Genomic DNA, 144,179 nt, shown 5'->3' with positions numbered 1-144,179 from the left:
ACAGTGTACTGGGCGTTACGCTTTCAGAAGATACGAACTGGACATATCACATTAAACTAGTTATGAAATCATTGTCATTTGCCGCAGGTGCATTGTCGCGGTGCCGTCATTTCTTTCCAGAGAAAGTAAAGTTGCAGATATATTATGCAGTCTTTGAATCGCATCTGAATTATTGTGCGCTTGTGTGGGCTAGCACCACGAAACGTAATCTTCATGCACTTCTTCAATTTCAAAAATGAGCACTTCGACATGTAGCGAATGTACCTTTTTTCCTTTCTACTGAACAACTTTTAGAAAGTTATAACATAATACGAATAATTAATCTTTATGAATACCGGCTACTGTATTCCTTTTCCTTCGGCTCCAAAGATTTTAGAACATTTCTAAAAAATACGTCAAGACTTGAATATGAAAGTACGGATGCACGTACCCGCAGCAAAGACAGGTGGTTAGTACCATACAGGCATACAAATTACCTCATGAAGTTGCTAAGAGACACGCTACCTTCACTGTTAAATAAATTTAGGAAAGAAAATGTTATCATAAGCACCTTGACTCGAAAACAGATTAGAGCGTCTTTTTATAAACGTGCTTTTGAGATGTGATCTTTGTAATTATAGTAAATGTCATTGTATTTGTATATTCTAATAGATCAGTGTTTCCATATGTTGACTTACTGCTGCCATGCGAGGGCCTTCAGGCACATTCAAGCTGTATGTCGCTGCTTTTCACCTGGAGGACCCCCAACAAGTGTTGTTGGAAATCAGGGGACGCGCGACTCTCACGCGTCCCCTGATATGTTGCTTTGCCGCATAGCTCCCGTCTCCTGTATTCCGGCTTCGCCGCATGGTCTGATGCCCACTACAGTCGGTCTGGTTGAAGCGCAGTACGAGAGGGGGCGCGAGTGTTGCGCTGCTAACGCCAGTCAACGGCGGGGTTACTTGGGCGCGGAAAGGAGAAGGTGCTTCCTCTTTGGTTCGGGATCGGAAGCTGCGCGGACGTTCCGCGCGTGCGCCGACCCATCCTTCTGTCAGACCGTCTCACGAGGCCTCGTTCGAACGCACCAGCGTTCGCGTGACCGTACGCGTGATCGACCAGGCGTTGGTGTCCAGCATGGGGCGAACATATTTGCTCGCTATCCGGTCGCGGTGAGTAGGACTTCAGCGATTTATCGCGCGCCCATCGGCATTTTTTGGGGATAGCAACTCGGCTAGCAAGCATTAGTCCATGAAAGGTGCAATAAATGCCCTCGTGATTATTTGCCCTATTGTGTTGTCGTTCCTTTGTCCCAAGAGCACGGGTGAGAATCCCACAAAATAAAACATTTGTTTGATTGATTCTCGCTTTTTCATCCGGTTGTCGTCATACCACTTTCGTCGCACCATGTTGAACAAGAAATTAAACAAGCGAATAGACGCATACACAAAGACAAGGAGTCCACATGAGAGTGCTGGGCCATCCAACATCGTCTTGTGCACTTTTTCTCTCTGTGTATGCGTGTAGATTGCTGGTTTAATTCCTTGTTGAATATATACCAACTGGGCCAGCATTTAGCCTTACTGTGGAACCAAGCATCGACGCCGAGCTGAACGGACGTACGTCGCTTCGACTTTCGCAACCGGGACCCATTTGGACTGCATAACATCCTCGGCGCCCCCAAATTTTAACGGTGCAACGAGATTACAAGCACTGGTCTCTGCTGAGAGCAACATTCAACCGGTAGGACGATTTTTCTCTCCACTACCGCCCACGAAAATTGCGATGCGGGCTCCGGGTCTCTAAGCCTACCTCCCAGATTAAGCCTACAATGGCTGCCTAAGGATCACTAAGCCAAACGCTGGGGCGTGGACGCTGTTGTGAAGTCGGGGTTCGTGCGGCCAACGAAGGTTCCATGGATGGTGCCGGTGCCAGGTGCCAGGAGAATGAAGGGTTCCAAGCGACGTGGAAAATAATGAAAAAAAAATGAATTCTATTCAAAAAAAGCACATGGTTCAGTTTTACAACACGGCGCCAACTATCGGAGCACACTACATGCTAGCGTCTTTGTACGTCCGGGCGTCTCTCCACAGCCTTCCGGATCTGCTTTTTATGCCCTTTTCTTCCCTTTTCCCATCGTTGAAACAATTCACTGGCCAATCACAAACACCGAAACGTTCACCGCCTCTATCCCTCCTCACTGCTCTTCAACGTGATCCTCCTGCGGCCCGCGTGGTGCTGCGTTCTCTTAAGTGGGACTCGGGCCTCCAGGTGGCAAATTGCATTTGTTGTCGACGCTTTCCCCGGGTGTTTTCGACGATCGCCTTGTCATCGATCAGTGGCCTCTTCCTGACAGTCCTCCACCGTGGTGCTCGGGTCTCCGCCATGGCACAATAGGAAGAAACCACGTGCCGTCGACGCTTTTCCTCGGGAGTTCTTGACGATGACCCTCTCATCGATCAGCGGCCTCATTGTAATTGTCAGGAGAGGCGACGTTGCTGTCTTCAAGCGAGCTTTCTTGAAGTAAACTGAACGAAGAGGTGTGAACATCGACGGTGGCACTGCATGTCACTGGTGGAGCATCCCTCGCTCTAGAGGACCGCCAGGCACAACAACCCACGATAATTATGGAAAACCCCTCAGAAGCTGCTGCCGCAGCCCTATTGGCCCCGGAACATCGACAGATTGTTGCTACTGAACATCCACAGGATATGGAGGATGGATTGCAAACTTCAACCGCATGGAACGATCCCAGCTCCGAGAACGGTGACGACATGGAGACGTGAACGGAAGTGACCGGTCAGCCCGAATTGGAAAGAGACGAAGCCAATTGGAAGATGGCTCTGGCAAGAAGCCAGAAGACGCAAAGGAAGGCAATACTCGCAGGGCCACTAACGGCTGGGAGACCAGCTCGAACGGTCCGGCGGCCTCCCGCGGCAACACGAGGGAGGCGAGACGGCCCGAAGGCAAGTAGATGGAAGCAACCAGCGAAACTGCAAAGACAACCGCCCCCACAACGCGGCCAGCGCAAACAGTGCTCAGCCGCAAGCTATTCCCGCTACCCAAGGACAACATAAAGACTCTAATGAGACCCAAGGAAGCACTGGCGATCAATACGCTCAGTAAGGATCAGGTCGCACGAGTCATTGTGGAGGCCTGCGGAAGATCATAGCAGTGCTGAGGCGAAGATTTCCTCGAAAATCTTCGTAACGGCTTAAGTATCATCATCGTAAGCACGCCGCACGAGCGCCCAGCGGCGTTGCTTAGACAAGTCAAACCGCTCAAGATCTCGGTATGCGGATACGATATGACCACCTATGTGGCGGTACCCGGGGACCTGCTACGGAGTGTAATCTAGGGCATCTACCCAGGTACGACATCAGAAAAACTCCTCGTACAGCTCAGGGTGCGCGCGCATGCATGCTGGGAGAGTCGAAAACAACAGCGATAACCTTCGACGGACCACTCGTGCCACAAGATGTGCTGTACTACGGCGGCGAAATTTCTTGTCATCCATACAGACCTACCTGACAAGTGCGCAGAGTCTGCATGCAGCAGGGACACCAGTCCGATGTCTGCCCCACATCGGATATCCGAGTCTGCGCGCAATGCATCGACTCCCAGGACAACCCCACCTACGCGCCGAAATATGGCCTCTGTGGAGAAGACCACGTCACAGGCACACGAGAATACCCTAAAAATGCTCCGCCAACACCCGGCCCTCCGAGGCCAGGCCAAAAACAACTACACAAGAGGCCGCAATAGCAGCGCGCAGCGAGACCAACAACAACCACAAAGGAGAAGATGGTTCAGATCCGACCGGGACACACCCAGAAACAGCTCGAGGTCCAGATCCCGACGTGAATCCGAGAACTACCCCCAGCGGGAGGACTACGTCAAAGCAAACCTCAACAGCAACCAAAAAAGAGCCAAGGGAAGAAGAGCAAGCAGAAGTCCTCCCCATGCGGCGACAGCCGTGGTAGGGTAAGCTGGCCTTCAAAAGTTGCCCCCCCCCCACTATTGCTCCGCACATAAACGAAAAACACAAACTTCAGGAGCAATTACTCAAAATTAAACAAGGACAGCAAGAGCACAAGATGGCAGAACTCCACGCCCTAGTCCGTGACTTTTACAAGACAAAGAAGGAAGGGGCTTCACCTTAAGCAACCCCGCCAAGGGTAGAAAATGGCGAATACTGTACCATGACCACTCTGCAACAAACGCTGCAACAAATGACGCAGCAGGTTACCCAACAAACCAATGAAGTTAAAAGCTCAATGAGGAAAGAAATGACAACCAGCAATGTAAAGGACAAGGTACAGCCTATCTACCAAAGACCAGGACTAGCTGCCGTGTCAAATCATTCGAACACTTCAGACACCTCACGCAAATTCTCCCCTTACTAACATTGTAAGTACACGCCAGGCAGAACATGGCCAATTCCACATATGGCAGTGGAACTGCGGCGTGTATCGCAAGAAGCAAGGTCTGCTCAAACAATACGTAAACACACGTAACACCGCCTACCGCATTTGCACTCTAGGAGACCGGGAGAGGACCCGTCCTGCAATGTAACGAGGTTTACGAGGGCGCAACAGAAGGAAAGGTGGTTATCCTAGTCGACAAGACTGCAGCATCCATTGGGCACGATGTTATTCCGAACACTACTGTAAGTCATGTTATAGTAGAAATTGTAACAAAGAAAGCAAAACGTAAGACTTAGAGCAGCATTTTTGTGGTCAATCTCTACTGCCCCCTCAGGCAACAAGGGACACAATTTGCAGAGCTCTTCCAAGAAGCATGCAAATGAGCCATCAGCAACCCTTTAGTCATCACAGGAGATTTCAAAGCCTGCGACACAAGCTGGCGCTATTCGCACACAGATGCAGGACGGAAAATGATCATACAGGCAGCAGATGCCCTGGACCTCGAGCTACTCGCAGACCCAGCCATCCCTACGGGAATCGGCAACAGTGTAAATAGGGACACGAGCCCTGACCTACTATATATGAAAGGAGGAGACTACATCGCCTGGTAAAATCTACACGAGACACTTGGAAGCGACCTCTGTATACTGCATAGGACAGTAGCTGAGACGCGAGATGACAAATTGGACAAACCAAGATAACCGACTAGACTAGATTGCTTTTCGAGCAGAAAGTGAGGAACATCTTGGCAACATAAACACGCTCAAACAGTGGTGTCAAATCCTCACACAGCTTCGAAACCATCGCGCTAAGCAATTAGAACGTGCTGCAGACATTTAAGGCAGAAAGGTGGGCCAGTTGGAGGTAGACATACCCGAGGTAGGCGGGCATCTTGTACGACTCTGGGAATACCGATGCGGTCTAGTGAAATGCTGGAAGCCCCAGAAGCGGAGCAGATAGTTAAAGCTCAAGATCGCTAATATAACCGCCAAGGCTGAAGTCTACACCGCCTAGCTAGTTTGCCTCAATTAGCGGCAACTCAGCGACTCATTGGCTCACACATTAACTATGGCGCGCACTTGAAATATTCTGGGAGCACTCATTGATTCGTTAAAGTCCAAAAGAGAAACGAATAAGGCACTTATGAGACTTCTTCGCACCTTCGACGGTACGGAAGCTGAACTGCTTCAAAAAGCAAGAGAGAAATGCTTCGAAAACCATCTACCACCAACCTATAGCTACCGGTATGAAGGCGCTGAAAATTCCACACTCGACAGACCCATAACGAAGAAAGAGGTCTACTCAGACATACGGAACAGCACCAAAATACACCCCCAGGAGCTGATGGCGTATGAAACGCTATCATTCGCAACCTTGGCGAAGAGGTCCTTCAAGAATTCACAAAATTCATAGATGACCACTAGGAGGTGGAGACCGTACCGGCAGAATGTAATCACGCGCGATACACATTCCCAAGCCAGGCAAGGAGCTTCAGGTTGAGAATCTCAGACCGATATCACTTACATCTTGCTTGGCTATGAGCCGATCTTGATATGAGCCGATCTTAACCCAGAGACTCCAAAACTATATGGAAAAGAAAGATTTGTACCCACACACTATGTTTGGTTTCCGGGCAAAACTCTCGACACAAGATGTGCTCCTCCAACTTAAGGAAGAAGTCTTCGAGAACGCCACAATCAGGAGGGAAACGCGTTGTCGTGGCCCTAGACATCAAGGGTCCTTTCGACAATGTCAACCATGAAGCCATCCTGACTGTACGAGACAACCTGAACCGCGGCAAGCGCATCCACGGCTATGTAAAAACATTCCTCCTAGACAAAATAGCTGAAATAGGCATAAACTATGCCCGCACAAATATTTTCTAAGCCTCCACTGAAGACACACCCAAGTGATCAGTAATCTCACTGTTGCTCTTTAACATAGCCATGATCGGACTTGACAGAACATTTGAGAAGGCTACGGGCATCAGATATGCAATGTACGCGGATGACATTACCACTTCTATCACCAAAGGCTTCCTGGGGAAATGGGAAGCAATACTACAAGAAGCCACCAACTGCGTCGAAGAGTGTGTTAAAGAAAGAGGCCCGCAATGTTCAACGGAGAAATCCGAGCTACTCAGAGTCTGGAGTTTGACGTAGTAGTTCTGCGGAAACCCGCAAGGTGGAGAGAAGTAATGAATAAAGGGAAAATCAGACTGGAGTCTAGAGATGCAAATTAAGTAGGATGGTACCCACGGACAGAAGTCTCCGCCTCAACGTGTACCTCGAGGGCCAGGAGATACTCGAGAAAACCATGATAAGAGTGCTAGGGATGTGGCTCCCATGTAACCCATGGAGCAACCCCACCCAGACGCTCTTCAAAATAGAAAGCTACAAGTTACCGGCATGATTAAGAGAATCGCCACTTGTCAGACAGGACCACTGGAACAGGACACCTTGAAACTATTAAGAAGCCTAGTCATCAGCAGAATCATCTATATTCTACCATACCAATGGCTCCATCTCCATGAAGAGAAACAAGTGGAAGTAATCATTCGGAAAGCGTGCAACATGGCATTGAAACTCCCAATCAGCACGCCTACAGAGAAACTCTTTGCCTTCGGTGTGCACAATACCTCCCAAGAACATGGGGAGGCTCAGCTCAACACAAAAAGAAAGACTTCTGCAAACACCAGCTGGCCGAGCACTCCTCAAACACCTGACCTATAGACCAGAGCACGATAGCGTCGCACCCAGGCTAACCGAACGCATCTTCTCGCACCCGGGTTGCCCGGTCGACCGGCGCCATTTTGTACTGGGCTGCCAAAGTGTGTTCGCCGGCGACCGGTAGACATGGCAAGCGTTAGCTCTAGGACTCCAAAGTGCTGAAATGTGCCCGTTCACGCGGATCGAAAGTACAAGAAGTCATCTGGGCATCATTGCGTTGTGTTTCGATGCCAAAACAACCAGCGCAAAAGGAGCAGGTTGCTTAGCGCTGTTTGCGAAGAGCACAACACACGTAGGGAATCGTGCCGGTGCGGTGTTTTCAGCCTGCACCGATTTCCATCCGCAACGAAGAATGCCAAGCTGCGCCACCGGTGGAAAGCTGCAGTGAATAGGAAGAACTACCAACCCAGTGAAAATACACGAGTGAGTGTTCGATCTGTGTATATTTTGGTGCCACGTTCAACTTTGCGCCCTACGAACGTAATATGTGCAACACGCAGGTTTGCTCCGAGCACTTTCTGAACAAGAAGCCTACGAATCCCGTGCCGGTGATTCGCCTTGGCTATTACAAAAAGGCAAGCTTTTTCGTGTTTTTAGTAATGCAGAGCCCTCGACAGTTAAGCGGAACAGTTGAGTTTGCGGTTAGCGATACTTGCAGCTGGTGCACGGCATGACCATTAAGCGTGAACGACAAGTTGTAGGCAATAGAATGTTGCCCTGCTGGTGAGCGTTATTGCTATAAAAGTAAACTGAAGTCTGCTCGTCACGTAGCACGCTTCCACAAAAACGTAAACGACGACTGCTCGTCGCCGAAGGTGTTCTTGCAGCGCGCCTGTCTTTACGAGCTGGTGCTGCAGGTGTCATTCGTAACGAATTCATTTGAGCCTCCTGAGCTCTAAACTGCGTGCGGGCTGTTATGCGGGACAAAGCGCAAGATTTTTCCGTTCTTATAGCGAGGAAAATAAGGTGGTTAATTATTGTTGTATTATGTAACAAAATTTTGCTCGTTCTCGCCAGTTTTTTTTACTGTTTTATTTATTTTTTTTCTAAGGGAGCGCCAACAATCCGATATGGCCTCGCACAAGTGAAACAGGCCTGATACCAGGTAGCTGCAGTTGGTGGGGCTAATTTCTTGGAATGCAGGTGCGGTTGTCTTGTACCAAAGGGGACCCTGATGATGCAGCTTTAAGTAGGTATGGTAATCGTATGTGCCCTGTCATGGTTTGTGCAACAACTGTACAACACCTGCAGCTGTCATGCTGACCCTGTTATAGGGGCTTTGACTGCACGCGTAGTTTAACATTATAACTACTGTAGTTCCTCATTTTCCAATGAGTGCAGGTTTAGCATCATATATGCTGCTTGTTCGAGTGCTGTAGGCTTGTCTTCTGAATGTTGTACGATAAATTGCACGATACAATTGGCCTGGTGTAATTTCTATTTCATTTTGAGAGGACTTTATATCTTCGCAACAGTGATGGCATGGCAAAGAACTACAGCCCTTCTTACTATAACATATATTTTGTTTTCAATGTGCAGGTGGTGAAGGGCAGGCGTCTGCTAATCAGGCAGGCTATAAGCCCAGTCAAACGACCTCGCCAGTTGGTTGCCAAACGCGGCCAACCCAGTAGTGACCATGACAAACAAGACCAGACTGAAAGTGCAGAGGACAATGTTCTGCGTGCTTTAATAATATATGGCACCAACACAGTGCTGTATATTCCTTCAAAGGTTACGTGTCCAAAATGCGGAGATATTACAGCTCACACGTGTTCTAGCACATAGCGCGCGGTTTTTACAAACGTAATAGCGTAGTTGCCTTATGTATTCGCTTCTGCAGCCTGCACAGCACTCAGTGTGGCCATTGCGGACTTGCATGAGGTCTTGAAGTTTGATTGCATCGAGGCAACGAAAATGACAGGTTAGAAAAAACGCGAAACACGCCTTCCGCCCAGCTAAAAAGCCCAAGGTTCGCTTTTGCGCCGGGTCGCATCTCCCGGCGTCGCAGCCCAGACCTGCTACTTCGCGGCGCTTAGGATAGATGGCGCGACCAGCGCTCATCAATATGGCGGCGCGCTTTGAATTCACGGTGTTCTGGTGTATACCGAACAAATTAAGAAAATGGCAACAACAGCTAACATACAGGATGAAATCGGCTGGCAGGTCAGAGTGAACCGATACTGAAGAACATAGACCCGAGCGTGCACTAAGGCAGACGTGTAGCACGTGCAGATTGCATTCGACGAGCGTATTCCACCAAAAACGGCCTAGTGTACGTAGACGCAGCCACCCAAGAACCGAAACCAGGACTAGAGTGGCCACGGTCATCACCACAAACCATCGCGGGCCAAATTGGTCCCGTGCAGTGAGCACACAAGGCACCTGACGCCATTGTAGCCCTGGACAAAGGGACACACCCATGCTAAACGCAGCCAAGAGCGTCCAAGGAGACCCTGACTCAATAAAACAAAAGACCCTGTAAAGACCAATAAATATTTCACTGCTGATGATAAAGATGATGATGATGATGATGATGATGATGATGATGACATCCTAACTTGGTCACACCATCGTCGTCTTGTAATTGTCCTCATGTCGTCATCATCACTTAGTCGGCTTTATACCACCGTCATAATTTAAGACGACATCTCAGTGTCGTTATGCCTTCGTAGTTATATACCTTTGTCGTTCCATCAATATCATTCCTTTTTCCACATTGCATCGTCACTGCGTCAGCGTCAGACAGTTACGCCTCCATGCTCATGGGCGACCTTGGTAAGCGAGGCCCATATCAAAGCGGGATAGTACCGGCATATAGCCGAATCAACGAAAGTTTCCGAATTACCACTACAAGTGTTAAATAAACAATACTTCAGCAATATAACCTGTCGCTACATTGCTCAGTTGCTATTCGCATTACCACCGACAGCTATCGTGAGACGGTTTCCATCGTAATCTTTTTCAACTGTATACCCCTTTTTTTTCTATCTTTTTTCCTCTAGGATGTCAATATCGCCCAAGCTCTGCTCATCTCCTCCCTAGGGTAGAGGTCATCAAATTCCGTGGCATGCTTATAGAGGCTAATGACACTAAAGGGCAGACCATCACAAGATCAAAGCTAAAACGGAAAACATGGTTCAGCTTATCACTTCAGTCGCCAACTCTCGAGGTGTCCTCAGGGAGGACAACTTACTAAGGTTGTTGCACGCTTTTTTAAAGAGCCACGTTACCTACGTTGCTCACATGCCACGCTGTGAGAGTCATGAAAAGACTAAGCTCAATCTCCTGATCCGCAAGAGCATTTAGAGAGTGCTAGGGGTCTTCTCGCGTACTAGCATGAACCGGCTCATGTAACTGAGTATTTACAACACGTTGGAAGAGATAATCGAGGCACAGCATATTATTCAGATGGCCAGACTCTCCTCCTCGGCCGTGGACAGGAGCGTCCTGGCCGTCCTATGGCGTAGTCGAGCTCTAGAACAAGAACGCAAACATAATCTCACTAAGGAACAAAGGGCTTACATTACGGTCTCTCCTTTTCCCTGCAACGTGCACCCACAGCACAATGCGGTGAGGCGGACGGCCAGGGGTGAAGCCCTAAAGACGTTCGTGCAAACCCGGAGTCTGCATGCTTCGTAGACGCGGCGCAGTACGGTAGATCGGCCAACTTCTCGGCCGTTACAATTGATCACACAGGTTCTGATCTCCACTACGCTTCTATAAGGATTGCCACCGTTGCTAAGGCTGAGCAGGTAGCTATCGCCCTCGCTCTCCTTGACAATTCTAAGCAACATATATACACAGACTCACGAGCAGCGGTCAGAACCTTTGCGTCCGGGTCGGTATCAGATGAAGTAACTCGCATTTTAAGCCATAGGAATATTTCTTCTCACACAATCACCTGGTTTCCAGCTCACCTCGGATCACCTCTGGCCTCCATGGCCAACCGGCATGAGATCGCCCACGTCCGAGCGCGCAAACTAACTCACCGGCCTGGTCATCCTGGCGGATCTTCGGACTCCAATGTAGTGGTCTTTAGGGACGTTCTCCTCTCTTTTGATGAGACCATCAAACATTATCAGTGGGGCAGGAGGGTCTTCCCCCTTCCTCATAGAGCACAGGCATATATATACCCATCGCATATACCAGGTCACACCCTAGTCTTTATTTCCGCAGTGATTTCATCGAAGGCCTTGATCCAACATGCCCAGATTGTGGCGCCGCTTGTACGTTAGACCACATGCTGTGGCAGTGCCCCTCATTACAGGGTCCTCAGCGCACTGCCGAAGAGGAATGGAGCTCCATGCTAAAGAGCTCAGACCTTCTACGTCGACTCACGGCCGTCCCGAGGGCCCAAGAAGCGGCGGTGAGGCTCGGCCTACCCGTCCCGATGTGTGAGTGGCCTGCTGCTCTACCGTCTTGAGTGGTAGAGTACCTCAGAACCTAATTAACGTTGTCTGTCTGTCTCGTTATTTAAAGTTTTGATGCTTAGCTTTACGTTCGGGCTATTCATCATACCCAAATATGCTCTAACCGCTGTTTTTACTGCAATATGTGAAGAGAATGGAGCTTCAACATGAACTTTTGCCGGTCTTTTCTTAAAAGGCCGGAAGTGGGGTGGGCGGTGGAAGGAAGAGTATGGCAGAATACAGGGAAGACAAAAAGCGTTTTTTTTTTCTTTCGACCACTGTTCTACCATCGTCGATGAGGGACGCAAAATCAAATAAGCGGAAAAACAGATATGCTTCTTGAAGTAACACAAAATATATACTAACCCTAGGGGTACCTCCAACAGAAAGTATTCTAGTGCTCTCTCTCTCTTCTCTTCATCCTCTTTTTACTCCACAGCTGACTCTTGCTTCTATAGGCTGGTGTGCAGATGTGATATTCGCAGTTCACCCGGGTCAAGGATTAGCGAAAACGACAACAGCAGGTGGTGAGTAGACGCTCCGTTTCCCTCAGCACGGTGCACTAATGTTAACAAATCCTCGTTCGATCTGCATGCCACAAATAGTTAAGGCGTAATGACCGAGGCGCAAGCATCCCCTCCGAGTATGACCTCTTGAAGTTTATGAACAAGGCTAAGTGCCCCAAGGAAACGAAGGTCTCTGCTGCTCCTGAAAACAAAACTATTTCTCGCTGCGAACAAATGTACCCCTTTTCTCCTTTATTTCCCTTGCATGCCACCTCTTTCGCAGTGCTGCTTAGCAATGACTGCCCTCCAACAGTGGAAGTTCTCCGAGCCACACATACAAATTTGGTCCGGTAGGACCAATTCGGCCAATGAGGCACTAATCATTCACTACAAACCATACTTAAATACCATTGTGGCACTTTTATGTCCAGCATTCGTGCCGCCCTGATGAAATCATGCGGCCACACAGTAGCGGAGAGTGTTGAACACCAAGTGTTTAGACTAAATGCAGGTGGTTATCCGAGCTATGTGGTAAGAGCAGCTTGCGCAAATTGATTAAGAAAGTTAAGTGTAACGTCACAGCTTCATCTCAAAACAACAACCAGGAGCGTAAGAGATGTGCTGTGATCCCTTACCAACATAAGGTGTCGCACAATTTGAACAACGTGGCGCAACATTACGGAGTGAATGAAATGTTTTCCGGTCTTTTAAATATGGCCCGTATGCGTGAACAGGTCCTGAGAAAGATCGAAAAGATTACTAGCCACAGCCCTTTTGTTTGGAAGCCACAGGTCACACAGTTTGCTCCTTGCACGTGCGATGGTGTTTACTAATGCCCTTCCTTCTGCGGATGTGTTTATGCCGGTCAGACCGGACGCTGCATTAACATCCGTTTAAAAGAACATATTAAGAATAAGTCATCTTACGAGCATTCCCACGTAGCAAAACACTGCAGGGTCTGCGAAAAAAGAAACAAATAAGGTGTGCCTTCCGCTTCTAGAAAAAACAAGAATTTTATACCGTCATATGGATCATCGTACACGGGAGCTGTTCGAGGCCTATGTTATAAACAAGAAAGCGCGTGCATGTGTTAGCGATCCCTCCATTGTTGGAAGGGATCGGCATTGGAGTTGATCCTCCAGCTGGGGACATGAAAATTCAGGTGAAGCGAGAAATGCACAAGGGCTTGTACATGAAACCTTTACCTAAAAATATGCATCCGATTCATCACGAGAACCGTAGGAAGGCAAGAGCCAGAGCTTTACATGCTAAGTACGGGAGGTACAACGGGGCAGTCTACGTAGATGTCGCCGAGTATAAGAACAAGAACGCATTTGCAGTTGCGGTGGTGGACGGGCGGGGACGCTTAGTCACCTCTGGATCAGTCAAAACCCGCTCCTCAGAAACTGCAGAGGAGGCGGCGATAGCGCTAGCTATAGGTAATACTGAAGCTGACCTGATTTTCAGCGACTCTAAAACAGCCATTCGAAATTTGGCGAGAGGCAGAATCTCTGTCACAGCGGCAGGATTACTAGATCGGGCCATGGGGCGAGGGACTACGGAGGTGAAAATTGTCTGGGTACCGGCCCACTCTGGGAACCCTGGCAACGAGGCGGCTCACATGAATGCTCGAGGTTTCGTCAGCCGAGCAGGTGAGCCGGACGTTCCAGGGAGGTCCACGAGAGATGGGCTGGTGTCCTTTCACGACAATACTAACCATTACAAACTTGAGCGGAGAATTTACCCTCCACCGGACAAGCAATTGGTGAAGGCGCAGAAAAGTGTCTGGCGAAGATTGCAGACGAGATCTTTCTATAACCCATACGTGTTAAACAAAATCTACCCGGACGTTCAGCCGGAATGCAAATGGTGCCAGGAACTGGCCACCTATGACCACATATTATGGAGCTGTAGCATAGCGCCGCCACCGGCGGATATTATGCGTGATCCTTCTCTCGAGCAGTGGGAGGCCGTGTTGGCCAGCTCAGACCCGGTCGTCCAGACTAGGGCCGTGGAGTGGGCCACCCAGGTCGCCGTCAGCCATGAGCTGATGGCCATCTAGCACGGAATCGTCCGCACATGCGTTCTGACGAAAATAAAGTTTTTCCATCCATCCATCCATCCATTGTTCTTGCTGATGGTGAAGTGCGGTTTATGGACGCAAGAATGTGATGGCAGCGATTTTAGATGGCATATCAGCATGATGATGTCATTCTGATCATTGTATATATATATATATATATATAGTCATATCATAACAAGCCAGCAAACACTGATACCGAGGACAACATAGGGGAAATTACTTGTGCTTAATAAATGAAATAAAGAAACGATAAATTAATGGCAATTAAAGTGGATGAAAAAACAACTTGCCGCAGGTGGGAACCGAACCCACAACCTTCGCATTTCACGTGCGATGCTCTACCAATTGAGCAACCGCGGCGCCGTTTTCCCATCCACTTTCTTGGGTATTTATGTGTCCTAGTAGAACCCTGGGAGTGTGTGGGAGTGAACACTCCCACACATCTTTACATCTTTACATCTTTACTCCACACATCTTTAAAAACTAACAATAACGACCTCTTAGAAGTACCGTTGTATCACAAGCAATAATAAAGCGATATCGTTAATATTGCAGAAAATCCGGGGTCGCTGTCGGCGTCAGCACAAGCGGAGTTGTCCGTGAGCGAAAACTTCCGTATATACGTTTAGGTATACGTATGTGCCGCGCCTTGCTATATGGCATGAGGTATGGGCGGGTTATATTACCCCTTCTTTCTATCACTAAAATTGTTCATAGCTTGTCTTAGATTGGAAGACGAAGTGACAGTGTTCTCTTGTGTGCTTCGCCCCGCTGTGTTCTTGTGGTGTTTTCTAGTCATCTGCCACGTTCACGAGGGTGTCTTCCGTTAGAAAGGGGGAGGCTTTCCTCCAAGGCTACCTGGAGTCGGCCATCCGCCACCTACACCACTCCAGATGGAAGACATCGCCAGTTGAAGCGTGGGGCTCCCCGAGTCTACGGATTCCATTGCCCCACAAACGAGGCAATGAAATCAGAGGATAGATTCACGGTCTTCAGAGGTCGTCGTTTGAAAAGGAAACTACACCGGACATCATCACGGTGTGAGCTGACGACGGCAGAGAGCGCCCAGTCTTTTGCGATAGGGTACATAGCTACATCCACAAGGGACAACTTGAACAGTATTAATAGGCAATTCTTAAGAGAATTCTTCGAACGCATAGCACCAGGTCAGATAAATGAAGTTCGCATCAACGCCCGCAAGAATGTACTTACGGTTGATGCGATAAATGCAACCATACTAAAGAATTTCAAAGGAGTTCAGACACTTGGCAGCATTCCGGTGCGTCCTTTCAAATGGTATGGGATAGATACCTTAGCTGGCGTTATCTCTGACGTGGACTAGCAAATCACGGAGGATAATTTCACCAAACTATCGACATCTACAGTTCGTATAAGGAATGTTCGTCGCTTCAGACAGTCACGTTACATCAAGATAGACTGGAACTCATCTTCTTTACCAACATTTATAAAAGTGGGTTATGTGACGCGTCTTGTGTGACCATACGTGCCAAAGTGTTACAGTGCAACAGATGCCAGCAGATAGGTGACGTGAGTGCAGTCCGCAAGAATATCATTAGATATCAACGATGTGGCATGGGTCACCAATAGAAAGCTTGTCAAGCGAGTGCACTAAAGTGTCCGAACTGAGCTGGATCACATGATGCGACCTCGAAGTTGTGTCCAAAAATCGTACATGAAACACGGATACTCAGGAAGATGGCGAGGGATAATTCTTCCCGCAGAGAGGCAGCTGCATCAGTGCGCCGACAGTGACGCGGCTTACGGCAAAAGCACAAGCGTGTCAGCAGTACAACCAGACCACATGAACAGGAGCCTCAACAAGCGCCCCACCCCTTGTCCGCACAACCATTAACAGAATCGGGAAACGTATGGAAAGGCCGGTATATCGAGGCCGGCTAAAACGCCTGCAGCGACTGTTCCAGCGCAAGATGCTGCTGAGGTTGCCCGGCCTTCTCTACTATCAAAAGGTTCTCGGAAGGATCATGCGGACGAAGGTTCTATGATGCGTCCTACTGACAATCTTCATGGTGCCAAAGTCCACAGCATGCTTCGACAACTGATGAATACGAGGAGTGACGCGCTTTCTAGTCTACGCACGCTGCGTTACAAATTATGGATGCCCTAGAGCCGCTCCTCGCCGCTCTGCGGTAGTATCTCAATATGGCGCTCAACTTGTTCTTTTGAAGAGTGCATGCGTCCATCTGTTGTTGGGCAGTGAAACGCGTGTAGCCTGCGTGGACGCCTTTCAGATTTTCGACAACGCGTATTCAAGTATCGGGTCCCTTTTGTAATTGTTTGCGAGCCCAGCATTCCATCTCCCTTCCGACTATCACGATATATCCAACTTTGGTCACGGAAAGACATTTTCAGAAGCAAAGTTCTGTTGTGCATATGTCGTGACATGGTGTACGCCCTCCTACATATGGTAGCGGAACTTGCTTCTAATGAACACATCTGTGTGACGGTAAGACTGCAGCAGCGCGTGTTTTCGATCAAAAGAGATTTGATCGCCTACACCTGAGTTCTGTCGTCCAAGTGTGCCCTGGACCACATATAATCATAGGAGACTTTAACGCCCACCACCCATTATTGGGCAGTGTTACGATGAATAGACGGGGTGAAGAATTGGCAAACTTCATGCATACCGAAAGTTTGGCAGCCATTAATCGCGCTTCCCCCACTTTTCTCAGACGCGCGATGTATAGAAGCTGCTTAGGTATTGCATTCATGTCAAGAAGCCTTCTACCCTCAACAACCTCGTACACAGATCTAGAGACGCAAGGTCATGACCCCATACCAACATATATAGAACTGCAATGGTTCCTTCAAGCTCCTCCACCACATATTTGTTGTACTGACGGGCGTGATTGCCAGACGTTGGTGCACAACGCTTGCTCAGACCAATATTCGCCGCCTGATGTAGAACGTATTATTACCGCAGCTTCACAACACGACAAAATTCATACGTACATCGGTACCTAGAAACTCCATCGACATAGTATATGAAAAACTACGAGCTGTACGTGGCCGCACCGAGAGCAAATAGTGAAGAACGAAATCTACCTCAGACCGTACAATCTGTCGCCAAGCTCAACGACATGTCCATCGGCACTTTGACAAACTGGGCACTAAGCTCTGGTGGGGATTTTGCACTTCCCTTGATCCTCGCAAACCACTCTGTAAAGCATGGCAGGTAGGGCGCAGCTTACGATTTCCCCCTCAAGATAAGTACCCATTCCGCGCTCGGGCAGTGGTGCAACGTAGATACGAGGTGGATGTTGCAGAGGACTACTGCAAAATGATTGTGGCTGTAGCTTCTGGTCCATATTCAACAATAGACCGAGAAGCCCCACCATCCACATACGACTGTTTTGACATCATGTTCACAATGCAAGAACTAGACGCTGCACTGCTTCATCTCGAAGATTATCAGTGGCTGGAACAGATGGTATCACATATGCTGCGCTGCGTTCTATGGGGCAAGACGCACGCACTGTTCTCATCTCCTTTTTCAATGCATCATGGAGCTCAGGCACTCTGCCGGAGAAATGGAAAACCAGTCGTATTGTGCCGCTTCTGAAGCCTGGCAAGACACTTCATGCGATATCTTCCTACGGACCTATTGCCCTGGCAAGCTATGTGGACAAGATCATGGAGAGAGTGGTGCTGACGAGGCTAGAGTGTTTTCTCGAAAAGTACAACTTTCACCTAGACATGATTGCGGGTTTTCGCAAATGAAAATCATCCATTCACAGCGTGATTGACTTTGTGTCAATCGTCGAACGGGATAAGAAGCCTCGATCCTAATGAGGAGCACCCTTTTTGAACGTCAAAGGTGCATATAACAATGTGTTGTATGACGCCATTCTTGACGCACATGAGGAGCTAGGAATTTGGGGACAGAATTTTCAATGGTTAATGGACTTCCTTACAGGCCGGGCCATATTTATGACGACGACAGACGAGAAGACCAGTCTTCGCCAAATCAGCCGTGGCGTTCCTCAAGGAGGCATAGTCAGCCCTACTCTGTTCAATACACCGCTTGTTAGACTCGCCGATATAGTGCCGGAGACTGCAACCATGAGGCTATACGCTGACGATATCTGCATATGGACTTCTGGTGTTTCGCGGTCACAACTTTGTGCAAGATTGCAACGTGCAGTGTCGGTAATCTAGAAGTATTAGCAGCATCGAGGTCTACAATTGGCACCTGCAAAGTGTGTGGCCCTTTCATTTACCCGCAAGGCAATGCACTGCTACCAGATTACGATTAAAGGCGCAGCCATACCTTACGTCACGCACCACAGATTTCTAGGAGTGATGATTGACCGACCCTTGTCCTTGTCTAAGCAAGTGTCGATGCTCAAGTCCAAATTAAGCAGCTTCATATACATACTTAAATATACAGCAAGCATGAAGTGGGGCCCGTCAGAGAGATCGTTGCGCTAGCTAAATGAATCACTTCTTCTAGGCTACTTACGATACAGAGGCGCTATAACGTAAAACTATTCCAAACTTTTCCATTCCAATTCTGCAATCAGCCCTCCACCATTAGTCAAAAGCTTTCTGGGACCACAAACCACCCTTAACCCGTCTGCCAAGCGACGTCATGAACACCGTGATAGATCCCGATCATATATGGCGCGTACACACTGATTTGGCATGATTTGATCGAATAAAATAAAATAGTTATTTCTGATTCGAGCCCTTTTTCGCCATTAGCCCTCGGCTATTGGTCAAAAGTTTTCGGGCTGCACCCAGTACACCTGCCTGTCCCGCGACGTCGCAAAACTGCTAAAACTCACCGCGTCAAAGTGACGTGTGCGCGTTAAAGATGCATTATTATGCCGAAGAAAACTGAATTTTCTTGTGAATAGCCCCAGGCTGCCCCGTTCCGAAAGGAATAAAAGATGACTGCCGCCGATCGCTCAAGCACTGGCAACTCGCACGTGCCGGAGAGCATGGGTTTAATTGCGTATGATAAAACCTTTTGCGTGGCCGTGTAACGTCTTCGAGCACTTCGACACGTTTACGACTTCGTTCCGCCTACTCTTCTTTGCTGAGTATCCGTTTCAGCGTCATTCTTAAGCTTCTGTTGCATGCCGCCGCGATTTTCTACGAGCCACCGCAAGCTAAGTAAGGGAAAGCGGACCAACCGCAGACGCCGGCACCGCCCTCCTGATCCGGTTAACGATTTTCAGAGCAGTGGCTCGGCCCCATCGAATCCATCTCCACTTGAGCGTGCTCCTCGCCTCTTGTCATCCAATTAGATAAGACAAGCCGCTAAGTGTAGGCAATGTTACTCGTTTTTCAAGCAAACAAAAGTGACCTCCCATGAACGAAAGGAGCATTTGATTGGCCTCTTCAGACAACCCTGTGGGTGACCACCTGATCCTTGCGTCGGCGGTTACGCAAATTTGACGTCATGAGATTGGAATAAAACATATTGGAATAGTTTAACGTTATAGGGCCCCAGTTTACCGATTATTACAAACATTCACCCCTCCTTTCTACGTACACTGGAGGGTTTACAAGCTCAGCCACTGAGAACATGTCTTGGTTTGCCACGCTGGTCTTCGACAAAGGGCGTCATTGAAGAAGCGCGTGAACCTCCTATAGACGCTCATCTCTCATAAGATCTTACCTTTAAGGCTGTATCTTCGACTATTGACCCGCCATGAACGTCACCCTCTATCGACCGTTTGCATTCTACGTCCAGACAGCACTCTCTCGGAATCTCTTTCGCGTCACGAGGGCGTCCTTCCCACAGGCTTTACTAGGGCAAAAGCAGCGGCCATTCCAGCGTGGGCTTTGTCAAGACCTGTGGTGAATCTATCCATTCCCGGAGTCAGGAAATAATCCCGTATACCTTCATATGGATTTAAGCAACTTACTTTAACCCATATATCGAAGGAATATGCCGATTCCATACATATATTTACTGACAGTTCGGTGTCAAAAACCACTTCAAACGCGACATTCGTAATAATGAATATGAAGGTCAGTAAGCCCTTCCATCTCGACCACCAAACTACCTCAACAGCCGCAGAGATTGTTGCCATTCGGGAGGCAATTCTTTATATATCGATGAAGCCGCATCAGACTTTGACTATATTTTTCGATTCCAAGCCGGCACTTCAAGTGGTCGATCCTGCCTTGAGACGAGAACCTTACTATGTTCAGCACAATGCGTTGGTGGGCTAGTTGGTGCGGATCTATAATTACTTTGTTTAGCGCAAAACGTCTTTCTTGTGTCTATCATTTTGCGCTAAACAAAGTAATAATGGACCTTATGTGATCGAATCACACGTTTTCGCCCTACGAGCTAGCCATTGCATATTGTTTCAGTGGATTCCGGGAAACTGTAGCTTACATTAAAATGAGCTTGCCGACGCGGTGGCAAAGATGGCCCACATTAATACCATGCCAGTGTCCATCCTATTTTCACGATCATACACTAATCACTTAGTGCACAGATTTCTGCGCGATAATACCGCAGTCTATTGGGCCTCGCTAGGTCATCGCAATCTCCACCTTCACGAACCCGACCCAGAGATGAAAACACGGATACCACCGAACATGAAAAGGTGAAATGCAAGCTTGCTGGTACAGATTACGACTAGGTGTGGCCTTCACGCGGCGCTACCTACATTTCATCGTCCGGGCGCACAAACCGACTTGAGAGGAATGCGGTATTCCTGAGACCATAGAACACCTCTTGTGCGTCTGCCCGCGATTTGATGTACAGAGAAAATCACTGACAGATATCTTGTCAAAATTTGCCGTTGGACCATTAGCTGAAAAGGCTCTATTGGGACCTTCGCCTGATCCTCGTCATCAGCCTGATAGTCTGAAGGCTCTCAACAAATTTCTGTATGAGAACTGACTAGGCAAGAGACATTGGAGAGTCTTGGAACATGCAAAATTCTCACCGCCATCTTCATCCTCATAATAAATGCCTCCTCTATTCTTTCCACACCCTTTCCCTTTCCAGAACACCGAGTAGCAGGCCAGAAAATTGATTCAGGCCGACCTCTCAGCTTTTCTATCATAATAAATACTTCTCTCTCGCTCTTTTTCTTAGATTCTTGACAAGGTTATTCCTCGAAATTTTGAGAATGACCGCCCACAACCAAATGTCATGAAACAAAACACCGAGAGCGCGGGCCTTTTACGTACAATTTTATTAGACTTAAATATTCAAAGGGCCAAACAATAACAGGAAACTGAATATGATGAAATTTTCTAGGCGAGGCGGCGCCCTACCTCCGGAATCGCACTAGGCAAGAGGCCGGGTTTCTACCAGAAAGTTCACTAGGGTTGAGGATTGGGCGAGTTGGTATAGCATCCTAAAAATACAAGTGCTCCCGCTCAGTTTAATCACAGTGCCTGTTAATTTAATTCAAGCACCCTCCAAACTAATCCATGTGCCATTCATTTGCGTTCAAGCACCCCTGAACTTATTCCAAGCGCCAGCCGAAACAATCTGAACGCCAGCGAAATTCTACCAGTACCACCAGTGGTGGTCAATCCAGGCATAACGCAATTTAAAAACATTTGAATTTCAAGGCATCCGAAATTTTGCGAACATATCGGGGGTAATAGCTTCGAAATGAAAGGACGAGATGAGAGACTAGTAGCTTTCCTTCCACGCGACTAAAGACAACATTTGCAAGGTGTTTTTTCTACTTTGCCATTAGAGCAAAACAGCAGATGAGAATCCTCGCAATCAATTGAGAGGAGACGCCAGCATGAATACGTTAAGAGAGTTAATGACACGCATGTGATTTTGTCATGGCTATATAACCGAACAATAAAGAGTGATTCAATTATAATCACTAGGCCCTGGCCGGCAGGCTTCGGTCGCTAGCGAATACGATTTACTATTTTAGTGCGATGTCCGTAGCCTCCAATCAAACACCGCGCCACCGATACCACTAAAATCTTCATAAATTATCATATAATTCCATAATACACCTAGCTGATATGGTCAAGTCCCTAGGGAGCACAAGTGAAATACAATGCGCAGTTCAGGGTTCTAGGTGTTTTGCACACCATAACGTCATGTATGCCAAATGAAATGCGACAAAACGACTTTCAATACTGAGCCAACCATAGACTCGTATGTTTAAGCCACTAGTGAATGTTATTCATCCATTTCGCTGTCACTTCAGCAGCTATCACTCGTGAGTGCTTTCATTGGTATCAATGAAACTGTAACAGAACGAGCACATTTTTGTTACCACTGCTAACTAATATCGCCGAGTTATTAGAGATCGCTAGTGATGCGCTCACTGCGATGTTCTACTTTCTTGTAGAATAGCGTCATATATATGAAATGAAATGTCATTCAGATGGCGATTCACTACATGTAATTTAATAACTATGGGAGACGCTAAGATTGAATAACTAGTCATGAAGAGTCATTTTGTGTAGCGTGACCGTCACAGCCATCATTCGTGCACGTCGTCAGTGGTATAAATGAAAGTGTCAATAAATGAGAATTTTAATCAGACTGTATTGCTAATAGACATCACAGAATCATTACTGATCACAAGTGATAAGCTCTGTTCGGTGTTCTTGTACTTTTCTGCAGCATAGCGGTCATGCATATCAAATGAATCATTTTTTAGAACGATTCAAATATGATCATTTACTATCAGTATTTTATTCTGCTACCATTCGTAACTGATGTTGTGCGGTGATTAGTCATGACTAGTGATAAGCTCACTTCTTTGTTTTCGTACTTTCATACAGCATAAAGTAATGGGTATCAATTTAAATGTGAGGCAAACGGCAATTCAAGTTTAATAAGTAGGACGTGCTAGGAATTTGTCGATAGCGATTACGAGTCACTTTGTTTTGCACGCCAGCGGTAGCCATCATTCCTTCATTTTGCCACAGGTATGGATGTGTTTCTTGAAATACTTTCCTCTGAGATTGCAGATGTGGTCCAAGTACTGTCCGTCAATGGTGACTTGTTCACTACAGTCTTCTCGACTGCTCAAATATCCCACCTCAATGAACACAAAATGAAAGGTCCCCCACAGGTGATTCAATTACGACAATTAGAAACTGAGCTGTTTAAGCCAATTGATGCAAAGATGCCGAAGAAAGGTTTTAGTTGCCGACTTTTTTGAATTCTTAAGCCTTTTTTCATTAGCACGGCGCCACAGGCATCAATCAACTTGAAGAAATAAATGGAAACAAAGTCCCAACGTAGCGGAAGCAGCGCTTCATGAATTGGCTTGTAGCAAAGTGGTGGGAAAAGAGCTCATTTGAATTTCATCGGATAAGTTTAGTATGCTTATGTGCTTTCACTCTCTTATGAATCATCTTATGATCCGCGCTGTAAAAGCAACGGCTGTATATCGATCATGCAAATGCTGACCATAAGAACTATGCGTAAATCTGTGCGAGGCAAACTTTACTATTAGAAACTAAAACCAATTTGTTGGAAGACTACCGCCTTTCTTGTGCGTGCAGCACTGAGCAGTTTTCAAATTCCGTGGCACTATAGGGCAGCTTGTACAAAAGTGTAGCTGTGCCTGTCGTAGGCAGTGTACTCTACTCGCAGGATGGGCTGCACTGACTCTCCGAAGGCCTCAACCAACAGTGCCCGGCGATGCTGTTTCTTGGAGATACCCGCTGGTGCCGTGAAAAGACGGTCGCACTATTCGGCTAGAAAAGCGTTCACACCAAACTTGAACTTCGAAACAACTTCTTCGATTGCGTTGAAGAATGGGCTGTAGAGTGGAAGCCGCTTCACTGAGTGCTCATTAGTGGCCAACACAACCTCATCAGCAAGGCGGTGCCCTTGGCGCGATGTCAAGCAAGAACACAGCTTCGGCGCCAGGTTCCTGATGACGAACCTACTTGGACAGATCATCGAAAAATTCGTTGAATACCACCAGTGGATCTTATCCATTGAAATACAACGCAGAAGGCCATTTGCCGACGCGAAAGCCAAAGTACTTATGTTCGCGCCCTTTGTGCTGATTGCAAGACGAATAGCTGGCGCATCTCGTTTCGTTCTGCCAAAACTTATTGCGCACCCCACGTTGAAATTCGGTTCGTCATTGTAGTACCGCGTGACTGTGGCCCCCTTATTTTGAAGCCATTGAGCGAACTTGCGGCGCTCTTCCTTGACACCACCACGGTTACAGTCGATCGGCCTCTGAGTAACTAACCTAAGTATGTAACCATGGCCATGCAAAAGCCATCGATGGAAGATTTGCTGATTTCGGTACCGTGAAACCTCTCTGTAAAAGACATCCTGATTTGCATAAGCGAGAAGGATGGATTCTTTTTTACAATTTCACGCAGGGTCTCGACCATATCGCGGACAAACTTTTTTGACCAGCCACCACGTTTCTTGGCTGTTTCGCGATCTGTTGCGGCAGTTGAGCGCACAGTTCTTATACTTATCCACAGTGTTTGGGCCAATTGCTTCAAGTCACCACCGCGTCGGTACTCATCGATGATGCGGGAACGATTCATGGGAGAAAAGTGAGTGTACTTAGTCTTCTCTTCATATGGCTTCTTTCATAGTCGTCCAGCAGCTCGAATCTTGCCTTCTTCCATGACCCAAATTCTCAAAAGAGCCACTTTACATAAAAGCTGAGGCACGCCAGTCACGAGGGTCGCGCAATACTTGAAGCCGGTCATCTGCCTCTCGTATGCATGGAAGCGTCGCGCACCTTACAGATCCAGCAGCACGTCATCTGCTTTACTTAGAACGGTAGTATCCTCTTCAACATTAGTTCAAGAATTTATGTTTTGTACAAACAAAGCTGCCATATTTCCAATACACAAGCTTTACGGTCTTTTTTACCCAATATAAAATTGTCTCATTTACGATTTCCAGACGATCGTGGTAGCACATCACGGAAAACTGCAACTCCATTAATCGTCCGCTCGCGCCCTGTAAGAAATGGCTTGCGATACTTTGAACGTTCGGCGGAATTTGCGCATACAAATTCGACAAATATCGTTTATGCTTCGTTTCTCCTTCTTGCATTCACTAGTCCAACTTGACGCGTTACCACACATTATTAGACTGATGAAAAAAATTACTTTGAACTTTTGCTCTGCGAAATAAAGCGCTCTGATTCTCGAAAGCCCAGCTTATCCAAGATCCGCCTGGCTCCTTGCGAGCCTATAGCATATAGGGACATTCTCACTTTTGCCTAGTCAATAGCATATGGCAAAGACCGCAAGCGAAACCTAATACTCAAACGGGAACACTCATTGTGGCCATTAGAAGGGCTTCTTAAAGTCGAACCACAGAAAGTGGCAGGCTAATGGCGGTCGCAAGAGTAAGCTTTCCCGCCGCTCAGCAGTCGCCATTCCTGTCGGCCATTGATGAAGCCTAGCAATGCCGGGCTTTTGCGACACAAGCATGCTTCCAGCGGACGCCCATAGTGAACAGAATTATACAGGAATGATGGTAAGAAGAGAGCGTCCACGAGGATTGGCGTGACTGATGTCCGCAGGCAATGACAGAGAGAGATGATGATAGGGAACGCCATATTTACAAATAAATTAAGCTTTCCCTGCAAAGAATAATGTACGCAAGAACACGTCAAAGCAAAACAAATCCAACCGTTCTCGGCACTTATTATTTACCCTGTTATTAGTACGGCCTTATTTGTGTAAAGGCAAACAAAACAAAAATATTAGTGCACACGGGTACGATTGCTGCTCAAAAGGCGCGATGTTTTCCTCATTTTTTTTTTATTGTAAAGCCGCTCTTATCGATTGTATCTTGAGCAATTATGTGCCCATCCCAGACCTGTTGGACGTTTCGTCCTTTGTTTTCGCCCTTTTTACTGTTTCATACCATACGCCCTTTCAAGAAATTTGTTGGAATAGCAAGCCGTCAAGTCGGCTGCCATACTCTGAACGTATTAGAATTGCGAAAACGTTCTGCACGCGTCACAGCTACCATCCGCATTGTGAAGCACCGTGAACGTTGTGTTCACTTCGTAGCGCATTACGGCAGTTTACATATGTGCGACGTGCGGGAAATGTGACGTCATTTGTCATCTCTAGGAACTAAAGCATATGAGATACTACACACTATAATTTAATTACCCTGCTAACGAGTGTTCATGCGATACCCTTACAGTGAAGAATTGTTAATACCCGACAACACATAAGTGTGCAAAATCGCTATTTATTGCTAATGACTCGCTGATATTCTTTATATTGGTCAGATAATTGCTCGTATAATGGCACTTTATTCTACTCAACGGCCGCACGTACAAGTAAACGCTACAATGGTACAAAGGTTATTGATATTCACTTCTGGCTCAAGCTTTTCCGTTCCTAATTGTCATAATTCAATCACTTTTTCAGCGCCCTTTCATTTTATGTCCATGAACCTGTGATATTTGAGCACTCGAGTAAATTGAAGTGAACATATTCACCATTGACCACCAGTACATGGACAACATCTGCAGTCTCAGAGGAACAGATAGACAGACAAAGAACATTTCTAATGGTCCTGAGGAACAGCGTTAGGGCACCTCCCTTTACAGGGAGTCCCCGTAGCCGTCGCGGGCCGCACCCACGTCGGAGTAGAAAGATCGTGGTCCTCCGCCATGTCGCAGGCCCTCTGGACAGCCCGTAGTTGCTCTGAGAGGTCGCCGCTTTTAAGGGCTGCCTCCCAGTCGGTTAGAGTGGTTAGCGATGAGCTGCATAACGCAGGGCATTGCAAGAGCATATGGGATAAGGAGCAGTACGCCTCCCCACAGTCTGGACAGTGGGGTTCTACATTAGGAAAGTATTAAGGGAAACATTAGAGGAAAGTATTTCAAGAAACACATTCATACCTGTGGTAAAATGAACGAATGATGGCTACCGCTGCCGTACCAAACAAAGTGACTCGTGGTCACTTTTGACAAATTCCTAGGACCTCCTTGTTATTAAACTTGAATTTCCATTTGACTCGCTATTGATTTGATACCCATAACTTTATGCTGAATAAAAATACGAAAACGTAGAAATGAGCTCATCAATGCGGATGACTAATCACCCTGCATCATCAGTTACCAATGGTAGCAGAATAAAATACTCACTGATCGTAAATGATAATAATTCAATCGTTGTTTTAAAAAAATTCATTAGATATGCGTTAGGCTATGCTGCATAAAAGTACAAGAACACCAAACAGAGCTTATCACTAGTTATTGTTGTAGACCTTTTGATGTCAATTAGCAATGTTGACTGATTAAATTTTCATTTATTGACACTTTCATTTGCACCATTGACGACGTTTACGAATGATAGTTGTGACTGTCACACTACAGAAAGTGATTGTTCATCACTACTGGCTCAATCTTTTCATCTTCTATAGTTATTAAATGGTAGTTATCGAATCGGCGTCTACATGACACTTCATTTCATATATATGACGCTGTTCTGCATGAAAGTACAACAGCGCGGTGAGCGCATCACCAGTGATCACTAATAACTCAGCAGTATTATTTAGCAGTGGTAGCAGAAATGTACTCATTTTATTACAGCTTGATTGATACCACTGACGGCACTCACGAGTGATAGCTGCCGCAGGGAAAGCGAAATGGGTGAATAATATTCACTAGTGACTAAGCATACGAGTTTAGAGCAGGCGTAGTATAGTCACTCGTTTTATTGCATTTCATTTGACACACATGACGTCATGGTGTGCAAAATACTGATTACCCTGAACTGGGCATTGTATTTCACTTGTGCTCCCTAGTGACTCGACCATATCATTTAGGGGTAGTATGCAATTATATGTTAATTCATGAGCGTTTTAGTGGTATCGATGGTGAGTTGTTTGATTGTAGGCTACGGACATCGCAGTAAAATAATTTATCATATTCGATAGCGACAGAAGCCTGCCAGTCAGGGCCTAATGAATATCATTGAATCCCTCTTTATTGTTCCGTTTGATAGCCATGACCAAATCGCATCTGTCTCATTAACACTCTTAATGTACTCACGCTGACATTTTCTCCCAGATAATTGCGAGAATTGTCATCTCCTGTTTCGCTCAAATGACGAAGTAGAAAAAAAACTCCAGAAGTTATTGTTAGTCACATGGAAGGAAAGCTACTGGTCTCTCATCTCGCCCTTTCATTTTGAAGATATTAACGCCGGATATGTTCACAAAATTTCAGAGGCCTTGAAATTCAATGGTTCTTAAATTGCGTTATGCATGGATTAAGTTCACTGGCGTTTGGATCATTTCCGCTAGGGTTTGGATTAAACTCAGTGGTGCTTGGAATAAATTGAGTGGCTCTCGGATTAAAATGACTTAAAATGACTGGCTCTTTGATTAATTTGAACGGCGCTTGGATTAAATCAACAGGCGCTAGGAATAAATGGACAGGTGCTTGGATTAAATTGAGCGGGAAAACCTGTAGTACAGTGCAACATAAAAAGGAAAAAACAAGCCGAGCCAGCCAGCTGAAAGAAAGCTTCAAAAAGTTGGACATTGGCGCTCTTTTCCTTCATCTGGCCGCGTCGGGTTATGTCTTCCTTCTTATGTTGCGCTGTAGCAGTCGACCCGAAAGCTCGCCTTCTTCCAGAGCGTTTACCGCCCGCCCTTCCCTGCAGACGTTACGGTGAGTTGTTGGCGGGAACCGTGAGAAGATGTTAGCGATATTTGAATGCTGTCGCGTTCCACTCTCGAAGGCGAGGCTTAAGCGTCTTCCAAGTTCTTTTTTTCATTGTGGTGACGTAATCCAAAATTTTGTTACAATTGCTGAAAATAATGATCTGTTCTATGCGACTTTCAATGGTTATAAGGTAATTTTAGCAATGTACCTTGTGTTGCTCTGTGTTAATATATATGTATTCTTTTTTCTTGTTTTTCTTTTTCTGCTCAGTAGCACCAGCTTGTCATTTCTGTTTGGTGGGTCCGGAACCTTGTCAAGTCCCCAAAAAACGGCTTTTTCTGCAGTTGTCCTTTTTCATCATGTACCGTGACTGGTGCAAACACAATTGATTGATTGATTGATTGATTAATTGATTGATTGATTGATTGATTGATTGATTGATTGATTGATTGATTGATTGATTGATTGATTGATTGATTGATTGATTGATTGATTGAAACACGTGCGCCGTGTGGTGTTGGTGGCAATCCTCTTACACGGCGCAGCTTGTCCAGAGGGAAGCACGAGAGAGCAGTCCGGCGGCAGAAGCCCCATGCATGACGCGCATGCCCAGGAATTTTGGACATTGCGCCTTTGGCGACTGCCCAACTTCGTCACAGTGCACCAGCGTTACTCAATTTACAGCATACACGCAGGCAGCAGACTTCGGGTGCTTGCACAGGAGATCACGCTCTCTGTATGGTGCACACCAAGCAGCCAGACCAACCGGAGCAATCGTCAATACAACCTGCCCTCTTTGATCCGCCTCTGTATGCCAACTGGACTCCGCCGAAGAGAGGCCACTCTGTTTTATTGCTTATGGCTAGGGTTGGTATTTACGAAATCTTACTCATATCGCATTGGAATGGCCGACAACGCTCTCTGCAATGCCTGTCTTTGCGAGGAGACGCTAGAACACATTCTGTGTGACTGTCCTGAATATAATGTTTAGGGACAGTCCCTGGCTTTCTTTCTAGCGCACCTTGACAATAGACCATTGCCATTTGAAGCCATTTTCACATGTCGCCGACAGAAGACATCGCAGCTGAAGGCGACGAAGGGACTACTTCGGTTTTTGAAAGAGACGGGATTGGACATGCGGCTGTGACAGTGATGTCACGTACCACGCAAGAGTGACGAACTGTAACTGACGACGTGTGTGCTGTGCTATGTGCTCTCTCTTTCTCTCTCTCTCTCTCCTCCTCCCCATCTTTCAACCTCCTCCATCCCGCTCCAATGTGTAGGGTAGCGAACCAGTTGAGCTAAACTGGTTAACCTCCCTGACTTTCATTCTCCACTTTTTCCTTCCTTCATTCAATAAATACATTTCAGAAGGCCGCGCCAATTTCTACAACCTTTAATTAGCAACGTCGAGAGGGTAAGTTCGTTTATTAACATGCGTATCTATGCCACTTCGTCCTAACGGCATCGCCGTGTTGTAGCATAATTTTTGTAAGGAATAAAACAAGACTATTACGCAGCAAAAAGTTACGAATAAGTGTTTTAAATAAGTATGTTATTAGAAGTGCGTACCTTCTCCACGTTGCTAACTGAAAGTTATTGAAGTTTGGCCGGTCTTCTGAAATGTCATTTTTAAAAACGCTGCCCATTTAGCTACGCTGGTGCATTGCTGTGCAGTTTGGCAGGTGGTCACTGGAACAATGTCCAAAATTCCGTGGTATGTTTCGGTGGTGGGAATATTGGTGTGTCGCTACATTCTAATAAAGAGCCTCTCTCTCTCTCTCTCTCTCTATATATATATATATATATATATATATATATATATATATATATATATATATATATATATATATATATATATATATACATATATCGCATGAACGTACACATACCTCTTACTATGGTTGCTACCGAAATCTTAACGTGATTTGTATTAGGATTCTTCACGCACTTTTCAGCGTCTCTCTTTCGGCCTCAAACTGTTTTCCAGCCAACTTGGGCGACTGGGTAGTCCATGGCCTCATGGGTAGAGCATCGGGCTGGTCACCTTTGGGAAGCATGCTCGAAACTAATCGAACTGGGTCACTGGGTATGTGACCCTGGATTTCATTTCCTTTCACTTGAACTTCAACGGTTCCCAGACCGGGCTTTGCATGAGGAGTGGGCGCATGAATGGTGGATAACAATGATTATTGCGTAGATTTACGAAGAGTGCATAGCTTCTTCGATAGCATTCTTGAAATGAGCTGGATCAGGGATAAGAGCTTGGCTGCAGTTAAGGTCATTCCAGTCGTGAGCTGTGTGCACAAGAAAATTACTTTTGGAACGTAGTAGTGCGGGGACGATGCGGCATGACGCTGTTAGGATGGCCTGTGCGTTGTGTACGACGCAGTGGTTGGATGAACTGGCTGTCTCGGGGTGAACAATGGAAAACTTGTGATAAAGGCAGTGGCGTGAAATCGCCACTGCCTTTATCACAAGTTGCACTGCCGTTATCACAAGGCAGTTGTAACTGAATCTTTAGAGCATTTATACTATAGTACCGTGAGTAGTTTGAAAGAATAAAACGTGTAGCACGATTCTGAACTGATTCGAGAGCTGAAATAAGGTTAGAATGATATGGATCAAAGATTCAAGTTTAGGTCATGCAAGTGTTTTGTATGTCAGTAATTTTAAGGAAGAAGGTGCCATGCGCAGGTTACGGGGAAGGTACCCAATTGTTCGACTAGATGAATTTATTATGTGGTTAACGTGGTAAATCACTAGTGATGTAAGCGCCATGGTATTTAATGAAGCTGGTGGAAATAATGGCGGTATCCTTGATCTTATAGTTAGGTAGAGTATCATTTCGGCGGCGGTGAAAACAAATTAGTACAATCTTTGCAGTATTCAGGGCATTAGCCAAGTAGCGCACCATTTCTATTTACGTCATTTTGGATGATAGAAGAATCGTCAGCATTAGTCATACTGCGGTAGATTACGCAGTCATCAGCGAAAAGGCGCATACTAAATGTTACTATGGAAGGCAGGTCGTTAACGCATAAAGAAAGAGCAAAGGGACCAGAACTGTGCCTGGGGGCACTCCTGAAATAACATGTGAGTAAGAAGACGAGTACCCATTAGCGGAAACAAATTGCATTCGGTCGGTTAAAAAGTTTCGAATCCAGTTAGGGACATGCGTACGAAGGTTTAAAAGAGTTTGAGTAAAAGGCCGGAATGGGGTACTTTGTCGAATGCTTTCTCGTAGTCTAGGAACAGTGCATCGGCTGGGATATTGCGGTCGAGACTGTAATAATTGTCATGCAAGAACAAAGCTAATTGGGTTTAACACGAGTGGCCTTTCCGCAATCCATGCTGATTGGGATGAAAGTAGTTGACGGATGTTAGAAATGTCGCGACATTGGAGTAAATGACATGTTCCATGATCTTAGAGCATACGCTAGTTAGCGAAATGGCTTGGCAGTTATTTGGTGGTGATACACCTTTCTTGAATACTGGAATGACGTTCCCAATTTGCCAGTCATGTGGAACGAAACCAGTATAAAATAATTGCTGAAAAAATGATGGAAACAATAAGGCTGCAGACATCTTTAGTATTTTCTAAACTTTGGAATTAACTCCAGCGATACTACATGAAGATGAACACTTTAATGAATCAATTATATTGACAATACCTTGCGAGTTCAAGGTGATGGTGTCCATTTGTGGATACGGCAATGGTGGGAGATCGGGAACATCGTGGGTTGTTTTGTTAGTAAAAACTGAACAGAACGTGTGGCCCAGTGCATTAGGTACGTTAGGCACATCTACCGGCGAGCCAGTGCTGTAACAGAGTGAGATAATAATGTTTACATTGGGGATAATAGTTTTCCAGAAGCGTTTTGGGTTGGTTTGCTACATTTCGGGGAGGGTAGTAGAGTAGAACTGGCGTTTAGCTTGGGAGTATTGTTTGGCATTGGTGTGATATTTCTGCCACATACATTCAGTGTCAGCTTGTCAGAATGAAAAAGGCGCTTTTTCTTGTTCTTTGAATGTTTTAGTGTGATATTAATCCATGGAGAACAAGTTCCTTCTGTTATGCTGATGGTAGGGATGTAAAGTCTTAAGCGCAGCAACTCGGATTTGAAAAGAGACCAGTTTGACTCAGTAGAGCGTAGGTGGTACGTAGAGGCGAAATCATTATAGAATAAAAAGAAATCGTGATTCAGTGTAGTCTCCTCTGTCGTGTAGCGTTAGTACGTTTTTTGACTTTGGACTTTTGGTAATATTTGTAGCGAAAGTAGTGTGGATTACAACGTGGTCACTGAGGACCGTAGTGTAGGAAGGAGCACTGAATTCTTCAGGTTGAGTAGTCAAAATAATATGAAGAATATTAGATGAATGGTCAGTAGTGCGGGTGGGCTCAGAGATAATTTGAGTCAGGCCAAAGGTTAGACAAGTGTTCAAGAATTCAGTACAAGCATAATTTTCGTTAGGGTGTTGGCCATATCACTCCAATCTATAGACGTGCTGCTCTTCAATGATGCCAACTTGCGCCAGTGGGTCCGTTTAACTGGGTATGTCCAGCTCATCGAGGAACCCTTTTGGCCCTAAGTTGAGTCATTGGATATTGGCTACTGTGTACGTGACGCTGCGCAATTTAAAAAAAAATAAGTACTTTACTATGTGTTTTCTGTGCTGGGCGGAAGGGAATTGTGGGGTTTTACGTGCCAAAACTACTATTTGATTATGAGGCACGCCCTAGAGAGGGGACTCCGGATTAATTCTGGACAAAAAGGGGTCTTTAACGTTCTCCAAGTGCGCGGTACACGGGCGCTTTTGAATTTCGCTCCCATCGTTATGCGGCCGCAGCGGCCGCAGCGGCTCGTGCTTAACTTAGCAGCGCAACACCATAGCCGCTAAGCGGGCGTGCTGGGAGGAATAGAATCTGTGTCATATACCGCGTGTTTCTGTGGAGACTTCGAGCAATATTAAAGAATCATTTTTAGCAGATAGCACAATTCTTGTCCTTGATCTGGTTGGTCTACTCGAAGAGCCGGACAATACTTTCACAACAAATCGAAGTGCCGCATCTTCTAATTAACAAAACTCGCTAATTACGTTTTTCCAGTATTGTGTTACGTCATATATTGCAATTTACACATTTTACTTCGTGAGACTGCAAGGCATATCCATTATTTCCGTGGATGAGATCATTTTCGACATATGCACCATCAAAATTGCTCTAAGAGCGCCCCGTCGTTGCACTCATTCCGAGGTTGGAAGTTTCCTGTGCGTGGATGTCCTGGAATTTCAAGCGCTCTCCGGCCAGAGATGACAATGGTGACGCTTTGCGAAGGAACAATTAACTTGGTTTATTTCGCATTTCTGCCGGCATTAGGCCAATAACAAAAATAAATATGAAAAGAAACTTGAGACGACAGGAAAACGTGCGCTGGCTTGAAAAATCTCAGGGATGGCTTCCTCGCACCTCCGCGCTGGGGCTTTTTATGCAGTTCTTTTCCCTCGTTCGTTCGATGGGCAATTTCAATCTCCTTCTCTCGGGCAATCGGACCTAAAAATCCAACCGATGGTGTCGTACCACCGCGCCGAACTCCGCCTCTGGTGTCCAACCTGCCACCCGACCCTGATGCAATTAAGCCGCAATTTCAGGTGAAACTGGGATCGACGCTGTTCGAAGGAAATTGTCAGCGTTGGCACTTTGTAGGCTTGACTGTCGCCACCGTTTCTAAAAATTTTGGTGATTGTGGTCATCTTGAAGGGAGGTTGTCTGTCTGGCGGTCTATAGCCTGCGCTGGACCCCGTCGCTGTACAGGTGGGCGCTGGTGCTTCGAATGAAACAGAAAGACGGGCGTTGCCGCTTAGAGACGCACATGGCCGATGACCCAATACAGTTCGTAGTCCAGGAACATGTCTCGTGATCGTCAGCTCTAGATTGTCGAACAGACGAAGGTGAGACACATAATCGCTTGCCAATTGTCTTGAGGTGACTCCGATTTCGTCACCAGCTCTATGACGTCGAAAGGACGAACAAGCACCAATGACATTCCATAACTGCGTGCTCGCCAGTGTAGCACCCTTCGTTCAGAAGAACCGCCGGGTGCGGCTGCATCAAACAGTGTTAGCCGACCCTGAGCTGCCGTATCTAACGGTGTGTTTCTTTTTGTGTCTTTGTGCGCCTTCATTTATTCGTGCATGGAACTTCGCAGTGGTCGTGATATTTGACTGCATGGAGTCCTTTTCAGTCTTCTTGTACTTTTATATTAGCTTGCCCTGCGAAGTGGAGTTGCCAGCGCCAGAAAAGGAGCCAGACTCTCCTTTAATTACATGTGAATAAAAACCCATTCTTGAATTTCACTATCATATAAAGGCTCAGAAAAAAATCATTTCCGCAACTTTATTGACAAAGGGTATTTATTATCACGTTTCAAAAACGAATATACTGTTCTGCTTTTGTTCGACCAACCTACAAAGTAATCTCTATTTTCAGCGTTTAGTTTACACCTACAGGCATGAACGGACAAATGGCATCCAGCCGACTCGACGTTGCAGTAGTTGTCACTCGGCGCAGCAGTGTGGAAGCCTGCCGACTTGGCGTCCCGAATATGCATAGATAAGGTAGGCACACACTATCAAGTCGGAACAGATGGAACGTGCCGCCCCGTTACGCACCAGTGCCGCCAGCATTGCTTTTATCTCTCGGGAGTAGCTGTTTTGCTTCGTCACCGTTTCATTAAGGTCACAGCGGGGCATCTATCACGCTGCACACTCTTCCGAGTTAGGGCGGCCTCGTCGCTCATCCACTAGTCGGCATGCCTTTGATCCTGTGTCTCTGGGTTAAATTCGAGAGTTCTGGCACGTCCATTTTCCCCCAAGCCACCATAATACAGCGTGTGCGCGCTTGTGCATGTATGTGGGACTGTGCGTGTGTGCGTGTGCATGTATGCGCATGCGTGTGCGCGTGTGTGTGCTTGTCTGCGCGTACGTGCGCGTGCGTGTGCGCATGTACTTGTCTATGCATTTGTGTGTGTGCATGTATGCGCATGCGTGCGTGTTTGCGCGTGTGTGTGCTTATCTGTGGAAGTGTGTGCGTGTGTGCTTGTCTGTGCGTATGTGCCTGTGTGTGCGTGCGTGTGCCTGTTTTTTTTTTAATTTTTATTTGCCCAACACATGTGTTTGTTTGGTAAATGGAGGCTTAAATCTGGAAACTTAATGGTCCCACTAACGGGTGCTTCAAATCTCAGAATAAGAGGCATGAGGTATTTATTAAAAATCGAAGAAACAGCTTCCGTGGCCGAAGCAGGCAACCCAATTAATCTAATAGTTCAATAAAACCAAGCAGGCATCGACACATCGAAGTATTCTCGCTACCCCTAGACCTTCCAACCAAGAACACACATTTCTGTTATGGTAATAAAGAAATAAATCACATAAACAAGGCGCAGTCCAAGAGCCCATGCAAACGTCTGTCTTGTGCTATAAGTTTAAACCACTCCAAGAGGAGAATGTTGATCAAAGATGAAAGTTAGGAAGTTGCAAGAACTGGCTGGCAGAAAAGCTCATTTTATTTTGGAATCTCCCAATTCCATGAGAATCCATGGCGCTTTTCACGTACATGAGGAGTACAACTTGCAGTAAGGCATAAAATAAATAATTGATGTCTAAAGGAAAGGCAGTGAAGCTGCCATCTGCATTGTCATTTAAGAAGTCTAAGATTTCATTAGAGCTTGTTATCATAAAAGCGTCGTGAATTGTTCAAACTTTAATTTCGCTTGCAGGAAATAAGCTATACATTTTTTTTCCCACCACCCGCTTTCAGAAACAATTAGCCGGAAGAGGCAGTCATCCTTATCTGTCTTAGCCATAGAAAAAAGATATTTAGACTGAGGCCTTTGCTTTTATCCAGATGCCGACGAAGGGCATATAATTTCTTTTCTTTTAATACGGGGTTTTACGAGCCAGAACCGCTATCAGATTATGAGGCATGCAATAGTGGGCGGCTCCGAATCAATGTTTACTAACCGGGGTTCCTTAACAAGCACCTAAATTTAAGTACAAGAATGTTTTTGCATCTGGGCCCCATCGAAACGCGGCCGCCATGCCCGAAATTTGATCCCACGACCTCGTGTTTAACAGCGCAACAGCAAAGCCACCAAGCAACCACGGTGGGTGGTATCCAATTTCAAATTATGTGCAACACATCCTGAGTTGCTAGTGTTCTGTCCTGTCCTTTCTGTCTGCATCCGTGTATGGTTTGCGCTGAAGTGTACATGATGGCACGACAAGTAACCTAACAGTCTGTCCATTTTGAACTAAATATTTCTTCGCCAATCGTAACGGAAGAGACGGAAAAACAAGGTAGTTAGCCTGTACATAGACCAGCTGGCTAGCAGTTGGGATGATAGCACTGACGAACGAAAAAGCTTTATGAGTGCGCTCCGAGTTATCACGTGCGTCGCGCACAGCGACCGATGTTGTTACGCTCTTGTCAAGCACGGCAGTCAAAACGTCCTGTCAGGTTGTAGTGACGGTGAAAAATCAAACACTGCCGGAAGTTACAATTCAGAATCAGGGCGAACTTGTGATCTTAAAGACAAACAGTATTCAAATTGCGACAATAGCAATGATCACAGTGGTCGATCATTGACGCTAATCGTACAGCTCGTCTGTACTGTACGTATACACGCGTCAACATATATTCAGGCTCAATGGCTAAAGCTCGCGCAGATTTGAGAACGTACCATACTGTTCCCAACCCGCGTGAAATCCAATTTAAACACGTCTTCTTACCATTAAATTAGCGACAGCATACACGAATTTCGTGAACTTGAACTGCGCTAGGAACGAAAAATCGAGTTGATGATGATTATGTCCTTGATGAGTTTGGCGCTTACCCACTCGCGGGGATTGGCCAAGAGTCGGGCAGACTTTGCTTATGTGTTCAGAAAATGGAAGTAAAAATCTATAATTAGAAGACCGGACGAACGCAGCCCTGTCTTCTTCGTCAGACCTGTCTGTGTTCAACCTGTCTTCTTCTACCTCGGTGTCTCGACCGTAGCACAGTTTAAGTTCATGAAATAATGTCTTGCCAACTAGCCTCCCAACACACCCTCCTCGAGAACATATATACCGGAAGTTACGGATACATAAAGCGTGCCATAAAGCGAGAACGTTAATCTGATATAATAGCGACATTTTGGTCGAATGCTCACGTGGTAATGTCCCCTTCCTAGATGGTGTAAAACAAATCAAAAGAACTCGCGTGGAAATAACTTTATACAAACAATAAATAATGTCCAACAGTTTATGAATCTCGAAAAAAGAACGAATTTCAGTCTATTGCACAGCCTTCAATATGTCCAGTAAAAAAAATCCAATAGAATATTTTACCAGGGACGGCGCCAGAGGGGCAAGGGGGGCGGCCAGACCCCCCCCCCCAATATTTCCGGCTGCCCCCCCCCCTAGAACGTAGGAAAACTGACACAAGGTAGGCGGTGTGCATCAAAATGTGTGTTAAGTATGAAATAGTTAAGTATCAAATACGGGTGTAGCCGTGTAGCAACCTGGGAATCAAAGATCGGCGCTGGTTTTCGAAAGCCGCCGACATGTGCTCCTTTCATCCATAAGTTCAGCTTGTCATTTACAGGTAGAGGGTCTTTTCTTGATCCGTGAACGCTCGGCGTCAAAGGCGCGTTGACTTATGCATAGGCGGCTGATAAATTGGGTGGATTGCCTCTGGTGCCGACCGATCTGGATACGCGCGCTCACTCTGTCTAGACCGGCCGTGAGCGTCTAAGAAATGCTGGTCGCCGTATTGAGACGTAACAGGAGCTTCAGCAGTGAGCGACGACAGCGCCACAGCTGCGATTGCCCATGGGCGCACCATTCACCATGCGGCGCAGCCGTTCTGCTCATTGCACTGACCCATTCTCTCCTTCTAGTTCACTGTAGCGGTGGCACCAACCACTCCAGTCAGTTCATTTGCTCGCTCACAAGCATTGCTCGTGTCGCAGGAGGAAACGCCAGCCGGCTTCGCCACCGGAAGAGGCTGCAACGTGTGGTCGACGCCACAGGACCTTTGAGTTGCCTCCGGTTGTCGCAGAAAAGGTCCATTGCCGACATTTTTATCGACTACAAGCAAACGGGCCAAGGAAAGATCTGTCCGAATCGAGCTTTCTGCTTGAGCAATGGGAGATTCGGATAAGCTCCATGAACAAGAAAATCCTTCCCAGCATTGCGTTTTGATTCAGCTTGACGAGATTGAGTACAGCATCACTTCTGGCGACGCTTGTCCGTTCTCGTCGTTGCAAATGGACAGTCAGTGCGAAGAGCTTGCCACATCGTGCGCAGCAAGGGATGAACCTGATTCTGTGAATGAATTTACCACCCCGAATGAGGATGTCGACCATGCACTACAGTTGGACATCTTGAAATTTAGGACGGAGTCAACCATACAGCCAATACTAAATCAATTTCCACCTAAGAAGTACGGCAAATAGAGCAGAAGCTTCCACTCGGACTGGTACCACTTATTTCCTTGGTTGGAGTACAGCGCGCAGGCTGATGCAGCTTTCTGTCACCCTTCCAGAATGTTTTATACTGTTGCCAAAGAGAAATCTGCGTTTGTCAACGGTGGATACAGTGACCAGAAAAAAGCTGTAGAAGAAGATGCTTGTTTCAGAAAGCGCAAAAACTCACTCGTGCTTAAGCCTTGCCAGACATCGTTGGTTTCCTACACGCAGATGAAGTCGGGCGGACAGAGCAAGTCAATTGCAACCCATCTCAGCGTTGTGTACTCCAGGGGAAGTGCAGGAAAATCGCCCCTATAAAGCCAGAGTGGCAGACATTTTCCGATCCATTGCCGTTCACGGTGTCGCTCAGAGCAGCCACGATGAAAGTGCGACAAGTGAAAGCAAGGGAAACTTCGTTAGCTCTTGAACTTGTTTGGCAAATATGACGATAATGTCGGAAAGAAACTGAATGGTGGAGCAGCGAACGCGAAGTACGCTCATCACTCGATACAAGACCAGATCCTCGAAATTCTCAGTCAAATCACATTAACAACTATAAAGGTAGAGATTACAATCTCCAAGTGCTTTGCACTTATTGTGACTGAAAGAAAGGACCTAAGCAAGACGGAACAATTATCAGTTGTACTAAGGTACTGCGTTAGTGGAGCTGTCTTTGAGCAGTTTCTTGGATTCCGCAACGCTGAGCACTTGGATGCAAGGTCGTTGCTGAGCTACGTAAGCAAAACGTTCAATTGCTGCAGCATTGATGCTCAGCTGTGCATTGCTCAAACATATGGTGGTGCGAGTTTCATTAGCGGTACCTCAAGGGGCGTCCAGCCACTCTTCAGGCACGAAGTGCCGCAGGCAGTGTACGTCCACTGCGTGAACCACCGCCTCAAATTAGTCATCGTGGTCACCGCTAGGCAAACTTAACCCAGTATTACATGATTGATCTACAATGTATGATTCATTGTAGACGCCCAGTAGGACATGTGCTAAGGCCTCAAGGTACGCTAGCGCGCTGTACGCAGAACCTTCTGTGGCAGGTGTCGTTTTCTGGTGTGATGTGTTCAAAACTTTGTGAAGTTCCTCTGAATGACGTTATGTGGCTATTAACCGTAACTGCAATGTCATAGCATTGTTCACTCTTGATTCTGCCCGCTGTAGTAACTAAACGTGCACTTCCAGCTGGCGACAAGTGGTCTTGGTAAATTAAGTAGCACAAAGCTTACCCAGATGAGACTACAGCCTGGTTTATTCTACGAGACAGAGATAGCGCGAATCCCATGGAAATGACTCACTGGTAAGCAAAGCGCTCGCACGATGTTCACAATTTAGGCTACTTTTGTAGCTCTTTCGATATGACGACACAGAATGCATGCTTTGCTACATTGCATTTCTCGCGGAGGCCGTATATCCGCTATTTACGTTGCGCTTGTGGTCGAGTGGCTCATAGAGGCTGGTAATCAGAGTGTGCGCCTTCATTCATTTGGAGCCGTGATAGGCGCTGCAGATTTCTGCCAGATTTCAAGAAGTACTCCCGTGGAACTACCAAAGTAAAATACAGGAGTGGCGCCAGGATTTCTTTACTAGCGTGGGGGGGACGTACATACGACAAGCGAGTTCCTGGGAGGGCGGGGGTCAAGGACGCAGGGAACTTAGGCGTTATGTTTTGACTATGGTTAACTGGGTTGGAATCTGAACCTGGCAACGTCCAACGCTAGAACGTTATCTAGTGAGGCGAATCTAGCAGTGCTATTGGAGCAATTAGCGAGCAGTCAATGGGCTATAATAGGGCTCAGTGAGGTTAGGCGGACAAAAGAAGCATATACAGTGTTAAAAAGCGGGCACGTCCTGTGCTACCGGGGCTTAGTCGAGAGACGAGAACTAGGAGTCGGATTCCTGATTAATAAGGATATAGCTGGTAACATGCAGGAATTCTATAGCATTAACGAGAGGGTGGCAGGTCTTGTTGTGAAACTTAATAACAGGTACAAACTGAAGGTCGTACAGGTCCACGCCACTACATCCAGCCATGATGACCAGGAAGTCGAAGGCTTCTCTGAACACGTGGAATCGGCGATGGGTAAAGTCGGAACAAAATGAACTACACTGATGGGCGACTTCAATGTCAAAGTAGGCAAGAAGGTGGAGACAATTCAGTGAGGGAATATGGCATAGGTTAGCGTTAGCGAATATGGCATAGGTGGCATAGCGGAAGAAGTAAAGAAAGCCTTAGGAGATATGCAAAGGGGGAAGGCAGCTGGGGAGGATCAGGTAACAGCAGATTTGTTGAAGGATGGTGGACAGATTGTTCTAGAGAAACTGGCCACCCTGTATACGCAATGCCTCATGACCTCGAGCGTACCGGAATCTTGGAAGAACGCCAACATAATTCTAATCCATACGAAAGGGGACGCCAAGGAATTCAGAAATTATAGACCGATCAGCTTACTGTCCATTACCTTCAAGGTATTTACTAAGGTAATCGCAAATAGAATCAGAAACACCTTAGACTTCTGTCAACCAAAGGACTACGCAGGGTTTCGTAAAGGCTACTCAACAATAGACCATATTCACACTATCAATTAGGTGATAGAGAAATGTGCGGAATATAACCAACCCTTATATATACCTCTCATTGATTATGAGAAAGCCTTTGATTCAGTCGAAACCTCCGCAGTCATGGCGGCATTACGGAATCATGGTGTAGGCGAGCCTTACATAAAAATACTGAAAGATATCTATAGCGGCTCCCCAGCCACCGTAGTCCTCCATAAAGCAAGCAACAAAGTCTCAATAAAGAAAGGCGTCAGGCAGGAAGATACGATCTCTCCAGTGCTATTCACAACATCTTTACAGGAAGTATTGAATGACCTGGATTGGCAAGATTTGGGGATAAGAGTTAATGGAGAATACCGTAGTAACTTGCGATTCACTAATGGTATTGCCTTCCTTAGTAACTCAAGGGACCAATTGCTTAGAACGACAGAAAGCTGAACTAGTTGGTAAGGATTCATTATGCAAAATAGAAGTGAGGTGTGCAGGCAGGACACAAGAAAAGAGAAGTGGACAACACGAACGTGGCGGCGTTCGTGTTGTCCACTTCTCCTCTCTTGTGTCCTGTCAGCACGCCTCACTTCTATTTCGCATAAGGACCAATCGCAATGCATGCTCACTGACCTGGAGAGGCAAAGCAGAAGGGTGGGTCTAAAAATTAATCTGCAGAAAACTAAAGTAATGATAAACAGTCTCGGAAGAGAACAGCAGTTTACGATAGGTCGCGAGGCACAGGTAAGGGAATACATCTACGTAGGGCAGGTAGTGACCGCGGATCCGGATCATGAGAGTCAAATAATCAGAAGAATAATAGTGTGCTCTGGTGCCATTGGCAGGCACTCTCAAATCATGAACAGCAGGTTGCCATTATCCTTCAAGAGAAAAGTGTATGACAGCTGTGTCTTACCAATACTCAGGTGCGGGGCAGAAACCTGGAGGCTTACGAAAAGTGTGCGACCTAAATTGGAGAGTACGCAACGAGGTATGATGGGTGCAACGTTAAGGGATAAGAAAAGAGCAGATTGGGTGAGGGAACAAACGCGAGTTAATGACATCTTAGTTGAAATCAAGAAAAGGAAATGGGGGGCATGGGCAAGACATGTGATGAGGAGGGAAGTTAACCGATGGTCATTAAGGGTTACGGACTGGATTCCAAGGGAAGGGAAGCGTAGCAGGGGGCGGATGAGATTAACAAATTTGCAGGGACAACATGGCCGCAATTAGCAAATGACCGGGGTAGTTGTAGAAGTATGCCGCCGCTGCCACCGCCGCCGCTGCCGCTGCTGCTGCTGCTGCTGCCACCGCCGCCGCCGCCGCCGCCGCTGCTGCTGCTGCTGCTGCTGCTGATGATGATGATGATGGTGATTATTAATATTATTATTATGATGGTGATGATGATGACGATGTTGTTCCTGATTGAAGGCCTTCTAAACGCATCAGTGTGAATAGGCTATTCCAGCCTGGCAGTAATATCCCAGTCAGACGGGCAAATTTAGTGACACTTCGAGCGAGTGCAGTTCACATTTAGTGTCACTCGCAGGCTGTCCGACGGAAAGGTCTTGTAACACTTTCTGCGGAGTGCACTTGCCAGCTAGTGCTTTCAGCGAGCTCACTTGGCTGCAATGAAGTGCGTTTCCTTGGATGTGATGATATCTTGCCTTGGCTCCTGACGATTGCACCCAGCTTGCATCACTTCGGCTGCACGTCGTCACGGCCTAGGGGCGTCCATGCCGTCTGCTAGAAAGAAGGCAGTTTTGTTTCGTCCGAACGCTCGACCATGTCACTACGCCTTTAAATTAACCGCCCTTTCGTTTAAACCTTTCCCGCATCTCCCAAGCTTTCACCTGGACGCAGAATTCTTCTCTACTTGCGTTTCCGCTCCAAGTATGTTCAGCAAGCACACCGGTGCCGTGGCCATATGTGCCGTCCCCATGTGTTTCTCACGAGTTTCGTCTCCCGTTCACCCCTGGCAGGTAATGCCGCTGGGCATGCGGCGTGCCGTGTACCCTTCTGCCTTTCATTATGCTTTTGGCTCATCGTAGTTTCAATTGTCCCTCTGCATGCCATCTTCGCGAGCGTCTCCTTTTCTTCAATGACGCCGACAGCCGCACATCGAAGCTGCAACGCGGAAGTTAGCAGTTTGTGAAATATTTTCGGTATGCGCGTTCTTCCTTCTTTTGGCTGCTTTTGGAAGTTTGCTTTCTCTTCTCGTTTATGCACCCCGTCTTTTCTGCAAATAAAGCTGAACTTTTTATCTAGTGCTTGTCGTGTGGCCTGTCTCAGCAAAAGGAAATGTTTAAATCCACAGGAGTTTTCCCCTGTCGCAACTCGTTCCACGAGCATACAGACCAGCTGCCTACGAACTGAATCCCCTGCCTGGTCTCTGGATCAGTCGGAAAGAAGGTTGGACTTACGAAGCAAAAGAGCGATGCCTGTCACCATTGCAATGGATGGTGAAAGCTGAACGCATCTCGAGGTAAACGCGCGGGCGATGTGAATCGATGAGAAAATTGGCCTTCCCACCCCAGAAGATGTCGGTAACTACCGCCATCCTACGTCCGTTCTTTTGTGTCAGCTCGTGGAGAACCCGACGACGTCGTCTTGACTTTGGTGTCGGCGATCTCCTGATCATTTTGCCCTCCCTTCTCGTATCCTTTTGTGTCACTTCGGGAGGAGGACGGAGGACGGGTGACGTCGTCATGATCTTTGGTTTGTCTTTCCTGTCGCCGATCCTTGTGTGTCATCTCAGGGACAAATAGGGTGACGCCATTTCGGAGAACAGAGCAATTATGTTGACATCGGGACGCCCGTTTGAGTATTCCTCACAGCTGACAGGTCGATCATAACAGTGTGAGAAGTGATAAGATAGGCGGGGGAGGTGAGGTATGCCGCTTAATGTTCTTTTTTGGTGGTGGGGGGTGGAATCCTTCCAGCAAAATGTTGACTGCCGAACAGTTGTAAAGTCTGAAGCTTGATTTGGCCGTGCTTTAGAAATGTGTGTGAGGTGTTGTGACATGGGAGGAGTGGGGAGGTATGCCACTTAATAAAAAAAAAATTTAGGGGCGGGGGGGGCGCCCGGGTACGTGCTTGGCCTGTCTCCCCGTCTGTGTTCGGTGCTCTGTCCTCTCAGCACGACCAGTATTTTTTGTGTGCATCGCAGTCCTACTTCCCGTTACGCACCTTTTTACTTGTACGATTGTGCTGAAGCGTGAATGTCTGCAGTGAAAGCGTCCTGGGCTGATGAAGCAACAAGGACGCTCATTGCTCTTTCGGAAGAGCACCTACACGATTCGCGCCGCGCTAAGCGCAATTATAAGGTCTACGAGGAGATTGTAGAGGAGCATCGCCCGCGGGGATTCAACAGATCAACAAAAGAGGTGAAGAAGAAGATTGAACACTTGGGGAAAAACACAGGTGAGCGCCTTCTTTTAACACTTGGAATAGAGCCGCACTTGTGCACTTATTTGAACACTTGGGCAACAAATACAGGTGAGCGCCTTTGTTTTAATGCTTGGAACAGAGCGGCCCTTGTGCACTTATAAGAATATCTTGTTTATTCCGCCATAATATGGCACAGAACAATGTCCTTCCAATTAATGTACAAATACACCCATAAGATGTTCACTGTGAGATGTATCACTTGATAAATGTGCATATTTCTGAATTCCAAGTCAGTATGACAATATTTAGTGCTTTATCTCTAGCCCTGTTAACGTTTCTTCACAGGCTACTGAACCGAACAAAGACAACAGGCTGTGGACGAATCCTATGGAAATTTCATTGAAACCTACACAGATTTTTTAGGGTCCCTGCCACTAAATGGTGTGTCACCGACACAACAAAGCAGCATTTAAATGTCACCTACGCAACATGTGAGTATGCACGCAACATAGATTTTCCGGAAAACACGGTCCAGCACTCCATCGGTGCCTGCAGTAATGTGTTACTGTTTATGAAAGCCCTACTGTAAGCATATGTTATTTTCACACTAGTGGAGCAGGTTATTCAAAGCTAGCATGTGAATATGCACAATGATATTAAACATAGCCGCTCTGCCAAGGAACAGCAGCGGCCAGAAAGGCACCTTCTCCCATCGAAGTGCAAAGTCATCTTCTCTTGTCGCCACAGCAATAAACACGCACAGCACCTAAATGAGGGGTGCTCCAAGTGCTGCAAATCGAAATGTGTGCATTTAGCACTTAGAGCTACACAGCTACATTTTAGATGCCGTGTCCCCGCCCCCCTCTACAGGATTCATTACTATAACCATTCATATCCTACCCTCAGAAATGGCATGGTGCCCTTCTTCGTCCGACTTGATATGTTGCTATACCTGTAGATAAGCTGCATCAGCCAGCAAAACGAACACAAGGAATACGCAGGACGACTGTCGAGCAACAATTCCTGAACATGAACCCCCAAGGTCTCCCCAAGCACACGCGCCCCCACAATGCAATACTACAGCGCTCACGAGGTACACATATTAGAGAGCTTTAGAATAGGGGCCCCAATATTTTGGGGCCCCAAAGAGCTTTGCGGGCGTTTGCGTTGGGGCACGCAGGAGTGAAGAGTTTTAGAATAGGGTTTTACGTTTGCGGATAGCGTCTTGCGCTGACAGCGCCACTACGGCGTCAAAGAAAAGCTATTAGAAATAATTAAATAAAATATACCATTTTATGATATGAATTGTAAATTTGACTTGCGTGTATTCGCGTTTAATTACAATTTAGAGGTTATTCAAGCAGCAAACAATTAGTTGTGCTAAGTTTTGAGCAACAAAAGCAACTTTACGTGCCTTCACCAGCCAAGCTTAGCCGCGTTAGGCCTACGAGCCATAAGATCCACACTCGAATTCGGAATCAGCGGCGTCTAATGAATCAATCTTCATAACACACGTTAGTTGAGAGAAAGCGATAACTGCAGTCACTTCTCCTAGCTTGCTAACTTCACGCGTTACCGCGAATCGAACCCGGTTTGGTGCTAGGTTAGAGCCGTCGCTTCGATGGGTGCCGCCATGTTTGTTGACGCAAAGCTTTTGGGAACTCTATTTGAGCTCCCGCTAAATCGGCGAAATAGCGTTCCCAACGCAAAACCCAAACACAGTTTGCGTCTCGCGCATGCGCAGTGGCTTCGACGCTATTTCTTTGGAGCCCCAAAACGTTTGGGGCCCCTATTCTAAAACTCTCTATTGACACGTGTACTTATATTTATCGGGCGACCACGTTTCGCCGCCTAACAAATGTTATCGCACAACGCGGGACGCGCCTGCATGTATCCGAAGTTTCTGGAAAGTTATCGATGCTTCTATCCGCTGTCTGTTGTCGCCGAACCTTGCGTTATCTGATTTCATCGCGTGACGCAAATGGTGTGGAACTTTGTGGAAGGCACGCTAGTCCCAACGATTAGTCTAGAACATTCCATGACTGCTGTATAAAAGCCGACGCGCTGGACCCGCTGATCAGATTTTCGACGATCGCCGACTGTGTTCGCCGCTCTCGTTGTGCTTTAAGTATAGCCTGTTTTGTGGGCGCAGGTTCGCCCATTAAAAGCTAGTTTTGCCTTTCACAGTATTGCTACTGTGTTGTTTGACGTCACGACCACGTGACAATATTATCACTCAAACTTGCTGTCACATTCAAGGTTCTAGATACAAGAACCCCTTTCAGTTCGGGTCAGTTCATTTTACCCCGGCAAATATTGTGCTGCAATAATTGGAGAAGCAATTCTTGAAACAAATCACAATCAATCGCCTTAACTAAAAAGGTGCAAATCTAGAATTCTAAATGTGATAGTAAGTTTGAGCGATAATGTGCGCAAACTCATGGTTACCGTGGTGCCTTCTGCTGTCAGATGAGCTCATTTACGCCTTGTATGTGCATGTCAACAATAAAGCTCAGTTGTCTAGCAATTATCTTGTGTACTCCTTGCTTCTCATGTATGCATTTCTTTAGCCGGCTTTCATCTCAGTTGACCATATACTACCAACTCGTCCAGCACTTAGCCTTGCCAGTATATTTCAGATCTTTCAGGCCATTATTTAGTTTCAGGCCATTATTAGAGCTGCAACCAGCGGCACCAGAGCCTGTGGGGGAGGCCTTAGAAGTGCAGGACGCGGAGTAGCCCCACAATGAACCACGGTCACCTGTATGGTCACAAACAGCACGACAAACTGGAGCAAGGAAGCGGCAGCCAGCCGATTCCACCATTCTAGCACAAATTCTTGACGAATAACGGCAGATGTGGCATTCAATAGAAAGCAGAAGAAACAGAGAGGAGAAGATACGGGAGAATAAGAAGAAGAAGCTGCAGCAGCAGATCGCAAACACGGATGACAAGTGGTGTCCGTGCTGTCAGAAAAAAAATTAGCTAGAAGCTTGTTGCAAAGGTCCTGTTTTGTATTGTACTGCGAGGCATCCTTTAGCTCATACCAGTCTATTTGCACTTCCTTTCTCTTATTTTTTTAATAACTTAAAAAAAGACTAATTCATGACCCAAGTAAACTTAAACCACATCTAACGAAAATAGATGCCTCATGCTAGATTTGCAAACCCACATTAACAATGCTTCAGATCTTGAATGGCTATGGCGTTGAGCTTCTAAGCATGAGATCTCAAGATCGAATCCCGGCGACGGCGGCCGCATTTCGATGGGGGCGAAATGTAAAAACACCCACGTACTTAGATTTAGGCGCACGTTAAAGAACCCCAGGTGATCAAAATCTCAGGAGTCCCCCAGCGTGGCGTGTCTCTTAATCAGGTCGTGGTTTTGGCACGTAAAACCCCATATTTTCTTTTTCAAATCTTTGGCGTCATTCAAGCTCTGGAGTTTGAATCTCATAGACTGCTAAACTTACAATGAGGCTAACATTCTTAGGATACTTCATACATTTTCCGGTATCTCTCTCTGTCTCTAACGGTTTTCCCACCAACTTACTGGGTAGTCCATGGTCTAATCGGTAGATGATTGGGTTGCTGTACTGAGGGAACCATGTTCGAAACCAACATGATTCATGGATGGGTGGCCACTGGATGCATGGCCACTGGGTGCGGGCCACTTCTCAATTAACCTCTTTCACACCAACTTGAGTCACTGGATAATGAATGTGCTTGTCCCGCTGCTGCTCCTCAATCTGAGCCGCCGATGCCAAAATGAGCGAGTTGACGTAATCTTCCAAGTGACCTCCCTCTATGAAGCTCTCTGTGAATTAGCCAGTGCTGACATCACATGTGAGGCACTTGGCAGGTTGTGCCGCTTCAGCTTTCAAGTTTCTTCATCTGCCCACTCACAAGACCCTTGTTATCGCTACAAATGACAAACTTGTTATTACAGAAGCCTAATGTTTCAATCTAGCTAAAATAATATTTTCCTTTAGGGTCACTTTATGTAGTTGCAGTGAACTTGAGACTTGAATAATAGCAGTGTCTCCAAGTTCCGCTGCAGGACTGCTGTTTGTTGGCCTGTGCTGTTTATCAGTTAGCTCATTCTGAAAAATATGTTGCCAGTGAGTGCCACACATTTTCTGCTCTTCCAGGTCGCACTTCAGAGCGGTGTGACGGCTGGACGTACAAAGCGTCAAGCTCGCGAACTTCCTTTTCCTATGGCTGCTGAACAGTGCCCCTCAATTCCTCGCAAATGTTGTGCAGTATGCATGCCGCCCTAACAGCTCGCCTTGTGTTAGGGATGCGACACTCCGTTGTCCTTGCAACATAGCGAAATCGAGCTTTCATCCTACCAGAGGTGTTCTCCATAATTCTTCCCGTTTTCGAGAGCTGGTAGTAGAACTCTCCGTCATATGTGCCACTTCGGGTTTGCTCAAATGGCTTGAGTAGATCTGTAGTCAAAGGGAAAGCCTGGTTACACAGTATAACTGGTGGCAAAGCAGAGCCCTCTACAGCAGCCACAGGGGATCTTAAGTGGTAACCTTCTACAAACGTGCTCAACTCTGAACGTGCATAAATGCTGGCATCGTGGCACCTTCCTAGGCTCTCTAGATGAATGTATGGTGGAACGGCCGAACCCCAACAGCTGTGCGATGGTTTAGTCCTGTGTTGTGGAGCACAAACGATAGTGGCCGACTGACACTCTCTTCTGTACAGAAATCCGCACTTCCATGTTTGTGTTGATGCGCTGCAGAGAAGATGCCAGTGACATTGCAATTTGTCAGAATGAACCTCAAGGCGGTTGAGTACCTTTGTAAATAGGCTTAAATGCATGAGAAACGAGAGGTTCATTTGCTCAAGCAGACCCCTAGCTTCCGCTGCCCGCCCGCTTTTTCTAGCGATGACTTCGGCGAGACATACAAGGATAGGAGGAAAGCTTCTCATTGCGGCTGTGCAAGCCGCTATCTGACAAGCCCGTCGTGAATCGCTGAGACGCTGCAGCCCTATGACTGGCAAAGACAACCTTTTCTGCGCATCTTCGTACAGAGAGCGCATTGCAGATCCACTCAGGAAAACATGGAGGCATTCTATATGAGCCAAAACATCTCTCACCGGTTTTATTACCTTGCAGTCTTCGTTGAGCTTTTGAAGTTGTTTGGCAAATATGACGGCATTGTGGGAAAGAAACTGAATGATGTAGCAGCGAACGCGAAGTACGTTCATCATTCGATACAAGGCCAGAACCTCGAAATTCTCAGTCACATCACATTAACAACTGTAAAGGAAGAAATGAAAAGCCCCAAGTGCAAAGCGCATGGAGCTTGCACCAGCCGCGCCTGAAGGTATACTAATTTAATTTTTTTATTTTTTTCTAATCTAGCGTGTCATTATCTAAGTTGGAATTGATATATACATTGCTTAGAGGTGTTAGTTTTCTCTCTTTTTTGGGAAATTACTCTCTTGAAGCTATATTGTGATCTAGTTAGCTCATGTTATTTTGTTGCTTCTGGGTACCTGTTTATTTCTTAATTCTGTTTTTATGTGTGTTCTGTACCATGCATCACATAAATTTTCATTTTCTTAGCAGAAGCAATGCTGTCACTGCGCAGGTGTTGACATGTGTGGTTGTGACGAAACCTTCCCTGTCATCGCTTTGAAAGAGATTCCATGTAGCGCACTGCCCCAAGCCACGTCGGTGGTCTAGCTTGTATAGTGAACAGTCTATATAGTCGGAGAGCTGTTATGTGCGTTTGTGAAACCTGCTGTACTGTATGGCCAAATGTCACACTGACTGAAATGCATAATGTGTGCACTATTTTTGCAGTTCTTCCCCCCTTTCAATTTGGTTTTGTTATTATTACAGCGAAGCTGTATGTCTCTACCCTCCAAGAAAATTTTCGCATCGTAAGCAATAAAATCTCCCCATACTTGGGCCGGCCCTGAAGATAGTGTAATGCCGGGCCGACCCGCGGCGGAGGTGAAGCAGACGTTAAGCACCCCCATACGTGGGCCGATCCCGAGGATAGTGCAATGCCGGGCCGACCCGCGGCGGAGGTAAAGCAGGCGTTAAGTACTCCCCATACGTGGGACGATCCCAAAGATAGTTCCATGCCGGGCCGACCCGCGGCTGAAGTGAAGTAGGCGTTAAGCACTCCACATACGTGGGCCGATCTACAACATAGTGCAATGCCGGCCCGTCCCATGGCGGAGGTGAAGCAGGCGTTAAGCACTCGCCATACGTGTGCGGATTCCAAAGATAGTGTAATGCCGGCCCGACCCGGGACGGAGGTGAAGCAGGCGTTAAGCACTCCCCATACGTGGACCTATCCCGAAGATAGTGCCATGCCGGTCCGACCCGCGGTGGAAGTGAAGTAGGCGTTAAGCACTCCACACACGTGGGCCGATCCAGAAAGTGCAATACCCACCCGCCCGCGGCTGAGTGAAGCAGGCGTTAAGGAGTGCACATACACAGCTTTGTTGGTCATCCTTCTTCACAGAGTGGAAGGGCACTAAGCTTTTCTTCCTATACCCTTTTGTAATTATTCTTCCCATTTCCAACCAGCCGGCACCGCGAAGGTGTAATAATTTTATTTTTTTATTTTATTTTTGTTTCATTTTGTAATCTAGCGCGTCTTTACCAAAGCTCGAACTTATATGCACATTGCTTAGTGGTGGTAGCTCTCTCGTGTTGTGAAATTGCCCTTTTGAAGTTATATCGTGATCTATTTAACTGATGTTGTTTTGTTGCTGTTAGATACCTGTTCTTTTTTCTTTAATTCTGTTTTTGTGCATTCTTATGAAAGGCCTGCAAGGGTACCTACCTACAAAATTTTCCCAGCCAGCTGCAGCTGCGGAGGTGGCGAGCTTCCGAGAAGCGACCGAGGAACCCTTCCCCACCTGCTGCGGCGACTCGTATTGTAGGGGCGACCATATGCCGCATCAACACCCCCTCGGCGCCGCTATGACTAAGCGCGCTCGGCGGACCAAGTATTGTTAGTCGATTCGCCATTGCCGTCACAGCTTGTTAGAAGCGGTGGAAATCCTGGGAGAAGATGTCTTGCGTCCGTCTCACGGGGCTTAGAAGTCATGGACAGACACGGCGGCCATTGTCTGCAGGGTCAACACTGGGATGAAGAGGCGCCTGCTCGGGACAAGCACCGTGTTTGCGAGAACCCACTAACGTCGGTGTGGTCAGTGCAACCTGTGTGAAAGTGAGTGCGTAAGCCCTCCCCCTCAAAGGCGGGTCGGCTACAATGACTTTTGACGCTGCGCTTGGTCGAACGGCCGTTTTCCCTCACCTAGGGATCTATGGAGGACAGAGTGTATTTAAGGAGCCGTTGGTGGCTCCTCAGGGTGCATTCCTCTTTCAGTCTTGTTAGACTGATGAAGTGTAATGTTCTCATGTAGATACTGTAAATAAATGTCATATGCCTCGTTCTCTATGAGAAAACAACGTCCTCAGCGTGGATAAGTTGGACGACGGCATGGGCCAGCTACCATCTATTTCATGCCCGACCCCAAAAATCACAGCATGTGCTGTACCATGTATCACAAATTTTCATTTTCTTAGCAGAATCACTGCTGTGTAAGTATGCTGAATTTCAATTTATATCTCACTGCGATGTTGGAATACCGTATTCGCACTCATGGGTTTAGAAGGCTTTCAGCCCAGTCAAACATAGTCATAACACAACGCCTATGTTCCCGCGTCCCTGCGCCCCCGAAGGAGCTCGCTTGTAGTGGGGGCTCGCCTCCCCCCCTCCAGTCAAAAAAAATATAACCTGGCGTCCCCCCCCCCTTCATTTTACTTTGGTGGTTCCACGTGAGTCCTTCTTGAAAACGGCCGAAAGCTAAAGCGCCCATCACTGCTCCAAATGAATGGAGGCGCACACTCTGATTACCAGCCTCTATGGGCCACTCGACCACGAACGCAACGTAAACAGCGGATATGCGGTCTCCGCGAGAAATGCAATGTAGCGAAGCATGCATTCTGTGTGGTCTTATCGAAAGAGCTACAAAAGTAGCCAAAATATGGAACATCGTGCGAGCGCTTCGCTAACGAGTGAGTCAGTTCCATGGAATTCGCGATATCTCTGTCTCGTAGGATAAATCAGGTTATACCGTCGTCTGGGAAAGCTTAGTGCTTCTTAATTTGCCAGGTCCACTTGTCACCAGTTGCAAGTGCACGCATAGTTACTGCAGCGGACAGAATCGAGAGTGAAGAATGGTATGACGTTACATTTACGGTTCATGGTCACACAATTTTATTCAGAAGAACTTCGCAAATTTTTGAACACATCACACCAGAGAATGGCACCTGCCGCAAACGGAGTAGCGTACAGCGCGCTAGCCTACCCTGAGCCCTAAGCACATGCCCTACTGGGCATCTACAAAGAATTATACACGAAAGACCAATCATGTAATGCCCATCTTTTGACCCATCTGACCATTTTTTGAAATCAAGAAATAGCCAAGTGGCACTGCATTAATTTGTATTGACACGGGTATAAAACTATTTACACAATGTATTTACAAGAGGCACATAAACAGCAGCTGAGAATCCCAAGAGGATGTTACCACTTCGTCGTCGAAATTGACCACAGGGAGATACGTGCGATTGTCTGTGACCCTCAGTATTGTCAGCAGGACACTAAGTTTGTGGATGAGAACGATGGCAATTGTAGGAGTGGAGATGTAATCACCATTGGGAACTGGCGTAGAAGGCGACATTTCGACGTATGTCGATACCTGCGGTGTAACGAGAACAAAATCACTCAGTATTAGGCGAATTTCGTGTGGTGTCGGAGGAACGTCAAGTAGAGGCAAGTCAATGCGCACAGTACATGAGGAACAATCGATGAGCGCTGAATGGGCATGCAGAGAAGTCGAGGCCTAATATGAGGTCATGGGGGAATTGGTCAAGCGCAGTGAAAAGGACGACAGCATGGCGACCGGAGATGCTCACACATGCAGTACACATTCCGACCACGGTCACCGTGCTACCGTCGGCGATTCGTACGAGCCGAGTAACAGCCGGCGTAACAATTTTCCTTAAATCGCGGCGTAGGCGGCTGGTCGTAATCGATATGTGGGCTCCGGTATCTATAACTGCTGTAACGGGTGTGCCATCAACTTGGACGTCAAGAAGGTAGCCCCGTAAACAGCGTCTAAGGAGGATTTTGCGGCGAATCCCACATTGCAGCCACACCTCGAGGCGCCGCAAAGTCTAGTTTTTCTGCTGGGACGGTCGAGGGTAGGTTGGCGAGGGCGAGCGGTGAAGCTGGGGCGCACGCTGCTGGCGACGTTGAGGCGAGGGCGAGCGAGCATAGCGGGGAGTCGAGGTAGTGGCCTCGGAGCGTCGTAGAAGCGGCGGGGTGAAGAACTATGGGGCGAAATTGAATTCCAGAAGACGTTTCGAGGCAGGAACGGCCAGCGGCTTCGGCAGTGATGGGAAACGTGACTGATGCGGCCGCAGTAGAAACAGATCCACCTGTCATCAGGTGTACGCCAGTCTGATGGATTCCGGGCAGTGTAGGGGTAACGGGCACTTTAGGATGGACTGCAATGAGACCGAGGTAGGAGCACGGCCGGTGTCAGGACAACTCAAGGAGCAGGCGTCGGGAAGACCCATGTTAGCGATTTCCTAGCGAACCACGGATTGGATCAACGATATCATCTCAGCAGTGTTGTTCCAAAACGTCTGTTGAGGCGAGGCAGGAAACGCTTGTTCGTGTTCGCGGCGTACAATGTGGGTCATGTTTTCGCTTGGCGGTGGCTAGCTAGATTGGTCGGTGGGGTAGGTACAAGAAGAGGTCACTGCAGTATTTGGAAGCCGTGTAAACTTAATGTATCCACGGCGACTCTTCGCCTGCTCGAAACGCCGGCATTTCTTCATGGTGGCGTCGACAGTCGATAAGTTTCTAAAGACGAGAAGGTTGAATGCATCGCTCGCGATGCCTTTGATAATGTGTCCAACCTTTTCCGCCTCTAGCATGAATGTGTCGATTTTATGACACAGTGCGAGGACGTCTTTGAATGTAGGAGACACGCGACTGAGTAGCAGTTTGGGCACGCGTGGCAAGTTGTTGCTTGGCGGCTAGTTGCCGACCTGTCAGATTGCCAAAAACGTCGGACAGTTTCTCTTTAAACAACTCCCAGCTGGTCTGTGCTCCCTCTTGTGTGTAAAGCCACGTTCAAGGCATTCCATCGTGGTAGAACATGACATTGGTCAGCATCATGGTCGGATCCCACCTGCTCACCTTGCTGACGCGCTCATACATCATCAACCATTCCTCTACGTCAACACCATCGAGGCCGGTGAACTTTCCAGGGTCTTGCGGCTGAGATAGAGCAACGTACTGCAATGTCGTAGTCGACATCGCAGCTGCAGAAGCGGTGTCTTCCACTGGAAGCATGTTCCCAGGCTTGGTGAGACGTCCACTGCGGAGCTCCGTGGCGCAGACGCGTACCCCACACGTCCACCAAAATGTCACGGGTATAAAACTATTTACACAATGTATTTTCAAGAGGTACATAAACGGCAGCTGAGAATCTTGACAGATCGGATTGGATTGGATTTCCTTCTGTTGCCACTTCATCGTCTTCACCGTCGTCGGCATTTACCTGTTTACCCACTGTAACAATGTTGACAAGCGTAGAAATTGTTTATACTTTCGGTGAAAGTTTTCTTAAGGCCAGTCTGCGCTGTATTGTTATCGCTCAGTGCAAGAAGCACCTTTCTGTACCCGAATTCTCTCAGATGTTCTCGTTGGTTCTACCCTTTTCTGTTCTCACCGAACGTTGTTTAATCTGATTGCATGCGCGACACGAATTCTGCAGTACCTTCTGGGAGAAACGCGAGCACCAACGATTACGCCTGAACCTTCGACGAAGCACGCATAAAATTTCACGCTCTTAACCTACAAATCCTATTCTCAACGATCGCCGATGGTCCTCACCGCTATCGTTGCGCTTCGAGCGTCACTTGTTTAGCTGGGCACAAGTTCGCCCAACAGAGTTCCTTTCGTGATTTACAGTTTTGCTACTACGTTCTTCACCATCACTTCAACGTGACATCTTACACCGTGATTTATTTCCACCAGTGATAGAGCCTCAGAATCCCAGCTGAAATCATGAAAAGGTAATCAAGGAGCGTATTCAGTGTAATAAAGCCTACAGTTCACTAGCGCGTAACGTTCCCTGCGTTCGTTCGACAAGACCATAGACAAGATCAAGCAACTTGTCACTGCCGCAGAGTAAAAGAAATGCAGAGAAACTTTTACAGCGAAGCTGTTTACGTGGACCCTGTGCCGTCGTTGTTGGAGTTCGCAAAATCTATCATCATCAGCAATGGTTTGAGCGTCGTCGTCTTTTTCAACAGCTGGCTCGTTGGCGCCAGCGCGATGGCACTCCTGCTCCCGCATTCGTCGTCGTAGTCGTCGTTTTCTTCCACAGCTGGGGGAAAGTTCCGAGCTCGCGGAGAGCAGTGAGTACCAGATCGCATCACGCTCCGTTTTTGAAATGTTATCGTGCGGAAATCTTGCTGAACACTACCAATATATTATATCATCGTGTTCGTGAAGTCACAAGGTTTCCGAGGATACCGAATTCTTGGACCTACGACGACTTCACGAAGAACTATCGTCACCAGAAGATTCGATGCACATGTGGAAGTACTAGCGCTAACGTCGACATTGGCCGGCAACGCGACGCGGGAAGACTCTCACCCGTGCCGGACGCGGTGCTTGTGTGTGCTCGCAGGACTCCAATCAACATTTTACGGGCTCTACGGACTTTTCCTAGCCCCAAGAAAGTCGAAGGTGAGCCGTTCCCTCCTCTTTTCAGACTTTTGAGTGGAAAAGACTCACGTTTTGACGGAAAAGCCCAAGCCTAGGATTAGGTTTACTGCTGCGGACGGCCGCGGTCGATCCTTTTTCTTTGGTCACCGAGCATGCCGGACGGGGTTTAACAATTTTCAAGGCCGTATGGACGTAGATGAGCCGATTCCGGGACCCTCTCGGGCGTCAGACCTTCAATCAAATGAAGCGGGGAACATCCTGCAATATGTAACATCAAATAATGAGGCGCGGGGAAATAGCGACGCGTCTCTCGAGAACGCTGAGGATATCTCAGCGTCTCAAACATGGACGGAGGACGGGTGGCACACCATTCTATCACGTCGCAAGAAAAAGAACTGTAAGAAAAGCGAAAAGGAACCCGAAGAGGGAACCGAAAGGAATATCAAGAAATTCGAAGGTGACTCGACAAAGAGAGAGCCAGGCTAACAGCGACTTCCGACGTAGGGAACGCCGTGGACCTCCGCCTCTCCCGAAGGATGACATCAAGGTCATTTAAAGGCCACCCAAGGGCCTGATGGTTAAAGATCTTCTTGAATCGGAGCTCGCTATGGCAGTGATAGAGGCCTGCCAGAATACTTTCGGAGGCAGCAGTTTTTTGCTGCGGATTCATCCCGGATCCAATATTGTCATATTATCTACACCACACGAACAAGTGGCGGGAAGGCTGCGCGAAATCAGACAACTAAAAATCAGGGGGCAGCTTCACTCCTCAATGCATATGTGGCAGACCCAGAAGATGTTCTGCGAGGCATTGTTCACGGCTTGCCACCCGGAACACCTCAGGCGGAACTAATGGAGAACCTGCGCATCCGCACTCAAGGTGTGAAGATTGAAAGAGCCCGCATGCTGGGCTCGTCCAAATCGGCGATAGTGACTTTCACCGGAAAGGTGCTTCCAAGGTGTGTGTACTTTATGGGAGCGGAAGCGATCTGCTACCCATACAAGCCCACAATACAGGTTTGCAAAATATGCCGTTTAACGGGTCATCGTACCGATGTGTGCCCAACACCCGATATCAGCATGTGTTCCAAATGTGGGGCAACTGAACCTAATCAGGGCCACGAGTGCTCACCGAAGTGTGCCATCTGTGGCGACGAACACGCGACGGGCGACAGCTCATGCCGAAAGAAGCTAAAGAACATCGCCCCCCGATCGTCTAGAATCGAGCAGCCTCGACGGAAATCGGAGTGGATTAATTCGAAAAAGGACTTCCCCGAGCTCGAGCAACAAAGGCACCCCCGATGGTTCAGCTCGAAAAGGGAGGAATCAATGAGTCGAAGGAAGTCCCGATCAAGATCACGATCGGGATCAAGACCAACATCGAGGGCACGCCAGACCAAAGCCAACAAACACGAGGAAACCCCTTGGAAAACAAACCTCAAGCATATCTCGACCAACAAAAAAGACAGGAAGACATCCCCCCAGACCGGAACCAGAGCAGAAGAAGCAGCTGCAAACCGACCAAACAGTCAGGTGAGCTTGGCGGGGGTCGTGTCTCCCAGTGCTCCAATAATAGAAAATCAGCAATACAGAAAAATCATTGATAAAAACAAGAAACTAACGCAAGAAATTAAACAGCTTAAGATCCAAATGGAGGCAGAGCGCTGAGAATTCCAATTGGCAATCTCCTCATTGCAAAAGAAGTTCGAAAACACAGTTAAAACGCTGCAGGCTTCTGGATCGGCGGTCAGCCCTAACGGGCACGAGTCACAAATACATCCCACCCAAGAAAAGGAAATGGAAGTAGGCGAGGGAAGAGGAGATGAGCTTCTTGGCATCCCCACGCACACGAACAACCTTATCAAACAAATCCAGACCAAGTCCAAGAAAATAGGAGTGGCATTGCGAATCTCCACGACCTTTTAACAAATTTCATGTCAGACATAAAACACTCATCGGCGATGACTTAAGAATCCAGAAACAATATGTAAACGAGACTTTGGGGTGCTTGCAGAGAGCAATTAATAAGCGTTCTCTTGCTACCCCAATCACCCACAAACCATCAAAGGCGGGTCGGGACGACGCGGAGGCTCTCGTACATCATGGATCAAACTAAATTGAAAAGTGCAGAACAATTAGAGATTTGGCAGTGGAATTGCCGCACTTTTCACAAGCGCGCAGCCGCACTCCAAAATTATATAAACGGTGCACCAATCCGACCAGATGTAATATGCCTGCAGGAAATTGGCCCCAAAGTGGTAAAGCTGCCAGGATATTACACCCTGCAAAATTCAAATTATCCCCGCGTTGCCACCCTGGTGAGCAGGACTATCGCGGCCAAAGCAGAGCAGATAGAAAATCTTCAGATCAATCATCAGATAATAAGCTTATTCCCTCTAAAAAGAGGCAAGGCAAGAACTGTAATACTAAATTTGTAAAGTCCCCCCCAAAACAGGAATGAAGATTTTAGCAAACTCCTTGCGCAGGCTCTTAAAATCTCAGGTACCAAGGACCGCCTCGTGGTGCTGGGAGATTTCAACGCTCCCAACACCGCATGGGGCTACCCAAAAGACACACCCAAGGGAACGCGTCTCGAATACGCTGCATCCAGGCTGGGGCTGAGCCTGATCACATTGCCCACCATGCCCACCAGGATCGGCAACAGCGGGAGTAGAGACACGTTCCCGGACCTCACTTTCACACGCAACATCAGAGACGCTACCTGGACCAACCTAGATGAAAATCTAGGAAGTGATCACTTCCTCATCAGTATTTCCCTATCGACTCCAAAACTACGACGGGTGGCGGGAAAAACGACTCTGACAAACTGGACGAAATTACGACTACACAAACCTCCACCCAATGCTGAACCAGATTCCATGGGGGAATGGTCCGATTTCATTAAAGCAGCACACGGGCGGGCATCTAAAAAGATTACACGGACGGTGGAAATACCGGCGGTGGACAGCCACCTCCTAAGCTTGTGGGAAAGCAGGCGTAAGCTGCTAAAAAGGTGGCGAAAACAACGCTTGAACAGAAACCTTCTGCGCAGGATCGTAGCTCTGGCAGAGGAAGCAAATCAATATGCCCGTAAATTGGCAACTGAGGGCTGGATCCAGTTTTGCAGTTCGCTACAGGGCACACTGAGCACCGCAAAAACTTGGGCCATCCTGAGGAATATCCTAGAGCCGGAAAAGTCCAAAACCGCCACTAGCAGAACATTGCAAAGGATCGCGGAGGAATTTCCAGGCACGAATCAAGCATTAATAGAGGCTCTCAAGGAAAGATATGTCGCAGGGAGCGCGATACAGTCAACAGGCCAAACTAATCATATACGGGCGTCCGAAATGCGAAGCTAGACGCCCCAATATCCACGGAAGAAGTTTTTGCGGCAGCCCGGGCGGCTGAGAAGAATACAGCCCCTGGCGCCGATCAGATTACCAACGCTATGATTAGAAACCTTAACGTTAAAGTCATAGAAGCTATCACTAGGCAATTTAATGAAAACTATTGGCTTAAGGGAGAGATCCCGGAAGAGTGGAAAACTGCAACAATTATTACAATACCAAAACCCGGAAAGAAGCCATCCCGGCAGGCGCTCAGACCCATTTCACTGACGTCTTGCATGGGAAAGCTCTTCGAACGGGTCATACAAACTAGGCTTCAAAATTTCATTGAAGACAGGGGTTTATTCCCGGCCACCATGTTGGGCTTCCGCAACGGCCTCTCGACACAAGACGCGTTTCTCTTGTTACAGGAAGAAGCACTTAAAGGCGTACCGAAGGGTGGGGAGCACCTATTGTTAGCTCTTGACCTGAAGGGCGCCTTTGACAATATATCACATGAATCAATACTTTCCGAGCTTAATATAATTGGCTGCGGAGAAAATGTCTTCAATTACATTGGAGCATTCCTCACGGGAAGGAAGGCTACGATAGGAATATCGCATGTCAAACCCGATCCGTTTCAAATGCTCAACAAAGGTGCGCCTCAAGGAGCGATCATGTCTCCTCTACTTTTTAACATCGCCATGTCTAGACTTGCGCGGACCCTAGACGGTGTCCGGCTACTGGGTTATACTATTTACGCGGACGACATCACTCTTTGGGCTACGCGCGGGTCTCTAGCAGAGAAGGAGCAGACCCTCCAAAAAGCGGCCACTGCAGTTGAAAACTTTGCCAGGGCCAGCGGTCTCAGCTGTGCTCCCGAAAAATCGGAGATAATGCGCATCCACGGGAAACGATATAAAAGTAATGGGAACATATAAATTGAAATCGAAAATCAGCGAATCAGCGAAAGTTGCTCGGATCTTGGGATTTTGGGTTCAGAGCAATGGCAGGGCCAGCCACACCATCAATTTACTAAAGTCGGCAACAAAACAAGTGGCAAGGATGATTCAAAGAATCACCTTCCACAAACAAGGCATGAGGGAAAGCGACACTGTCCGTTTAGTACAGGCGCTCGTTATAAGCAAACTAACACACAGCCTCCCTTTTCACACACTCAGCAAGAGTGAGGAGGAGCTGGTTGACACTATTATCAGAGCCGCCTACAAGGTGGCCTTGCGCTTACCGGTAGGCACCCCGACAGACAAGCTCCTTGGCCTTGGTGCATACAACACATACTCCGAGCTCAAGGCGGCAACTTTAATTTCACAAAGAAGCCGACTTAGCCAGACGAGATCGGGCAGCGAGATCCTGGTGAGGGCGGATATTCCACCACGCCCCCAAAACTTGGACGAGGTACTGGTTGATATTCCCGGTCCCATCCGAAGCAGGATCTCGGTCGCTCCTGTCCCAAGAAATATGCAGAAAGACAGAAACAAAAAGCGAAGAGAAGAGAGGGTGAAATGGCTAGGCAAACTAGTCAGAAATAATGAGAACACCGTTTATGTTGACGCCTCTCAGTACAACTGGAAGCGTGCAGTAGTCACTGTCATAGGCAATGACAAGACTAGCCTAATCTCAAGCGCCTCCCTGATCACGTCCTCTATTTCCAAGGCAGAATGCTTCGCTATCGCCTCGGCAATGAAGGACCGGGAACGGACGGGGCCGTCGTACAACACCATCATCTCGGACTCTCAGGAGGCGCGCCGCTTCTTTATGAACGGCCGTCTCCCTTTCAAGGTTAGCCGCCTCCTGGCAAAGGAACTCAAGACTACATACAGACTGGCCTGTTGTCCGGGACACGAAGGCCTGGAGGGGAATGAGAGGGGCTGACGCTCTAGCTCGAGAGCTCACGAACCGAGCGGAGCAACCATCACCCTCCCATTCACAACCCGCCGCTTCACAGGAAAGCTGTCGCGAGGAGGATGATAACGATCCGGCACGTATGGCACCACGCGATATTCTTGCTCACCAGCGCGGCATGCGGCAAAAATACGGCGCCCCCCACACATCTTTGCAAGGGGAAGACGCAATAGATCTCCGCAGGATTCAAACGGGGGCCTACCCAAATTTATTAAGATTGAGCAAAATTTTCCCAACGATGTACGAGCGTGCCTGTCCGTGGTGTAGCGACTCACCACCGTCTTTATACCACATCTCATGGGGATGCCAAAATAGACCGCCAAATTTAAATGCCTACTTAGGTATATTCTTACCAACACACTGGAGCAATGGGAGGCACAACTCGCCAGCTCAGACCCGAAGGCGCAGAAGGCTCTTCTTGGTCACGTTCGGCTAGCGGCAGAAGCCAGTGGAGCCCTGGACTTGGGGCACCACCCATCAAGCTCCTAATCCCCTATCCCCATTTCCCTAATTCAATAAAGTTATTCTCTCTGTCTCTCTCCACAGCTGGCTGCGTTTCTGCTGGTCATTCCAGTGCTTAATTTCACGTCTGTCATCGTAAGGGAGAGGCCGCGTTTGCGGGGGTATGAGACATTCATTAGCCCCGTTTACATGAATGCGACAGTGGCGCATCGGATTTCCAAGTGCATTTGGTAAAGGCGATGTGACGCCGTTTACATGTAGCGCATTAACTCTCGCGAGAACGTAGCGCCACATGGTGTCGTATAAGGGAATTGCAGCCGGCTTCCGGTGTAACTGGTTTTCCGTAGTGGGCCGAGTGCAAGTTGGTGGCTGAGTGCCAACTGTACCGACTACCGAGAACCTGACGCTTGAGCAAAATGCTTGGGAATGCAGCGTTCCATCTCTACCTTATGCTACTTTTGTCGGCGTGGACTAGCTTTCACGTCATCGGAGAAATAGGTTTGCGCAGAGCACGCTGCAGCGAACGAAGTATCCGTAGGGGACGCCACTTTTCTTCTGCTTCGGGCGTTGCTCTCACGCAGCTTCACCAGCGCGGCAGTCCTGCAGCCAATTACTTCCCATAATTCCTAATGCGACGATCCTGCGTTTACGTGCTCCGCGAGAGTCGACTCGCGCGCGTAAATCTACTCTCGCCTGGTGCATTATTGCGCTGCGCCTCCCTAGCGCATTACCGTTGTTTACATGAATGCGACGCGCAAGAAATGCGATGCGATGCGACACTGTCGCATTCATGTAACAAATTTAAATTGGTTTAAATCTGTTAAATAATTTTAAAAATTTTAAACTGATTTTAATATGTAAAAAATTTAAATTGATTTAAATGACATTTAAATTTGAAGCAATTTAATATTGAAGAAGCGTAAGCGGCAGTGCCAGGCTGATGTTGCTAACCACGCCACGGAGCAAACTGTAAACCGTAATTATTGTACGAAACTCTCTGCTCGAGGCATTGAACGCAAGCGACAACGGCGGACTGTAGGCATACTGTCGCTGATGTCGTTCTCTCGGTCGCTGCTGTTTGGATCGGACTGCTGGTACGATCGGATGGGAACTCGGCGCTGACGCCCGTGGTTGTACCTGGGTCGCAAGCCCCAAGGGTAGCGTTGGCCTGGCGGCCTGGGGTACAACTGGAAGCATCCGAAGGTCCCGGCAAAGCATGAGTCGACTGGTAACAACGAAACAACTTGTTTATTTTAACATCGCAAAGAGTTGGCGGTCAGGTTTGACCGAAGTAGAGAGACGGGAGAGCACTTTACTCAGCAGAAGAAATCGGAGCCCTCCTTTTGGCGTCCGGGGGCAGCTGTTTTTATACTCTCGCAGTTGAGGGCAAGAAGGAACCCCTCAAAAGACGAGCACGTGAATGTACAATGGGCTAATGGTGACGCACACTGTCGTAGCGATGCCGTAGCACCATGTCGAGCACGATCTCGTAGCACCCTGTCGTGGCGCTGCCGGTCGGACACAATGACTGTAATGAGAGGATGGTCCCTGCTTTGGCATCGCCTGTTTCGGGCACAATGACTGGAACGAGATCCCTGCTTTGGCATCGCCTGTTTCGGGCACAATGACTGGAATGAGATCCCTGCTTTGGCATCGCCTGTTTCGGGCACAATGACTGGAATGCGAGGATGATCCCTAGGCGGTCGCATCGCCGCAGTCGCGCCTGGAAACACCTGGCGATGAGTGTTGCGGCGACGACGATCGGGCCAAAATGTCTGCCGCCCCGCCGCAGTCGCGCCGGCAAAACCACGTGTCGCAGGCGAAACGCAACAGACCGCCCCGCCGGGGGAAGGAGATCCCGATGGACAGGGGACTGCATCCGCTGTCCGGAGGGATGTCGCTCGATGATGCTCATAACCGAAGTCGGGCGTCCCTCGACGTTTCTTGAGCGCAGCGCACAGAGAAGGCCTCGTTCTCTTGTTCAGGTTCGCACGGGACACTGCAAAGTGACTTCGGGAGAGTTCACATTTTTGTTCTCGTTCCCGGCAAGCGTTAGAACTACGCTGAAACTCAACCGCTCAGTCAGCAAGCACGGCACAACCCTTACTAAGCCCTGCCAGGCTCTTTCCCCTTTTTATACCACTGCCTAGTTCCTTACAGTAGTCTAGCATCACTCAGAACGCGTCCACAAATTGAAAAATTGCACTAGAAAGCATATCATCACTTTGAAACACTAAACAAAAGCAATATGTTAAAAAAAATCCTGCCTCAGGAAGAAAAACATCAGTAACCAACAATTTTGAGGCTGATTCCTACGTTAGGGGCTTCGACTTAAGCCATCGGCGTTACCGTTGAGACTCCCCTTTTTGTAACGCACCTCAAAGGAATATTGTTGTAAAGCGAGGCTCCAGCGCAGGAGGCGGCCATTTTTGGGAGAGATGGTCTGCAGCCATTGGAGAGGGCAGTGATCCGTCTCAATGATAAACCTCGAGCCGGCTAGATAGCATGACAATTTCTGAACGGCCCACACGAGACATGCACACTCTTTCTCGGTGGCGCTATACGCCTGCTCACGACTGGTCAGCTTACGACTAGCATACAGGACGGGGTGTTCTACTTCTCCATTTTCCCGTTGGCACAGTACAACGCCCATGCCTCGCTCACTAGCATCGCACTGAACAATGAACCCTTTTGTATAGTCTGGCGATCGTAGCACAGGCTGGCTTGTTAGGGCACTCTTTAGGGCGCTAAAAGCTCTTTCCTTGGTCTCGTCCCAGACGACTGTTTGAGGCTCTGTCTTTCTTAGAGCATCCGTCAGGGGAGCCGCGATATCAGAGTACCTAGGGATGTACCTCTGATAGTAGCCGGCGACACCCAAGAACGACCGAATATCGGTCTTGGTGCGCGGTTGCGGAAAGTCTCGCACAGCGGCCACTTTTATTTCAGAGGGGCGGCGACGACCCTGACCAATCACGTGACCGAGGTAGACAACCTCGGCCTGTGCTATCTGGCACTTAGGAGCCTTGACTGTCAAGCCCGCTTCGCGCAGGCGGGTTAGCACTGCCCGCAAGTGTGCCATATGCTCAGACCAGGATGCGGAGAATATCGCTACGTCGTCTAGATACGGTAAAGCGAATTCTTGCTGTCCCCGCAACACTTTATCCATGAGACTTGAAAAACAGTATGGCGCGTTCTTCAAACCAAAACTCAACACTTTAGGACGGAATGTTCCCATTGGTGAAATGAACGCCGCATACCTACTAGCCTCTTCTGTAAGTGGAACCTGCCAATAACCCCTGACAAGATCTAGGGTGGAAATAAACTGAGCGCTACTAACTTTCTCAAGGCGCTCCTCGATGTTAGGGATCGGATAAATTTGATCCTTAGTGATGGAATTAAGCCTGCGGTAGTCGACGCAAGGACGAGGTTCCTTGCCCGGTACCTCAACTAAAATCAAAGGGGAGGTATAATCACTCTCACCTGCCTCAATAACACCGAGCTGTAGCATTTTCTTTACCTCAGCCTCCATAATATCGCTCTGGCGGGGTGACACCCGATACGCCTTGGATCGTACTGGCTCTGTGGAGGCAAGTTCTATATCATGAGTAAGTACAGAAGTCCTACCAGGCCTCTCAGAGAACAGACCTTGAAACTCTTGTAATAGCTGGTGTAGTTCGGTTTTCTGCTCGGGCGACAGCGGTGCTTTACTGATAAGGTCACTAATGACTTGACCGGTGTCTTCCCTGTTCGTCACTGAGCCTAGTCCCGGAAGCTCGACCGGAAGCTCTTCAGGAACGTTTACCATCATGCACACCACTGCTTCCCTTTGTCTATAAGGTTTGAGCAGATTACAGTGGTAAACTTGCTGTGCTTTCCGCTTTCCTGGCAGACTTACCACGTAGTTAACGTCCGACAGTTTCTGAACAATTCGTACTGGGCCCTCCCACTGCACGTCTAGTTTGTTGTTTAGCGATGTGTGCAATATCATGACCTCATCGCCAACCTCAAAACGACGGGCCCTGGCTGTCCGATCATAATAAACCTTGGCCCTCTGCTGGGCCTTTGTCATTGCTTCACCTGACAACTCCTGTGCCCTTCTTAAGCGTTCGAGGAGCTTAAGCACGTACTCCACCACGACTGGGTCGTCGCCCCTACCTTCCCATGATTCTCGAAGCATGCGAAGCGGAGATCGAAGCGAGCGACCGTACACCAGTTCAGCTGGCGAAAACCCCGTAGCCGCATGCGGCGCGGTCCTTAAAGCAAACATCACCCCAGGCAGACACAGCTCCCAGTCAGTTCGATGTTCAAAACACAACGCTCTCAACACGCGCTTCATGACGGAGTGGAGCTTCTCAACGGAATTCGACTGGGGGTGGTACACTAAGCGGTGTAACAGCTTTACCCCACACCTTTCGAGAAAAGTTGTCGTCAAAGCGCTAGTAAACACTGTGCCCTGATCTGATTGGATTTCCGCAGGAAAACCAACTCGCGCAAATATGGACAGTAGTGCATTGACTATCTCAACTGAGCTGAGTTCTTTAAGCGGCACTGCTTCAGGGAACTTTGTCGCTGGGCAGATCACAGTCAAAATGTGTCTGTACCCCGTGGCTGTTACCGGCAGAGGTCCCACTGTATCAATAACGAGCCGTCTAAAAGGCTCCGTTATGATAGGTACCAATTTCAACGGCGCCCTTGATTTGTCCCCTGGTTTGCCCACCCGCTGACAAGTGTCACATGTCCTCACGAAATGGTCTGCGTCCCGAAAACACCCTGGCCAATAGTACTCTTGCAAGAGACGGTCCTTAGTTTTCTTAACTCCTAGGTGTCCGGACCACGAACCCCCATGCGACAAGCGCAACAGATCCTGACGATAGCATTGAGGCACGATCAGCTGATCGAACTCCACTCCTCTTCGGTCTAGATACTTCCGGTACAGGACTCCACCTCTTTCCACAAAACGCGCAGTTTTCCTGGCGATACCTTCTTTGACATTGCAGCGCACGTTTTCCAGGCTGCCATCCTTTTTTTGCTCGGCTATCAAAGCCGACCGGCTGACTTTTAGCAACCTATCAAGTCCGTCTGACGTAGGCGCGATGAGCAAATCAGTAGATAGCTCTTCTAACTTTCCCGTGTCGGGCATTTCCTCTCCAGTATCTGGCGCCTTTAACGTTACAGACTCAAGTTTATTCAGTTCGGGCGTGCTCGGAATATCAGCTTGCTGCGCCTCTGACCCTTTTTCGTTGTTTGATAACGTCGGCCCCGCAACTACCGCCTTTGCAGCGAGCTCCCGAACCTTCGATCTGGTTAAGGCCTGAACACTAGCTTCACCAAACAAAAGCCCCTTCTCGCGCAGGAGGTGATCGGACCTGTTTGAAAATAGGTACGGGTACTGGGGTGGCAGCATAGATGACACTGCCGCCTCTGTCTCAAGCGCTCCGAAAGGTCCTTCAATAAGCACCTTTGCTACTGGCAGACACACGCTATGAGCTTCCACGGCTTGCTTGATCCACGCGCACTCGCCCGTGAACATATGGGATTCTACGTAAGATGGGTGAACTACATCCATCGTAGCTGCGGAATCGCGAAGCACTCGGCACTCTTTCCCGTTCACGAGGAGGTCTCGCATGTAAGGCTCGAGAAGCTTCATGTTCTCGTCAGTGCTGCCTATTGAAAAAAACACAACTTTTGGTGTTGTTTCCGGACACTGCGCCGAAAAGTGACCCGGCTTCTGGCACGTATAACACAAGCGCGCTCGCCTCATCTCGAACCGCTTTCTGCGTTTGGCAGCCGCCGTCTCTTTACGTTTGGTCGGACTGCTTTCACTCGCATCCTCCCTACGCGTGTCCCCCTTTAATCTCATGGGCGTGAATTTCGGCCTCTCAAACTTCGAGCCAAATTCACCCTTTTGACCGTCCTTAGCTCCGCGAGCCCGACGCGTCACAAACTCCTCGGCTAGCTCAGCGGCTTTAGCCACCGTACAAACGTCTGGCCTATCCAAGACCCAGTATCGCACGTTCTCCGGTAACCGACTATAAAACTGTTCTAGCCCGAAACACTGCAGAACTTTATCGTGGTCACCGAACGCTTTCTCTTCTTTGAGCCACTCCTGCATGTTTGACATAAGCCTATACGCAAACTCTGTATATGACTCACTTTTGCCTTTCTCATTTTCCCGAAACTTCCGACGGAACGCCTCCGCAGACAGCCGGTACTTTTTTAGAAGACTCGATTTCACTGTGTCGAAATCCTCTGCCTCCTCTCTATCCAAGCGAGCGACTACGTCGGCCGCCTCGCCGGGTAACAAAGTGAGCAAGCGCTGTGGCCACGTTTCCCGAGAGAACCCCTGCTTCTCGCACGTTCGCTCAAAGTTAACCAGGAACAAACCAATGTCCTCTCCAAGCTTAAACGGCCGCATCAGGTCAGTCATTTTGAACAATACGCGTTCTCCTGCACCGTGTGCCTGACTTCCATTACGAGCGCGTTCCATCTCTACCTCAAGACGCTTCATTTCCAAAGCGTGTTGACGGTCACGCTCTTGTTGCTCTCGCTCTTTCTGTTCTTTACGTTCACGCTCTTCTTTTTCTTTTTGCTCTTTAAGTTCGCGCTCCTGTCTTTTTGCAGTCTCTCTCTCTTCAATGGTCTCAAGGCATTCCGACAGCTCGTCATCCTCAGCCTCTAACTCAAGAATAGCCTTTATCAGTTCCGGTTTTCTTAGTTTGTCTGAGACATCCAGACCCAACTCTCTTGCAAGCTCCAACAATTTCGGTTTGCGCAACGACTTCAAATCCATGGCTGCTCTGAATGCTGCTTTCTCTACTGCTTACTATTGTCTTGCCGCAAACTAACCCGGCAGCAACGACAACCACAATTACCAGCTCTGTTTCTGACACTAACAAAAGCCTGGCAAAGCTCAGAAGAAGAAAGTCCCGCACTCACCAAACCTCGCAGGCAGGAATTCCGCGCAGTCGTTCCGCTGCAGGCAACCAGTCGTCACACAGGGCTCGTTGCACTGCTCCCGGATCGTCGTTGAGCTGCTCAGCATACAGTCAACTGCATCTCTTTGCTGCTGGCCTCCGTTGTCGCGATCTCACCGCTGGCAGACAGTTGTTTGAAGTCGGAGGCGATCTCACCGCTGCCAACCAGATGTTTGGATCGGACTGCTGGTACGATCGGATGGGAACTCGGCGCTGACGCCCGTGGTTGTACCTGGGTCGCAAGCCCCAAGGGTAGCGTTGGCCTGGCGGCCTGGGGTACAACTGGAAGCATCCGAAGGTCCCGGCAAAGCATGAGTCGACTGGTAACAACGAAACAACTTGTTTATTTTAACATCGCAAAGAGTTGGCGGTCAGGTTTGACCGAAGTAGAGAGACGGGAGAGCACTTTACTCAGCAGAAGAAATCGGAGCCCTCCTTTTGGCGTCCGGGGGCAGCTGTTTTTATACTCTCGCAGTTGAGGGCAAGAAGGAACCCCTCAAAAGACGAGCACGTGAATGTACAATGGGCTAATGGTGACGCACACTGTCGTAGCGATGCCGTAGCACCATGTCGAGCACGATCTCGTAGCACCCTGTCGTGGCGCTGCCGGTCGGACACAATGACTGTAATGAGAGGATGGTCCCTGCTTTGGCATCGCCTGTTTCGGGCACAATGACTGGAACGAGATCCCTGCTTTGGCATCGCCTGTTTCGGGCACAATGACTGGAATGAGATCCCTGCTTTGGCATCGCCTGTTTCGGGCACAATGACTGGAATGCGAGGATGATCCCTAGGCGGTCGCATCGCCGCAGTCGCGCCTGGAAACACCTGGCGATGAGTGTTGCGGCGACGACGATCGGGCCAAAATGTCTGCCGCCCCGCCGCAGTCGCGCCGGCAAAACCACGTGTCGCAGGCGAAACGCAACACTGCCGAACGTGTGTGTAGCCTCATTAAGAAATGAAAGGCGTCAATCGTCAAACTAATCCAACCAATCGTCAAAACGATTGCAGCGCTCGCACCTCCAGTGGTGGGCCTTGCGCCCAATATACGGAGCTTCGGATTAGTGGAGACGCATGCTCTATCCCTGCTAAAACTACGGGAAGACCACGAGTAGTGCGTACTCCTGAGGAAGAAGTTGCGTACCGCGAGCATCATCGTACCTCCATATATATATTGTGAGACGAGGTTTAGGCAGCCAGTCTCTTCTTTATTCCCCCGAGTGAGAGCCCCACCACCAGGGTCCAGAACGGTGATGATGAGTATGTACAGGTGAGAATATGAAGCGTATGAATAATGCTCACACTAATTTCCCCGCACGCGCAAGCGGCCAGCCAGGCCGCGACTTAGCCAGGAGGGGAACGCCGAACGAATCGTTTTAGGCGCGAAACATGAACGTTCTCCGAACCACGACAACGATGGTCGGAAGAAACGTCTACGGGAGTAACGTGATAGTTCACGGGGGATGTTTGTTCGTTAATAATATAGGGTCCAAGAAAGCGGGATTCAAACTTCTCGCACAAACCCGGTGTACGAATGGGCGTCCAAAGGAGCACTTCCTCTCCAGGACGAAAGGAGACGTCGCGACGAGAGATGTCGTAACGTTGCTTGCGATCTAGCTGACTGACTTCTGTGTTGAAGCGAGCACGTTGACGGCATTCCTCAAGTCTCGAGACGAACTGTTCGGGTATACCGGCCGAGGTGTTAGTTGGGGCATTGAAGAAAGCGGCGTCGATGGTGAATGTCGGGGAACGGCCGTAAACTAGGTAGAAAGGTGAGTATCCCGTAGTTCGTTGGATAGCGGTGTTGTGAGCAAAAGTCACGAAAGGTAAAAGTTCGTCCCAGTTGTCGTGGTTTGGCCCCATATACATGGACATCATATCTATTAGTGTGCGATGAAATCGCTCGGTTAAGCCATTTGTTTGTGGGTGATATGCGGATGTTGTCTTATGAACTGTGCCACAAGCTCCGAGTACTTCTGCTAGCATTGTTGACATGAAAGTCTTGCCGCGGGCGCTTAACAGTACACGAGGTGCACCATGGCGCAGCACAATGGCATCTAGAAAGAAGGTGGCAACGTCGGAGGCCGAACTAGAGCATAGAGGAGCGGTCTCTGCGTAACGTGTGAGCTGGTCAACAGCTGTCACGACCCATCGATGACCCGCTGGCGTTATGGGCAGAGGGCCGACTAGGTCTATCCCAACGATGGCAAACGGTGTCTCGGGACATGGAATGGGCTGTAAAAGCCCAGCAGGAGGCGAAGTCGGTCGTTTCCGCCGTTGACACTGAACGCAAGAAGCGACGTACTTGGCCACAAAGGTAGACATGCCTGGCCAAAAGAAACGGCTCCTAACGCGGTGGTATGTTTTGTGGAATCCCAAATGGCCAGCAGATGGGTCGTCGTGCAAGGCTTCAAGGACTTGTGTGCGCATCGAACGTGGAAGAATAGGTACCCAGCGGTGTCCGTCGGAGTTGTATACGTAGCGGTACAGCACATCGTTGTCAAGCTTAAATAGTCGCAGTTGTCGACGTAATCTGGCATTTGGTGCAGATGTAGTTCCGCACAGGCGTTGGATGATGCTGTCGCAGTAGGGGTCAGAACGTTGACACGAGGCGAGGTGAGTGACGCGATTGGAAGATAACGTGTCAGTAACCGATAGAGGTAATAACGGTAATAACGGGAGTGACGACTTAGTCTCATCATCAAGTGGCGAGCAATGGGGAAGTGTACTCGAAGCTAATAGTGGCAGCGGGCAGCGAGAGAGAGCGTCGGCATCTTGATGCTTTTTCCCAGACTTGTAGACAACGTCAAAATCGTACTCTTGTAAGCGTACCACCCAGCGACCAAGTCGTCCGGACAAATTTTTGATCGACGACAACCAGCATAAGGCGTGGTGGTCGGTTATGACCGTGAAATGGCGTCCGTAAAGATATGGTCGAAATTTTTGGATTGCCCAAACTGCTGCGAGACATTCCTGTTCTGTGATCGAGTAATTCTTTTCGGCAGGTGTTAGTGCGCGACTGGCATAGTCGACAACTCTCTCTCGTGAGGTGGTACCACGCTGTAAAAGCACAGCACCGATCCCATGGCCACTAGCGTCGGTGTGCAAGCAAGTTGGTGCGTTCTCATCGAAGTGACAGATGACGGGGTCGGTGGTTAATGCCTGCTTGAGGGCTTGAAAAGAAAGTTCGCATTCATCTGTCCAAGGGAAAGCAGTGCCCGACGTGAGCAACTTGTGTAGCGGCGACACCACGGCCGCAAAATGTCTGATGAAGCGGCGGAACTAGGATGCCAGGCCCAAGAACCTTCTTAATTGCTTTTGATTTTCAGGGCGAGGGAAGCGAAGCACGGCAGCAACCTTTTCGGGATCCGGTCGAACGCCATCTTTATATATATATATCTTGCTTGTATTGTTGCTTCTGCTATGGGAAACATAATAGCCGTCACCATTATAAAGTGCCTACATCGTTTTTTTTTATTTTCATTTCAATAAAAAATGCTCAAGAGCGTTATGTGGACATCTTACGCTACGTTTCTAATGTCCCCAAACAACTCTATGTTACAGAAAGTACGTATTTCAGGAAAATAAATGGCACAATAAAGGTTACGGGCGTTGATAAAATTCCAATAATTTCGTTAGTTACGGTCTGTGCAATAAAACAGGTATTTATCGGCTGCTACGAGTATATGATTGAGCAAGGCTTAATTTAGATTGCCATCCTGTCATAACCACAAATGAAACCAAGATGAAACTTAGGAAAATAGAGCTGTCCGCAATGCAAAATCTATGTGCGAAGTTAAAGGCGTGTAAGTCAAATATAATTTGCGCAAACAATCTCTTGAGCAACTCTTGAAAAGTATTACGCTGCCATTATCAGCTACATTTTTCGATGTCCTTAAGAAACTACGGGGCATTATGGTGCAATGTGTCGCGAAACATTACCGCTTCTTCCTTAAGAGGAAGCTTTAGCTAGAGCACAAATTTGACGACGCCGATTCAAATACGTTTAAAATGCAAAAGCGCTTTTCTGAGATAACTGCCGATAATTTGGATTTAGGGCCTGAACGTTTTAAAAGGATTTTCAAAAATTTGTAAGTTAGAAAATAAATAGAAGCATTAAGTTTACAAATCTGTAGCTCTGCGCACAGAACATATATATTGCAGGTCTGAAATCTGCATTCGTTAGAGCATCCAAAGCTGAAAAATTTGATATGTCAATTTATATTTTATGTGAATTCGTTACATTCTTTACAAGGGTTTTGCAAATGCTCTACTCATATATTAGTGGTTTATTTGAGAGTCATGTGTAATACATCAATTTTGTCCACTTTAGATGTACGGTTAGTTTTAATTTGCAGAAATGCGATACTGTTTTCCGTTGCTGAGTTACAAAGCTGTAAACTTCATTTTGTGGTTTTCTGAAAATTTTCAATTATTGTCACTCTTTATTAGAAAATTGACAAACCAAACCAAAATTCGCAACCAGCCGTTACCAGATTTTAGATTTTTTTAATGCAACAAACCTCATCAAATTCGGTGTCTTGGCTGTCGAGCAAAACGATTTCTCTTTTCCCATGTATTTAGAAAAAACCCGCCAGGGGGCCGTGGAGTTCAGCAGTGTCTCGCATGGGCTCCCGCTTCTCGTGCTTCTCAACCCGGAACAAGGCCAGCGACAAACCCAAGTTTTGCACCGGTGCAACCGGCAAGACGAGAGTAACCGGCGGACACTAGCCACTTTCGGGTGAGTGCACCTTATCTCAAGATATCAAGCGTTATTCCCGATGACCGCCCGCCCACCCGGTTAAGCCTAACGCCAGAACCAGCTCCCGCAATCTCATCGGCAGAAACACCCTCGCGCCGCGCGCCGCGTGAGCACGAGCACATGAGCGCTCGCCCACGCCGCGGCGAAGGGCCCCTACGATGAGCCGAGAAGCAGCTGCTGCAATCGAAATGTCAAACCAGAAAGAAGATGAAGCAAATGCAATGCAAACAGACCGGACGGAAGAAAACACCGGGGAACGTACCTGGAACTATGATGCAGAAAGCGGCCGAACAATCGAAGCGGAAAGCGCCTGGATCACAAGAAACAAGAAAGCCAAGAAGGACACCTCGAATTCAAAGACGCCGGCAAAAAAACCAACCGATGAGCAAACGCCCAATGCAGCACCTTCACAGCAACAACGCAGAACCAGGATGCCGCCCCTGCCACTTGACGACTTTAAGATCGTCTACCGCCCGCAAGGAGGTCTCGACCTCGCCAAATGGTACACCGTCGCAGTCATGCACGCCATCGGTAGAGCGAGTGAACTATCGCAGCAGGACTTGAATGATAAAGCACGCGTACAAGTACAGAGAATCGAAAATTTAATCATCGCAAGCACGGCCGACACGGAAGACTTTTGATGCTGGACAGCATCAAAAGAATACAGCTCGGAGGCACTTACCACAACGTCGAAGGAAACACACGAACCCCTGACGTCGTCTCCCGAGGCTTCATCAATGGCTTCATACCAGGAACAAGCACCGCAGAACTTATGGCAGGAATCCGAGCACCGGCACGATACACCGTCCTTCACGCCCGAATGATGGTTCAGTCGACCGCGGCAGTCGTATTCTTTGAAGGACCGCACGTTCCCTACTACATCATCTTCCAGAGCGCAGACTTCCGCTGCAGACCATATCGCAAGTCAGTGCAGTACTGCCGCACCTGTGGCAACACAGGACACCGCCAAGACGTCTGTCCGAAACCCATCCCAGATTTTTGCTACAAGTGCGGCAAGATTGGACAACCACAAGACCATGACTGCAAACCGACCTGCAAGCTCTGCGGAGAAGCGCACGAAACTGCAAGTACAGAGTGCAAGAAGAGACAGAAGCCAAGCCCTCCACTCTACAATATACGGCAACAGCGCCGTAGCAGACTACAAGAAAGAGACAACCGCTGGAGCTCCAGCAGTGAAGAGTTCCCGGAGCTTGGCACCTCGGCCACCAGCTCGAGCAGTGTCAGTGCGGGCATCTCGCCCAGGCGCAGCAGCCCCAAGCCAATACTATGAAGTGCTTCGCCCTCACGTCCCCGCTCTCGCTCCCGCTCAGTCAAACGCGCGAGCTACGCCGATGCGGTAAATGGCTCGAGCGACTCGGGTGGTGCGAGCAGCTTGGATGCATCGGCCGAAGCGGCAGTCATACGGGTCCTAGAAAACAAGCAGCAGAACCATCAGAGCAAACTGCAGAATCAGCACAGCCAATTGCAAAGCCAGCAAAACCTCATAGACAAGCTACTCTGCAGTCAACAGAAACAGCAAGAGCTCACCGTCAAACTGCTTCAAAAATGCAAAGAACAACAAGAACTCACAGACAAGCTGCATCAAAAATGCCAGGATCTCGAAAACATAAACAGACACTCGGGAACGACGTTGACCAAGGTCGACGTTGAAGCCATAGTAGATGCAAGGTGCCTGATGTTTCATGAAGAACATTCACGTCACAATGGAAAAAGCTGTCCAATCAGCAGTCGAAAAAACAGCCGCTACCTTCGAAAACAAGATCGCCACGTTAAACGCCAAAATTGATGGGATCGCACCACAGCTCAGCAATTTTATCGCGCATGTAAAGAACAACTACATCACTAAAGCACAGCTCGACAATTCGCGCCCCACGACTCGGGAGAAGGCACGGGCGAACAGCCACAGCGACTCTCACTCGGTCTCGCCCACTCGCGATCGCCAACGCGAATTCGAATCCTACGACGATGGCGACCCCCAACCACAAGGCAAAGTACCAGCATTCAACTATACGCATATGGCAATGTAACTGTCAATCATACCGCCCTCGACAGGCCAATCTACAAGAATTCTCAAGCTGAATCAACCCGACGTCATAGCACTACAAGAAACCAACACGCAGAACGTCCGATGCAAGGATACGCCACATATGCACAAACTCGACGAACTGCCATACTGGTGAAGAAAACTCTCACAGCCCAAAAACATGACGTATAGAACACCCTGACCGAACACACCTTAATCGAAGTTTTACCGGAACGAAAGACGCAGAAAAGCCTATTCATGGCCAGCGTGTAAAGCCCGCCTCGCGACCAGTTACTGGACTTCGATAACTTTGTGCGAAAAATCAGGAAATCCACGAATGGACACCAACTCGTCATAGTAGGAGACTTCAACGCCTCGCACACGGCATCGGGCTATCATACCACCACAAAGAAGGGTGCTAGAGTGCATGATGCTGCCAGCAACACAGACTCACTCTCTGGAATGATCCTCTCCAGACCACGAGAATTGGAAACAGCGTCTCCAGGGACACAAACCCCGATCCAACCTTTACTGCGGACGTCCCCTGGGCAGAGTGCAGTCGACTCCAGGAAACCTTAGGTAGCGATCACCATATCCTCCAATTAGATGTAGCACACACCCGTAAACAGACCAAGACCGGAACTGCACGGCTAACCGAATGGAAATCCTTTAGGGACAAGCTAGATTCCAGAGCAAGCATAACTGGCATTGACGAGTGGCTCAAAAATGTATTAGACACAGCATAACGTTACACCAAGATCATACAACTCGATGCCGATACACCAACGGTCGACGCGCACCTCCTCCATCTCTGGGAGGCAAGACGTGGCCTCCTGAAGAGATGGAAGCCGCAAAAACTTAACAGAAAGCTAAAAACACGTATCGCTCTCCTTACCAAGCAGGCTCAAGACTATGCGGACCACCTCGCCAGGCAGAGCTGGCCCGCTTTCTGTGACAAGCTACAGAGGACTCTGAGCACGAAGAGGACCTGGCACCTCCTACGCACACTCTTTGCCACTGAACCCACCAAAACGAAACAGAAGCATCATCTTCACAGTCTTATCCACAACCACGCCGGATCAGAAGAACACCTCCTGCGAGAACTACAAAAGAAGCTATGCGGATACGCACCCTCTACCGCGTCAACTCGCACACTCTGGAAAACCAAATCCAGAACTCGACCGACCCTTCACGCAGGCCGAAATCCACCTAGCCCTATGCAAGCTGACTAGAAATACTAGCCCTGGTAAAGACCGTATCGTTAACAAACACCTACACAACCTACCGCCGCAGGCCACCGAGGCTCTCCTCCGTTACTACAATGAGTGCTCGAAGAAAGGAGAACCGCCTGCTGTGTGGAAACACTCGGACATCACCATGATCCCCAAGCCCAACAAACCTCCCAGCTTGAAAAACGTACGCCCAATTTCCGTCACCTCATGCGCGGGAAAGCTTTTCGAACATATGGTTCACGATCGCACTACCCAGTACCTGGAAGACAACGGCCACCTACCAGACACCATGTTCGACTTCAAGCAGCACCTCTTAACGCAGGACCTGCTCTTACAACTAAAAGAAGGCCTTCTAGATTACCTAAACAATCGAAGCAAATACTCCATAGTGGCAGTAGACGTCAAGGGAGCCTTTGATAACGTTAGCCACGACGCGATCCTCAACAATCTCGAAGACACCGGCTGCGGCACTAGGACCTACGCATACGTCAGAAACTTTCTCATGGATCGCACGGCAACAGTCGGAATCTGCAACATCCACAGTGAAAGCTTCCTACTTCCAAACAGCGGCACCCCGCAAGGGTCGGTCATTTCACCGCTACTCTTTAACGTAGCTATGATCAAGCTACCCCCACTCCTCGAGACCATACCAGATCTGCGTCACGCGATGTATGCTGATGACGTCACGCTCTGGACCAGAGCTACGAACGTTGGAAGGCAAGAAAGTAGCTTACAAGAAGCCGGCGACACCATCGAAAGCTATCTCCGAAACTGCGGTCTCCGCTGCGTCCCAGAGAAGCCTGAACACCTCGTCCTGAAAGCAAGAACGAGAGGCCGACCACCCAACTATGAAGAGCCCGACCCCACCATCACACTCAACGGGACAACAATCCCGAAAGTCGACACCATGCGAATACTTGACTCCACATCCACAAAGACGGATCGGGAGCTGCAAGCCTACCGACACTAGAACGCACCCTTTCGCAACTCACGCACCTTGTCAAGAGGATCTCAAGCCAAAGAAGCGGGCTCAATGAGCACGTACCTGGCTCACGCCGTACCTGGCTTTAAAGAACGGTGAAATAGAAAAGCTCTACATCATGATAAGGAAGGCAATCAAAGTCGCCCCGGGACTCCCCGCCATGGCATCTACATCACGTCTCCTTAAGGTGGGCGTCCACAACACGTGGCAAGAGCTCGCCGAAGCGCACAACAGCCAGCTAGAATGACTCAAGCTCACGGCCACAGGGAGATCAGTACTGCGACACCTAAACTACAGCGAGACGTATGTCGCAGACACGGACAGGAAAGAGCTAATACCACCGGACGTTCGAGAGTGCATTTGCATCGCACGTGTCCCGCGCAACATGCATCCCATATACCACAAGAGTAGAAGGCAGGCTAGAGCCAACGCCATGAAACGAAGTTTCAAGCATGACCCGAATGCCCGCTACACCGACGCGGCCAAGTATCCGCATCGAAACGTGTACGCTCTCAGCGTCGTAGACTCCCAAGGCTCCGAGCTAGCATCGGCAACCATCAAGGCACGCAACCCGGAAACGGCTGAAGAAGCGGCAATCGCTCTCGCCACTACTACATGCACAGACTGAGCGGTTATATTCACCGAATCTCAGGCCACCTGCAGAAACTTCTTGAGGTTCCACATCTCAGCCGATGCACTCAAGATACTAAAAAGACAAAGCACTCCGCTCCCGTACACCTCCGCAACGTGGGTACCCGGACACGAGGGACTAGAAGGGAACGAAGCGGCCCACGCCGTTGCCCGCGAGCACGTCAGCCGGGCTCCCCTCTCCCCACGTGCTCTCGGACCCCCGACAGAAGAGGCGGAGGCCGTACCCACCAACTATTCGGCCATATTGCAACATTACAGGCTCGAGCGTCGAGTGTACCCTCCACCGTACCCTAAACTCGACAGAGAAAAAAGCCTGATCCTCAGACGCCTGCAAAGTAATACGTACACGCACGGAATGATAATGTATCGCCTCTACCCGACGCTCTACGGCTACCTCTGCCCACTCTGCAACGTACCCGACACTCTGGCACACTTGCTCCTGGAATGCCTGTGGCAGGAAGGCAGCGAAATGCAACCAGAGACGCACGCAAAACGAGCAATAAAAGCAAACGACCTATTCGAAACGTGGGAGGCCAAGCTAACCCTCTGGGACCTGGAAGACCAACGACAACTCGTCGCCAGGGCCAAGAGGGCAGTCGAAGCCAGAGGGTTCCTGGACTAAGGAGCCTTCCCACCCTAGGGTGATACCCGTCCTCGCTCGGGGCACTGTTTCGTACAATAAACGTTTCTTTCTCTCTCTCTCCCATGTATTTAGATAGAAGCTCCAAAGCTAAAGCTTCCGCTTAATTATGAGCATTGAAAATAATTACTTAACCCTCGTTTATTCCTTACTTTCATGCCCCATACAGTGTTCGTCGCTAGTTTCTCCGGTGTTTTCGGTAAACTAAACAAGCGACCTCCGTTCCATTTGACGAAAGTGAAGGCCAGAATACAGGTAATACAGGCGCAATTTTTTGTGTGTGCATTATTTTGACCTTTTAGATTAAGAATTGTGTAAGCGTTCCTCAACACTATGAGTGTGTTCTACGAACTACGCAAAATTCAGCCCGCTGCGCTGGCGTAACATGCCAGCAAGATCAAATTTAGTGAACCTGGGGGGAACTCTATGGGAACTTTGTGCGCAAACTTAAATTTATGTCAATCAAATGGCGCTTTTGTAAAAACTTCCTTTGTGAAGTGCTCTAAAGCACTGTGCGGCCATTTTAAGCTATTTGTTTCAGAGTCTCAAGCGAACTATAAACTACACAGAGTTTATATTTGCCGGAAATAAGGCGAAAGTTATGCGTACGAAAAATTTGAAGTGTTTGGGTTAATTACGGCCTGTTCAAAAAACTACTTATTCAGACGCTTCTGAGTGTGTATGATTGACTTTTTCGAGCGTCTCAAAATTTATCACGTAGCCCTGGCACAACTGCGAATGTCACCAAGATCAAGCTTAGCAAAGTGTTGATAACTATGGCAGACCTGTCTGCGCAGTTACATACGTCTGGATCAAATACAGCTTTTGCAAAGAGTGCTGCTTCTTGGTCGAATTCGAAAAGCGTACTCTGCGTGGCGTGCGTAGTGAAAACAAGGACAGACGCACGGATAAGCATAAGCGAGTGCTCTAGCAACTGAAGCTTATTGAAACTTGCCGTGTCCGTATATATATATAAAGGGTGTTTGCGCAAACACCTTGAAAACATGTTTAAGGTTGCCTGTGGCAGATAGTACAATTCTAGTCCATGAGCTCGTCTGCTTGAAGAGGCCGACATTACTTGCTGTAAAAATTGAAATGCATAATGGACTATTAAAAGAAATTCACTAATTAACTTAGATAACCACCTTATGGCTCATATTGCAATTTACAAATACTAGCCGTTGAGTAAGCAGGGCGGATCCACTTGGAACCGATTCTCAGGATGACACCAGTTTCGAGATATTAATTCCAGAACATTGCGGAGACAAGCATTGCCGTTCCAATTACTTTCTTAACAAAACTGGCTATGGTGTTGGGCTGCTGAGCACGAGGTCGCGGGATCGAATCCCGGCCTCCGCGGCCGCATTTCGATGGCGGCGCAATGCGAAAACACCCGTGTACTTAGATTTAGGTGCACGTTAAAGAACCCCAGGTGGCCAAAATTTCCAGAGTCCTCCACTACGGCGTGCCTCATAATCAGAAAGTGGTTTTGGCAAGTAAAACCCCATAATTTAATTTAATTCTTAACAAAACGTTGTTTTATGCATTGAAGCTCAAAAGTAACTGGAATGCCACTGCGTTTCTCCGCAAGGTTCAGGAATTACTATCTCGAAACTAGTCTAATCCTGAGAATTCGTTCCAAGTGAATCTGCCTTACGAGCTCCCCGGCTAGTGTTTTTAAATTGCAATATGAGCCATAATGTGGTTAGCTAACTTAATTAGCGACTTTTTGTTAATAGTTGATTACGCATTTCAACTTTTAGTGCAAGTAATGTCGGCCTCTTCGAGCAAACGAGCTCATGAACTAGAATTGTGCTGTCCTGCCACAGGCAACCTTTATAAAATGTATAAAGCGTTCGCTGCAACACACTGTTTATATAGATCATCGTACAGCCATGTGACGTGTCCTATCTATCTCACTGTTAAGAAGCAAGTTGCTTTTTGCGACAAAAAACAAATGGTATTGGCACGCTTGGCACCTACACGATTACGCCTCTCGTCTCTAATTTCACGTGTACGTATATTTTCGTGTTACCTGAATATACGGCCCTGACGCGTCACAAAACACTATATTCATCATCATCATAGGTGATTGTGCGACAGTTTGAAAATACCAGCGAGCATACAAACTGGGACACATAGCGCAAAAATGACACAGGGACAAGCAGGAACGCACGACGTGCTTGTCCCTGTGTCATTTTTGCGCTATGTAACCCAGTTTGTATGTATCCCACCAACACGCCCAAACTTCTTCCCTGCTAAAGACCAGCGAGCAACCACGGTCATTGCAATGTACCGACAGGTGCCTATCTTTCTACCGTGAAACGTTTCGTTTACGCTCTCTTCACAGATCGCGATCCCAGCCATTTGTCAGGCCGATGTAGTTTCGCGCCACATGAGCGTTGTACACGTGCAGACCACCACTCTTGCGCATTCAGGCATGACTGGCGCTGCTTTTGGCACGCTCTCGGCTTTTCATAGTCAGGGTCAGTTAGCCAATGCGGACAGTTTAGCTTTTCTGGTGCCAAAAAAGCCACTCCACACCAACCTCACTGACCACCTTCTTCAGCCCAGGTGAGACCTTATGCACATACAGAATGACCGCCAGTTTGCACTTCTTCCTGGACGCGTTTGCAGGGACGCCATCTGGGTTCCGCGCTTTCCTTAAGAGGAAGCTTTAACTCGGGCCCATCTCCAACGCAGCCTATTCAAATACATGTAAAACACAGAAACGCATTGCTGAGATTACACACGGATAGATTTTAATGAAATTAGTTGCATTTAAGAGAGAAAGGAAAATACTAGTGCGTGTTGGAAGCGGAATTCCTTTTAAGGGCAATCTATTATGTCAAACAAATTTTCAAAAATTCGACAGTTCCAAGAAAAGTAGAAACACGAAGTTTACAATTAGTATCTGCATCAAGAGCAGGTATCGCGGTTCTCTAAAGGGCACTTATTAGAACCTTAAAAGCGGACAAATTCGATGTGTCAACTTATATCTTACGTAAATTTGTTACGTTGTGTACAAGGGTTCCGCAAAAGCCGTATTTCCATATTGCTGAACTTTTTTTTAGATTCATGTGTAACGTATCAATTTGTCCGCTTTAGATGTACTATTATTTATTTTATTTCCAAATACTGTTGGCCGTCTTGGCCGTAACAGGGTGGGTACAGCTGGTTTGCACATAGCGCAAAAAAAAAATGAGAACACCTTACAAACGTAAATTGGACATGAAGCAATGAATGTTGGAAATACAATGCGAAACAAATAATGAAATACAAAAACAATAGTTTGGCTAAGAAATACATGTTTCTAACATTGTGACAGTGATATTGGAAGCAGCATGAAAGCAGCATGTATTTCTAGAATAGTGTGACAATGTTTGCACGGCACCACTAAGATTAAAATTCATAAAAGGTTTTTAACGTGTTCCTCAAAGATTTCAATGCTACTCGACTGCAAAACAGACGCTGGCAAACTGTTCCATTCCTTAATCGTTCGCGGAAAAAATGAGTAAGCGTAAATGTACAGATATGCTTTTGGAATTGAGAACATGCAATGATTGCTTGATCTGACGTTTCTAGCCTGCCTGGGATCAAGATAGGACGTGGTTTCAATATTAAAGTGGCCTTTCGACAACAAAAAGAGAAATTTAAGTCTAGCTAACTTCCGTCGTTGAGCCAGTGGAGGCAAATCAACCAACCGAAGCATTTCGGAAATAGAGTCAGTACGATAATACCGGGAAAGAATGAACCTTGCAGATTTTCTCTGTATCTTCTCAATGCGGTTTATAATTCCGGATTGAAACGGATCCCAAATGACACTGGCATACTCTAACGTTGGTCTAATGTAAGTTAAATATGCAAGTAGTTTGACGGGTGTCGTTGCTAGTTTTAATTTTCGGCGAAGGAACCATAACTTTTTTTCTGCAGCTCCACAAATTCTGTCTATGTGTGATTTCCAACTTAAGTCTTTCGAAATTGTTAAACCTAGGTATTTTATCGTTTCAGCTTCGGTAAGAATTGTTGAGTTCATCTCATAATTACACTCAATAACATGCTTTGTTTTGTTTGTAACTCTGAGCAGGACTGATTTAGATTCGTTAATTTTCATTTTATTTTTTGCGGCCCACACTTCTACAGCTTTAAGGGCTTGACTAAGTGACGCCTGATCGCTTTGGTTATTGATTTCACGATATAATAAACAATCGTCTGCAAATAACCGGATGGTTATGTCGTTACTTATGTTATGAGCAATATCATTTATGTAAACTAGAAAAAGAAGTGGTCCTAAAACGGATCCCTGTGGAACGCCTGAGATTATTTTTAATTGGTTAGATTTGTTACCATTTATTTGAACGTATTGTGTCCGACCTGTAAGATATGAGCGGATCCACATAACAACATCATAATTTATATTCATTTCCATCAGTTTTTTAATTAATTCATTATGTACAACCAGATCGAAAGCCTTCGAGTAATCTAAAAATATAGCATCGACCTGCTTTCTATTGTTCAAGGAAGCTGAAAAATCGTTGATCGTTTCTATCAACTGTGTGACAGTCGAAAGGTGCTGTCTAAACCCGTGCTGGTTGGGAAAAAAAGCTTTCTTGTCTTCAAGGTAGGTGTAGATTGACTTTGAAACTATGTGTTCAAGTAGCTTGCAGCATACACACGTGAGTGAAATTGGCCGATAGTTTCCAATATGTTGCCTTTCACCAAACTTGTGAACCGGAACCACTTTTGCGACCAGCCAATCACCTGGGACCCGTTTTTGTTTCAGCGAAGAACTAAAAATGATCTCTGGATAGTGAGCTACCCATTCCGCATATCTGCGCAGAAAGGCATTTGATATGCCGTCTGGACCTACAGATTTCTTATCGTTAATTTTAAGCAAAAGAGCTACAATGCCTTCATGCGAAACCTGAACATTAGGCATTGGTGATGTGTACGGGGATTCTAGAGAGAGGGGAGAAAGACCATCTGCAGAAGGGTCAGTAAAGACAGATTGAAAAAAATCATTAAAACATACTGCCATACGCAAGTTGTCCGACACAAGTTCGTCATTAGCGACAATGACACTTGGACCTTCGTTATTATGCGACAAATGGCGCCAAAAACGGTGCGGATCGTGCTTCATAAAATTAGTTAATGTCACGTCATAGTAATTTGTTTTAGTAGCAGCCATATTTGTGCGCCATATAGAGCTTAGCGCCGAAATTTTATTATGATCTTTGTTTGACTTCTGTCTCTCACGGTTAATTTTCCGCTTTAAATGTATAATTTCGCGGGTTATCCACGGGTTCCTTTTATTTATTTTCTTCTTCCGAGTTGGCACGAATCTGTTTACGCAGTAAAAAACAATATCTTTAAACGCAATCCACATCGCATTGACGTCATCCATTGAAGTGAATTCATCAAAACACAGCGGAAGATGATCAACAATGCTTGTGTCATCGGCTCTATCGAAGCACAGAACATGCGTAGTACTACCAGCCTTCGGGTGCACAGCGGTAGACTTTATCTCCACATAAACTAACTTATGATCCGAGAGGCCGGTTTCAACCGATACGTCGTAGTCTTCAAATCGCCCGTCTAGGAACACCAAGTCTAATACAGATCTTGATTTCCCAACTACGCGTGTGCACTCATGAACTACCTGTTGTAAATCCTTACTGAAAGCAATTTCTAGAAGTAGTTCACAATGGGCATCTTCGCGAGGCTGAGCGCTAAGCGTGGACCAATCGATCCCTGGTAAGTTGAAATCACCAGCAATGATTATGCGACAGCTGCGCTTTTTAAGGCTTTCTAGGTAAAGCTGCATATCTTCAAGATAGCAAATGGGTGATTTAGGCGGTCTATAAACAGTTCCAAGAATTATCCTTGTTTTATCTAGCTTAATTTCACACCAGATGCTCTCATGTGTTGGAATGCCAGTAATTTGCACACAGTCAATATCGGCCTTGAATACAATAGCAACGCCGCATCCACGACCATCGCGGTCTCTTCGTATGATTTTGTAATTAGGTGGTACGAGCTCTTGGTCTTGTATTTCGCGCCGCAGCCATGTTTCGGTTATTGCAAGCACATGGGGATCGTAATTAGCCAGGATATATCCTAAGTCTCCAATTTTGTTTAATAAACTTCTAGCGTTCAAATTGATCAAGCGGAAGGCATTCGAATCACATTTTGTGTTCCGTCAGTCACCCGCACCAGCAGTAGGGCGTCTGTTAGGATACGGAACCTTCACACGGCTGCGCCTTGATTGATCCCACGCGTGCACGTCACAGTTTGTCGTAATTCAAGCGCACGCGATGCCCGTCCTCCCTTTCTTGTTTCGCGGAATCCCAAAGCATTTTACGCTTCGCCAGCGTTTCTTTCGAAAAATCATCAGAAATGGAGACGCCGCTGCCCTTCAGCTTTCTGCATTGTTTGTAAATTTTAGCTTTTTCCCTAGAGTCGTACAACCTGAGAATTACAGGTCGAGGCCGGGCGCTCCTTTTTCCTATCCGATGTATTCGTTCCACGCTACTCAAGTTGACGCGAACTTTTTCATCGAATACACCTTCTAACACTTTCGTTTCAAGCTCAGTTACGGATTCCTTCTCGCCTTCTGGTATTCCAAATACCACTAGGTTATTCCGCCTACTCCTGTCCTCAAAGCTGTCCATTCTTTCCTGCTGCTGCCGAAGTGTACTCTCTTAACTTTTTTACTGTTTTAGACAGTTGAGCAATTGTACTCGCCTGTTCTTTAAATATTTTATGTAATTCAAATACTCGCCTGTTCTTTAAATATTAGATGTAATTCACACAATGCTGATATCAGTTTTGATCGCTGAGTTACAGAGTTGTAAACTTGATAGTTTCTTTTTCTGAAAATTTGCGATTTCGCCAATTCCTAATAAAAAGATTACGACCTAAATCAGAAATTCGAACGCAACAGTCACTAGATTTTAAGATTTCCTTTCGAATGCAATAAACCTCGTCAAATTTGTTACAGTGGTTCCCGAGAAAAACGTATCCTCCGAATTCTCCGCAGCTGATCCTGGATCGTCAAGCGCTGCCCGGTGAAAGAGCCATTGAACGTTGCGGGTTGCTGGCTTTTCCTACCGCTGGAACTGTCGTGCTGCCCAGCACTTCCGAGGGCTGGGTCAACCTGGTGCCTAGGTGCGCACGGAATCACCTAGCACCGACTGCGTCTGCGCAGTTGACTAAGGAATCGACTGCGGGTAAATCACGAGCATCTGGAGAGGCGGTCATTTGGTAGCGGCGGCAGCATCCAGCGAGGATCGCTTACCTTGCTATTTCAATTGTGCAGGTTAGTTTGTTCCCCTATTCCGTATTGTAATGGTGCTTGCGCTGCTGTCGCTGCCAAAGACTTGTGTATCTTATCGTATTGCTGGTTTCATGGTAGTTATCTTTTTTTTTTTTTTTTGCTGTGGCGAAAAGAATGTCTCATGTCTGCTCCACTTGTGATGAGGCCTTTCATGAAAATCAAGGGCATGTATCTTGTTCCGAGTGCGCGCACGAATACCATTTTGGAAAGTGTGCGGGCATAGCAGAGAAGTCGTACAAAGGAAGTTCGAAGATGCAAAGGAAACATGGCGATGCCAAAATTGCCGCAGCTCGGTACCATGTGCTAGCTGCGCTAGTGAAAGCAAGACAGCCATGGAAATGAAAGCTATCCTTGAACCTATTATTCTAAAGCTAGAAAGCTTACCTCCCCTCATAGCTCGAGTGGAATCTATGGAAGAGTCTGTTACGCACATGTCTCACATTTTTGAAGAACTCAGAAACGCAATCCGTGTGCAAGCAAATGAAATTAAAGTACTTGGAAAGCAGGTGCAGGAAATAGAGAAAAAGCAAGATGGCAGCCGATCAGTTCACGCTCAGCTTCGACGAGAAGTGAACGGGCTGGAATTTCGAAATAGGCAGCTGAATTTGGAAATTCATGGCGTGCCTTTCATGCAAGGTGAAAATTTGCACAAAGTGATAAATGAAGTTGCAGACCAGTTGGAAACGCCTCGTTTGGTTGAGCATGACATTGCCTCAACACAGGTTGCTCGCAGAGAAAGATAAAATACCTGGAATAATCGTGCGTTTCACAAGCCAGGCGATCAGGGCAAGAAGAGCAAACTAAAAGATAGCCATGCGCGCATCTTCACTCAGCAAACCTTGACCCGTCCCAGCAGAGACCTCCTATAAGCAACAAAAAACTGGACCAAAGAACTGCATTTAAATATGTTTGATATGTTCATGGAAACGTTCTATTGCGAACGTCTGATGGGGCCAACGCAATTCACGTTAGATGGCGCGAAGACCTTGGCCACCTTCAGCCCAAATGTTATGCCCAGCCAGTGCTATTTTTGACCAAATAAATGCAGGGATTAATGACCACGATTTCTACTCACCCGATGACTTCAACAGCATAATATCTCAAATTAGATCTCATGCACTGAAATGTGTGCATCTAAACGCCAGGTCTGTTCGGAATAAAGCATTTCTTCTAGAAGAATTCTTTAGTCAATTTTCTTTCAATTTCTCAGGTATTATTCTCCGTGAACCATGGAGTGGAAACGAGAGTGACGTCTTCAGAATGAAAGGTTATAATACACATTATCTCAATGGACCTTACGGTCGTGGAGGTGGTGTTGCACATCTATCTTTAGAACAAATGAACTGCGAACTAGTAGATGCTTTCAGTATTGTGCCGCCCGATTACGAAGTGTTATCTTTATGTGTAGATAAAGTATTATATTCTGTCTATTATCGACCGCCGAGTGGGCATATCGAAACATTTCTTCAATTTTATGAAAGATTTATTTCGTTTGTTGTAGAGAGCCGGTGCATGTTGGTTGCCGCAGGTGATTACTACATTTATATGGGAATCAATACTCCTATTAGTACGAACTTTAAAGATATTCTACTGTCAAACGGGCTCGATAATGTTATTAATGAACCAACCTGAATAACAACTGAATGCCAGTCAGTAATGTCAGTAATGTCAGTATTGTCAGTAATGTCAACAGAAGTAGCTTTGCTTCACCAAAAGGAATATATTTTAACACAATTTGCAAGGAAGAGAATAGTGATTGGCATATTTGTCGACTTCGCCGAGGCTTTTCACTGGGTGAATCAGGAAGTTTTGCTGGATAAGTTGTATATTTATGGTATACGTGAGTGTGGGTTACATTTATTGCGGTCATATTTATCCCATCAGCGACAAGTTGTCCAAATCAATAACTCACGATCACAAGTTCTTCCAGTGCTTTGTGGTGTCCCACAAGGAAGCATATTGGGGGCCTTGCTATTTAATCTATATATAAATGACATTGTTAATATTATACAGAAGGAGATATTTATTATATATGCAGATGACACTACCATATTTTTTTCTGGTGGTAACATCGCTCACCTTATCTCTCTCTAATTGTAATGGTAGTATAGTTCAGCTACAAGATTGGTTCTCATATAACTCTATGAAGATTAACGAAAATAAAACAAAAGCAGCTATCTTTAGGGCCAAGAATAAGCAAGTCCTTCCTGATCCCGATATTATTTTCAACTCTCATCCTGTAGATGTTGTTGACCATTTTAGATGCATCGGTGTGACATTTACTGCACACATGTCCTGGGAATCCCATGTGAACTTACTAAAAACAAATCTTGCTCCAGGAACTGAAATAATTGGTCGTCTCAGATACATTCTATCTGCAAGACTTAATATACTTATTTATAATTCTCTTTTCTATTCACATCTTAACTACTGCCAACTTGTCTGGGGTACAACTACATTCTCGAACTTACAAAAAATTTACGTTACGCAGAAACGATACCTAGGCCATGTGTACAATACTGACTTTGATGCAACAACTGCAGGTTTTTTTCCACAGAGCGTGTGTTACCACCGGCTCATAAATTATACCACTATCGTTTGAGTACTAGATTTAAATATATAGTGAGATATAACATCCCTAACCTAGGTAAGCTGGCGCAATTAGAAAAAAATGAGCGCTATTATGCTACCAGACATGGAGAATATTGGAACGCTGCTGCACCCCGCTTGACCTTTGGCGTGGAACGCCTATGTTATTATTTGCCATCACTATTAAACCATTATCAGTCTACTAAGTTTGATTTATTTATTTGTTCCACTTCTCAACTTAGATCTGTGCTTGCAGAAGAAGAAAACTGATTTACTTATCCTGGCATTTATTTAATTATTTATTTATTTATTTATTTCATTTTAATTTTTTCGAATGGTTGTGTTTTATACTTTTGCTCTGCCGTGATCAAGTATTTACATTTGTTTATTGGCTGTTTTTCACTGCTGACTCATCAAGCCGCCTACTGCCAGCTTTTTTTCCGTTGTCCTCCACCTGTAAGGTACAAGGTGGAAATAAAGATTTGATTTGATTTGATTTGATATATATTTAGATAGGAACTCCCGAACTAAAGCTTCCTCTTAAGGCGTTGCTTGTGACTGAGTCTAGCACCTGCACTGGGTAGCCTGCCGACCTTAGATGAGCTGCTTGCGATCGCAAGCTGGTCTCAGCAGCATTACAACAGGACTTTCGAATAGCTTTCGTGAAACACCCAGGTTAGCAATACCACGCTAACCAATTTTGAATGTGAAGAATTGCACGCACGGAGGGATTTTTACTTCGGGGTTGAAAAGCGCAACATGCGGGTTTGTGGTGAAAGCTTAGTCAAAGGTCGAGAAACTGGAAGATGTTCTCAACCGGTGATTGCGAGATGTTCTCAGCCGTCGTCGTGGTCAGCGCCGTTATGTTCCGCAATAATGTCCAAGCACGATAACATCATAGCCGCGAGCCGTTTGCTGTTTGTTCAAGCGAAACTGGCGAGGGTCACTCGACGATTGCAGCTCAGTCTCGCGCGCGCAAGGGAGGAAAGCGTGGATGAAGCGCGCCGTCCTGCGTCGCGCCCGAGACACCGGTGGAAGAGTAGGAACGAGGGTTCTAGACCGGCAGCTACTGCGTACGGCGGCGCGGCCGCGCTATCTTGAAATCGATCTGTAATGCGGACAAAGTGCGCCCAGTGACGGAAGCTTCGTATGCGCTGTGCTTTAGACGCATAGTTTGCGTTGAAGCGAGAGACCGCCCGGAAGTTCGCTCGCTCCTGCCGCGCTTCCTCACCACAGCGTTCTGACAGCGAGCTTCCGCAGTCATCGACTGAGATGTGTTCATGTTACCTGTGCGCGCGTGACAACGTGCTTGTTGATTTAGTTAGTACGCGAATGTTTACAGGCCTATACGGCCGATAAAACTGCTATCCTTACTCCCTATAGCTGTCTAATGATTTCCTATCGCAATGGATGCTACTCCTTTCGGGTGAAACTGCGACATTTTTATTCTTTCGTTATTCTTGTTCTTTTTTGTCATTGACATTTCACATACCCACCGGCGCGTAACCAGTTATCCCAGTTAGCATGAAAGAGGCTAGACACAAGCTAACATACCACCAACTGGGTAAAGCTTTTTAAGAATGCTTATCGCATTAAAATGAAAGGCGTGGGCATACTTGCACGCATGGTTGGCCACTCGCTCATCCTGCACTGTGGTCGCAAAAGGGCAGGTGTCATTTCTGATATCTTCATTCAGACATCAGTAACGACGAGCTCGAAGAGATTCTGCCTTCAAAAGTGAATGTGATCGATTTTCATCGCTTCGATCACTCGACGACAGTCAAGCTTCCCTTGAGACACACTCTACCTGATCCCGTGCAGGCGCGCTACCTTGGTGAGTCCTTGCGTACCCTGATCACTGCAATGTCGCAAGAGCTTAAAATTAGACCATGTCAGCATTGTATGCACAGACCAGACGGCGTACTTGCGCTTTCATGGAGCCATGACATATCTATATGCACCGTGAAAAAAGTTGCAATTTTGCCCGAAAGACAAAGTGCCAATTACGATAGTAAAACAGTAGATAGCTATACGAAGTGCGAATAGTTTATACCTATATTACGCTATATTAGTTTATACTACACGAAGTAAGAATAGTTTTATTGGCCGTAGGAACTTGTAAACATTCGTATACAAATTAGCAATGTTATAATGTATAAGCGCGACTGAACGAGGACGTAGAAAGAAACAGACACGCAGAGACACGTGCAAACATTCGCGTACTGACTAAATTTACAATGGTATAATGTGTAAGGGCGACTGAGCGCGGACGGAGAAGGAAACAGACACACAGAGACAGCGCTGTTTCTGTGTGTCTGTTTCTTTATAAGTCCACGTGCAGTCGTACTTACGCATTCTATCAAGGACTCAAACCAATTAGCCCGCCACCGTGTTTTAACTAAATTAACAAACACGGTGTGACGCACGCGCACGTAAACATGAACGCCTCTCGCTCCATGCTGGAGGGAGGAATCGCGGCAGCAGCAGCGGTCAAACTGACCGTGCATCTGTCTCTTCAACGCGAACGAAACGACAAAAGCGCAGCATATGCGAAGCTACCGGTAGTACGAGCACTCTGCAGACATCGCAAATCTCGTTTAAGATGAGGCCCGCGCGGCCGCGCACTTAGGCCACGTCGTAGATCGCTTTCAAGATACGGCGCCCGCACGGCCGCGCCGGAAGCAGCAGCAGCCGGATAAGAATGCCCCTTGCATCACTTCACCCTCGTGCCTAGCGCGACAGGAGAGGGCGCGCTTCCGGCCCGCTTTCGTCACTCACACAAGCGAGATTGAGCCGCATTCGCTGGCTCAAGCTCGCACGCTTTCCCTCGCACGTACAGCATAGGGCGCGCGGCGAATATTTTATCGTCCTTGGACATTATACCGAACCTCACGGCGACGGCGACGGCAGAAGTGCGCCTGGAGTGACCGTCAATTGCAGAGAAATGAAGTGCTTCAATTGCAATCACCCAAACAAAGCCAACTTCCATGATTGTCCAAAACGGAAAAAGAATGTAAAAGTATAGAACCCAATGAGCAAGACTACCGTGCAACACAAAGAGGGTCATTGGACCACTGGTTGGAGGTGGTCGTGTCATCGACGAGCACAAGCTGTAGGTCCCAATGAGCATTCCCTGACTTGAACTGCGCAGGTACAGCACGAGGCAATTGACTAAGCGCCGGTTGACCTTCCTGAGACATATGACTTCAAGTGAGCAACAAAAGGCTGGACTCGGATGCATGGCCACGCTTGCCGCGACGGACACGCACCTAGGAATGTCAGTAGGAACGACAGCAGTGCGCCAAGGCATCCCCATCGGAATCTGTCATCAAGGCCATACTGCGGCATATAGTCGATGCCCTGCTACTGTTATTATGTCGTCTAAATGCGCCAGTGGTGCGAAGAAAGGCGAACATTATCCACGCTTTAGGCCGTCTCTTGGCTGCTGCAGTAGTCTCAACAGCAGCCAGCGCAAATGCATATACTGTGAAGTGTGCGCGTGCGCATTGGGAAGATACTTGTGGCTCTCGAAGTCAGGAAAGAAACAATTTATGATAACTGAAAGGGAAGCTCATTCCTTTTCGAAGCGAGATCAAGATGCCTTAGAACACGCACCTATAAAGCGAGATATAACAACGAAGAAGCATGTCCTTGCTGCGGTAAAGCTAGGGAAACATTGGAGCATGTTTTATTAGAATGTGAAGATATCTTCCCAGTGGTCGATTCAAGCACCACTGAACTCCTTGATGCCCTTAGGTTCAGCGAGAGCAGGGGGAAAGCAAACATGTCCTCAATGGAGATTAGTAAGAGGTGACTTGAAGACCAGTGGAAGAAAAGTAGGGAAACGACAAAAAACGGAGACGTACAAAAACAAAGTTCCCAATAGGGGGTCAGAAAATTTGGTTAATAGAATTCATCGTGTGTTTTTTTTCTTTTTTTTTAACCTAGACAGGACATTAGGCAGTATAGTAGCAAGAGCTTGGCGGCGCAACCCACCACCCCGTTGCAATAGGCACGCTCATAACATCCATCCACACATCATTCCATGCTGCTCTCATCATCAACCTGACCATGCCACTTTCCTTCCTCTTCACGCCCTGTTCCTACGCTTTTAGTTGTTAACCTAGCAAAAGGCAACGTATAATCATTCCTATCTTACTTTGTAACCAAGTCGTTGTTATGCTGAGGTCGCTGGTGAGTGTTATCCGAGAACTCCTCAATAATATCCAAAAGGCATCCGCTAAACGCGCACTGCAAGTGCTGGATTCCTTTAAACAAGTACTTATGGGTCTACGGTAACAAGATGACTTGCCATCCACAAGCACTGCGGCCATTCCGGAAACAAGTCAAGCGCCCTTCCATACTTCAATGGAACGCCACAGGTCTGCTGTCACGGATGTCAGAATTTCGGCACTTTGTTTTTGAGAACAAGCTCCCCGCTATCATAATCTGTGAACCTCATTTTTCAAAGACAATTTGACTGTCGCGCTACAAATCATTTGTTTCTTCATCATACAATGAACGTGGTCAGGTTGTTGTGTATATCCGCAAGAAGCTCACATATGTTCACCAAATAGTGCAGCCTCACAACGATAATCAATACGTGTGCCTCCATGTTAAAAAGAAGAAAGTTTCAATTACACTGATCGGTGCATACATATCCCCATCATGTCGACTTGATGGACAGAGACTAAACGACTTATTCACCAAAACTCCTGGCCCTTGGATAACTATGGGTGATTTAACGCCCACCATCCACTCTGGGGAAGCCTCAGGACAAATCAAAGACGCGCGAGTCTTCTTGATCTCGCTGCCGAGCATGGCCTAATAGTTTTGAACGCTGGTAGCCCGACTTAACTCCGAGGAGTGACCTACAGTAGCAGCACGGACTTGACATTATTGTGGCACAGTTTAAGTACCAAAGTTTAATGGTTCGCAGACATTGAAACTCATGGCAGCGACCATATTCCTACGTACATGATTACTGGAGGCCTTGACAGTTCTCTTTACATTGTGCTCTCAAGACAGATAGACTGGCAAGCGTACCAAATTTCGATCGATTAAAATTGCAGACGTGATCATCCCGAGTGCCTTGAAGACATGATCATACAAGCTGTGCAGGCTTCTACGCGGACATGTACAACATCTACAAAATCCACAGATTCCGACCAAGAATTGGAGAGACGACCAAGTCAAGCCGGTGATCCGCAGGCGGGCCGAGAGATAATATAGGCGTACTAAGTCCATTTATCAGCTGAGGGAAGCCGGACGCATTCAGAAGAAAGTTCAACGTCAGATGAACAAAGTTCAGAACCAACGATGGAAGAGCTTCTGCGAATTGCTGGACTCTCACAAGCCGTTATCCCCCGTGTGGAGAACTCTTCAAGGTCTTCGCTCACCTCCACAGCAACGTCGTCCCTTCACAGCGCTGGCTCAACATCAAATTCGTCCAGAGTTCGAGGTCGCGGAAGAATTCTGTGCGAAAGTTACTGGCTACTTCGTTTTGCTGGCTGACTTCTCGCTACACGGCGTTCCCATCGCGAAAGGTCAAATCATGGAAGTGCCTTTCTCTATGGAAGAACTGCAAGCGGCCTTGGCTGCGTGCAAGCGATCTTGATCACCCGGTCCCGATGGGGCGACCTATGCTTCCTTTAGGCACCTAGGTTCAACAGCACAACGTTGTCTTCTGGATATATTCAATCTTGGCGTGACGGCATAGTCGACGATGGTTGGAAGTGCAGCCGACTGGTGCCTCTACTGAAGCCTGGGAAGTTTCCGCTGAACCTTACATCGTACCGGCCGATTGCACTTGCGAGTTGCATCGGTAAGGTCCTAGAGAGGATGTTGACACCCATGGAATGGTTGGTTGGTTAGTTGGGGTTTAATGGCACAAACGCAACTAAGGCCATGCTGCGCCAGTCACAAGACAAAAGGAAACGCAAGGTTAGAGCAGGCAAATCTTCATTGCATTATAGTTCGTGTAAATAACCAGTTGTCTCTAAAAAGTGGAACAGGTTAGTAAATGGCACTAGTGGGTCATCTGCCAGTAATAGGGCAGGGTGTAAAGGTGTGTTTAAATTATATAGGTTGTGTAAAAGCTTCCGCCGCTGGGTTTAAAACTGTGGACATGTTATAAGGATATGTATTACTGTAAGGGGTTGATTGCATTTTTCGCAAGTCGGCGGGGTTCTTTTTCGGAGGAGAAAGTTGTGTGTTAAATGTGTATGTCCAATCCGAAGTCGGCACAGGATCACCTCATAGAACCGTTGCTGGTGAGCGCACGACTTCCTCTCACCAATTACGGGTTTAGTAAGATGTAGCTTGTTGCTTAAGCAATGGTCCCATGTCTGTTGCCATTTGGCCGTCAAGGCCTTCCTAATCGCCGTGATACTATCTCGATATGGAAGCGCCGTGTTTGTTATGTATTTGCGCGCTGCCGTTGATGCACACCTATCCGCTGCTTCATTTGCCGGTATACCGACATGGCTTGGTACCCAGCAAAACTTAATTGACCGGCCGTATTTGTTTAACGCTACCATGTTTAAAATATCCCCTATCAGGGGTTCACATTCGGATTTCGCGTGTAGAGCCTTCAGTGTGCTTAATGAATCAGTGTATATTACTGTGTTTTCGTGTTTGTCGGCTATGCTCTTTTTAACTACAGTCCATATTGCGTATACTTCGGCTGTGTAGACAGTGGCTTGTTGCGGTAATCGATTACTTGTTTCCCAATTTTCTGTTACGGCCCCCCCCCACGTGATCTTTTGTTTTAGAGTCATCAGTGTAATATTGCAGGTTATATTAATATTTGTCCTGAAGTGCACGGAATTCTTGTATAATGTGTTCGTGTGGGATGTCTCTTTTGTTTAGATTTGTTAACGTCCAGTCACATAAGTGTGTGAAATCGTACCACGGGGCCAACCGTTGTGGTTTCTTGGCAACCTGGAGGACTTCGCGGGGAATGTCATAATCCCGACAGTATTGCTCATACCGCAGAACAAGTGGCCTAATCATGTTCGGTTTATTTGTGTAGTGTAAGCGTGTGTTGCATTGTGTGAGGATGTTGTAGCATATGTGTTGGGGTGATGACTGAATTCTGAGTACGTAGGAAAAAGTGAGGAATGCTCTGCGCTGCTGTAAGGAGGGTTCGTTACACTCGACGTATAAACTTGGAATAGGTGAAGTTCGGTAAGCACCACTTGCCAGTCGCAGTCCAAGGTTATGTACCGGATCAAGTAGTTGGATGTAGGACTGTCTGGCTGAGCCGTAAACCACGAAGCTGTAGTCTAAAAGGCTACGCACAAGAGACCGGTAAACACGTAAAAGGCACGTTCGGTCGGAACCCCAGTGCTTATGAGACAAAATTTTAAGGATATTTAGAACTTTATTTGCTTTAACCTTTAGTGCTTTTATGTGAGTTAGGAAGCTAAGTTTGGTGTCAAAGGTTACTCCTAAAAACTTATGGTCTTGATTCACCGGCAGTATGGTGTCGTTCAATTTTAGGACTGGATCGCTGTGTAGCCCTCGTTTCTGAGAGAACAAAACAGTAACTGTTTTTTGTGTGGAGAAATGAAAACCATTTTCGTTAGCCCATTGTGTTAGTTTATTTATTGTCATTTGAAGCTGCATTTCACAGGTTGGCAAATTTGAAGCGCGGCAAGCCACTTGGAGATCGTCTACGTAAACGGAGTGCATAATAGACGACGGTATAATCTTATTAACTAATTTCATTTTTACTGTAAACAGCGTCGGGGTGAGAACGCAGCCTTGCGGAACGCCATTTTCCTGCTTAAATGTATTAGAATGAACTGTACCCAGACGTACCCGAAATTTTCTATTAGACATAAAATCAGTTAGGCAATTCAGCATTTTATCACAGATGCCGAGGTCTGCTAGGTCTCTTAAAATTCCATATCTCCATGTGGTATCATAGGCTTTTTGTAAATCGAAGAAAACTGCAAGACACTGTTGTTTATGTAAAAATGCATACCGAATTTCATGTTCTAGACGGACAAGATGGTCAGTAGTTGAACAACCCTTTTTATATCCACACTGGTGGGGGTCCATGAGGTTTCTTGATTCTAAAATAAATGAGAGTCTTATATTTATAATGCTTTCATATGATTTTGCCAAACAGCTCGTGAGGGCAATGGGTCTGTAGCTGCTTGCGGATGTTGGGGATTTACCGGCTTTTAGAAATGGAACTACTATTGCTTTTTTCCACTCTTCGGGCATTATACCTGATTCCTAGATTATGTTGAAAAATTTAAGGAGAGCTTCTCCAGATGCCTGCGATAGATGAGCCAGCATGGCGTAGTGAATATGGTCGTGTCCTGGCGCTGTGTTTTTCCCTGCAGAAAGGACTCTGTTTAGTTCTTGTTGTGTGAAACGGGAATTTTATGGTTCATTTAACGCGCCAGTAGTGGGCAGCTTCTGTTTTTCAGCAGACTGTTTGTACTGTAGGAATTCCTTTGTATAATTCCCTGAACAGGATACATCACGGAAATGTTCGCCAAGTATATCTCCCTGTTCTTGTATTGTTGTTTGTGTGTCTGGACTTGCAAGTAACGCTATTGTGTAAGATGAGTAATCTCCCCGAAACATTCTAACCTGTTCCCACATGCGTTTAGATGTGACTGAACTGTTTATGGAAGCTACGTATTTCTTCCACGATGATTTTTCTGCCTGCCTTCTGATAAATCATGCCTTGGCTTTGGCCTGTTTAAAGCATAAAAGGTTGGTATAGGTGGGGTGTCTTCGTAACATACCCCAGGCCCTATTTTGAAGCTTCTTTGTTTCTGTGCACTCAGGAGTCCACCAAGGGAAATGATTTTTTTTCGCACAAGGCTGGATGTTTGAGGTATTGATTTTTCTGCCGCTGAAATTAAAACCGCAGGGAACTTCTCATTAATTTCGTTTACGCTGAGTTCATTTAAAAGGACTTCTTCGAGTTTTGCATATTTCATAAAAAGCGGCCAGTCGGCAAGATGTGTTTTCCATCGGCGTGGCTTAGAGTTTATGGTAGGTAATGGCGATGGTAGCGTGATAAATGCCGGCAAATGATCACTTCCACATGAAGTGTCCAAGACTTCCCACTTAAAATCGGTAAAAAGAGACGGTGAGCAGAAGGCTAAATCTAGACAGCTAAATTTGCGTGAGCTTGGTGAGAAATATGTTGGTGAAACCGAGTTTAAAAGACATATACTGTTTGGCAAAATAAAATCTTCCATTACTTGCCCTCTTTGGTCTGTTCTATCGCTGCCCCAGAGGCTACAATGGGCATTAAAATCTCCTACTAGAATAAAAGGCTCCGGCAACTGGTGTATTAGATTTTCGAGTTGTATAGTAGTAAAATGAGTATGGGGTGGGATGTAAAGTGAACAGATGGTGATGGTTTTATGCGATAGAACGGTGACGGCAACAGCCTCGAAAGAAGTATTCAGCTGAGCATTACGTGTAGGGGTGCCGCCCTGAACGACTATGGCGACTCCTCCTGACAAACGGCTAGAGTGTACGCGGTCCCTTCGGACAACGGTGAAACCTTTGAGAATGTTACTATCTTTTGGACCAAGATTCGTTTCCTGAAGACACACTGCAACTAGCGAAAAAGTGTTGATAATGTCTTTGATATCACCTATATTGTGTATAAGACCTCTGAAATTCCAGTGTACAATGAAAGCCATGGTTGTAAAATAAAAAATGTACTGATGTTTGCAAACTTAAAAGTTAAAGGTGACATGCGGTATGGGACAGTACACGTTTAATGGGCGGTAACCGTTCAGGTTACCTGTCCCTTTTTCTGTATAGTTATAAGGACCTTGTCCTTCTTGGAGCGCTCAGAAGAGCGCTGTTCTTTTGGCGTCAATGGCGCCGGGGTTTTGACGTCGACCTCCGTCGCCTTCTCCGAGGCGCTGGATGATCGAGAGCCAGGCGCCGAGACACGCGCCTCGGGCCTTGGCGTTCTGTTTAGTCTGGGGACCTTCAGAACAAGTGTCTGCAGGGCCGTCTTGGATGATGGTGGAGCAGCACTAGCTGCTGCCACCGAGGAGGCGGATAGAGTTGCAACAGGACCACTGACTGTGCCCTCTATAGACTCCTGAGACCGATGTGGTACTGCCCCCTGCCGCGCCACATTGGCATAACTTATTTGAGGTAAGAGTGAGAGTCTCTTCCTTGCTTCGAAAAATGAAATCTTCTCTTTTACTGTGAGAGCAATCACTTCTTTCTCCTTCTTCCAACAGGGACATGATCGTGAATACGCTGGATGATCCCCTTTGCAGTTCACACAGCGTGGGGGAGCGTTACAGTTTTCAGATGGGTGATCGTTGGCGCTACATTTCGCACATGCTTCTTTGCCTCTACATGATTGTGATGCGTGGCCGAACCTCTGGCACTTAAAACACCGCCTTGGGTTCGGTATGCATGGCCTGACACTTATCTTTAGATATCCTGCGTCGAGAGAAGTGGGGAGAATGCTGGTACCAAATGTGAGGATTACATGTTTGGTGGGTAGTTGTTTGTTGTTCCTTCGGATTGTAATTCTTTGTACTTTAATGACATTCTGTTCTTGAAAACCCTCGAGGAGTTCCTCGTCACTCAAGCTGAGCAAATCTTCCTCTCAGATAACCCCCCTGCAGGTGTTTAGGGAGCGATGGGGAGAAATCGCGACTTTGATTTCACCAATACTGGCGAGTTCGGACAGCTTTGGCACTTGTTCTTTGTTTCTCAGTTCTATAAGTAGATTTCCACTGGTCATTTTCGAGGCTTTATAGTCTTTGCCAATTTTTTCTATGAGGCATTTCGCCACCAAGAAAGGGGATAGCTTACGCATACTTTGTGTTCCCTCACTATGCAAAGCGTGGTAACGTGGAAAGTTGTCTAGGTCGCTTCGGAGGGTGAATTGAAAAAGTGCATCGGTGCGGCCTCTTTTCAGAGGCCGATCTGGAAGTCGCGGTAAAGCTTCTGCCATAATATGGTTTAAAATTCGGCGGCGGTGGTAGCCACCCCCACCGAGCCCAACAAGGGGACGCTACAGGTTGTGAGGAACCTGCACACGCCAGCTATGCACCGCCACTATAACCTAATGCATATAACCAAGACTGGATATACTACACACGGTTAACCCTTGCCGCCAGGAGATTCGGAAGTAAGAAGAAGTGAAAAGAAGACAGGAAAGATGAAAGGCTAGAGAGAAAGACGAAGATTGAAGAGGACGACAGGAAAAGGCGACTGCCGATTTCCTACAGGTGGGTAAGTCTGGAGGTGCCGTCTGCGTGAAGCAGAGGCCAAAGGGGTGTGTTGCCTCCACCGGGGGGGCCTTAAAGGTCCAAACACCCGGCATCGGCTCAACCCCCAGGATCCCCCTTTCCCCGGACACGGCAAAGCCGCGCACGGCTACACGCGGGAGGAACCCTCGTGTGCTCGGGTACGTGGTGTCGCAACACACCAAACGCCTGCTGACGCAGACGCCCCTGCGGGGCCATGGAATGGTACCTCGAATACTATAACATTTACCCTGAGGCTATGGCTGGTTTTCGACGTGGACGGTCTTCTATTGACAGCGTCATTGATCTCGTGACCTCCGTGCAGCAACAAAAAGCTATGAAGCGCCTCTCTGCGGCACTCTTGTTAGTTGTAGAAGTTGCCTACTGCAACGTAACCCATGAAGCCATTCTCCAAGCTCTTGAGGCTGCAGAACTTGGAGGCCACGTCTTTAGGTGGATTAGGAGCTATTTCTCACGGAGGTCTGTGTTTGTCCTTCAAGATGATGGCCCGATCAGTAGATATATCATCAGTCGGGGTGTCCCACCAGGCAGAATGTTGAGCCCCACTCTTTTCAATCTCGTTCTAGTGGGGCTTGCAAAAACGCTACCACAGAGTGCTGTCTCGCTCTACGCTGATGATATTTGCATCAGGGCGTCCGGCGTAACAAGGCCACAAGTGCGCGCCCAAACACTAAAAGCGGCCACTCAGACAGCGGCATACCTACGCTGACAAGATCTGACAATTTCTACAGAAAAGTGTGCACTAGCAGCATTTACACGAAAAGCAATGTATTTCTACCCGGTGTCTATCGAGGGCCAGTACATCGCCTACAAGAAAGCTCCCAGGTTCTTAGGCGGTATTGTGGATCATGAGCTCAGGTGGAGTCCGCATATATCACACATGAAGAAAAAGCTCATTTGTATTGAGAATATTTTCAAATTCGTAGCTAGAAATTCGTGGGTACCGTGCGTGCGCGGAATGTTGCAGCCATACACGGCTCTTTTTCTCTAATTTTTGCGATACAGTCTTCATGTTTTGTCCAACACGTGCAAGACTAATCTCCTTGCACTACAGAGCGTACAAGCCCAAGCACTTCGGACATATCTTGGCCTCCCGAGATCTTCTTCGACAGCTGCAACGATTTTCATTGCACAGAAGCACCCGATCACCACTAATATCCTCGGTGAGATGCTAAGAGCGCACATCTGACATCTTTCTCGGCTACCATCCCCCCATTTAGCCGATTTGCCAGTACGAAGACTACAGGCTACATTATGTGGCATTGTGACGAGTCACCATGACTCGATACCATCTGGCTTAAAACCTGCGAAACGCCCAACATCGGCATTGTGGTGTCTCCGCAAACTCACGTGTGCCACTCAATTCATGGAATTGCTAAGGCAGACTTGTCACCGCCATCTTTGAAACATTTGTCTCTGCTTCTCCTCAACGAGTCTTATTTTGACCGCATACACACTTACACTGATGGTTGCACCAATTCAAGCAGCTCTACAGGAGCAGTAGTTATTTCATCAGACTCCATCTCTTTGCAGTTTAAATATTCGCACAATTCAGCGTCGACAGCAACAGAACTCGCAGCTCTTCAAGGTGCACTCAAGTAAGTGCTCCAGCAGCCGCCTAATCGTTGGGCCATTTTCTGCGATTCCAAAGCAGCCCTACAAACTCTGCAGTTTGCCCTACGCCACCGGTTACACGAGCAGCTAGTGTACGAAATAAGGCGCGCTCATGATCACACGCTTGAGAAAGGCTACGACATTGCATTTCAATGGTTGCCAAGTCGTTGAGGAATTGTCGGCTATGACAGCGCAGATGAAGCTGCGCGTTCGGCTCACCGAAAACATCAGCGGGTTCATATACCACTTTCAAGAACAGATGCTGCGTGACAACTTCAATCACTTGCTCGCAACACCAAACTTCTACGATGGAATTCTACTGTTTTCGCCAACTCATGCTCGCATTCTCTCGACCTTAACTTGCGACTTCGCCTGCCACATGGACTCTCCCGCCGCAAAACAACTTTATTGTATCGCATGTGGTTTGGCGTCGCATTTGCAAATTCCTTTTTCATTCCTGATAGGATTGGCCAACAGTGCGGCGTGTTTTTTGCGGGTGCGATGAGACTCTAGAGCACCTTCTGTTTCACTGCCCATTCTTCGACCCTCAAAGACGTACTTTACAAGCGAAACTCAACCTGCTAGACAATAGAGCGCTCTCAGAAGAAACTATCCTTGGACCATCGCCTATGCGTCCTTGCATTCAAAAGGCCACAAAGGCCCTTCTGCGTTTCTTGAAGGGCACTGAACTCTATGAACGCTTGTGACAGGGGAAATTCCTCTGCGACTGACTATGAATGACTATTATTTTTATTTTCTCTCCTTATGTGTTCCTCCCTTTTCTCTGCCCCAAGTGTAGGGTAGCCAACAGGGCACATCCTTGGTTAACATCCTTACCTTTCCCTCTTCGTTTCTCTGTCTCTCTGTGACCAGATATATATTCGTTTAAACGGAAGACAAAAACATGAGCTCCTGAAGATAGCATATTGAGCAGTTGTGCTACCAGGCAATATCCATAACCGTCTATTAGTCTCCGCTGTCGCCAGTCTCTGCTCTGTCTGCGGTCGTGTATTCCTTGTTCAATTGACGCAGATGACATTTTAATTGGTTCATCGGCTATATCACTTCGCGTTATTCAGTCGACTTTGCAAGACCGGTTCGACGAAGTGAATAATTTTAGTCTCGGTGCGGCATGAGTCTTGCCGCTTAGTCAGCCGTCTTGCTGTTTACTCTGAGCATCTCTCATTTCAAGCTAGCGAATGCAGCGTAAACAAACACGAAATGCATTGCACTCCCGGCTAAACGACTGGTTCGCTCATGCTCAAATTTAACTTGTAAATGAGGTTAATTGGTGTATATATATTGTTCAATACTATCCCTGACTTTCCAGCATCCATGGCTGAATGCCTGTACACATACACGCGCTTTGTGCGGACAGTGTTGAAACTTAACGTCGCAACATTTCGATCCATTCCGGGTTCCTTCCTTACAATACCGCACGGACTGTCTGGTACATTAGTCATAGCAGATGTTCCAGATTCCAGTGACGGTGCTCTGATTGAAGAAGAAATAACAGCTTTTCTTGTAGCACACTTATCCAGTACAAGCACCCCCCACTTTTGGAAGTGTTTCCACTTAAATGTTATTACGTTAAAAAGAAAATGGTTGAGTGACAAAACACATCCCATTTTAACAACATAGTGACTGAATCTGTGTCATCTCCACGCTGCAAGTGCTGTTAAAGATTGAATAAAAATGGAGTGAAAAGGTCAAAATTCCTCCTATGGCCGTGGCAGAACTTGTAATGCGCCCATTTTGCAAAAATGATGCCATAAAGACAAAAGTATGTGCACTGTTTTCTAAAGTCGTTTCAAATTGTGCTGTTTAATGAGAAAAGAAAGAAGGCCATGATATTACCCAGGAAAGCGTCTCCCCTTTGGAACTAGAACAGTGTAATAGAAAATAGAGAGATACTTATTTCGTAGAAACCAGGAAAGCACCAGGCGGAAGCCTATCCACAAACACGGGGACGCCAAGCGCCATATATCAAACTTCTTTTTCTAGAAACTGGTGAATATAAACATGGCCACATCACATGCGAAACGATGCATTCCCAAGCCATCGTCAATCGATGGAGTCGGTAGGTTGTTATCGCGCTTAAATGAGGATGTTTGTACTCGTGGAAAACATTTTCATTAGCTTGGGCAGTCGGAAATAATAGTGGGCATTAGCGTTGATTATGCTGGCATAAAGTGCGTATTTTCTTTATGTATTTATGTATTTGTACGTTTGTCTGTTGAGCAGTTTTTGTATTATATAGCACCGCTTTATTTTATATGTGATAAAGTCATCGTTATGTTTTCGTGAAGAGTAAGGTGGACTAGTGGGAAAGGTGTTTTAGCTTTAGCTTGGATTTTACCATACGGAGAGGTTGTCTTTAATGTGTTGAGTGGGTTGCCCTAGGTACACCTACTTAAGTCCGAAAATACCTTTGTAAGGAAGAAGAATGGCACAGGAAAGTCCCATCGCCATCGCGTGCCTCGGGGCCAGAATAGCGGCGCGTTAGAAAGCACTGTCGCCATAACGTGTCGTGCGGCCAGCTCAGCTGAGCTGTCGTTGCTGCCACTGCGTTTCTGGCTGCCGCTTGACGAGTCCAATAAACCTCGTCCCGCCTGCAAGGAAGTGGCATGCGCATCGAATATGCACCGGCTTTATGCGTACAACAAGCGTGCAAAAGCTCCACACTGAAGCAAAGATTCAGAGTGCATTCTGCCTGCACGTTGAAGGGCGCAGAACGACAATGGGCGTTGATAAAGTTGCCTCGCCGCCGCTCCGACGCGCGCGCGCATGCGCTGCACGGCAGCAGTATTCGCAGGGCGTCAGCGAGAGAGGTTTCCGCCGGGCCACTTGCATCCCAGGCGGCGAACCTGACTGCTCTGGCAATGCGCGCCTCGAGAGGCCCTTGAGAGCCCTAATACACGCTGCTAATTCCTAAAGAAAATATTTGCCACCTCAGCCTCTTCACAGACGCCGCAGACGCCGCAAGTTTTGCCAGCATTCACTACCGACCAGAGAAGCGGCTCAGCCGGCTCGTGTGTTTTGCGCCGCAGAAGCGCCTCGGCTTAGGACTCCCGCGAGAATACTTTTTTTTTTATCTTCTACTCGCTTTTTTTTTCATTTCCCTGTTTTCCTTTCTGCTCAGCCGCGATACGAGGTTCATTCATTGTAGGCAGCAGTGGCTCGCTGCATGGGGCGTCGACGCCCGTTGAGAAAAGCTTCTTAACGAGCGCCTTCCGCCAATGCAGGTTATTTTTTTATTATTTCCTCCACCTTTTTTTTCCAAAGCTTTCTCCCCTGCTCTGTGTGGTCTACTTCTCTTTTTCAATGTGCGCAATGTCGCCGTCGTCTGTTCTGGCCACGCTGGGTTATCCGGCTCCTGTCACATTGGGTACGCTTACCGTGCCGCGTGTGCCAGACGTGCTTACAAGGCTGACAATTCTACGAAGCAAACAGGCAATGAAGCAATAAATTATTTCCTTATTAACCTGCACAAACACCCTACATCAGGGCTGAAATTCCGAAAACATGATATCCTTTACAAAAGGAAGAATACTATGTAGACCTCACCTCAATGCTATTCGACGCAATTCGCAGCTATATGCTGCTGTTCTCCAAACTGTAAGCAGATGATCCTACATGCTCGTGTCACACACCCATGAATTGGGTGTGTGACACGACCGACTGACGAAAACAGCGTAGTGACGACGACGGTATAACGACCGATTTATTGTACTCCGGCTAAAATATGATACATGATCCTTTATCACTTTGGCCAAAACCGATGGCAGCGGAATGCGGCGTAGCGCCTCAAAGGACTGGCTGCCACATTGAAGGACGGGCGCGCTCTCGCACGAGGGAGGCAAATGGTTGCCACGCGATGTAACGCAAGCGCCAACAGTCTCTAAGCAGCTCGCCCGTCAGTGTGGCCAGGTTCGTTTTCTCTCGCACCATGCCCACTTTATGGAATTTTCTACCCCTCTTAATTTCTCTGCTGTTCATCATTCGCTATTCTTTTCTATGTACCTTTTCTATTCTAGAGCCGGCAGGCGTTGTGGGCCTCCTAGTGGAAGTTGCTGCAGGTATCTCTTTTCCTCTTCTCTGTGACTGCTGTCCTGCGTGCACGCCAAATAATTCTCTATAATCCTTTACCTTTATAAATATTGTTATTCGGAAGAACCGAAAGTTCGGCGACTTAGCATGCACTGCATGCCAACTCGCCCAATTACTTTCCCAACCATAAAATCACGCCTTTCTTGCCATGCCGTCTTCGTCAAATCAAATTCGTCATTCATCGACGCCATCCCTTCGTTATTTCATCGTAATCATGCTGTTGTTATTCAATCGTGATTGTGCCGCCGTTGTCGTGCCATCGTCGTCATACAGTCGTTCTCGTCCCATTGCATGCATGTCGTCATCGTCCCGCTGTCGTAGTTATACGAGCGTCATAACTTGAGAATCATCATGCCATTTTGTCATGCAGTCGTTGGCATACCACCTTCGTCGTTCCATAGACGCCATTTCTTATTCGTTCTTCTATCGTGGTCACTGCGTCGTCTTCGTGCGGTCATCGTCATGCTGTCATAGTGATGGCCGACCCTCGTAGACGAGTGTCATAGCAAAGTGCGCTGATTAAGCAGAGAGTGCGTGTCGCTTAAACATAAGTAATGGAAACCTCAGAATGACCACTACAGATGTAAACAAAGCTGTCTTCAGCAGCAATACGTGTTTCTCTACATTAACTTGAATGTCAATTGCATTAACGTCGACTCTCAGCATGAGGTAATTCGGCCTGCATTCTTGCTTCCACTTTATGTAGTGCCCCGCTGTGGCATTCAAGCGTACATTATGGAATTCCGCGAATCTGTGTAACCCGGAGTGAGTGTGAATCCCTGATTCTAAGTTGGCCAGCCTTAGTACGATTCTGGTGAGCCTGAGTGTGAGTGAGCCCGGCTGAGTCTGGCCTTGGTAAATTCCGAGTCCGAGTGAACCAAGCTGAGTGAGTGAGTAAAACAACTTTAGTTGGTCCACAATAGACGCGAGTAACCTCAACGTCACCTGTCTAGGCCCACTCGGGGACCATCAGGTGAAACCTGACGGCCCTGAGCGAAACATTGTTGAGTCTCAGTCCAAGTGAGAGGGGGCTCTAAGAATATATGGCGTGTGATTGAGTCTTCTTTATTTTGTCGACCTTTACCAACAGCACCCACTCTCCCTTTAATGCGCTGAACACACGTTACGACCTGGCGTCCGATCCGACGTGCGGCTCTGTATACTCCCGCACACGACGCACGACAATTCAGGAGACATGGGACGGGCGCCCGAGCAAGCGAGTGGCGCGCAGGCATGTACGGCATGTGCCCCGGCATGTACGCTCAGAATGCGCGTTGCGTCTTTTTACATGAACGTTGCCAACAGAAGCATGCCTGCGTGATTGGATGATGTGTTGTCCACTGACTGCTGCGTTAACATCATATCACATCACTATGTTTTCTTTAGGGCTCTTTTTGGGGTGTTACATAAGGAGTGGGGTTTAGGCGTTTACAGCGGTCGAAATTGTTCATGTGCAGGTCATTGCAGCGACATGCTGGGGAAGGCAGTTCCAGTAAGTTGCTGCTCGTGAACAAAAATGAGTTCGCGAAGATAGTAGTATACGAGCTCGTGGACACAAAGCTTGAAGAGCCTGAACAGCCAGCAATAGGGCCTGCATGTCTCCCTCGCCGGACTCCACGGCCGTCGGCGCTTGCGATCCATCTCGAGTTTATCAATGAATGCATATTTTTTTAGCCAGTACAATTATTATTTGTACTCTTATGCCGCGCGTACGTAAATACGATTAGTTTTCTCGGCACCATCGATGTGAAGCGCAAACGAAGCGGAAACGTGCAAGCCAAGAGAATCGCCTTCCTTAGACAGTCGCTGTCAGTCGCCGCGACCCCCGATCTGGCCAATGATTTAATTCTCGGCGCTGCTTTGTACAACAGTAACACTTTCAGCATAGTTTTGTTCAGTTAGTAACTATTTCGTGTAACAAACAAATTGCAGCTTATCAAAGCGTTAGCTATCTGTTGGTTCCCTCCACAGCGAGAGAGGTTAGAAAGGCGTTAGAAGGCGCTTCCAATGATAGAAACGCGCCCGGTGCCGAGTGTGCTTCACCAAAGAGAGACCACTGTTCGGTGACATGACGCAAAGCTCAGTTGCCTGTAACACCACCAGATGGTACTGTTGCCCTCCACACCTCCTTGAAGCCCTTGCGTTCAGCGAGATTAGGGGGAAAGTAAACATGTCCGGCAGTAGAGATTAGTAAGAGGCGATTGGAAGATTGGTGGAAAGAAAAGTAGGCAAACGTCAAACAACGCGGAGGCGTACAAAAGCAAAGTTCCCAATGGGAGTTCAGAAAGTTCGGTGATGGAAATTCTTTCTGGTTTTTTTCACCCTGTTCTTTTTTTCTTTTTAACATAGCTAAGACGTTAGGCAATATAATTACAAGAGCTTGGTGACGCATCTTACCGCCCAGTTCCAAAGGGGACGCTATAGCATACATGCATCGCTCACGAGCGGTCATGGTGGCGGCAGCGAAACCCACCGATTACGTCCGTCATGGTTCCATCGACGTCATTCCTTGTTCGTCATTCCATTGTCCTCATTTCGTCATCGTCATACAGCCGTCGTTATGCCATCGTGCTCGTTCCTTGTCGCCATCCAGTACCCGTCGTACCTTATTAATGCGAAAGCATTAAATGGCTCATGAGCCGGAAAACCCGGATTTGTCGGCGTTGGCGTGACGACATGATCGTCTAAAAAGGCTACGTACCCTTGACCATTGGTGAGCCACGATCTTTGGTGTAAGTAAGGCACTCGAACACACGACCTTCGCTGTGGGTCGCGCCCACGACCTTTGGTATTAAGGCCAAGGTAATTAAGGTCGAGTTAATTAAGATATAGTTAATTAAGGCACTCAAACCCAGGACCTTTGGTCGGAGTCATAGCCGCGACCTTTGGTGCTAACTGCGGCAAATTCAGGCACAGTTCATTAAGGTAGAGTTAATTAAGGCATTCGAAGCCACGACCTTTATCGAGAGTCGAACGCTGGACAAAGGTCGACAACGAACACCGTTGGTCACGTGACGTCAGAGCGCTTCTGCTGGCGAGGCCGCTTGAGTCACATGACTGCGCCAGTGGCACCGCCGGACGTCGCCGAGCTTATGCTGACGTGGCCGTAATGCTTTCGCATTCATCCACGTAGGAATAAATAGGTGCCCCTTGAATCTTTTGTCACGCCGTCATAACGCCATCGTCTTCATGCCGTCGTCGTCATGCTGTCGTCGTTATACTATCATCACCATTTCAGAATCATCATCTTATTGCTGTTGTCATACCGCCTTCGGTTTCTACAGTGTATGGTTTAGAAAGCCAGCAAGCACTCGCGCATTGACGAGGGCCGTAGAAACCACACCGCCAGCGCCACCTCTGTGGCAGGTAACATCCCACGCCAGCCGCGCTGTAATATGTTGTTGCGACGTGACCGTGCGGTCGTCGCACCTGTCCCAAGCCAGGTGTCCGATTCTTCTGAAGCTGACTTGTTATCCTCAAGTGTCATTATGGTATGTTACTGAGAGAATATACTCATCATATACTTTTATTTTAGAGGACATCGGTAACATGCCATCCATGACTGGAAGGCGCCTGCCATATCGCTCCAGCTCATTTGCATTCCTCTAAAGAGTTCACAATCATAAGAAAATCCCCCTTTTACTAGTTACATAAGTAAACGTACATTATTGCAACATAATGAGTCTGCCTATCAATCAAGAACCCTTGTTCTGTTGTCAGAACGAGGGTTCTTAATGTATAGGCAAATAGGCTGCAAGACCATTGATAGCTAAGTCTTGTGCCCATTAATCCTCTGACCTACGCTTAGTTTGGCTGGTTGAAAACCTTAATTAGTTCTTGTATGTTGCCTACAGCGTTCCTAAACAAGAAACCTTCAGCAAATTTCCGTGAGAAACTTTCAGAAACTTGCAATGTAAGCAGTGAATAACATTGAAGAGATCTTAGCCCTTGCCGGACAGACTTCTTAAACGGAATTGTTTCACTCTCCTCGCGTAAAATTATTTTAGTTCTTTGATCTGGAGAGATTTCCTGAGATAACCTCCATTCACTAGCAGTTTTTCGATAATTCTTATTTGTAATTGCATTCAAACTTCGATATAACGAACCTTCATTTAACTATATTCGCGATGTAACGAACTATATCAATTTCCTAATCTTGGTTGCTTAGAAAACCCTGTATTTATTTTTCGCGAGTTAACCAAGTAACTTCGTGACAGTTTCGATTTAACGAAGTTTTCGGCCGTTTCAATCATGTACTTTGAGCCTGTATGGCTAGTAAACCTAACGAAAAACTATGTCGGTCGAGGCAAAAGTTCATTCAAGCGTCCATGGAACGTTTGAGCGGCGTAACGGCTGTCAAGGAAGGAAGGAAAAGTAGAGAAGGAAAGGCAGGGAGGTTAACCAGTTTAGCGTAACCGGTTTGCTACCCTACACGTGGGAGAGGGATGGGTGCGATGAAAGATGGGGAAGGGGGAGAGAGAGAGAGAGCACATAGTACAGCACACAGACATCGTCCGGTAGAGTCTATCAATCTGGCATTGTACGTGATAACACTGTCAGAGCCGCTTGTCCAATCCCGTCTCTTTCAAAAACTGAAGTAGTCCCTTCGTCGCCTTCACCTGCGATGTCTTCTGTCGGCGGCATGTGAAAATCGTGTCGAGGGACAATGGTCTAGTGTCAAGGTGCGCGAGAACGGATGCCAGGGACTGTCGCTGAACATTATATTCAGGACAGTCGCACAGAATGTGTTGCAGCGTCTCCTCGCAAAGACAGGCATTGCAGAGAGCGTTGTCGGCCATTCCAATGCGGAATGAGTAAGATTTCGTGAAAGCCACCCCTAACCATAAGCGATAAAGCAGAGTCGCCTCGCTTCGGCGGAGTCCAGTTGGCATATAGAGATGCATCAAAGAGGGCAGGTGGTATTGACGGTTGCTCTGGTTGGTCTGGCTGTTTGGTGTGCACCATGAAGAGAGCGTCATCTCCTGTGCAAGCACTCGAAGTCTGCTAGCTGCGTCGGATCGTGAAAGCGGTATGGCCTCTTCTTGTGCGTCTTCAAGAGCTGCCCGAGCTGCATTATCGGCGTCTTCGTTTCCAGTGACGCCGCAGTGACTTGGCAGCCACTGAAACGTCACGTGGTGTCCTTTCTCCTGTAATGTATGGAGTAGGCATCTAATATCGAATACGAGCTGTTCGAACGGCCCGCGACGCAGAGCTGATAGTACAGATTGTAGGGCTGCCTTTGAGTCGCTGAAGATGGACCATTGTCGAGGTGGCTCCCGACTGACGAAACGGAGTGCAGCGCGAAGAGCAGCTAGTTCAGCAGATGTCGAAGTTGTCGGGTGGTCAGTCCTAAAGCTGATGGTAACAGCTTTTGCTGGGACAACCACAGCACCGGACGAACACTGGACGTTTGTGGAACCATCAGTATAAATGTGTTCACTGTCCGCGTACCTCTCGTGCAGAAGAAGCAGAGACACTTGTTTCAGCACAGGCGACGACAGTTCAGACTTTTTTCCGATTCCTGGTACACTGAGATGTACTGTGGGGCTGATAAGACACCAAGGGGGTATCGATGGTTTAGATGCAGCGGTGAAGCCCGAGGGAAGTTTGTCGTTGTACTTGTTGATAGTTTTAGAGAATGAAGATTGGTGCCTGTCTGAAGGTAGTGCTGCAAGGTGGTGATAGGGAGCACGTGCAAAATGTCTGATGTGCGTTCTCAGGGCTTCCACCGTAATGTGAGTTCGCATTGGATGGTCCCGAGCAATCGCAAGAGTCGCCTCTGTTGACGTACATCTGGGCAAACCAAGGCAGACTCTGAGTGCTTGAGCTTGTACTGCCTGCAGAACACGAATATTTGTCTTGCAGGTGTTGTTCAGTATAGGTAGACTGTATCTTAAAAAACCGAGAAAGAGAGCTCTGTAGAGTTTAAGCATTGCGTCTACTGACATCCCCCACGTCTTCCCTGTCAAGTATTTGAACAACTGGCAAGTAGCTGTCAGGCGCCGTTTCATGTAGGCCACGTGTGGGCTCCAACAGAGGTCTCGGTCAATAATGACGCCAAGGAATCTGTGGTTTCGGACATAGGAAATGGTCCGCCCATTGATTGAGATGATATAAGGCGTCATCGGTTTCCGAGTAAATGCGACTAGTGCGCATTTTTCAGGTGAAATGCTGAGACCCTGTTTACACAAGTAGTTCGCTGTCAAAGTGGCCACTCTTTGAAGTCGTGCACGTATCTGAGGACGTGTGACTGCCGAAGTCCAGACACAGATGTCGTCAGCGTATGTTGAAATCTTGATGGTAGTTGGCAAGCATTCAGCAAGTCCAACAAGAGCGAGGTTGAATAGCGTCGGGCTGAGAGCACCGCCTTGAGGAACGCCCCTGCTGGTATAGCGACGCGTAGTTGGGCCATCGTCAGTTAACACATAGAATGATCTTGCAGACAGGTAACTTGCAATCCACAAAAAAACTCGACCACCTAGGCCAACCGTCGCAAGAGCGTCGAGAATGGCCTCATGTAATACGTTATCGTATGCCCCTTTCACATCTAAGAATAAAGCTGCAGATAAACGCTTACGGGACCTTTCGTGCTGGACATATGAAACGAGATCAACTACACTGTCGATGGAAGAGCGGTCACGTCGGAAACCAGCCATGGAAAGCGGATAAATCTTGTAAAATTCAAGGTACCATTCCAGGCGGCCAAGGATCATCCGTTCCATTATCTTTCCGACACAGCTGGCCAGTGCTATTGGGCGGTAAGAGGTGAGTTCTAATGGGGATTTGCCCTGCTTTAAGAGTGGCACCAGGCGGCTTACTTTCCATTCGTCAGGAACATTTCCCTCCTGCCATGAGGAGTTGTAAAGGCTCAACAATTCTATCCGAGCGGACTCTCCGAGATAGCACAAGGCCCGGTATGATATACCATCTGGACCCGGAGATGATGAGCGCCTGCAGAGAGCTAGTGCCGCTTCGAGCTCCTCCATTGTAAAAGGAAGGTCCATGCGGCAATCACGGGAATGGGGGACGTCAGCTCGGGCTGGAGGAACTGGACGAGCCGCTTGGTCTGCGATCCGCGCACAAAAGTCTTCTGCGACATCGATGTCTTGCCGCCCTTGGAAAAGCGCTAGCGCCTTGAATGGAAAACGCCGTTCCGGAAGGCAACGCAGACCTTGCACCGTTTTCCAAATGTGAGACAGTGGCTTGCGGGGGTCGAGTGTCTGGCAAAACGTTGCCCACCGTTCCGACGCTAATCTATCCATACGACGCTGAATCTTCTTTTGCATCCTCCTGGCTGCCCTAAGGTCATGGATTGATTTTGTACGTCGATATCGACGTTCCGCCCGGCGACGAAGCGCTCGAAGTCGCTCTAATTCTATGTCGAAGTCATTTCGCGTGGAAGAGATCGTCATCATGCGAGTGGCGTTTTGCATCGTCATTTTAATCGTTTGCTCTAACCCAGAGGGTAGGCCCTCGCGGCAGGCATCTTCCATCTCAGATTTGAAGTTGGCCCATTGAATCGTCCGAATGGTATTCCGTGAGCCTGATGTAGACGACATGCCTTTGATGTTCAGATAGGTGGGAATGTGGTCACTCCCATGTGTCTCAATGTCTGGAAACCACTTCACATATCTGGCGAGAGAGTTGGAGACGAAAGCAAGGTCGAGGCAGCTGCCGTATGTCACGCCTCGAAGAAAGGTGGGGCTACCATCGTTCAGGAGAGTAAGGCCATAGTTGTGGGCGATACTTGCTAATATTCGGCTGTCAAAATGCGCGCGCCGGAACGCAGGAGGCAGGAAACACCACTGCGCCATTTGTCTCGGAAACACGAGAGCTCACGATTCCTCCTGCGCTAGAGGGATGGGGATGGGGTTTAGGTGAATGCGCAGTAGCGTGACCAAGAACGCGCTGAGGTGAAAAGGGGGGGGGGGGGGGGGGGAGAGTGCAAGAAAGCGCGCCTATCTGCCTTCTTCTCCTCGCGCGCGTCCGTGCGCATGCTATACGCCGTATCGATCTTGGAGGTAATCTCTCGGCGGCAAGCCGAAATGCATAGTGCCTTCACGCACATTTTGTTATTCGCTAGCGTGTTGCGTAGTGTATCTGAAGTTTCCGAAACACGGTACGAATCGCCCGCTCGCTCGCTCGTTTGTGACTGCGAGTTCGTGGTCATCGAGTGAGATCTGTTAATGTTTGCGGGAGCGCGCATGACACAGATAAAACTACGAACCTTACTTCATGTAGTCTCTTTGCTATTGCCATCAATGCTCCACCTTTCTAGCAAAATTGATCTTTTTTTTTTTTTGCCTCAGGACGAATATCCGTATCTCTTTACAGTCTTGTGTGTGATTTGTGGGCACCCGCGGCGGCCACCTATCGCAGACAGATATGTCGTGCAAGGGGTACGGCGCCGCGCGACGCAGCACACGCAAATCTCGGGCACCGTGAGCCACGTTAATGCACTGCTGGCGCTCATAACCGCGCTTTGGACGCGATGACGTTAAAGGCCCCGTGCAGCAGAAAGGTTGGCGTCGGTGTCCGTCGTTGACCGTCGTTTCGACAAAAATTATTTCGAACAACGCATGCACAACCCCGCAGGGCCTCCCTGTGGTGCAAGGAAGTTACTGAACTAGTTGAATTTCTCAAGGTAAAATGCGTTAGAAAAATCGCTAAGTACTACTTACACACAACCTGCGGACATGACAGCGTCGGATTGTAACTTGAATATACGAGAAAAGATAATTTTGTAACGCCGAAACTGAAAACACAAACCCCTTTCCCAGCGTTTCTACCATTCGCAGAGCGGCATTGCCGGGAAGCGTAAGAAACAGTCAGTGATCTTTGAATGGTACCGCGTTCCACACTTATAGCCTGGCGTTCTTGCGATTTGATTGTAAGTGCTTACTAACAAGATACTATCCACCCGGAATGCTGTGGAAATGTGTGAAGCTTCTTACGCTAAAACTTTAATACCTCGAATTAAGTAAATGAGGGATTTAACGAAGTTTATCGCTGCAAGTACAACTTCGTTATGTTGAGCTTCGACTGTACCTATTATATTGTGCTAAATGCAACTTCCGCGTCTCCATTTCCTTTTTTCTTTTTCAGGATATGAGCTTGTACTCGCATTTCTTGACTATATTTGTGAACAAATTTTATTGCGGTAAAGGCGGCACATACCCAGCGTATTATTGGCGCAGCCTGCAAAATCGTCGGGTTGCTGTCCTTGAGGAACCCTTGTGGCGTTGTTTTGATTCCACCCAGCGTCGAAGAATTTTAAAGGGTACCTTTCGTCGTTGTGGCTCATTGTCATTTTACGCCATTTAGGCTCACTCCGATACACATGCATGATTAGCCAAGCAAAAGACGCTCATTGAAAAGCGGCACACAGCTGGTGAGTCAAGTGGACATCAAAGAGGTTAACTGAAGACCAGCACAGATCGAGTGGTGCATACCCAGGGCTCCAAGGCGGCGTCAAAGAGTTTCTTCGAACAGCGTGACCCTGCCCAATCTCGCGTCTACAGTGACCCATATGGGCGTGAAAGAGGTTCGTTGAAGCGCGGCACGTATGTACACAATGGCCACAATGGCGCATCATCAGGGACTCAAGTTGGTCAAAAGGTTGGTTTCGAGCCCTGTTAACTCAACACAGCATCCCGATGCGCTATCCATTCGACCACGCAGTGCCCAGTGACCCAGGTAGGTGGGAAAACGGTTAGATGCAAACATACAGAGGTACAAACATAGCCCCCGAAAAGTTCTTGAAGTACCCAAAGAACGCCAACGCATTAGAAAAGTATTACGACTCTGGATTAGGAACTGTAACAATGCTCTCATTGAGGCGGCTGGTGCCATTTCATTGAACAGAAACAGCATCACTGCCCGACTTCAGCGCAATTCTCGCTGCGCAGACACTTCAACGAGAGCGCAGGGACGGGATAAAACTCTGACTTGTATGTTTTTCCGCGAACGTTAACCCGTTGCATACGCAAGTGCGTCGTATAAGCTGCCAGGTAGCACTCACGATTAGACGTATTGGAATTCGTGGAGATATACTCCGGATCGCTAGCCCATGCTGGGCTAGCGATCCGGTTAGGTTATCCGTTATCTGCAGAAGCAAGGAATTTGCATAGGCCCTTGTCTCGCGCCTGTTTTGTGCAATATCTTGTTAGCAGATGCTTACCGTTTCTGAGTATTGTTCTTGACATGAGCATTGTTCTCAACGTTTTTAGGCACGTAGATGTTTTTTTAATCCTTTTAAAGAAGTCCCATGTAGCCTTAGACAAGCCTAATGTTTTGATCCTTGTCACATGTCGGCAATTTGGGAAGGGCTTGTCCTTCACCCATGAGTTACCGTCTCACGACTCACTGCAGCTTTTAGATGTATGCCAGTTTTTAGGTGATCCAGTACATTGGGCGTATAGCCCCAGAGCACGAAAGGCGCTGTTGCCAATGATTCTGCGCAGTGTAAGTTAGTGAAGAAGGAGATCGCTTAACTTTTGATGGGATCTGCTCTCAGGAAATCATGCCCACATGCAATGCAGAGTAGCTTTAATGATCAGGCACGAAGATTGGTTAATGCCGTTACCCTTGCGCGGTCGTAACAGCAATTGCATCTGCGTGAAAGAAAAGCAGCCCCTTCCAGCGTGAACAGCAGGCGGCTAAGGTAGGAGTCGTCCACAAGTGTTGCCCTATATGCATCGCCTATCCCAACACCTGTAAAAGGTAGCGAGCAGGTACAATGTGCCCGATCGCTCTTCCCGCCCTGCGCAAGCTGGCCAGGCTTTGCCCCAGAATATTTTATGAAAAGAAGAAAGAACCCGGACGTCGCGGCAGAAAGCCCATTGGCTAGACGTTAAATCCTATTCTTCTGGCACATATAAGTTTTCCTCTTTATTTGCGCTCTACCCTCTTTGAAGCGCTCTTGCCAACCCGCTTGAAAGGGCCATAAGAGTTACCAGATCAGTCCAGTATTTCAGGACGTGTAGCTCTAAAAATGAATTTAATTTACTAACTAAAACATTAAAATTCACTCTTCGTCTAACCGATGATTCCATGACTGGTAGTATCACTGGCGAACCAAGAACATGAGCATAACCTACGAAGGAAGGCCATATAGAGAGGACTTTTCTAGTTCGCAGACTTGTCATTTAGGCAATCATTGGCATGGATGGGTTGATGTAGAAAGGGACTAATCACCTGTTTAAAGCGCATCTTCGTACTTTCTATATAACCAAGTACCCATCGCAAAAATACGAGTACGTGCTTTGCACATGGAGAGCTCTAAGAAAAATATGTTCAATTCGATAAAACCTGCCACACTTCCAACATACAAGCAAGCTGATATCAAGGACGCCTATTGTCAAAAACGATTAAATAACTGATTGGTAACATCAAATTGAAACAGAGCAACATTGGGAGTAATGTATGGGAGCAATGTTATAGGCACTCGCATCCTTTTCCCTCACCCCCCTCCCGAAGGCACCTCAAGATTTTAAAGCAATGAAGACAACAAACTGGAAAGCTAACAAGAATTTTTTAGGGAACTGTTGAAAAAAATAAACTTAACAAATAATGAAGGGTCCACTAGCGCAGATAAAATCACGTCGGGTTATTTCTTGCTCGAGCGCGAAATGCGGCTTGTAGGGCTTGATAATATCCGAGAAAAGTGTAGTTCAGTGCATACACTCTACTAACAGCCTCGTGGAGAATTGTAAAGTCCTTCAGAGGGGCTCCTGGTGCAGTTCGCTGCTAAGAATGCGCGTCGACATACAAACACGTTGTCCTGGTAAATACTATTGTTTCTGGAGCACTGAAATGCAGCACCGCGCAATAACTTTTACTATGGGTGTGTTCCGATTCTGACTTGCATCGTAGACAGTCTACGTAGACAGCTAAGGTGACAGCCTCGACAGCTTAGAGGTTATGTAATGGAACGCGTTTCTAGCCGTCGGGAAGACGTACGGAAGACGCTTATGGGACGTTACGCCGCCTCGCAGAGGTAAGAAAACGTTGAGAAAAGCACACATTATTTCTTTACTTTCAGTCTTTGCGCCTGCACACCTATGAAAAAAACGATGCAGCTTACGTTGAGGGCGTAGGATAGCATGTCTGCGTTTTCTTGCGCGCAGACAACCTTCCTGTCGGCTTTCCAAGCGTCCTGCTCAGCCGCCATCTTGTTTGGACAGGAATGTAGCCGGCATCGTTTTTGACTTCGATGCTGTCTTCGCGAAGCTGTCTACTTTGACGTCTTCGTGAGAATTGGAACGAGACTTAAATGGCCACTGTCCGCTTAGCCATGCATTTTGCTGTCTACGGCGAGTACAAGCCGGAACACAGCCCATGTCACGCAGTTACCGAAGCCCGGTAATCGACGCGCACATGCAGTCATGGCTGCTGATGTCGAAAAAGGTGAGATGGCGCTCCCCCCCCCCCCCCCCGAAATTTGTACGTACCAGGGTATCTGGCATAACACTACGTGCGACAACACCCACCTATCGGTGAATACGTTTTTTTATTTGTTTATTTCTTCTTTCTTTTTTAACGGGCATCAACACCGTACCAGGCATTCGGCTATTTCGGTATGCAAGAAGGTGAAGAAATTGAAAAGTTTAATCGTTGTAGTACCTCATATCTTATTCTGAAATGCAGCACAGAGCAATTGTGGTGTTCAGTCTTGTTCTTGTCTTTCTTTGCGCTGTTATTAAATTTACTTGTACCAATTTCAGTTATCGAAATTGAAATCGAAGCATTTAGTGATTTTCTACGCCATGATTCGATACTTCTATTCACGTCCTCTGTGTCTGACACCATGCTACAAATAAATATAGTTCAGGTTGAGTCGATCATAACACTCATTCAATACTGTCACCGTAAGGACAGATGCGCATATTAATTATGCGCGACCGATTTCCTCAAGAACATCTTTCCATTTTGGTACATAAAAACTTTCAACCTCAGAAGGGTACTTCTTTGGGCTAGTTGATTACAAAACATGATCATTATTTGCGCACCACTTGGAACGAGGACTGGTCATCCCCCAGTCTTCGTTCCAAGTGGTGCAAAAATAACATTGATCATTATATCCAACCCTAGCTTTGTTTTCTCTTAATCAGCAAGCCTCATAAATGCTCCAGAAGTCAACAAAGATCATCATCATAAGCCTATTATTTTCTGTCCACATCAGGACGAAGGCCTCTCCCAGTTCTCTAATTACGCTTGTATTGCGCTTGCTGATTCCAACTTGCACGTGCAAATTTCCAAATTTCATCACCCCTCCCCTAATTATCTGCCATCCTCGGCTGCGCTTCCCCTCCATTGGCACCCATTCTGTAACTCTAATGGTCCACAGGTTATCTGCCCTGCGCATTACATGACCTGCCCAGCTCCTTTTTTTTTCGAATTGTCAACTACAATTTCGGCCATTTCTCTTTGCACTATGTTTTACAGTGGTTTCAACTTGTCTCCTGACGTTACTTCTAACATATTTCGTTCGATCGCTCTTTGCGTGGTCCTTTGCTTGTTCTCAAGATTCCTGGCTAACCTCCAAGTTGCTGACCGATATGTTAGCACCGGTATAATGCAATGATCGTGCACTTCACTGTCTGACGATTGTGGTAAACTCCCAGTCAGAATTTCGTAATGCCTGCCGTATGCACTCCAACTTTTGTTATTCGAATTGAATTGAGTTCTGGCGTATTACGTGCCAAAACCACGATTTGATTTCGAGGCACGCCATAGTGGGGGACTCCGGATCAATTTTAACCACCTGGGGATTTTTAGCGTGCCTCCAATGCACGAGGCACGAACGGGATTCTATCCCGCGGCCTCCAATGCACGAGGTGCGGACGCCGCGGCCGGGATTCGATCCCGCGACCTCCTACTTAGCAGCGCAGCAGCAAAGTCATAAAGCCCCCCGGGCGCGTCTATTTTTATTCCTCCGTAAATTTCCTCCTAATGATCAGGGTCTCCTGTGAATAATTGACCTAGATAAACAGACCCCTGCACAGGTTCTAGAGGCTGACTGGCAATCATGAATTCTTGCTCCCTTGCCAAGCTACTGAACATTGCCTTTGTCTTCTGCATATTAATCTTCAGCCCTACTGTTCCACATTTTCGGTTAAGGTCCTCAACCATTTGTTGAAATTCATCCCCAGTGTTGCTGAACAGCACAATGTCATCTGTAAACCGAACGATGTTGAGATATTTGGCGTTTATCTTCACTTCTAAAGCTAGAATAATTCTTCTAAGCATGCTGTGAGTAGCATTGCAGAGGTTGTGTCCCTTTCTTGATAGGTATTTTTCTACTTTTCTTTTGGAGATGCCCAAAATCTAGGCCGTCCAGAGAGCCCACGATGCGGCAGCCAGGCTCGGCCTGCCCGTCCGAACGTGGGAGCGGCCTGCTGCGCGATAATCACGTATCTCAGGAGTGTCAATAAAATTTTTCCATTCATCCACCCATGCAAGGTAGCTGTGCAATCTTTGCAGGTGTTTCCCAGGATATTCACGTGTGCCTCCTGTACTCCTTGATTACGCAATGACTCCATGACTGCTGGTATCTCTACTGAATCAAGTGCATTTTCGTAATCGTGAACAAAGATATCCATTCAGAAATACAGGGAATCTTTTCAAGCTCAGACGTTGAAAGGCGAATATTGTTAGTTATTAGTAAAAGTGCGTGAAGTTAGCTTCAACTGCCAAATCCAACCATAGTGTTAGGACAAGCGCGAATGTTTCGTGCTTTGACACTGAGCAGAACGAGAATATCGTGTGGTATCCAAGATTCCTTCAGGTATGCTCCTACTTAGCATGCTGCTTTTTTCTTCTCTTTTACCAGAGAGTTAATCAGAAGAGTATATTGCTGAGGAGTTACAGAGCGTGTGTTTACGCTTACAGCGTCGTTAATTTCTTTTATTTTCCTTTTTAAATATGCTGAATATTCTTTCCGTAAGGAAGCGCGCGCCATATCTGGTTTATGGACATCCGCGTTTGTGATCTGCACATAGCAATTTTGCTCACACATATATTTAACGGGAAAAAGGCAACGCAGGTAACTAAGCAAGTCCAGGTTCCGTCTCTTTCTCTCATTCCATAATGCGCGCGTTTCGTGACTGCCGGCCTCTAAATATGATGCGCATAGCGTGGCCAGCAGAGAGAAGCTGACGGTCACCGAGAGGCTGGCTGGCCGGCAAGCCCGGGAGCCCGCTTTCCGGCTCTGCCCCCTTTTTCACCCCCGGGGGTCACATCGAGGGTCGGGGCCTATCGGGTCGGCCCTCCCCCGCCTATTGCCCTCGCTGTGGAAGGAAGAGAGGGCCCTCGCCCAGCGTTAGCGACGGAGGGAAAGGCGGAAGAGCCAATAACGGCTTTGAAATATTGCGCGCACAGAAGAGTTGTTCTGGGCACGATTTATTTATGGCCCGAGTGTTTCCTATCAAGGGCGGTCGACAGTGGTGGTGGGGGCGGGAGGGGTGAAGCAAGAAGAGAGGGGGACGTCGTTGGCGCAAGCGGGACGAGCTGCCCTGATCGGCGGCGGTGGATCTGCAACGCATCGGGATTCGAGGATGGACGTGGGGTTTCCTACTACGACCCATTCGCCGCTGTAGCCGCCGATGCCGACCGACTCTTGTCGATCGCCCGGCAGCCCCGGTCGTCTTTCCTCGCAGCAATTGGCCATACGCGCTGCTGCCTTTCTCTCCCACACCGTCCCCCATCGGCGAATCCGCCTGCTTTTACTTGTTCCTCTGGCCGCTGTACAAGCACCATATCCGCCGACTTGCTGAGTTGTCCCTATATTCTAGAACATTGTTCATTCCGAGATACGCTACGTCCTCCTCTCCGCGGGATGAGTGAGGCTGCCTCTTTCTCCACGGTTTCTCCCTATCTCGGCCACCGCGAAGAAACCCTTTGCCCCATCTACTGAGATCCCTCTGGCGGCTTCCTCGGACAAGGCTGGACTTTCTTTCTTTCGTATTTGTCTTTCGTGGTTGTTTTCCTATTGCGCGTTCTTTCTTTCCTTGTCCGACGCTGTTTCGCCTCCGTCCGGTCTTGTTTTGCCTCGCCTTGTTTGCCGAGCGCCGGCGGCACGTTTTCCCTCGGCCGCAACAGCCTCTCTCCTCGCTCAATAGCACTCGGCGTTATTGTGATCCGCCATCCTCCGTGGCGCGTCGCTTCCCTTGGGCGTGCTACCCTCTCGCCGCGGGGCTTCTGTCTCGGGCTTCCCCCTCCTCCTCGAGCGAGCTGTGTTTTTGTCCCGACTGACATGTGGACTGAGGGGCACCCGGCTTGTGTCGCTCCGGTGGGGAACGCGAAACCCGCCTGACACGGACTGGCAGGGGCCGTCCAAGAGAAAACAACGAATACAGCGAGACATTTCAGGCCGTTCGATGTCCTCGTGTTTATGCCGATGCCACGCGCGCCAGCTACTCTTTGCGTTCGTCAAACCGTATCACGTTAACTGGCGTCTACGCCATCAGGTAGTATCTGTCACAACAGGCCCCGCGCAAGCAACGTCATGACTGATCCGCAAAGAGCACCTAATCCTGACACCGGCGCGGGTCGTGTTCCTGCTTTCGGGGGCTTTTCGCTGTGCTCTACGACGTAAACGTTAAACAGGCTGGTTTGGGAGCAACTCATTTCGTTATTGTGTTACATTACTGTAACATCTGCAAGTAGCTAGAGTACGGCACAACGGAATGAAAATTCATTCTTAAAGTGCAGAACTGCAACCTAAACGTTTCCAGTCCTTCAGAAGCGTCGCAGAGAGGTTGTTGTTAATGCTAGACGTACGTCGTATAGAGCGAATAATGAAAGGTATGCATGTCAGCTATTCGAACCTCACAGCTTTACGCCCTGTAAGGAAGCAGATGCAAACAACGATGACCACGAGTACTGCACGCACTTTAGGTCTGTTCTTTGGAAGTTGAGTTAACGCCAGACATCCAGCACGTCTGGCCAGATTTAATAAGTTATTTCGGCTCAATCTGCAAGCATCAATCTCCCCTAACTATATCTTGCAATTATTTTCGCAGATAGCGTGACGTAAATGTATAACTTTATTGTTCTTTGTTATTTTTTTACGATACCATAGAATACAGAAGCCGTTCTGTGGTATAATGGTGCCGTTGTCCATGACAAATATGGACAGCTAGACTTCGGAAGTACTGGGAAATTAGACTTCTTGGACAGAAGCTCACGTTTGTCTCAAATTTAAGTATTATTTCATCTCGTCATCAGGCAGCTGTCGGCGCTATCTGTGTACGTCACGCCTCATCTCGCACTCTGCGACGTGCGTTTAGACGGCGACGAATATTTGACTGCAAATGTGGTGCAATACGAGTCGGGCCCTACAAACCGGGAACTGAAGTGAAAGGGGACCGTGCAGTTATCGTTTCTAATTACTGCAACGAGTCTCTGTATTTGTGCTCATTTAGCGGAGTGCAAGGTCAAACAAGGAAGCTTTAGAAGAGGGGCCTCAATCTGAAGGTCTATATGAAGAGGATGCTTTGCGTTCCTGCAGGGGTATGCCCTGCCACGGACGCCTTTTAGAGGATTTGTATGGGTGATCCCGGGGTGGCTATTGTGGTCATTGTTGAATTCCGCCGTGTTGTCAAATATGCTATCTGTTGAGCTTTGATTGACCCACGGGGCTGCTGCTATGGCCTCTCCGACTGAGTGAAAGTGACACCATATCAGACTTGGCGGAATTTGACACCCAGTACGGAATAATACTCTAGGCTTGTGTTAGCAATGCGCGCTTGTAGTGCCGTTACGGTGGCAAAAGCGAATTCTAGAAATTCGGTTTCAGCGACAAATTCATTCATTATTAGAATCCTTACACTTGACAGACGTTTAAAACTTATTCTGAAAGGCCGTAACTGTCAATGAGGCCGATGTGATACCCACGCAATGTGGCTGCCATCATCAGCCAAAGCAATTCAGATTAGAATACGCCAGCCAAAACGTCCCCACATTAGGCCTGGTGCTCTCGCATTGAAAATCTATCTCGAAGAGAGCAGTGATTTATTAAGGCGAAAGCCTTAGACGGCTCGAGGGAAGAAAAATCCCATGTCCGGCGTTACGCCGTCCGGGTTTATGGCGCCAAAATTCATAGAGAGTCGGACCATGGTGCTAATTAGGACGAAGTAAATTAAGTCACAGTTAAATAATATACATTTAATTAGGCACTCGAACCCGCAACATTTGGTGAGATAAAACAAGTAACAGGAAGTAACAACGCATTAGAATGAAAATGTCAAGTAATGTAATGAATGTCTCGTGCGCGGGCAGGCTTTCGCCTTCATCGTGTTTAGCGTATGCCGAAGTGACCGCCAACTGCCATTGCATATTTATCATTACGTGAGGTGAGAGAAAGGGATAGCCTCTATCATTATTTGTTTTTTTTTACGAATGTTACGTGTTGCTTAGAAATCGAGTCAGATTTGATGCTAGTCGAGAGCCCTCACTCCGATGGGGCCGCAATGTTTGTTTACGCAGCACTTAGGCGGCTTGGAGGCACCGTGGGGTATCCGAATACAAGCTAGGGCTTCACGTAGGACGTGCATGACCAGTGGCTACACGCTATTCCCTACAAGCACCATAGGCTTCGATTGCGTTTATTTACAATAATGTGCCTGCCGCAAAGCAGCCTTGGGGGTTCGAGGAAAATCGCTCTCTATGAAACAATCAATCAGCCAATCCACAGTGAAATATTTAGCGCGCACAATCGTCAAGGACACAGTGAAGGGGGACACATGAGCGCTCGTGTGTCCCCAACTACCAGTTCTGCCACAATCAATCAATCAATAATCAATCAATCAATCAGTCAGTCAGTCAGTCAGTCAGTCAGTCAGTCAGTCAGTCAGTCAGTCAGTCAGTCAGTCAGTCAGTCACTTTATTTCTACTATTTGAACAAATCCTTTTATTTTGTCTAGTTCCCCTTTTGGCTACTTCCCTTTACCCTCACCGGATAGGCTCAGTGACGGTTCAACACAGGCTTTCACTCTAGAAAAAGAAATATCAGTTTAGCCTGAAGGCGAAGCGCTCAAAGCGATAGCAAGGTTCAGCGTTGCGCTGAAGGCCTCCGAGAACGCTGGCGTGAAGGGTGGTGCCGCTAGCGGCGTTACAGTCATCGCGTCTTCGACGAGAGGAGAACGAGGCAAAACCGTATCAGTGCCTAAAGAAATAGGCTGGTTTAGTTAAAGGGAATTAAACGGAATTAAGCGATTTGCAGAGACGTGCGAATATGTGTGACAAATCTAGGCCTCAAGGTGAGCACAGGAAAATTGGGAATTACGATCTGTAAAGAAGAAACGAGTAATTACACGGCGTCCATGAAACAGCAAGTCGTAGCCATAGTCAAGCAAAATAAATACCTGGGTGTATGCATAAACGAAAGGAAACCCTGCTCAAGCACCAAGATAATCTAAAAACGAAGAGGAATCGGTATGCACCAGTAATGACACCTAGAGCACTAAATTAGGGGTTACAATAAGCGTGAGGTGGTGCGCGGAATATAAAAAGAAGTAATGGCTCATACCAGTGCAAACTTTAGCAAATTCATATTTTGCTTAAAGGGACTGATAACCAATTTTCATGGTACCCATCTTTTAATCATGAAACGCTAACGCAGAAAACGCCGTGGACCATTTTTTATCAAATTTTTTTTATCTGCAGTGAAGATGTAGTAGTTCACTAGAAGCATGCTGAAAACGCCGGTATGTGATCGCGATAACGATTATACGCTGGTATTAGTGGGAGGCACACGACAACTTTGCCGTGCTGTAACAAAGTATAATTTTTTTTCAAGTCGATGTTCCGGCAATTCATGTTTTCCGAACTGTTAACTGATTTATGCGATAATAAATACATGTTTTCTTGCTTTTCTAAGCATCTGCTTTGCTATTTAACCAGTCAAAAGGAAATCAATCGGATCGAAAACGAAACGACCCCTTTACGCGTGATACGAAGTTTAGCGTGTTGCCGTAGCCACGCATTCGTTTCTGATTTCGGAAGCAAATAATAATGCACGAGTGTCTAATAATACAGCAACTGCAAATTGAACCAATAATTGTGATGCACTTAATAATCTACTTACGTACAGTAATCTCATAGAATACGTCATAGAATACCAAGATTTCACCGCCGCGTCTCGCCACTTACTGGTTTTTGAGATTTTCTTTGACAATTTAAAATTATAATTCCTACTTAAATCGAGAACAGCGTGCTGGATTCTATCACTATATATCATGGTCATTTCATTTCCATCAATGTCTCAAAATACATTCTGGCTAGTCCTCAGCCCCTTTAATATCGCATAATACCAGATTTAATAGCGTTAACCAAACGTCGGCGGTCGCATTGGCAATGGTGGCCCACGGTAAAACAACATATGAGGCAGTGCGGCGTGACATATGTTGAGCCTCTTTCGAAGTCCATGAAGCACAGAGCAAAATTAGTTTTGAATAGAGAAAATAAACATTTCTATTGGGTGAATGCAGCTTTGGAGAGGCGTCCTCATTCCAGAATGCCTTGAGCTCGGGCCGCGTCCTGGGCCCTCGCAATCAGCCGTTGCTGATCCTCGATGTCGGAGCTGGCCAAGGCAAGAAAGCCCCAGAAACATGGATGTATATAAATGGGCGGGTAAAGTGCACAAATATCTTTACCTCATAAGTGTGGACACGAATGGATGAAGAGGTCAAGAAAAGTTGACAATCACTTCAGCCTACGCTAAAGCGGATGAAGGCGAAATAGCCGGAGCGCTCACGAGACAGTCATCAAATTACTTCGCATTCGAATGTGTTACTTCCTATAATTAACAACAGAGGTCGTGTGTTCGACTCCCAGCAAAGGTGATGGTTTCGACTCCCGGCAAAGGTCGTGGCTTCGAGTGCTTTACTTAACTGTACCTTAATTAACTCCGCCTTTATTAACACCAAAAGTCGTGGCTCCGACTCCAACCAAAGCTGATGGCTTCGAATGCTTCAGTTAACTATATCTTAATTAACTTGTCTTACTTAAAATCGGCTTAATTAACACCAAGTATCGTGGGTTCGACTCCTACCAATGGCCGTGACTAAAAATGCTTTACTTAACTTTATCTTATTGAACTGTGCCATAATTAACAGCATCTTAATTAACATCAACGATCATGGGGTCGACTCCCACCAATGGTCGTGGCTTCCAGTGCTTTACCTAACTATATCTTGATTAACTCTGCCTTAATTAACACCACAGGTCGTGGCTTCGACTCCCACCAAAGGTCGCGGCTTTGAGTGCTATACCTAACTGTATCTTATTTAGCTGTGCCTTACACAAGTTCGCCTAAATTAACATCAAAGGTCGTGGCTTCAACTCCCGCCAATGGTCGTGGCTTCGAGTGCTTTACTTAACTCCATCTTAATGACTTGTGTCATAAATACATCCTTATTAACACCAATGGTCGTGGCTTCGAGTGCTTTATTTAACTCTATCTTAATTAACTGTGACTTACTTAACTTCGCCTTAATTAACACCACAGATCGTGGCTTCGACTCCCACCAATGGTCGTGGATTCGAGTGCTTTACATAACTCCATATTAATGAACTGTGCAATAATTAACTTCATCCTAAATAACACCAAAGATCTTGGGTTAGACTCCCACCAATAGCCGTGGCTTCGAGTGCTTTGCTTAAATTTATCTTAAAGAACTGTGCCATAATTCGCCTTCACACCAAAGATCGCAGGTGCGACTCCCACCAATGGTCGTGGTTTCGACCATCAATGGTCGCACCGTCAGTTTTGGTGCCATTGAATTTTAGTCCCACCAAAGGTCGAGGATTCCACTCCCATCAAAAGTCGTGGCTTCGAGTGTCTTAATTAACTTTGCCTTAATTAACAGCGACGGTCGTGGGTTTGATTACCACCAATGGTCGTGAGTGGCACTATCAATTTTGGTCTCACTGAATTTGATGCCATAACTCCGGGTGGTAAATTTTTCGATAACGGCAGGAAACGGATTTTCGGCCCATGAGCCACTTAAGGCATTCGCCTGAAAAGTTGGCCGGCGAAGGACCGCATAACACTCCATGGTCAGGAGCGGAAGCACACCAAGGCTGTCAAGGAAGAGAAAAAGACGAAGAGAGAAGAAGCAGGTTGAAATATGGCGTCTCAGTGATAGTGATAAATGCTCGAAGGCTCCCAGATTTCAAGAACTTCTAGATTTTGTCGCAGTCAACAGACGTCCGCGCTGTATCACGTAGAACGTCACGCACATGTGAAAGTCTGTGACCGACTGCGTCAGAATGGTTGGCATTGTCTTGGGTGAATTAGATATTCTGCTTTTACGGCCACACATGAAGCTTTCAAAGTTTTATATAATGTGGAATGACATGTTCACTATGGAGGAACACAGTAGAACTGGAAATACCATCGAGAAAACAAGACGAACTATTGCATGTCCTAAAGTTTTCGGAACTTTTATGTGAAGGCACATATCCATCACCTAGAAGTACTATAGAAGTTGCATTTAAATTGTGAGAAGTGCCCGTGGTGAAGAAAAAGCCATATAGTCTAAGTCAAGCAAAAAAAGAAAAACTACTCGCTAAAGAAAAAGCTTCAAGGAATGGTCGATTCTGGTATCATTCGACCATCAACCTCGCCATTTGCTTGACCGATCCCTAGTGTACGCAAGGAAGGTGCATCCCTTCACTTACGCACAAATTATGGAATAATTAATAAGCAAACAGTCCTCTTCCCTCTTCGTGCGCCTCGTATCGAAGAAGGGAAAACACGGGGAATGCGTGAGATGGAAATTCAAGACTATGAGCAAAACGTGAACAAGGTGAAAGCAGGAGCCAACGTTTCGATAAGTGGACTTGTCTTTTTCAAGCCGACGTATGCTTGACTCGGAAACAGGAAAGCATACGTCGCCTTGAAGAAGACAAGTCCACTTGTCGAAACATTGGCTCCTGCTTTCACCTTGCTCACGGTGGTTTGGCATGTCAGCGATTCAAGGAAAAACCGAGAAGTCCAGTTCATTTTTTTTTCATTATCTTTGCGTTGTCGCAGTCTATTTCATGGCGAGTCGCTTCTGCATGTTCGGTTAGAGCATTCGAAGATACGTTCTTGTTCCTTACGTCGTGTACAGGTGCTGCTTCAGTCATTGCTGCAAATTTCCTGACTCGCCGACGTAACTTCGATCGCAGTCCGCACATGGGATGCGGTAGATAACGCGCGGGAATTTTTCTTTTGATAGCTTGTCTTTAATGCTTACTAGCGAGTTACAGCTTTTTTGTTGGCCCGTGCGCTACATTCACACTGTAGGGGCGTAGTACACGAGCCAAGTCCTCTCTGATCCCAGGAACATACGGCACAGGAGCACGGTTCTGGTACGCGCGCTGCCGATGCGCGCAGGAAGTGCTGGCTGACGCTGCACGCAACGCACACACGGATCAGAGTAGCCGCTTTCAGAGCGATACCGATGCACGCACTGTATGTCAACAGCGTCGTCTTCCGGTTTTTGCAGATGCTTTTCGCGCGGTTATTATATTATTTATTTTTATTTCATAGTACCTTACAGGTCCCAAGGGGAGCAATAAGTAAGAGGGGCATCATTGAACAAATGACAACAAACTTCCATCGGGGTTGAAAAATATCTTGGTTAAAAAAAACTTACAAAACATATTCTAAACTACTGCATAGCAAAGTTCTACAACGTCTATCTTGATATTATAGTGCACTCGAGAGCAAGAGTTGACCACGCGATCCCCTTATGCGAAATCCTGGAAGCACTCAGTGAAGCTCAGCTTAAGACAAATATAAAAAAAAGTGGATTCTTGGACAGAAGGTAGTGTTCCTTGGTAGAGATTTTCATAAAAGAATGAAAAGTGCTAAGGAAAAAGGCGTGCTGCCCATCTCGCAGCTCGTCCAACCATATGACCTGCACTCTGTCAGAATATTCTTACGACTGGCAGGACACTTCCAGGCCTTCATTAAAGACCGCATCACAAATACAAGGTGCCTGGCAATTTTAACGCAAGAAGCCGTTCCTTTGATATGGTCCGAAGAATGCGAAAGATGCTATGTTAAACTCGTGAAGACCATTTCGTCAGGCCTTATACTGGCATTGCGTGGCTCCAATTTGCCTTTCAAATTGTATTCTGAAGTTTCCCATTATGAAAATGTGCTGTTCTTTGTCAACGGGACACACGGAAGCCCAGCGGGAGGCAGCAACACGTTATTGGCTGTTACTCGCGCAAACTTTCGAAAACCCCCCAGGTGAATTAGGCAACTACAGAAAAAGAGGCACTCGCAGTACTCATGGCTTTAGGGTATTTCAGTAGTTACTTGGAAGACCGCTGTTTTAAGCTTTTCACCGACAACCAAGCCTTGATGCACTTTCTTCCACTAGCTCAGCCTAAAGGAGGGGTGGTCCTATGGATAAGCGCGATCCAACAATTTATCTTCGACGTTGTGCATCGCCCAGGAATAAAAGGTCGGGATGCAGATGCGCTGTCAAGACTACACAGTGCCGAAAGCGCCAACTTAGCCAAGCTATGGGAGAGAACACAAGACTTAGAAGTAAAGAATGGCCGGGTGCATGTACACCATATATGTGTTCCAACCATACTCCGAATGTATCATAACAGTCCGGAGACGGGGGACGAGACGACTCTTGGAGAACTTACCGAAAATTCACTCAAATATTTACCTGAGGAAACATGAAAACCGATGTGGCTAGGCACAGACTTTACATGAGTGCCAACTACGCAAGGTGGAATTCAAACCTAGTGGAAACCGCGTGATCTTCCTGTCTTTCTCAGACATCCCATTCGAGGTAGTCCACGTCGACTTCTTTGAACACACAAAAGCAAGAGGACCCGAGCAATCGGAGTCTATGGACGAATGCACTAAATTATCGACTACTGCGCCCGACCAGAAAGACGCCAATGTGTCATTTTACTCCTTGAAAGAAATCTATCTAAGATTATTAAAACCGTCGTGGCTGACAAAGGTCTCGTTTTTTGTAAGGACAAGTTTAGTGCTTGGGCCCACCAACCCGGCGCTGGACGACGCTTCCCCTGCCCCGTACCAACCAGAAGCCCTTGCGTAGAGAGTCATACGCGAGCTGAAGTTCTTGGCTCTCTACGCTCACTTCAAGCGCGGCTGAAAGTGTGCGTTGGAAGCGGTTGTTTCACATCACAGCAGGTTTAGTATGCACACCTTATTTCGCAGCTTTTGAAATATCCGACTGGCTCGCCGCAAATAAGAAACTATAGGGGAATATGGACAAAATTACTATCCCGGAAAATCTATTGTCTGCTGAGCAATAGAGGTACCGCCACACTATAAAAAAAGGACACTTTGACGAACGGCATAGGACCAACATACCGGATATAATTTCTGGAAACAAAATTTTGGCGAAAATATACTTGATTAAAAAACGCCAGTCTATATATTTTGTTACCAAAACTGCAAAGCAACAAGGGATCCTGAAAACAGTTTACTATGAAGGACTAAGGGGAGAGGAAGAAGAAGCTTAAAATCTAAACGTTATTTCATACCATGCTAGACTGCAGATTCCCGAGCTTATGGTTCAGTCATTTTTAAATATTTATTATCTTTAAAGAGACGTACGCAATTTGTATTGATCACTGAACCGTCTCAGTTTTTTTACGTATGGTGGTCGAGATTGCACAGACCTCAGATTATTTTTGCGCAAGCACAGTTACAACAATTGAATGTGTGCATAGGTCAAATTTACGCCAGTCGTAAGATGCCTTACCGGACCTCATAATTGAGTTGGAGGACATATATCCATATCAAGCTAAACTATCGCCTAGCAAACACTTAAATAATATATTGCAAGACCACCTACACCAGCTAGCTACTGACGACATGACAGCTACTGACGCTTTCATGTGCAGTGAGAAGGCAGGAGTGAGGATCTTCTCTGAATCTCTTAATGGTCTGACACTCTTCGCCTACCCGACTTAAGACCTACATTTCACAGAATTATTGCAATTGTATTAGCATTACGGAAGCTTCACCAAATGACTCATTAGCTGTTATTGTGGCGGCTCGTATCTGTATGCACAGCACTTAATGAATGTTTAAATTTTAGAATTCAAAGAACATTTTGTTCGGTGGTTCCCCCGTATTTGCGGCAGGTATGTTTGCTTTGCGTACCGGGACATCGTGGGTTGCATTTGAATGAAATGGCTGATTCAACCGCATAAGAATTCCTCAATGGCCCTGTGATATCTATTTTGCCGACATCAGCTAATGTAACCGCGACTAGGTACAGAAATTTCTGTATATCGCGAACTTCCGCAAAATCTATTCTAACGTTGTCTTCTGAATTCCACCAACTTTGTTTCCTGTAGAATAAGAATTGGTCTCCTTCAAGGCAATTTGAAGATTCCTTTGCAAAATTGACATGTCGTATAGCACCTCTCCATTTGTACTTACACAGGTCTGGTCTCGCTTTTCCCCCTCTATATTCTTTTTTGCAAAGCACCTGAGTAAATTGAGTATTTCTTTTTCTCGTGCCGCCGATTTTCAAGAGAAATAAAACTGTTAGAAAATTCATTCAGACAACCTGAGCTATCGGCAACTTCCCCAACCATTCTTTCTTTTGAGGCGACTTGACTAGGATGCAGCCACAGGGAGGCTTTTCTCGCAATTTACAATATTGTTAGAGAGACAACAAGACTGCCTTGTTGAATTTCTAAAATTATGAATTATTTCAATTATTTCACTTACTTCTGTTAAATTATTTTATCGCAGAATTCTTAACAATATTTTTCTAATATCTAAATTATATTTCTTTAACCAATGCTCTGCTATAGAAACGTAGTTTTTGTTTTAATACCAATCATACTTAAAACCGCCTGCTTCTGGGCCAATGCCTCCCCCCCCACCCCCCGTAGTGGTATTCGCATGTGTTTGGGAGACAGCACCATCCACGGAGGGCTGGAGATAAAACGCGGGGAGGATATACGATTCGATGGTCAGGAGCGCAAACCGATGACGATAAGGAAATAGACCAACGCTGTCAAGAAAGAGAAAAGACAAAGGCAGAAGAGGGAAGTCTAATATGACTACTCGGTGATCGTAATAAATGCTCGAAGGCTGCCAGCTTTCGGAGACTTCTACATGCAGGATAATTGATAGCGTAAATAGACAACCAAGAGTCATCGAAAAGAAAATGAGGGAAACAGAGACAGTAAATCACATGCTAAGGACGGAAACAAAAATAAGGTGCAGATTTATAGGACTGAGAAAAATTATTTAGCATGGGAAATCTTTACGATAACAAACAATGCCTTGTTCTTTGATGCTCGAGATGGTTGTCTATGGACAAAAATATATCAGACGGAATATTCTCAACCAAAATGGAAGGCGAAGGTATGCACCTAGCGAGACCAGTAGACAATTTACACTTTCCTGAAGTGCTGGGATTTAAAGTGAATGTAAGCACTAATCAGTCATCAGCCAAGATGAGCAACAGGTGTTTAGATTATTTGAGAGGAAAAAAGCAAGGAAGAGATTGATTGAGCCGAACTCTGCAAGTGTAGGTGACGGCAAAATATAGTGATCAAAGTCTTAAATACGAAAGTTAATGGATGGATGGATGGATGGATGGATGGATGGATGGATGGATGGATGGATGGATGGATGGATGGATGGATGGATGGATGGATGGATGGATGGATGGATATCCGGATGGATGGATATCCGGATGGATGGATGGATGGATGGATGGATGGAATAATTTTATTGAGACTCCTGAGATACGCGATTATGGCGCAGCGAGCCGCTTCCCCCTTGGGACGGACACGCTGAGCCTGGCCGCCGCATCGTGGGGTCTCCGGACGGCACAGATTTGGTCCCCGTACCCGGGGCTTCGCAGTGAGATGTTCCATCTTCACTGGTCTGCTTGATCTGTGCCTCGTAACGAGAGCCATTGCCAAAGCATGTGTTCAAAGTTGGATAAATCGCAGCACTGAGGGCAGGTATTGCTAGTATACGTGTCTGGATAGATCGAGAGTAAGAAAAATGGGTTGCGGTATATCGCCGTCTGCAAAAGCCTGAGAGTGATTGCCTGCGCTTGGTCAGTTCCTCGTGCTGGAGCAGATAGACCCTACTACTAAGGTAAAAGTGTTGCGTGATCTCTTTGTACGTGGTGGGAGAATCTCTATTGTAGGGTGTCATGGGCTGGGGCGATTCTCCATGGGCACGGAAAGTGAGACCTCGTGCCTTGGAGCGGGCCAGCTCATTTAGGTTGGTGAGCCCATCTTTACATGGGGTATGTGTCCTGGAAACCAGGTTATCGCATGTGGGGTGATCCCTTTGCCCTTGAGAATACAGTGGGCTTCCTTGGTGACGGAGCCCGCGGAGGCTCGGACGGCAGCTCGGGAGTCCCTAAAAACGTTTGGACGTTGTCCGTCAAGTAACGCGATAGCTATGGCAACTTGCTCGGCCGCCCCTTTGGAGCCGCATTCGTCCAAGGCTGCGTTATTGATTGTTCCCTCGTGGTCAACTGAGACGATCGTCTAGCGGGCAGCGTCGACAACAGTGCTCTTTAGGGTTCTCTTTGACCTTGCGAAGAAGGACCAAGGGCTCTGGCTCGTCTTCTTCCGACATTGCGCGGAATGGGAGAGACGGTGATTTGTTCTCGTTGATTCCTGGGAAGGCCATGGAAGTTGCTCTAGAGCGCCATTGGTGGAATGCCCATGTCAGCGAGCAATTGCCGACCGGCCGTCTTTCCCGAGAGTCCTGCGATGGGCGCCCTCTCTAGGGCCTCCGCGTTCTCCTCTATCGAGTTGTGCCTACCCAGCTGGAGGAGCCGCTCTGTGTGCGTATAGAGCGGGGGCCCCAGGGCACTTTTGAAGCCTTTCCGAGTTAAGGCATTAAGTTTAATTAGTTGCTATCTTTGCCAGTTATGCATTGTTGCGACGTATGTAAAGGGGCAGAGTAGGGAAGCATGAATGAGCCAGACCAGGTTGTCTTAGCACAGGCCGTTACGTTTATTGGCGACCCTTCTGATCAGGCCGATGGCGCTATCCGTCTCCTTGGTGAGCCGGAGGACCGTCTGGTTGTTGGAGGTAGACGACTCCCCGATCATGCCGAGGATGCGGATGGACTTAACTCGGGGAAGGGGTAACCGTTCTTTGTGTGTAGCGATATGCTGCTGTCTGCTAGGGGTTTGGAGCCTTTTGGCTTGGCTAGATGTCGATATATGCAGTAAAACATGATTCAAGCAAGCAGGTTTAGTGATATCTGTCACCGTGCAGTTTCAAAGGGGCTCGCAATAAGCATCATCATCATCATCATCATCATCATCATGCAGAACTGACTGAGCAGAGCGCAACAAAGCGCCCTCTTGGCTTCGTCGCTTCTACTGCCAAGGCACCGCGCGAATTTGAAAACATTTCCGCGTCAATACCGTAACAGCAAGATGGCCTCGAGTGCGCAAACCCGCCTCGGGAGTTCGTATAACTGCTATCGCAATAAAATTAACACAATTTGGTTTCTGAACCAAACTATAGCATAACACAGAAGCTGTGGCCACTGAAGGCCGTTGGAGCACTGAAATTAGTCACAAATAGCTTCGTAAGTATATGGTATGTTTAATGTGTATTATGCTTGCCAGAAAAGTACATTTGTATTCTCTATCTCTCTCTTTCACTCCCCCATCCTCCTTCCCACGTGAAGGGTAACTGAAAGGAACAAAGTTTAGTTAAACTTCCTGCAGGGAGGTTATCTCTCTCTCGAAAGAGAGAAAGCATGGACCAGAAAGCAAGAAATAAGTTAGCAGCGGTGAAATAGGGTCCCTCGATAGCAGCCCTGGCGTTAACGAGGTGCAACTATCTAGGCACCCTCTAAACACACACATCTAAACAAACACAGCCTCTAAACCTTCAGACGCCAGAAAGCTCCCAGGCGACAGCACGAACGTCTCAAAATGCCCTTCTACGACGAACGCGCCTGCTGAAGTGCGTAACGGGCGAAAGAAGCAAAACAGGCTGCTCGTTTTAAAATGCAGAAAGAGCCCCAGAAATGAATTCGGTTTATTAAAGAAATGACACGCTCGAATGCGTACATATTTTGCAGTGAGGATATGTAGACAGTGTTTGTTGTTTCATCGCGTGATTTCGTGAGAGCAGAGCCGGTGATCGGCACACCTGCGATGGTAGTACAGATGGACACACGAACGTAAGCGCCGGCTCCACATCTGCGTGCTGTTCTGTGCGGCGCAATGTCGGGTGAGGACGCCGTTTGCGTGAAATGAAAGCCTGCGGGAGACCTCAAGAAAAACAGGTCCTGTGGTAAGTGTCAAATGGTGAGATTTCGACCAGGGTGCCCCTGCGTAGCAAACCATTCCCATTACGCCACCGATGCACCGTGACTCGAGCCAATCTTGCCACTCCTTTCCTCGTGCAAACTTGGACGCTTGGCGAGCGCGTCGCGTGGCATAGCAACAATAATTAATTTTACCAGTGAGAAGCCGCCACTTTTCCCAATCGTTCTCTAGTGGCAGCTAGCCCCTTGGGATCGCCCCAGGTCGGCGGTAGAAAGGAGGCGCCCAATTATGCGTGTTATGCAGCCCTGCTGTATAACACAACAAAAGCGGGACCCACGTTTGCGACAAAGTTAACCCACTGCCGCTCATCGCACTAGCATGCCTGCGCTAGACTGCAACGTGTAGTCATGCAACAGCCGCACATAGTGACGATGCCTCAATTAGACAAGAAAACAACACAGATGGTAGAAGTCTACATATTCTTCACTTACTTTAACCGTTATCAATTTTTTCTGCCCAAAAGAAACAAAATGCACAATGTCTCTCTTCTTGTGCGGCAGTACATTCCGCGAGGGCGTGCTTTTGCGTAAAGGCACACCACGTGCGACAGTCTAACTATCGCATCGACATGTTTGTTTGCGACGTCCCATCCCATCGCATGAGTCTGCATAGCATTGCGCGACACCAGCGGAAATATTGAGATAAAACACCGCTTGTCGTTATGCCGGCCAAACCCGATTATATACCGGGTTTTGCCGTAACGTCAGACACGTGCAAATGGACTGCGAATCGAAACCTGAGTAAATAAACGTCTAGAATAAATAAACGCTATATCACTATGTGGTTTGCATGCGCGAACGTGCCACCTTAGCCGTTCCCATTCCTGTGCCACTGGTTCCCAATTACCCAGCGGGCATCTCGGCTGGCGCTATGGCTAAAGAGCGATTGATCATCGTTATCATTTATGCAAGGGGCAACATGAGCCACGGACATGCATCTTCAACAGCATCGCGCAACGCCAACCTCTTTGCCGTCGAAAGCACGGGGAAGGGAAGCGCCGACCGCAGCGACAGCGCGTGGTTTATTTGCGCCCACTCTTTCCTCCGCGGGGCTCGCGTTTGAATGTCAGCTGTCGTGCATCTTTTATGGTGGCGCCCCCGTCGCTTTCGGACGCGTCGACCGGATCAATAGCGTGCGGCGTCAGCCCGGCTCAATATTTGACGCACGTCCGGGCACTCTGCGACTGCCAGTGCATGCGTGCGCCGGCCGATGCGACGCTTCGCGGGGCCAGCGTTAGCAACCGGAGCACGCATAAGAAGCGCGCTGTGTAACCGCCGTTTTTCGCCCTTGATCTCTTACTTGCGTGCATGGTCGAGACAATCTATGCAATTTGTTTACGGCGCACGACTCAGATCATAATCATGTCTGGTGACGCCTACAGAAAACTTGCGAAATAGGAAGCGTGTGCGAGCGCGCAGAACTGGTTTTGTGTGCGTGTGTGTGTGTGTGGGTGGGTGGGTGGGTGTCCTCAATTTGATGGGTGCGAAATGCAAAAACATCCGTATACCGTGAACTGGGTGCACGTGAACCTCAAGGGGTCAAAATTAATCAGGAGTCCTCCGACTACGGCGTGCCTCATAATCAGATCGTGGTTTTGCACGTAAAACCCCAGAATATTTTTGTATGTTTGTGACGCGCTTCCCATTTCTTAGGAACTAACCACAATTCCTTGTCACTGTCGGTTTTCCTGGGCCATTCCCGAAGATTGTAGAATCTAACGCAGCTGTGGAAACCACATTACGGTACCCTGGGCTGTATTAGGGTGTTAAGGGGAGCGTTTTCGCATGTGATGTGACAGCTAGCGTGTTGAGGTGCTGTGCTTCTGGTCGAAGAGGAAGCTGTTCCGAACTGGTCCTTCAGAAAGCGTCGCATGAATTAGCGGTTGGCTGCCGCGTACAGGTAAAGCATTGTGGTAAGGGGAGCGTCACGCATGACACATAGTGCAACATAGTGCCACAAATATCCACCTCCTGAAGAGTGCTAAACGCATTCTTAGATAGCAACAACTGGGCTTGGTTCTTCAAAACAGAAATTGCCAAGACACAAGTGGCCATGCTCGCCGCTCTATAAATGGGGAGCAATATGCTGCTGCCAACTATCAACGTGCTTGAGCCGCCCTCGTGATGGGATCAAGTGCATATTCGCTGGCCTGTGTTGCGGCGCATGGAAGGAATCTGTCCATGGCAATGTTGGCCCTCGGCCGAACGACAGAAAAAACGGGCAATAACCGGCAGCGGCGTGAAGACTTACATGCAAACGTAACGCAGGATAGAGCAAGGTTCCAATCAGTATGGTCGGACGAGACATACTTTGCAAGCATGTCTGTCAGGGTTCGATTGAGATGTTGTGCGAGATCATTAGTTTGCGGATGGTTAGCTGTAGTCAACTTGCGCCTCGTTGAGCAGGACTGCAGAACGACGGCGATGACTTTTGAATGAAATGTCCGACCACGGTCAGTGAGCAGTTGGCCCCGAGTGTTGCAAAATCACGTCGCGTAAGAGAAAATCGGCGACGCCTGTGGCGCAGCCTGTTGGAAGGACTTTGGTGATTGCGTAGCGCTTGGCGTAATCTGTCTCCACAGCGACCCTCTTGTTGCTAGATGCCGATAGAGGGAAAGGGCCAAGTAAGGCCAAGCCAGCGCGTAAGAACGGCTCCGCCGGGACGTTCAGAAGTTGAAGGCACCCAGCAGGGAGCCTAGTTTTTCGGCGCTGGCATTTCTCACACGCCGCAACGTACTCCAGACTGAGCGAGCAAGAGCTAGCCAAAAGAAGCGTCAGCGAATTTGGTGTAAGTGTGGGAGACGCCGAGGTGACAGACGGTTGGCAAGTCGCAATGTTCATGGAGAACCGCTGAGCGGAGGTGCTGAGAAATGACGAGGAGTAAGACAGGGCCATCCGGGCGAACGTTTTGGGGGTATAATACACCATCCCGGATGACAAACAAGTCAAAGGACGAATCGGAAGGGGAAGATTCGAAGCGATCAATGATGGCGCGCAAGGTGACGTCCCGACATTGCTCATCGGAGACGTGGAGCAGCTAAAAATGGAAAAAACGCAAGCGTCGGTATCCATATCTGTAATGACGGGTGGTTCGCCAATTGGATAACGTCACAAATAGTGACGTTACTTGTACACTACTCAATAGGAATATTCTTGTAACCGCATAGTCCAGCGGCCCAGCCGACCGGTAAGACCCTTGAGTGACGAAAGCCAGCAGTGCGCAGCGATGGCCCGTGATTACCAAGAAGTGCGCGCCACATAAAAACGGGCGGAAGTTGGAAACCGCCACGACTAGAGCAAGGCATTCGCGCCCTGCAATCGAATAACTGCGCTGCGTTGCTGTGAGGATGCGGTTTGTATGGACGAAAACACGATCTTATCCCCGTTGGTGTTGGGCTAAGACAGCTCCAATCCCATGACCACTAACATCGGTACGGACTGTAGAAGAGGACGGTCAAAGTGGGCTAGTATAGCGGCAAAAGCGGCAGCTTGAACGTGACCCCATGTAAACGGCACATTCTTCAGAAGATCAGTAAGTAATCGGGAAATTGCTGCGAAATCTTTCACGAATCTTCGGAAGCAGGAGCATAGCCTGACAACACTTCGGACATCTTTCACAGACTGAGGTACTAGAAAAGACGTGGCAGCACCAATTCTCTCCGGGTGTAGTGGGATACCGGAAGCGTGGACCAGGTGGCCCAACACTGTAATCTGCCTGCGACAGAACTAACGCTTCGACGAATTCAGTTGGAGCCCAGCCTAGTGGAAGACGAAGAACAGCTGATAAGCGATCAAGGCATGCAAGGGTTCACCCTTGAAGCAGAGTCCATCATACGTTCGAATGTTGCTGCTGTGTTGCATATACTGAATGGCATAACATTGAATTGATATAGACCATCAGGGGTGATGACCGCGATGTTCTCTTGGTCGTTTTCATCCACATAAATCTGCCAATAACCAGACCGAAGGTCTATCGATGTAAAGTAGTTGGCACCGTGGAGACAATCGAGGGAGTTGTCAATTTGAGGCAGGGGGTACACGGCCTTTTTGGTAATTCGGCTGAGATAACGATAATCTATGGAGAAACGCCACGTACCATCTTTCTTTTTAACAAGCACAACGAGCGATGGCCAAGGGCTCGACGACGTTTCAGCAATGCCTTTGGCGAGCATCCTGTTCACTTCATCGTGAATAACGTTACTCTCTGATGCACAAACGCGATTTGGCCGGCGATGAATGGGACTAGCATCACCAGTATTTATGCGATGCTTAACAAGTGAAGCCTGCCTCAATTGTCGATTGTTGAGGTCGAAGATGTCGCGGTAGGATACCAAAAGGCGGCATAGAGCTTCTGCTTGTTCAGGCAATAGGTCCACAGCAATCATGAGACTAAATGTGGTGTCGTAACAAATTGCATTCTACGGACATGCTGAAGAATCGGGGCAGACGTCTACTGAAAAAGTCGTGATGTGGTCATCTGCAATAGCACACGGCGCGGCAGCCGATATGCCTTGGAGCATAACTTGCTTTGTCAGGCCTGTGGCAGAGCAGCCAGCGACGCGGCATCGTGACCTGTGACGTCAGGCTCCTGTTCCTATATATATATATATATATATATATATATATATATATATATATATATATATATATATATATATATATATATATATATATATATATATATATATATATACCAGCGTCCCACCGGCAACAAACGTTGTTCTTCACCAACAACCGGCTCGCTTACATGGTGACAGTGGTCCCTAGTCGGCATGTCGACGCCAGCGTCTCTTCTTCCACCGCCGAATCCCTCGGACACATCAGGCAACGCTTGGTTTGGATGGCAAACTTGGAAGAGTGAGTTTACCTTGTTTTCTACTGCCACTCAGCTGAGCAAGCAGAGCAAAGAAGTGCGGGCAGCCACGTTGATAGTAACGATTGGTGAGCAGGCTAGAAAGGCGTACAGCACGTTCAAGCTTGAAGCAGGTGAAGACAAAAACGACGTCGACATCTTGTTACAGAAATTTGAAGATTGCTACAAGCGTGAAACGAATCAAACCTTTCGGGAATTCCGTTTCGGATCAGGAAACCAAAATGAAGGCGAGAGCTTCGGTGAATGGTTGACAGAGCTGCGTATACTAGCTAAAAACTGTGAATTCGGAGAGCTAGAAGATCGCATGCTGCGAGGGCGCATTATTCGAGACATTGAGTCACTACCAGATAAGCCAACAGAATCCGGCCGGGTCACGCTTACGACATTTTTTCGGCCACGAAACTGCATCGCATGAAAAAGTACGGCTGTTACTTTCAGTGAACAACAAATCTCACGAAGAAACATTTTTCATTGTAGTGCAGAACGTGCCGGTAACACTGAGTGGTACAGCGGCGGAACGTTTGGGGTTCATCAGACGCTTGCAGAGCATTGAATACGAACATATTGTTACGTGTGGAAAGACACAGACGAGAGATGCTATTTACACACTATTTACACTGGAGCCAGGCAGCCAGGCCGCCACTCGCTCATGTCAAGCGCACCGACCAACTTCTTCGTCGTTCTCGCGGCGGCTCGTCTCTTGAGCATTGCTCTATGATATCTTAATATTACCCCCCAGCAAAAGCACCGTCACGGTGCTGTTAAATATCCAAGGTGCATGGAGAGTTGTAGGGCTTGTGTCGGGCAATGTGGACAATGTCACTGGTTGTCAAAACGGAGGACGTAGTGGGCGTGGCTAGAACGATGTCATAGGTGACATCGGTCACTTTGCGTATCACGCGATATGGGCCTGTGTAACAGGAATGCAGTTTTTCACAAAGGCCGACTTTCCGCGATGGCGACCAAAGCAACACGAGGGCGCCGGGCACAAAATGGATATCACGGTGACGGAGGTCGTAGCGTTGTTTCTGTTTGTCTTGAGACACTTGTAGACGAGCGCGCGCAAATTGGCGAGCATGGTCAGCATGGGCGATTGCATCACGGGCATAATCGCTAGTTGAAGCTGTGGCGGACGGAAGCAAAGTGTCCAGTGGTAGCGTCGGTTCACGGCCATACAAGAGGTAAAACGGGGAAAAGCCAGCAGTTTCGAGACGTGAAGAGTTGTATGCATAGGCAATGTAAGGTAGAGCCAGGTCCCAGTCACGGTGGTCGTCTGAAACGTATTTGGGTAGCATGTCTGTAAGGGTGTGGTTCAAACGCTCAGTGAGGCCGTTCGTTTGGGGGTGGTAGGATGTGGTAAATTTATGCTGTATTGAGCAGGCACGCATGATGTCGTCAATGACTTTGGCAATTGACACGGAGCACCATGCATCAATATGATATGATGTAGGAGGAATTCCGTCACATCAGTTGCACAAATGGTCGGAAGAGCACGGGTTATGGCGTAGCGGGTCGCGTAGTCCGCCGCGACTGCAACCCACTTGTTTCCTGATGTAGATTCCGGAAATGGGCCGAGATGGTCCAAGCCGACACGATGGAAGGGCTCGGCAGAGATGTCGAGCGGCTGCAGGTAACCAGCGGGGAGCTGGGAAAGCTTCTTGCGTCGTTGGCAAAGCTCACAATAGGCGATGTAACTTCGTACGGAACGGGCAAGGCCCGGCCAGAAAAAACGGCGACATACACGGTCATAGGTTCGAGATACGCTGAGGTGTCCTGCCGTTGGTGCGTCGTGAAGCTCTTCTAGAACGGTGGAGCGGAGGTGCTTAGGTACTACAAGCAGGAACTCAGAGCCGTCCGGATGAAGGTTACGACGGTACAGAGTACCGTCGTGGAGGACGAAGAGGCGTAGAGCAGCATCGGCCGGAGTCTGTTCGAAACGGTCGATGAGTGCTCTGATGTAGGCGTCACGGCATTGCTCGTCGGCGTAATGGAGCAGCTGGGATACAGAGAATACGCAAGAAGCACTGG

General features: G+C 47.4%; 1 non-coding gene across 1 annotated transcript; it reads right to left on the bottom strand.

Moving 5' to 3' along the window:
- Nucleotides 1–14,417: 14,417 nt before the first annotated feature.
- Nucleotides 14,418–14,490, bottom strand: TRNAS-UGA (transfer RNA serine (anticodon UGA)). Its single transcript has one exon. It is a non-coding gene; the product is annotated as a tRNA-Ser (tRNA).
- Between the last annotated feature and the right edge of the window lie 129,689 nt (nt 14,491–144,179).

Source organism: Dermacentor variabilis, chromosome 5, assembly GCF_050947875.1.
Source record: "Dermacentor variabilis isolate Ectoservices chromosome 5, ASM5094787v1, whole genome shotgun sequence".
Lineage (NCBI taxonomy): Eukaryota > Metazoa > Arthropoda > Arachnida > Ixodida > Ixodidae > Dermacentor > Dermacentor variabilis.
The sequence above is the reverse complement of the archived record's forward strand: the minus strand, read 5'-3'. Positions and strand labels throughout refer to the sequence as shown.